Source organism: Manis pentadactyla, chromosome 4, assembly GCF_030020395.1.
Source record: "Manis pentadactyla isolate mManPen7 chromosome 4, mManPen7.hap1, whole genome shotgun sequence".
Classification (NCBI taxonomy): domain Eukaryota; kingdom Metazoa; phylum Chordata; class Mammalia; order Pholidota; family Manidae; genus Manis; species Manis pentadactyla.
The window spans coordinates 93,951,748-94,077,633 of NC_080022.1; the positions used below are offsets into that span (position 1 = coordinate 93,951,748).

Genomic DNA, 125,886 nt, shown 5'->3' on the forward strand with positions numbered 1-125,886 from the left:
GTGATTCCTAGGAAAGTATATAGAAAGATGTTAAGGTCTCTAAGTCAACTTTTCTTTTTAAAAATTAAATTCTCCCCAGAAAGCGGAGAGGTGTAGAGTGCCAAAATACATGCTACCTGGGGAAAGGGCAACATGTTGGGACAGCAGAGAACTATTCTGCTTGTCATTACATACAGTTACCAGAAAAGGCAGGTGCCATTCTCGGTATTGAGGCTCCCACTCCCGGAGACACATCTGAATCCTGGATGGGAAACGTCACCAAGAAACTGCAGTACTGCAGCACTGCAGGCCGAGAAATGGAGAAATGCTCGGCTCGGGTGCCCCGCAGAGGCCCTCTTGGGCTTCAGGGCTTCCTGCCCTCCCTCTAGCTCACCCCGCTCCAGCCACACCAGCCCCTGGATGGTCCCTCGGCCTGGAATGCTCTCCGAGCCACCACCGGCCGTTCCCATAAGGAGCACCTTCAGAATTCACTCAGATAGCGCCTTCTCGGCGAGGCCTGCCCTCCTTCAGACTGCAGCTCCAACACTGTCTGCACCTGTCGCCACCTGACATGAATATGGCAGCTTTCACTTAGTGTGCCTACTGCCTGTCTCCCTACTAGATAAGCTCTGTGAGGAAAGGTGCTGTGTGTTTTGTTCAACGCAGTGCCCTTGGCGCCTCAAAGCGTCTGGCACATAGTGTTTCATACACACTCACTGAAAGAACAAATGAGGACATAAAAACTCTCAGGTGGTCCTGACACGGGGCGCTTCTGCTTTCACAGCAAACAGCGCTGCAGCGGCTCTGGCTGAGCAACCGAGTACAGGGCGTGGGGCCCGCTGACACCCGGAGAACCTGCTCATCCGCTGAGAAAACACAAGAACCAGAAAGCCTCTCCACACCTGCCGGAGGGCTGTGAGCAGAGTCTCCAATTGTCCTGTGGTCAGAGGGCAGCAGTGGGCCGGCCCGGGCAGCGCGGACCTGAGCAAACGGCAGGGCCTGCTCTCCCGGAGCGCCCTCTGAGTGAGCAGCCCGCTACACCCGCCTCCCACGACAGAACCTGGCAAAGAAGGGAGGGGAGCGCTGCTGGTTTCCCCCCTCTAAAAATATCATTACCCCTTTGGTGCTCTTCTCAAAAAAAAAAAAAAATTCCATGAGAACAAAAGGGCCAGCAAAATTCCTTTTAGGGATATAGAAATCATACCACACTTTTGTACATAGGACCTGTTGTTAAGCTTGAGCAGAATAGTATAAAATACAATCCCTGTTCAAATGAAGGTTATTCTCTTAATGTGGATGAAAGACTAAGAGGCAAGATGTAAGTCTGGCAGCATTTTTCTAACAAAGGGTTCCTGAGGGCAGAGGAGGGCTGATATGTTACTCCTGGAGTCTGGGTGGCATTCTAATTAAAACACAGACATTTCCTTTGTGGTTTTAAGTTTTGTTTTTTTTTAATTGAAGGGTAGTTGACACACAGTATTACATTAGTTTCAGGTGTACAACACAGTGATTCAACATTTATATACATGATAATTCTAGGTACCACCTATCACCATACCAAGTTGTTACAATATTTTGACTATATTCCTTATGCTATACATTACATCCCGGTTACTTATTTATTTTACAATTGGAAGTGCATGTATATATATATATATATATATATATATATATTTTTTTTTTTTGTGAGGGCATCTCTCATATTTATTGATCAAATGGTTGTTGACAACAATAAAATTCTGTATAGGGGGGTCAATGCTCAATGCACAATCATTAATCCACCCCAAGCCTAATTTTCGTCAGTCTCCAATCTTGTGAAGCTTAACGAACAAGTTCTTACATGGAGTACAAATTCTTACATAGTGAATAAGTTACATGGTGAACATTACAGGGGCAGTCATCACAGAAGCTTTCAGTTTTGCTCATGCATTATGAACTATAAACAGTCAGTTCAAATATGAATATTCATTTGATTTTTATACTTGATTTATATGTGGATACCACATCTCTCTTTATTATTATTTTTAATAAAATGCTGAAGTGGTAGGTAGATACAAGATAAAGGTAGAAAACATAGTTTAGTGTTGTAAGAGAGCAAATGTAGATGATCAGGTGTATGCCTGTAGACTATGTGTTAATCCAAGCTAGACACGGGCAATAAAACATCCACGTATGCAGAAGATTTCTCTCAGAATGGGGGGGAGGTTCTAAGCCTCACCTCTGTTGATCCCCATTTTCTCACCTGATGGCCCCCCTGCGACTGTGCCTGTCTTAGGTTGTTCCTCCCTTGAGGAATCTTACCCATCTCTGGCTAACCAGTCATCTTCCGGGGCCATACAGGGAAATGTTAAGTTGATCAGTGAGAGAGAAGCCTTATTGTTTGAAAAGGTTAGCTTTTTACTTCTTTGCATATTTATGCCCTGTGGCTTCTATGCCCAGTATTTGTCTTGAGGTGTCTTTACCCCTTGGAAGAATTATGATACTCGGTAAATTCGATATATGGCACGAATTCTATTTAAGGGTTGTAATTAGGAAGGAAGAAGAAAAGCTATAGAAGTAGCAGGCGGAAGAAAACCTGGGGAGATTGATTATTTCTTTGACATACCTTCTTGTAGAGTAACTTCAGCATGTATAGTTTTTAAACTACTCAGTAAATTGTGCACACACATTAACATAATAGGAGTACAGTAACATAACCAAAGCATACCTATAATTACCAGCCATCTCCAGTGAAACCAAGAAAACCAGTTAGGCACCTTAGACATTTGTGAAAACTTATCTATGATATGGTGGATAATGTCCAACTGAACTTGAACAGTCTGAGAGGATTCAGATAAATTAAAACAACCCATTCCTGGGGACTGTTCACATCCCATATGTTCTTTTAACAGTAAATAGTCTGTAGTTGTAAGATTTTGGAGCGCTACAATTTGCACTTCTCCTAATTCTTGGTTGAGTTCCAACCATATAGATCCAGTCGATTTTGTTGTTTTACTGTATGCACAGGCCAGCTTAGATATCTCCTTCATTCCCATGGCAAGTCCAGGAGCTGGTGGGATGAGTGCATCTACAGCTGTAGCAGTGCGTGGATCTTTGTTGGGGTTTTTTTGATGATCATCTTCTGGCATGAGTCCTCCCAAGAGTGCTGATGTTGAAAGTTCTTTTTCATATCGTATCTTAGTTCATTTTCGGGGTAGCCAAATTAGGCTTTGATCCTCTGTATAAACACAAACAGACCCTTTGCCTACACTTTTATATGCCCTTTATATCATTGTGTAGAACTCATTGGAGGTCACCACACAGGAACTGCTTTTTTTTTTTTTAACATTAATCTACACTTACATGATGAATACTTTGTTTACTAGGCTCACCCCTATACCAGGTCCACCCTATATACCCCTTTACAGTAACTGTCCATCAGCATAGCAAAATGTTACAGAATCACTATTTGTCTTCTCTGTGTTGTACAGCCCTTCCCTTTCTCCCACACCCCTATGGATGTTAATCTTAATACCCCCCTTTTTCTCCCCCCCTTATCCCTCCCTACCCACCCATCCTCCCCAGTCCCTTTCCCTTTGGTACCTGTTAGTCCATTCTTGAGTTCTGTGATTCTGCTGTTTTGTTCCTTCAGTTTTTCCTTTGTTCTTATACTCCAAAGATGAGTGAGATCATTTGGTATTTCTCTTTCTCTGCTTGGCTTGTTTCACTGAGCATAATACCCTCCAGCTCCATCCATGTTGCTGCAAATGGTAGGATTTGCCCTTTTCTTATGGCTGAGTAGTATTTCATTGTGTATATGTACCACCTCTTCTTTATCCATTCATCTATCGATGGACATTTACGTTGCTTCCAATTCTTGGCTATTGTAAATAGTGCTGCGATAAACATAGGGGTGCATTGGTCTTTCTCATACTTGATTGCTGCATTCTTAGGGTAAATTCCTAGGAGTGAAATTCCTGGGTCAAATGGTATGTTTCTTTTGGGCATTTTGATGTACCTCCATATTGCTTTCCACAATGGTTGAACTAATTTACATTCCCACCAACAGTGTAGGAGGGTTCCCCTTTCTCCACAGCCTCGCCAACATTTGTTGTTGTTTGTCTTTTGGATGACAGCATTCCTTACTGGTGTGAGGTGATACCTCATTGTAGTTCTAATTTGCATTTCTCTGATAATTAGTGATGTGGAGCATCTTTTCATGTCTGTTGGCCATCTGTATTTCTTTTTTGGAGAACTGTCTGTTCAGTTCCTCTGCCCATTTTTTAATTGGGTTATTTGTTTTTTGTTTGTTGAGGCGTGTGAGCTCTTTATATATTCTGGACATCAAGCCTTTATTGGATGTGTCATTTTCAAATATATTCTCCCATACTGTAGGGTTCCTTTTTGTTCTATTGATGGTGTCTTTTACTGTACAGAAGCTTTTCAGCTTAATATAATCCCACTTGTTCATTTTTGCTGTTGTTTTCCTTGCCCGGGGAGATATGTTCAAGAAGAGGTCACTCATGTTTATGTCTAAGGGGTTTTTGCCTATGTTTTCTTCCAAGAGTTTAATGGTTTTGTGACTTACATTCAGGTATTTGATCCATTTGGAGTTTACTTTTGTATATGGGGTTAGACAATGGTCCAGTTTCATTCTCCTACATGTAGCTGTCCAGTTTTGCCAGCACCATCTGTTGAAGAGACTGTCATTTCGCCATTGTATGTCCATGGCTCCTTTGTCAAATATTAATTGACCATATATGCCTGGGTTAATGTCTGGATTGTCTAGTCTGTCCCATTGGTCTGTGGCTCTGTTCTTGTGCCAGTACCAAATTGTCTTGATTACTATGGCTTTATAATCGAGCTTGAAGTTAGGGAGTGAGAGCCTCCCTACTTTATTCTTCTTTCTCAGGATTGCTTTGGCTATTCGGGGTCTTTGGTGGTTCCATATGAATTTTTGAATTATTTGTTCCAGTTCATTGAAGAATGTTGCTGGTAGTTTCATAGGGATTGCATCTAATCTGTATATTGCTTTGGGCAGGATGGCCATTTTGACGATATTCACTCTTCCTAGCCACGAGCATGGGATGCGTTTCCATCTGTTAGTGTCCCCTGTAATTTCCTTTAAGAGTGACTTGTAGTTTTCAGAGTATAAGTCTTTCACTTCTTTGGTTAGGTTTATTCCTAGGTATTTTATTTTTTTTGATGCAATTGTGAATGGAGTTGTTTTCCTGATTTCTCTTTCTGTTGGTTCATTGTTAGTGTATAGGAAAGCCACAGATTTCTGTGTGTTGATTTTGTATCCTGCAACTTTGCTATATTCCGATATCAGTTCTAGTAGTTTTGGGGTGGAGTCTTTAGGGTTTTTTATGTACAGTATCATGTCATCTGCAAATAGTGACAGTTTAACTTCTTCTTTACAAATCTGGATTCCTTGTATTTTTTTGTTTTGTCTGACTGCCGTGGCTAGGACCTCCAGTACTATGTTAAATAACAGTGGGGAGAGTGGACATCCCTGTCTAGTTCCCGATCTCAGAGGAAAAGCTTTCAGCTTATCACTGTTCAATATAATGTTGGCTGTGGGTTTTTCATAGATGGCCTTTATTATGTTGAGGTACTTGCCCTCTATTCCCATTTTGCTGAGAGTTTTTATCATGAATGGATGTTGAACTTTGTCAAATGCTTTTTCAGCATCTATGGAGATGATCATGTGGTTTTTGTCTTTCTTTTTGTTGATGTGGTGGATGATGTTGATGGACTTTCGAATGTTGTGCCATCCTTGCATCCCTGGGATGAATCCCACTTGGTCATGGTGTACAATCTTTTTGATGTATTTTTGAATTCAGTTTGCTAAAATATTGTTGAGTATTTTTGCGTCTACGTTCATCAGGGATATTGGTCTGTAGTTTTCTTTTTTGGTGGGGTGTTTGCCTGGTTTTGGTATTAGGGTGATGTTAGCTTCATAGAATTAGTTTGGCAGTATCCCCTCCTCTTCTATTTTTTGGAAAACTTTAAGGAGAATGGGTATTATGTCTTCCCTGTACGTCTGATAAAATTCCGAGGTAAATCCATCTGGCCTGGGGGTTTTGTTCTTGGGTAGTTTTTTGATTACCGCTTCAATTTCATTGCCAGTAATTGGTCTGTTTAGATTTTCTGTTTCTTTCTGGGTCAGTCTTGGAAGGTTGTATTTTTCTAGGAAGTTGTCCATTTCTCCTAGGTTTCTCAGCTTGTTAGCATATAGGTTTTCATAGTACTCTCTAATAATTCTTTGTATTTCTGTGGGGTCCGTCGTGATTTTTCCTTTCTCGTTTCTGATACTATTGATTTGTGTTGACTCTCTTTTCCTCTTAATGAGTCTGGCTAGAGGCTTATCTATTTTGTTTATTTTCTCGAAGAACCAGCTCTTGGTTTCATTGATTTTTGCTATTGTTTTATTCTTCTCAATTTTATTTATTTCTTCTCTGATCTTTATTATGTCCCTCCTTCTGCTGACCTTAGGTCTCATTTGTTCTTTTTCCAATTTCGATAATTGTGACATTAGACCATTCATTTGGGCTTGTTCTTCCTTTTTTAAATACGCTTGGATTGCTATATACTTTCCTGTTAAGACTGCTTTTACTGTGTCACATAGAAGTTGGGGCTTAGTGTTGTTGTTGTCGTTTGTTTCCATATATTGCTGGATCTCCATTTTGATTTGGTCATTGATCCATTGATTATTTAGGAGCGTGTTGTTTAGCCTCCATGCGTTTGTGAGCCTTTTTGCTTTCTTTGTACAGTTTATTTCTAATTTTATGCCTTTGTGGTCTGAAAAGTTGGTTGGTAGGATTTCAATCTTTTGGGATTTACTGAGGCTCTTTTTGTGGCCTAGTATGTGGTCTGTTCTGGAGAATGTTCCATGTGCACTTGAGAAGAATGTGTATCCTGTTGCTTTTGGATGTAGAGTTCTGTAGATGTCTATTAGGTCCATCTGTTCTAATGTGTTGTTCAGTGCCTCTGTGTCCTTACTTATTTTCTGTCTGGTGGATCTGTCCTTTGGCGTGAGTGGTGTGTTGAAGTCTCCTAGAATGAATGCATTGCATTCTATTTCCTCCTTTAGTTCTGTTAGTATTTGTTTCACATTATGTTGGTGTTCCTGTATTGGGTGCATATATATTTATAATGGTTATATCCTCTTGATGGACTGAGCCCTTTATCATTATGTAATGTCCTTCTTTGTCTTTTGTTACTTTCTTTATTTTGAAGTCTGTTTTGTCTGATACCAGAATTGCAACACCTGCTTTCTTCTCTTTGTTGTTTGCATGAAATATCTTTTTCCATCCCTTGACTTTAAGTCTGTGCATGTCTTTGGGTTTGAGGTGAGTCTCTTGTAAGCAGCATATGGATGGATCTTGCTTTTTTATCCATTCTATTACTCTGTGTCTTTTGATTGGTGCATTCAGTCCATTTACATTTAGGGTGATTATTGAAAGGTATGAATTTATTGCCATTGCAGGCTTTAAGTTTGTGGTTACCAAAGGTTCAGGGTTAGCTTCTTTACTATCTTACTGTCTAACTTAACTCGCTTGTTGAGCTATTATAAACGTGGTCTGATGATTCTTTATTTCTCTCCCTTCTTATTCCTCCTCCTCCCTTCTTCATATGTTGGGTGTTTTGTTCTGTGCTCTTTTTAGAAGTGCTCCCATCTAGAGCAGTCCCTGTAGGATGCCCTGTAGAGGTGGTTTGTGGGAGGCAAATTCCCTCAATTTTGTTTGTCTGGGAATTGTTTAATCCCACCATCATATTTAAATGATATTCGTGCTGGATACAGTAGTCTTGGTTCGAGGCCCTTCTGTTTCATTGCATTAAGTATATCATGCCATTCTCTTCTGGCCTGTAGGGTTTCTGTTGAGAAGTCTGATGATAGCCTGATGGGTTTTCCTCTGTAGGTGACCTTTTTTTTCTCTCTGGCTGCCTTTAATATTTTTTCCTTGTCTTTGCTCTTTGCCATTTTAATTATTATGTGTCTTGGTGTTGCCCTCCTTGGCTCCCTTGTCATGGGAGTTCTGTGTACCTCTGTGGTCTGAGAGGCCATTTCTTCCCCTAGTTTGGGGAAGTTTTTGGCAATTATTTCTTCAAAGACATTTTCTATCCCTTTTTCTGTCTCTTCTCCTTCTGCTCTTCCGATGATGTGTATATTATTCCTTTTTGATTGGTCACTCAGCTCTCTTAAAATTCTTTCATTCCTGGAGATCCTTTTATCTCTCTCTGCATCAGCTTCTCTGCGTTCCTGTTCTCTGTTTTCTAGTCCATTAATGGTCTCTTGCATCTCGTCCATTCTGTTTTGAAGTCCTTCCAGAGCTTGTTTTATTTCTGTATTCTCCTTCCTTAGTTCTTGCATATTTCTCTGAAAGTCCATCAGCATGGTTATGACTTTTTTTTTGAATTCTTTTTCAGGAAGACTGGTTAAATCTATCTCCCCAGGTTCCTTCTCAGGGGAAGATGTAGCAGATGCCGAAGCTGTCTGGGTTAGTCTTGTCTGGATCATATTTTTTTGCCTTTTCATGTTGACAGGTGCTATTGACTGTCGGCTGGGAGGGCCAAACTTCTCGCTTGCTACTGGCCTTTCTTTACTGGGACAACTGCGACCTCTAGTGGCTTGTGTTGGGTAATTGCGAGTAGGCTGGGTCTTTGTGTCTTGCCCGGCCGATATGGATGGATCTCCCTTTCTGTGGGCAGGGTTTGCCTTAGGCTGTTTCTCTGCTTCCGCAGCGCCCGGAGGGGTAATGGATGGGGGGGCTGTTTGGCTGTTTACCTCCGTGAGGGGTCTCAGAGCTGTTGCCCAGGGGGTTAGTGCGCCTGGTTTTCCCTGTAATTTCCTGCCACTGGGCTGTGACCTATGCTGTTTCCGTCCAGCTGTTAAATCCCTGTCCCTTTAAGACTTTCAAAAAGCCTCCGCTTTTCTTTGTCACAGGGGCATCAGCTTCGGCACCCGCTCAGAGGTCTTGCTGCCCTATTTCATTAGTTACCAGCCCTCTCTACGCATGCACTGTGCCTGCGCTCTGGTGTGGGTGGCTGGGGCTGGGTGTTCAGCAGTCCTGGGCTCCGTCTCCCTCCCGCTCTGTCTACTCTTCTCCCGCCGGGAGCTGGGGGGACATGTGCTCGGGTCCCGCCGAGCCGGGGCTTGTATCTTACCCCTTTCACCAGGCGCTGGGTTCTCGCTGGTGTAGTTGTATTCTGTCTGTTGTCCTGTGTCTTCTGGTCTCTCTTTTAGGATTAGTTGTATTTGTTGTATTTTCAAAAATATATATGTTTTTGGGAGGAGATTCTCACTGTCGTACTCATGCCACCATGTTGGCTCCGCCCCGGTTTCAAGTTTTATTTCACTCTGTTTTTAATATATTTTGTACTTACTTGTAATCTGCATTATAAAAAAGCTTTTATATTACTTACCAGTTAAATTTAGCTTTTGCCTCCCACAACTTCCAGGAAAACTGACATTTCACCAATATGTGCCAATAAATCCTGAGATTTTGGATTCTCCTTGACACTGTGAACCCTCAGGGGTGTAACTGTAATTATAAGTGTGGACTCGTGATATCACAAAAACCACCTTCTTATGCCAAAATGAATGATAGAGACAACAACTGCTATGGCTCTTTAGGAAAAGCCAAAATATTTGGAAAGACTATATGGAGTCAGATGTGAAAAATATTACTCAAACTACTGCCAGTGATGTGACCTGTATGATACAGCCTTCTTTTTGCCTCAGTTATACTATTTCTTAGAAATGAGGAAACAAGTCATTTCAAAAACAAACATATTATGTATTTTTTTAATATAAAGGGCATGTAAATGCAAAAATGCCGAAATAAAGCTATCTTCAACTCCAGGCTCTTTTCAAAAGATATAAGATCATTTTTTTCAAAACATACAAGACACACAGATAAATCACATTCATACCTTACAAATGTTAAGTAGCAAACAATTTTACTTCATAATGAACAATGACTAGTTTTCAGTAGCTTGAAATTTCAGTTATTCATGCCATAATTTTTGAGTAAAAAAATCATGCACCTTGTCACTTATGTATTACTCAAAAGTACAAACAGCCCTGAAAATAGAGTCCCATGCTTATCATTTGTATTATAAAAATAGTGAGACATTTATCAGGCATAGCTAATACAATAAAAACTACATTTTAGAATATGTTTCACAAATACAAATCCAACATTTCTCTTTGGTTCAGAAAACGTAAGAGGTAGGTTCAAACAGAATAAATGCCTATTATGTCACTAGATTATCATTAAAATGTTGGCAATTTAAAACAGAAATTACTAGAAATCAAACAAGTTTAGGAACTAATAAGAATAATTTCAGCTAATAAATGTTTTTCTAAGTCCTAGTCACACAAATCAGGAAAGATAGTTGACTACAAAGATGACTTTAGTAAAATAAAAACATGGTATTGATAGTATAAATTAAGTTGCATCTATCTTAATATGTTCCTAAAACTTGGGGTAAGAGAGAGTATAAATGTACATGTTTATAAATTGGGCCTTTCATTAAACATAGGTACCTAACATATATGATTACTATAGGCTACTATTAATATGTACTACTGTCCCAGGTTTGCATGCCCAAATTGAAAATTGCAGGTTCAAAAAACTTGATAGTGAGGGGGAAATGAGAATGTCACTCACCTGTGATCAACCCACTCAGGTAATCAAGAAATTTCAGATAACCAAGAAGGGTCCTTGGAAGACTTGGTGATTAAAACAGAATCTGATTCAAGTAGGAAAAAAGGACAAAGAAAAGAGAGATGCTCTTCAGACACTGATAGAAGTAAAAGGGTTTTGTTTCCTGATATTTTTCAAAGCAATAACAGAGTAAGGGGCTTTGTGTTGGTAACATAAGAGTAACAGAGTGACCATGAGTGTGTCAGCCCAGGAACCAAGCCACAGCACAGTGATAGTGGAGACAGACCCACTGAAATAAATACCATTTTATCACTGCTCCTCACACAAAAGCAGTATGAATGGGCTCGGGTGTTCACATGCCTTAAACCTCTGCCACGTATGTTCTTATTCGGCTTAAAGAAAGGTAAGGACGTACATCTTATTAGTTATTTGGCTGCTGTGAAGTATACTTTCATGCAATGATTTTTTTATTACTGGTTCTACAAGAAAATTTTAATAAGTCAATGAAGACATTCAAAATACATAAAGCAATTTGAGTTTCAAGATTTTCTATTTTCTAGTCATTCTGTTTTTAAGACATGTAACTTTAAAGGAACTGGCATAAACTTGAATCAACCAAAATAAAGATTAATGGTCTATAATCCTACCACACAAAACAAATTTTATTCAAGCCATACATTTTTCAGATTTAGGATTCAATGCAGGGATTTGTAGAAAGGACAAATAAGAAAAAAGATGAAACACAACTTTGTGATTTTTAACATTTCTGTATATATAAAATTAAGCCCAAATGTCTGAAGTGATCATTGATCTGCTCTTCCCTTTTCTGAAAAAAGTAGGACTCCTTTTGCCAGAGACTTGTTGCAATTCTAGGAGAAAAAGTCATAATTCAGAGACTGCTGAAAGTTTCAATAATCTGGCTAAAGCAAAAAAATTCAACGTGTCATTTCTGGGTTACTCCTAGAGTTTGTTTCATATTTTCATAAACCACATAGCTAATGCCTACAGCAGGGAGCACTTTCATGAAGTTTGGGGTGATGCCTCTGTAAAGTCCCGGTATTCCTTCTTTGGAAACTATTCGTCGGAAGAGGCCCACCATGTTCACCTGTGGTGTTCCTTCTACCATGGCTAGGAAATAAGAGAGAAAACAGGCTAATTTAATCTTCAAGCATGTTTGGTTATTATACACATTATGATTTGTGTATTTGTTACCATTCACATTATGATTCAGAATGATACGCTAGAATACAATGAAAGAATATAACGTATTCCAAGGGGCCCAAGAAAGTACCCCTTTATGACTGTCCTTGTATGGCACCTAACAGTAGGTGCCCTGATTGTGATAATGGTGGGAATAACAGTTATTTGTTGAGTGTAATATTACTATGTGCTAGATACTGGGCTAATTACTTTACATACCAATAACAAGTATTATTATATATTGTTTTATAAATGAGGAATTGGAGGCTTACGAAGATGGAGACACTTACCTAACACACTTGGCTAGCAAGTGGGACAGCTGAGAGCTGATGGTCTTTCTGCTCCAAAGCTCATGCGCTCTCTACCATCCCACCCTGCCAGCACCCCCACCCCCCACCATTAGCCAAGTGTTGAGGGCAGAACAGTTTGATCTTGGGAAGTAAGGGGAGCTGGGGAACACTTTGGGGAGAAGAGGAAAATACAGGGTCCCTGGTCCTTGAAAATGACCTCAATAGGCAAGAAGGAGAGGAAGGGAAAGCGGTGTTGCCGGAGCAGCAGATGGCAGCAGACGAGGGCAGAAACACTGGGCTACCGGGACACCACTCCCCGCAGGAGGCGGTGATGACTCCCGCCAGAGGAGGTGGCCGCAGGAGGGCGAGGGAGGGGTGGGGAAACGGAGGGCGCAGCGAGAAAAGTCAAGTGGGCCAGATTATTAAAGGCATCCCACCAAGAACTTCAGAATTTATTCTGAAGATACTGAAGAGTCACAAATACTTCTGAACAGGAATAAAATGATCAGACCCCGGCTTCAGAAACAACACACTTATCAGCCACCCAAGACACTGAACAGGAGTCAGCAGGTGGGAGGGGATGACTTGTTAGGCAATGCTTTCAATCAGACAGGCTGGGTTTGAAGTCTGGCTCTGCTAGTTACCCAAATGCATAAATGCATAATCTTAGGGAAGTTACTTAATCTCTTTTCGCCCCAGTTATCCATATGCAAAATGGACATAATATTAGTGTCAACCCCAAAGATGGTTGGGATGGTTAAATGAGAGAATACACATGAATGTTTAGTTTATTAGTACTTGGCCTCTTCCTCTCCAGCCGTATGATCTCCTTTCAGCTCCTCAGGCGTGCCCATTTTCTGCTGCCTCAGTTCCTTCACATATGCTTTTCCTCAGGCTGGAAGGCTCTTTCTTTCCCCTGCCCCCCAGTTGCCCAGCTAACTCCCACTTGCCTTTCCAGGCTCAGCTTCAATGACAACATTCTGCGGCTCCCAGACAAGGTTGGAAGCCCTTGCTCAGTGCCCCTCCCACCGAGGGAAGGGGCTTAACGAGGGTATTTGCTTGCCGAGTGTGTGTCTCCACTCCCCCATGGCAGGGGCCACACCTGACCTGCGGACTGCTCTCACCCTAGCATCCAGCAGAGTGTCCAGCACCCGACAGTGGCTCAGGAAATATTCGTTAATTAAAGACTGACTGCTTGGTTAGGGGACGGGTGGTTGGTGCTTGGAAGACAGGTTGGAGAAATAACTGCAGATGCCCAGGTGGACTATTTAAAGAAATGACAGTGGGTGAGTGAGAATGGCCAAGGAAGGAGCAAAAAAGAAAAGAAAGGCACAGAATGGATACTTTAAAATAGCAATAAAGGCCAGGAAATCATAAGAAAAGAGAATAATCAATGAGATGGCAGGAGAGCCAGGAGGGTGCAGTGTATTCAAGGCCCAGGGAGGAGACAGTGCCACACAGGCAAGGATCACAGTCCAAAAGCTGCAGGGTCCAGTAATAAGAAATAATTCCAGCCACCATTTACCAAGAATTCAACAAAGGCCAGGTGCTTTACATATATTGTTGCTAATTCTTACACTATTACATGGTTTTCATTCCCATTTACAGAGGAGAAAGTGAAAATCCAAAATGGTTCAGGGCAAGAATCTGAACCATCTAGATACTAAAGGTTATACTCTTAAAACATGTATTCTCAGCACAGGCAACAAAATCGTACTCTGTTTATGAATTATGTACATATATGCATATGTGCAGTGCACCTATGGTATTAAATTTTATTGTATTTAAATTTCATTAAATTTCAGTATTAAAATTTCATGAAGAGGGAGTGATTAGGAAAAGAATTTCTAAAAAGATTCCTTAGGGAGACAATCAGGACAAAAAGGTTGAGAAACACTAGCTTACAACCACACTCTGCTGTCTCACTAGAAATTGAAGTTCCAGAAGCATGTCACTAATGCAACACGTTTACCACCATCCCTCTTTCATCAGAAACTCGCCTTGAGCCTGCATGCGTGTTCTCACCAAAGCCAAGGGGTAGCTGGCCAGCTGACCACAGGTGCTGGATAAAGCGCCACATCCCAGCAGAACCATGACTCCGGGGTTGACAGAGTCTTTAGCAAAATTATCTAGCCAATAGGACTTCAAGAGCTACCAGAGAAACAGAAAAGAAGAAAAATAATGAACAAGTAATTTTATAGCTGCTTTCACACAACATGAACATTTCCCAGCTGCTCCTGTCCTTATGAGAGGCAGGCCACATTTCTGCAAGGTTGGCAGTACAGTCCCAAGAGCAGCAGCCCTGCACAGGGGTGGAGCAGCCACCAGGGATTCAGAACACAGGAAGTCTGCACTGGCTGCTCATTTTCTTCTGAAGAAATGAGAAGATCAATAGCATACCAAATGTAGGATCTGAAGGACATTTCCTATGGTGAGTATTAATAAGAGTAATATACTACTAATTGCATGTAATTTTGTACTTTACACATGTTTTTTCATTTAGGCCTTTTACAGAAGCTCTGAGGTGGAGCTATTCTTCTGATTTCAGAAATGAGGAAAACTAGTATCAGTGGAGTTTTTTTTTTAAAAAGGATACAGAATCAAGTATACTGACCCCCAGGCCATGCTTTTTTCCCTATTATCCTAGGTCCCTATACTTCCATTAGAAGGCAATAGCTGAGAGAAATGGTATAAAATATATGTGCTAATCCATCTTTTAACTATAAAATATTTTAAGTATAAAAACATATGCTGATATGTGGGAAACACTGTATTTCCTTTTGGTAGCCCAAGTATACTAAAACACTACACCCAAAGCAATATACAGATTGAATGCAATCCCTATTCAAATCTCAACCAGCCTAAAATTCATATGGAATCTCAAAGGTGCTGAGTATAGCCAAAATAATCTCAGAAGAGAAGAATAAAATTGGAGGCTTCACAGTTCCTGATTTTAATATACACTACAAAGCAACAGTAAGCAAGACGGTGTGGTACTGGCATAAAGAGAGATACATAGCTCAGTGGAACAAAACAGAGCTCAGAAATACTCTTGAAAGTATGTCCAAATGATCTTCAACAAGAGTGCCAAGACTATACACTAGGGAAAGCACAGTCTTTCTAACAAATGGTGCTGGGAAAATTGGATATCTGCATGCAAAAGAATAAAGTTGTACTATTATCTTATATATAAAAAAACTAAGTCAAAATGGATTAAAGACATAAACATAAGACCTAATCCTACATAGCATAAAAGCTTCAGGACATTGGATTTGGCAACAGTTTCTTGGAAATGACACCAAAAGTACAGGCAACAAAAGCAAAAACAGACATATAGACTTCACTAACTTAAAAATTTCTGTGCAGCAAAGGAAACAATCAACAGAATATAAAGGCAATCTATAGAATGGGAGAATACATTTGCAAATCATATATTTGATTAGGGTTAATATCCTAAATACGTGAAGAACTCCTATAACTCAACAATTTAAAAGATGATTATAAATTGACAAAGGTCTTGGATAGATATTTCTCCCAAAAAAAGATAAGTAAATGAACGAGCATATGAAAAGATGCTCAATGTCACTTATCATCAGAAAAATTAAAATCAAAATAACTAGATAATGCTTTTGATTCATACCTGTGAGGAAGCCACTACCAAAAAAACTCACCAAAAAAACAAAAAACAAAAAAACCCCAAAAACCATCAAGTGTTAGCAAAGATGTAGAGAAATTAGAACTCTTGCGCACTATTTGTGGGAATGAAAAGGGTGCAGCTTCTATGCAAAACAGTTTAACAGTTCCTCAAAAATCTTAACAGAATTATAGTATGATCCAGCTGTTCTACACCTAGGAATATACCCAAAGCAATTGAAAGCACAGCCATACCCACAGTAGCCAAAAGGTAGAAACAACCCACATGGTTAATCAACAGATGAACAGATACACAAAATGTGGATATATATACATACAATGGTATACTATTCAGCCATAAAAAGAAAAGAAATTCTGATACATGCTACACATGGATGAACCCTGAAAACATGCTGAGTGAAATAAGCCAGACAAAAAAGGACAAATATTGCATGATTCCACTCATATGAAATAACTAGAACAGGCAAATACAGAGAGTCAGAAAGTAGATGAGAGGTTAACAGGAGCTGAAGGGAGAAGAGGGGAGAATTATTTCATAGTTGTTACAGAGTTTATATTTGGGATGCTGAAAAAGACCCGGAAATAGATAGTGGTGATGTTGCACAACACTGTGAATGTAATTAATGCCCTGGAACTAAACCCTTAAAAATGGTTAAAATGGCAAATTTTACATGATACATATTTTACAATTATAAAATTAAACTTTTAATTAAATGCCCAAAGCCATTGAATTTTACACTTTATAGGAGCGAAAGTGTATTATATCTTAATAAAACTGAAAAAAAAAAAAAGGTAAAGTTCTCTAAGGAAGCTTTCACTACACATTCCACCCTTCCCCTCAGCTCTAGGTTGGGTCCCTTCCTAATTTACCCAGGCTTCCTACCTCTGTCGCAGCTCAACTAACCACACTGTGAGTTAGCTGTCTGCCTCCCCAACTAGACCCTCAGTTTTCTAAAGGCAGAAACCAAGTCCTCCTTTCAGTTTCTAGATCCAGCGTCTAACCAGTGGCTTGCACATAGTGTGTGCTCAATAAATGTTCGTCAGAGTCATAAATTATTAAATGCTTTAAGTGACATGGTTGATCCAAGATCTGTAGTCTGAGCTGTTTCTTCAGTACAAGGGATGAATCTGTGCTATCCATATCAATCTTTTGGCCTTATCAATGTCAGATGTTAACAAATCAAAGAAAACATGACATTTTTGCTTATTTTTTCTCCTCTCAAAAAAATCCCTAGTACCACCTTCTAAGCTGAACAACTATATCCAAATGTGAGATCACTCTCTTCACTAATAAAAATAATTCACAGGGAAATCTAATATAAAAGTGACCACAGGTATATGGAGTCTCATATTCAAGAAACTTGAAAAAGAAAGATCAAATAGCACACCCCTGAATCTACTTTTGGTCACAAACTGTTTCCTGGCATATATGTATGTTTTTACATAAAGTCAAATTCTAACAATAAGAAATATTTAACTACATTTTTAGACTCAACAAACAGATGGGTACATTTTCACATTCAGATGAATGCCACAAACTCACCTCATACACAGCAAGATCTATACCTGCATAAGGTATGATGCCTAATAAGTTGGGAACATAACCTTTGTAAAAAGCTCCCATGCCTTCATGTTTCAAAATCTTCTTGGCACAATCGAATATTCCAGAGTATTGTCCAGTTTTGCCTATAGCTAGCCTGGTTTTCAAAACCTGTTTATGAAAAAATTTTATAAGAATGTTATTGTTCATATTAATTCATCATGAAATTCAAAAGAAGTAATTTTATAGAGAATAAAAACCTAGCATATAAGGTTACTCGAATGACCCCACTTGTTGATGTGTTCTCCCTCACGTTATTCTCTCTGTTGAGAGGCTGAGACCAGAACCCAGAGGACCCTTATTGCAAAGAGGATCTGAATGAGGGCAGAGGCAGAGAAAATGGAGAGAAGATAATCTATTGTTGTCTTCACAAAATTGGTGGCCAATTAGAAAAGGAAGGTGAGGAAAATGATAGTGTAACAGATGACTCCGGTGCTTCGAGCTTGGAACACAGGATGGGGGCAGTAGGGAGGTGGGAAGGTGATGCTATGAGCTGAACTGGAGGACATAAAAGAAAGGCTGGATACTGAGGATATTTTTTGAGGGGTGTGCAAGGAAAGCTATATTAATATGCATAGCCCAAAAATGAAAACCAAAAGTATATTTTGCTTGAGTCTTATCAGTTACTGAAAAACCTTCTGTCATATCAATAAAGATATCTACGTCCACAATATTATTTTTGCTCTAGAGGAGCAAATTTCTTTTCTTTTTAAGAAAGATCACCACTGTTAGCTCAAGGGCTGTGTACAAAGTTGTCCACAGGTCCATGGTTTGCCAATTTGTGCTCCAGAAGGCGGTAAGTTATGACTACCACCAGCTAGTTGAATCTTGAGGCTTCATTTTTAAATTTATGGTACATAAACCCTTTGGAGAGGAATGGGTGTTATAATTCTCATCCACACTGTGGCAGCCAGCCTCCTAAGAAGGCCTGCCCCCACGCCTCCCCTTCTCCTGGTATTCACACCCTGGGCAGTCCCCTCCAGCGGGGTGGTCTGTGTGGCCAGCAGAAGACAGCAGAAGGGACACAGGACTGCAGCCTCCACCTCAGGTGCTCACTCGCACTCATGTGCTCTCCCGCTTTTAGATGGTGGACTTGAGGAAACCAGCTACATGTCACGAGGATACTCAAGCAGCTATGGAGATGCCTGACTGATAGGGAACTGATGTCTGCAGCCCATGACCAGGCAGGCCTGGCAACAGACACAGGAGTGAGTCTGGAAGCAGATCCACCCCAGCGGAGACTTTCAGTGACTGCAGCCCTGAGCGATACCTTGACGGCAGCCCCTGAGAAACCCTGAGCCAGAGGCACCCAGCTAAGCTACTCCTGGACCCCAGACCCACAGAAACCATAAGAAAATAAATGCTGGTTGTTTTAAACTGTTAATTTTGGGATAACTTGCTACACAGAAATAGATAATTAATACAAACACCATTAACACAGTCAGACTTCACAATGGTACTTACCTCCATAGGATAAATGAAAGTCTGTGCCGTTGCTCCAGCCATGGAACCAGAAACAAATCTCTCAAATGTCCCTATTTTCTGCCCTTCCTCAGTAAGCAACTTCTTGTACTGTATAAATAAAATTTTAAGTGCACATTAATTAATACCTCCTACAGACTGAATGGTGTCTCCTCCCAATGCAGATTGTGGAGCCTGTCCCCCAGTATGATGACATTTGGAGGTGGGGCTTGTAGGAGGTGATCAGAATTAGAGGAGGTCATGAGGGTGGGGTTCTCATGACGGGGTTCATGCCCTTCAAAGAAGAGGCACCGGAGAGTTTTTTCTCTCCCCTTCCCTCTGTCTCTCTCTCCACATGTATGCATCAAGGTGAGGCCAAGTGAGCACACAGTGAGAGGGTGGCCATCTGCAGGCCAGGAAGGGGGCCCTCCCCACAGACAAAGTTGGTCAGTGCCATGATTTTGGACGCCCAGCTCCAGAACTGTGAGAAATAAATTTCTGTTGTTTAAACCAACACCGAATGGTATTTTGTTAGGGCAGCCTGAGCTAAGACAGTACCAAAATATAAATGAGCTCCTAGAAATCAAATAATTGACAATACGATGATATTACTTAAAGTGCAGACACTGCATTAACAATATATAGAAGAAAGCGAGCTTAAATGCTGATACGTTCAGTTTACTGGACAGGAGGTTTCAACTTAGATTTCCACAGAACACAGATGTTCCACAGATGGGACCCAGTTGCTCCTTTGATGATACAGAATGTTATTCTTTCCCAGATGAATTATCCCAGGATTAATAAAGTGCTCATAATTTTTTGGCTATTTTCCCCATAGTTTTCTTTTTTCAAGGTGAGCCTATTTTTACCAGGACGAATAAAACTAACAAATATGTGGCAAACAAACATAAACAGAACAACTTACAAAAACATTTTTATCAGTGCTACATATAATTATACAAACACACCAAGCCCAGCGCCCATGCAGCCCACTGGTTCTAAAGTACCAACACAGCTGATCTGGCCAACTGTGCAAATCTGACCCCAGGGCAGCCAAAATATCAACAGGCCAGTATGTTAATAACAGGAGCTCCTGAGTCAGGGAGATCTAGGCTGGAACCCCAGAAACAGGTGGCCCAGAGAAAGTTCATGAACATTCCATGCTCCACTGCCCTTCCCTGTGATAACAGTGCCTATCCCATGGGATGCTGACAGTTTTAAGTAAGATGATACATGTAGTACAGCACCATGCTGGACATCCAGCAACTGGAGTACATGTTACCATTATTAATATATTATCTTTCTACATGAAGAAAGAAAAGCTCTGCCCAGACACAGACTATGCTCATAAGCCAGGCAAACCAAATTCCTTCTTAGAAATGTGATGTGAGTCTACAGCAGTAATTAGCCTGACACCAGAGGGAGAAGTGGTTAAGTCAATAGAGAGAAGACGACACATGGAAAAGGGACAGGTCAGTGAGGGTCCACCTCCTGTGCTTCCCCGAGGGTCCCTACCCCCCTTAATGCCGCAGGCATCCCTACAGGGGCTCCTATTCCCCAAACCAGCCAGGGTTCTGTTCCTCAGGATCCAAAGAGCCCCATGCAAGTACACAAGAATACTTCTCCTAGTAAAACTGTATTTCTCTACTCATGGTAAAAATTACTTCTATTACTAAAACCCTAAAGAATCCACTCCAAAACTACTAGAACTAATATCTGAATTCAGCAAAGTTGCAGGATACAAAATTAATACACAAAAATATGTTGCATTCCTATACACTAATGATGAACTAGCAGAAAGACAAATCTGGAAAACAATTCCATTCACAATTGCATCAAAAAGAATAAAATCCTTAGGAATAAACCTAACCAAGGAGGTGAAAGACCTATACCCTGAAAACGATAAGACATTCATTAGAGAAATGAAAGAAGATACAAGTAAATGGAAATACATCCCATGCTCATGGATAGGAAGAATTAATGTTGTCAAAATGGCCATTCTGCCTAAAGCAATCTACAGATTCAGTGCAATCCCTATCAAAACACTGACAGCATTCTTCTACAAACTAAAACAAATAGTTCTAAAATTCATATGGAACCACAAAAGACCCCAAATGCCAAAGCAATCCTGAGAAGAAAGAATAAAGCTAGGGGTATTATGCTCCCTGACTTTAAGCTCTACTAAAAGCCAATTTGTAATCAAGCCAATTTGGTACTGGCACAAGAACAGACCCATAGATCAATGGAAAAAGAATAGAGAGCCCAGATATAAATCCAAACACATATGGTCAATTAATATACAGTAAAGGAAAAATTCATATGGAAACACCAAAGACCCCGAATAGCCAAAGCAATCCTGAGAAAGAAGAATAAAGTGGTGAGGATCTCACTCCCCAACTTCAAGCTCTACTACAAAGCCATAGTAACCAAGACAATTTGGTACTGGCACAAGAACAGAGCCACAGACCAGTGGAACAGATTAGAGACTCCAGACATTAACCCAAACATATACGGTCAATTAATATTCGATAAAGGAGCCATGGACATACAGTGGGGAAATGACAGTCTCTTCAACAGATGGTGCTGGCAGAACTGGACAGCTACATGTAAGAGAATGAAACTGGATCACTGTCTAACCCCATACACAAAAGTAAATTCAAAATGGATCAAAGACCTGAATCTAAGTCATGAAACCATAAAACTCTTAGAAAAAAACATAGGCAAAAATCTCTTGGATGTGAACATTAGCGACTTCTTCATGAATATATCTCCCTGGGCAAGGAAAACAAAAGCAAAAATGAACAAGTGGGACGATATCAAGCTGAAAAGCTTCTGTACAGCAAAGGACACCATCAATAGAACAAAAAGGTACTCTACAGTATGGGAGAATATTTTCGTAAATTACAGATCCGATAAAGGCTTGACATCCAAAATATATAAAGAACTCATGCTCCTCAACAAACAAAAAGCAAATAATCCAATTAAAAAATGGGCAGAGGAGCTGAACAGACAGTTCTCCAAAGAAGAAATTCAGATGGACAACAGACACATGAAAAGATGCTCCACATTGCTAGTTATCAGAGAAATGCAAATTAAAACCACAATGAGATATCACCTCACACCAGTAAGGATGGCCACCATCCAAAAGACAAACAACAACAAATGTTGGTGAGGTTGTGGAGAAAGGGGAACCCTCCTACACTGCTGGTGGGAATGTAAATTAGTTCAACCATTGTGGAAAGCAGTATGGAGGTTCCTCAAAAAGCTCAAAATAGACTTACCATTTGATCCAGGAATTCCACTTCTAGGAATTTACCCCAAGGATGCAGCAGTCCAGTTTGAAAAAGACAGATGTACCCCTATGTTTATCGCAGCACTATTTACAATAGCCAAGAAATAGAAGCAACCTAAGTGTCCATCAAGTAGATGAATGGATAAAGAAGATGTGGTACATATACACAATGGAATATTATTCAGCCATAAGAAGAAAACAAATGCTACCATTTGCAACAACATGGATGGAGCTAGAGGGTATTATGCTCAGTGAAATAAGCCAAGCGGAGAAAGATAAATACCAAATGATTTCACTCATCTGTGGAGTATAAGAACAAAAGAAAAACTGAAGGAACAAAACAGCAGCAGAATCACAGAACCCAAGAATGGACTAACAGTTATCAAAGGGAAAGAGACTGGGGAGAATGGGAGGGTAGGGAGGGATAAGGATGGGGAAAAAGAAAAGGGGTATTATGATTAGCATGTATAATGTGGGGGGTGAGGGAAAGGAGAGGGCTTTGCAACACAGAAGAGACAAGTAGTGATTCTACAGCATCTTGCTATGCTGATGGACAGTGACTGTAATGGGGTTTGTGGGGGGGACTTGGGGTAGAGGAGAGCCTAGTAAACATAATATTCTTCAAAAAATATATATATATACATACAATAAAGGAGCCATGGACATACAATGGGGAAATAACAGCCTCTTGAACAACTGGTATTGGCAAAACTAGACAGCGACATGCAAGAAAATGAAACTGGATTATTGTTTAACCCCATACACAAAAGTAAACTCAAAATGGATCAAAGACCTGAATGTATGTCATTAAACCAAAAAACTCTGAGAAGAAAACATAAGCAAAAATCTCCTGAATATAAACATGAGCAACTTTTTCCTGAATGCATCTCCTCGGGCAAGGGAAACAAAAGCAAGAATGAACAAATGGGAGTATATGAAGCTAAAAGCTTCTGTGCAGCAAAGGACACCATCAGCAGAACAAAAAGGCATCCTACAGTATGGGAGAATATATTTGTAAATGACATATCCAACAAGGGGTTAACATCCAAAATATATAAAGAACCCACATGCCTCAACACCCAAAAAGCAAATAACCCTATTAAAAAATGGGTGGAGGATATGAACAGGAATTTCTCCAAACAAGAAATTCAGATGGCCAACAGGCACATGAAAAGATGCTCCACATCGCTAATTATCAGAGAAATGCAAATTAAAGCCACAATGAGATATCACCTCACACCAGTTAGGATGGCCAACATAGAAAACACTAGGAACAACAAATGCTAGCGAGAATGCAGAGAAAGGGGAACCCTCCTGCACTGCTGGTGGGAATGTAAACTAGTTCAACCATTGTGGAAAGCGATATGGAGGTTCCTCAAAAAACTAAAAATAGAGATACCATTTGACCCAGGAATTCCACTCCTAGGAATTTACCCAAAGAAAACCACTTCTCAGATTCAAAAAGGCATATGCACCCCTATGTTTATTACAGCACTATTTACAATAGCCAAGATATGGAACAAGTGTCCATCACTAGATGAATGGATAAAGTAGATATGGTACATATACACAATGGAATACTATTCAGCCATAAGAAAGAAACAAATCCTACCATTTGCAACAACATGGATGGAGCTAGACAGTATTATGCTCAGTGAATAAGTCAGGCAGAGAAAGACAAATACCAAATGATTTCCCTCATTTGTGGAGTATAACAACGAAGCAAAACTGACAGAACAAAATAGCAGCAGACTCACAGACTCCAAGAAGGGACCAGTGGTTACCAAAAGGGAGGGGTGGGAGTGGGCAGGTGTGGAGGTAGGGAGGGAGAAGGGGATTGTGGGGTATCATGACTCGTGCACATGGTGTGTGTGGGGTCACAGGGAAGACAGTGTAGCTCAGAGAAGACAAATAGGGACTCTGTGGCATCTTACTACACTGATGGACAGTGACTGCAATGGGGCATGGGGGGACTTGATAATAAGGGTGAATGTAGTAACCACATTGTTTTTCTTGTAAAACCTTCATAAGAGTGTATATCAATGATCCCCCAAAAAAGAACAAAACACTCTCCAAAATCACCAAAAATCTATTTGAAATGATACAAAACAGAAGATGGAGTTAAATTTCAAGGTTCTTAGAGTCAGTGATGAGCAATACTAAAAGAAATGATGGAAAAAGTAATTTTGTGGATGCTCAACTAGACAGTTCTATTAATGATCAAAAAGGGGAGCCAAACTCTAAAATTCACTACCCTATCTCCTCTCAACACCATGTTGTTATGCTGAAGCAGCCTCGCAGACGATCAAAGTCCACGGAGAAGCCGACTCAGGTAAATGAATCCCCTCCCTCCCTCCCTCCCACCAGGAGCACCGAGCACCTGTCCAATGCCAGGCTCTCAGGGCCAGAGCGCACGAGCAGCAGCCAAGCGCCTGCCCTCAGGGAGCTTTCACTCTCAGCTCCACTCCACTTCACAGCAGCGTCACTGTACACAGAGGACCTCGACTTAAGTTGTCCTCCCAGATGTTACACTGGGAAACTCTCATAAAATTCGTGCTGGTGTGCAACTTCTATTCTCAATTCAAAATGAATAAGCCAGAAGTCTACAGTTCTTTTAAGAGCTACATAGAAAAGAATACAAAAGACTTTATAATTAACATGAAATTCAGAATCCCAGAATGTTGTCAGAAGGACACTTTGAGTTTTAGTCTAATCTCTTATAAGAGACATTTCCATATATATGGAAAATTGTGCATTGAAATAAGAATCCAAGAAGTATTATATGTTGTTACTGAATCTGTGTTAACTCCTCTTTGTTAATAAATTCAACAGGTGATAATGATTACCTGTTCATATGCCCAGAACTTAACAGCTGTCTCAGGAGCAATTTTAATGACATTTGTACCATTTCCTCTCCAAAGGGAGCGGATACCTCCTTCTTTCACCATCTGTCGAAAGCCATTATATATGTTCATTTTTCCTGATTTTGAACCATGGACCTAAAAATAAAAGCAAAATGATATAAAATACTGGTAGAATGTTCTTGTTCTCATTTCTAAAGTAACCATATGAACTCTACCTTCCTTAATACTGTCTATAACTGCAAGATGTATTTGAAAATAGAATATAGAAGGTTGAGAAAATATATAATAATGGGGAGGATTATTACTACCATTTTACAGGGCTGACTCTGAATCTAAACATAAGAAAAACTGATATCCAGTGTGGGAAAGCAGAGAGAGAACACAAAATCAAAATTAAAATTATGATGAACATTCATAAGACAACATGAGCCAAATTGTACATTAAGCTATAGAACATTCTTTGGAATGTGAACAGGTTCAGTTTAAGAAAAATTTTTAAAGGTACTGCAGGTACTATATTATCCCTCCAAGAAGTAATACCAACATGAAATATAAATGGGTCTGGAAATAGCTGGGTGGTATGAATATAAAAGCCACAGATACCGGATGCACACGGCCTCAAACCAGAAGCAAAAACTGTACCAGCTATGGCTTATCTCAAGACCACTCCAGGCAATAAATTCAGAAGAAAATGTGTCACCTCCTGAGCACTGATGAATTATTACTTGGCTCATACTACAGATGTGATAGCTATTAAACTATACTAGACCTTATGATTTCCTTTATATACAAACTGCTTAAATCTAATTAAAAATAATTAAGGAAGTCAGAAATTCTTCTGATTGTTTCAACTTACACAAAATGAGTTACTACTAAAAAAAAAAGAAAAAAGATGGGAGAGGCTGAAGACTAAAGGTCATCCAGAATTGTTAGACTATCTCCTATGTCGATTCCCTGATCAAGTCACAGTAAAAACTATGGACACCAAAGGTCCAGGTGAGCTTCTTTGGTAGGTCTGCAACACTCTGAGCATACTGTCACACATCAATGCCAGGAAAGTAACACATCACGGAGAGAGGACAACAGAAACTATGTATTTGTTACTTCTCCAGACCTGGCCCTATGCACTTCTTCCTTGGCAGATTGTAATCTGTATCTTTTCCCTGTAATAAACCATAAACATGAGTGTAAAATCTTCTAGTGATTCTGTGAGTCCTATTAAATTACTGAACCTAAAGGTAGTTTTGGGAACCCCCTTGAACTTACAGGAACTAAAATGTACAGATAACCATTTTATTTTAAATAAATTTTACATTGAAATATGACAAAGGAAAAGATGAGTGCTTATTCAAGCTCCTTCAAAGTCAACTTACTGTTGTTCCTAAAGAAACACACCACACCAATTCCTCCTCCTTTTTCTTTAAAGCATTATCTTTACCCCTAGATATACACTGAGCCTCAGATACAGTCTGAATGGATGCTAATTTAAAATATCATCAGACATCATTTTGTACAGAAATCTAAGGACAAATATAAAACATGTTGATCACAGGTATAACCACACAATTTTCAAAGTATTTTTAAAGCAACCAGTATATTCCAATAGGGTGTTCCAGTGTATCTGGCATTTTCACATACCTTACATCATTTCATTCTACTGTTCTTGTTATATTCTTATTCCCACTTCAGAAGAAAGGAAAATGAGACCTCAGCATTTATGCAGTATAAGAACCATGAGCTAATTTAAGGATAATATGAGGATAAAATTCTCACCTCACTGTGTTACTGAGTATTAAACAGGTTGCCAGAATGAGCACCAAATAAACTTTAAATTCCTTTTCAATCTGACCAGCCAAAGCTACACTTTAGTAAATAGTAAAATCAGTATTGAAATGCAGGTCTTTTTCTGTTAACCTCGCTTTAGAATAATTTTAAAAATTACATCCTGGTTCCAAGATTCTAGATTTCAGAAATATTATAATTTTGTGAAAGTACATAAAAATAGAAGGAATATATAAATAATTTGAGGAGAACCCTACAATAATGGCTGGAGACCTTTTTCTAATTAAACATTTTTCAATTAAACACAGACCACCAAAGATTCAAAGTTTATCACACACATACCAACAATTTTAGATTTGGTAAAACACTGAAATACTTACATGGACTGAATTTAGGGTAATACCAATAAAGTAGAGACTTTTTTAAAGGTATGAAAGACCATTACTGAGAAGTTTAAAAAAATTTTTTCAAAGCATCGTATTTCCCATTGTTTTAAAATATTTAGGACAAACTTAGACACAAGCTCGTGCAGTTCACCTGCATCATGACTTTGAGGCGGTCCAAAGGGGCGGTACTGGTTCGAGAGACGGCTCCCGCGATGCCTCCAGCCAAAAGCTGCCGCCACCACTGTCCGGATTTCTTTTCATCTTCTGTGAATTCATCTGGAATTGTTAAACTATCTCCAATGTCAATTCCCTGTAAAAAGAGAAAGAAGATTGCCATGATCCTTTAATTAAAAATAGATCATTCCAGAAGGTTGGTTTGTTTTGGAAAGAATCATGTGTTATTTTGGAGTTAAAGATATTATTTTATAGTATATTCCTTAGAAAGTATACTGAACCAACCTGAGCATATAAATTCACTCATTTATACTAAATGAAGTGCAATATCAGTTCATAAGACAGGCTAATTAACAGTAATTACAAATTTATAAAGCCAGCAACTACAACTTTCTTTCTTAATAGATTTAGAGCAACTTTTCTCCTCTTGGTCTAAGTCAAGTGAAAGGGAGGCATGTTGTCAGATGTAGTGAATCCTTATTAGCTACAAAAAGAAATGAGTTCATCAATTCCTGAAAGATACTCAAAATTATACCATAATATATGCTTTAAATGTGTAAATAAAAGTGAAATAAAACTATGTATGTGAATATCCCTAAACTCATTCCTATACAGACTGTGTATAAATATTTTTATAAATCTGACTTGTCATTTAAAACATGAGTAGATTCTATCTAAAATTAGGTAACAGGGAGGTATTGTTTAAAATGATCCATCCTCTGATCTATTCTAAACATTCCTATAGATTACAAATATTGCTTGAGAGAAATGAAGTTTAGTATGGTAACATTTGTATAATTTATAATCTAGATGATTCTGGTATATAAGATTTTACAGGTAAGAATGTAAGGACAAGAAATTACAATAAATAACATTCTCTTTCTTAATTTTACTATCAATAAAACACATACACAGTTGTAGCCTCAACTGTTATCAACTATCTCCAAATATACAGTAATGATTTGATTATGTAAATATAACTTCACATAAGTAAAAAATGTATCAGGACAACTGAATTACTAATATGGTTTTGTTTTAAACTCACAGTTGAAAAGGCATTGAACAACAATAACTTTACAATGGTCTATGTAAGTTTAGGCATTATTACTAGTGGCAATGTGAACTCTGGCTTCATTTGTGCACATAAAATTTACTGAAATCCATGACTAAGCATAAAAGACAAGCCCATTAAAAACTCCTTCAAAGAGTCATTGTGGGTTTCAAAAGTGGATTGTTCAATAAACTGAACTTTATTTACACCAGTATATTTTAGCAGAGTATTAATGAAATTCATTAAAAGTTAAACTTTTTGAGGAATACAGACAGATGAATGTGAAATGCTAAGTGGATTGAGCCAAAGACTTTTTAAATCTTTAATGATTATTATTTTAAGAAACTTAAGCCAGAGATAAATCTAGTCAGGTGACTAAACAAGGAAAAAGTTTCAGAAGGAGGCTCTGGCCATTATCAATGGCTAAGGAAACAGATCCTCAGCAAGCATGAAGTGCTGAGATAATTGAGGCAATATAGTATCTATAAGAAGTCACTTCCCTATGGCAGAATATCTAAATGCCCATAAAAACTGGACAGTGTATTTTCATAAGATTTTGCAGGCAGTACCTCTTTCAAGTTTTGAGAATGGAAAAAGTAAGTTCTCAAACATCTGCAATGTTTATGCATCTTGGAGTTTCTTAAGATACTCTGACTATACACCTAACAGGATAAGCAGAACTTGAAAAGTGAAGGAGCTGGTGGAACTTGGGCACCCTTGCCTGTGTTACAGAATGCCCTTAGGTAATCGCCATGGCTGACAGCTCCAAATAGGCATGAATTAATGTAGATAGTGTACTTACAGTAGAATGCTTCCAGAAACGGACGATCTCCTCAATGTCTGTAACAGGATTCAATAAGAAATAGTCCCTCCATTCATTCCAGTCTACTGTCATTGTCCCATCAGCATCAATGCTGAAAAAATAAAAGAAGCTGATTAATGAACATAACCAAACTTATAAATAAAACTAACACTATTGGCCATTTTACAGAACAGCAGTTTCTTTTCCAACTTAATATTCTTACTAAGTTTAAAAAATCCCAATTCACAATAATAGGTTATTGGAAATGGCAGCAAGCATTTGATGGTCTGTTAGATAATTTTAATCATTTAGATGAAAATGGACCCTGAAACTACAGCAAAATCTCACTAAAGACTATTTTTGGCACTCTGCCGAATTCTAAGTTAATAACCTATCAAACACTAAAGCTAGAAGGTAGAGATTGGGAGGTAATAATAAATGGACCTATGCTAGTTTTTTCTTGCACTAGCAGGAAGAAATTTCTTAATGTTCTGTTGTAACATTTGGGTGTGATTTTTGGAATATACCCAAAATACGCTATCAATTTCCTACTCCAATTTCCTCTAAGCTAAGAAAATTAGCAGTGACTGTTAAAAAGTAAGAAAGAAAGAAAAGTCAAACTTAGTGACAGGGACTTTTGAATCTTCAGAAATCCTGGTACCTCATCTTCAACATTTAAAATGAATAATATTATATAGCCTTAGATATTTTTCATTAACTTTTTGCTTGTTTCACAAGTTTCTTGGCAGTAATGCCATTTATATCTGTTTTTTCCTAAGACCAACTCTGACCTGTGCCATGATTTGGGCCATTTTGTTCACTACTGTATTCCAAGCACCTAAAGTGGTTGGTGCAAAGAAGGTGCTCATTTATTTGTTGAATTAATGCATATATCTGAAAAAAGTTTTGGACTGTACTCTAAATTGATTATTTATTCTATATTTTGTGTGAATCACACATAAAGACGGCAGTCAAGTCAAATGCAATTTTCAGACAATTATTGTCATGTTTTCTTAAAAAAGGGCCACTTTTAATTTTGATCTGAGTATACAAAATCACAATTAAACTTCCATTTGTCCCAGCACACAAGTATTAACATTCCATATTTGCATGACAGTCCCTGATACTACTTATAACACTATTTTGGATTGCAGTATTTATAGCTCTGTTTTTATCACTATTTTCTGTTTTAATGCAATCGTTTATGGTTTGACCCTACCCCCTCCCACCTCCCACACATTCACACATGTATGGGCATCTTCCACAAGGCAAGGCTTTTTGTTGATTTTGTTTACTGACATGACCAAAGTGTCCGAACAGTGCCTGGCACAGAGTAAATAATAATGAATAAATGAATTTCAAATTCTGTAGCTTACAGCCACAAAACACTTAGTATTGGCAAAGTTCTTAAATAAGATGGTCTCACAATGGACTTAAATTGCCTTTCTCTTCAAATTACTAACGAGGTTGAACATCTCCAGTACCATATTCATTTGCTATTCATGTTTCCCCATGTGTGAAATGCCTGTTCATGTCTTTTGCCCATTTGTCTAATGGGTTGTGTGGCTTAGTTATGTACATTTCTTTATATAGCAGATTCCAATCCTTCAGATTATAAATTAGCAAATAACCTTCTCTTCGTCTTTTCGCTTTGTTTATGGTTTCCATGAATAGATGCTCTTCATTTCAATAAAGCTGAAGTTATCAATCTTTTCATTTATGGCTCCTGACTTCCATGTTTTTCTTAAAATAAACTGTTCCCTACACTGAGATAAGGACATTTTCTGTTTTTCCCCCTTGAAGTATTATGGCTTACCTTTCACATTTAGGCTGATTTTGTGTGTAGTCTGAAGTAGGATATAACTTCCTTTTTGTCTGCCTGCATAACGAGGTGCACCAACCCCATTTAGTGAATAGTCTCTCCTTTTCCCAGTGATTTGCAAAGCTACTTCTTTTTTGTGGCAAATCCCAAATATGGATGGGTCTGTTTCTGGAGAACTATGTTCCATTTTTCAACTTGTCTATTTGTGTAGCAGTACCATTTGCTGTCTTAATTATCAATTAATGACGACCCTTGATATCTGATAGGGTAGGTCTCCAGCTTCTTATGGCTCTTTATGAATATCTTGGTTATTCTTGGGGAGTTGCTCTTCAATATAAATTTGAGATTCAGCTTGACAAGTTCCTCCAAAAAAAAAAAGTAGGCTGTTTTTTGAAAAGGTACATCGTTTCTGTAGCATGTCTTCTAATGAAATTCTTGAAGTTGCTCTTTTAAAAGTATTGAGCATAGTATATTATGCTTTTCACATACCACTGATTTGGTTTGCTAATATTTTCTTTAAATTATTTACACTAATGTCATAAAAGATATTGGCTTATAATTTCCCTCTTTCATTAATTGTCTGCTTTGGTGTTACAGTTATAGTGACCTCACAGAATGGGCTGGATAGTGTACTTCACTCTGCAAATACCTATCTGTTCTTTGATAGTTTGTAAAAATCATCTCGGGATAAAGTTTTCTTTATGGGAAAATTTTTAATTACTGATGCAATATCTTTGTTACAGTACTATTGGCTATTTCTTTTTTATTTAGTTTGCAATACTTCTATTTCACATTTTCAAATTTATTGGTCTAAAATTATTTTTATTATACTTGAAAATGTCCTGAAGTGTCTCTTTACATCTCATTTTTCTTTTTTTCTTCATCAATCTCTCCAGAATTTTGTTTTTTTCCAACAACCAAAGTTTGGTTTTGTTGATCCTCTTATTGTTTCTCTCTTTCTACCCCACTGCTCCCCTAGTTATATCCTTCTTTCCACTTTTGCTGAGATTATTCTGGTATTTCCCCTTAATTTAGCAAATTAATTTTCAGCCTTAATTCTTTCATAATATGAGCTTTAAGGCTATAAAATCTCCCTACATACCACCTTAGCTATACCTCATATGTTTCAATGTTATATTTTCATTTTTTCAAGTCAAAATATCTTTAAATGTCCAGTATGACTTCCTCTTTAACCCATAAGTTACTGAGAATATAATCACTTAAAAAACTATAAGAATTTCTACAGCTAATTTGTTATTGACTTCTAAATTAATACACAGTACTCAAAGAATATTGTGGTGCCACTTCTTCGAAAGGTGTTGAGCTTGGCTTTATGGACTACTGTGAAATCAATTTCTATACATGTTCCATATGCACCAGAGGAAGAACAGGTTTTTTCCCTAATCTTTTGGTTCAAGGTTCTACTGTATGCTTATTAAAATCAAGCTTCTTATTTATTTAAATCTCTTCTGTCTTAACAAAACCTTTTCCCCACTTCATCTACCAACTTCAGGAAATGTGTATTAAAATCTCTCACTGCTATGATGGATTTGTTGATTTATTCCTGGGATAAAAATTTTATATCTTTGTTGTGAATTTTCAAATGTGATGAACTTTATTTCCATTAATGCTTTTGACCTTATAATCTTATCTGATATTATGTAGCTACCCCAGCTTGCTCTTCACAGGATTTTCTTTTACTTTTGCCTTCATCTGGCAATCTCTGTGTTCTGACAAAATTTGTTAATTTTTATTTTGATATACATTAAAAAGTCCACCAAAAGTAAGCATCATAAAAAATATAATATAGTTTCATGTTACTATAAGGTTAATAATATTTTTCAGTGCATTCTGTCACAAAAATACCATGAAAAGATTGAAATTTGTAAGTACCTACCAGGTTGTATACTAAACTGAGAAAATCCTGACTGGTCAGAAGGCAATTACCTCCTAACTTACTTTTCTCCCACCCCACGTCTTCCAGGAAAGATAATAATTTAACCTGTCCCATTTGAGAATGGAGCTGAAAGGAAAACAAGGCCTAATATTATTACAGGCCACATCTGGTAGGGCTTTATTGCACTTGAACTTATGTTGCCCATCTCATCTGCTTTCTACTTGTCTCATGTTTTATTTTTTCCTCCTTTCATTTCTTTGTTGGCTTGTCAGAATTTCATGCTCTTTATTTACTTTGTTATTCCATTTCTTCTCTCCCTAGCTTAAAAATTCTGTATAGTCAATACCCACACCTCCAGTGATTTACCTTGAAATTTTTCCATTTACATGTGGCAAAATCTAAAGTTATTATTTACCCCACTCGCTTGAATGAGAATTTTAGAACTGTTTAATACAAATTATGCTCTCCTGACTTACATACTATTATTGCCTACTATTTCTGTTGTCCTTTTCTTAAATCCCACAAATTGGTCATTATCATTACATTCATGGCTGTTTCCAATGCACTATGCCAACAGCTCAGAGACCACGAGCTAGGAGACAGACACCAGCAGTGTAGGGGGCATCCTGAGAGCCACTGCTTGACCCATTCCCCGAATATGCTTTGCAAATGCTTCCATGTGCACACATGTCCTTTCCTCCACCAAGAATGTCCTTCCAGCCACCCTTTTTCACTAGCCTAATTTCCACCCAACTTTAACACATTGTTCAATATTTTCTGAGGCACACTATTGCCAAGTGCTAAGCACAGAACAGCTAACAAGACAGATGTGGTCTGTGTGCTCAAAGCTTACAGTGCAGTAGGAAGAACAGGTACCAAGCCATAGCAAGTAAGAGCTAGTATTCACTGAGCATTTGCTAGGCATTGTTCTAAACACTGCATGTGTAAACTTATTTAATCCTTAAAGCAATGCTATGTACTTACATAGTGTCTCCACTTTATAGACAGAGAGAGGCTAAGCATTTTGTTCTAGGTCACAGGGCTAGTAATTAGAGTGGAATTAAGTATTTCAACCAGGCATTCTAGCTTTAGAAACTATACTTCTAACCACTAAGCTACAGAAATAAGCCCATGGTTAGAACCTGTTAAGAACCTTGAAACAGAGAAACAAGTTGCATAAGGAAAGAGAACTGCTGTACAGGGGCTATTTTAGATAGGGCGGTAGATCTCCGAAGTAAAAACTCAAGGCTGGTAAGAGATAAGGGAGGAGTTTAGTCCTTTAGGCAGTGGGAATTCCAAGTAAAAGGCTCCAAAGTTGAAAGAGACTTTAGTGAAGTTAAAGAATTGAAAGAAACATGGCTTGAGCACAGTCAACAGATTTCTCCCATGCCTAGCTTAACTTCCTCTTTGAGGTACCACAGGCCAGTCCCTGAGAGAGTGGGAGGCGGGATAAAAGGGTAAATATTTATAATAGTCACTGTGGGGAATGGGAGACAAAGATGGCCAGGAATAGATATGCAGAGCTTCACCCCCAAGGTCTGATTAAGAATAAAGGCTGTACATTTTAGGGGTACTAATCTATATTTCATTTTTCTCCAGAAATGTTTAATAGCCCAAATGATGGGACAAAGAGGGCAACTAGTAGGACGCCAGTAGACTGAGGGATGGAGGGAAAGCAAGTAGAAGTGGTGAAAGTAATTGGATCAAGAGATTGTATCTCTTTCCTGGCTGGTGGAAATGAAGAAGGGCTGGATATCTGCAGTCTGAAAGCAGTTATGGGAGGAACAAGACAGTATAAAACCTGAAGAAGGATCAGAAGGTAGGAAGCAGGTGTTTATGACTTCAGGTTATGATACAATCCTTAGAGGGAGTGGATTGCTAAAGCAAAATGGAGATGGAAGTGCTGGGTGTTAAGGAAGGCAAGAACAGTAAAGCGAAGGCAAAAGGTGAGTCACCAGGTCAAATACTGAAGCTGCCTAGGACCTAGGGTAAGGAGAAAATCCGTTTGATGGGTGCCAAGATCCTCAAAAAATGTCGAGAGACCTAGAAATAAGAAAATGAGAGCCAAGAGGGATGGAAATGAAAGCCTATAAGAAAAAAAGATTTTTTTACTCGAGAGCACAAGATAATGATGTATGTGGTACATATATTCCAGAGAAACCGTCTATTTCAGCTACTCCCCACCCATATCTCCCACTGAAAAAGTAGGACTAGGAGGATCTAGGCCAACCTGGTGACTCCTATCTCATACTCGATGAAAGAGCAGGGAGCTCTTTCAATCAGCACCTTTCAGATTCTCTCCATAAATTCAGGTTTTAGACCCTAAGAGACAGCGAGACAGCAGAACAGAAGCTGACATTTGGAGGTATATGAATCACACTGATAGTTAAGCACTCAAGGGAAGGTCCATGATTTCCACTACTAAAAACCCTAATCACATTCTGCCTTTTAAAACATTGGCAGATAATAAAAGACACATACATCTGTCTCTGCCCCCAGTTCCTGGTACAGAGCTCCTAAAACCCTTCTAAATTCCCAAGTGATAAAGCGCACTACAAGAGCATCTTTTGTTCTAATGGGGTGACTCTGGGTGGTCTCCTGGATGGCTTCGGGATGGGAGCTGGTCACCAGAAATACCAAGCCATGATTAGAAACGGATTTTTCAGCCCTGTCTTTCCCCTCTAGCACTTCTCCAGAGAAAGAAGAGGGGCTGGAAATGGAGTTAATAACTGATCACGCCAACATGCAGAAGCCTCCATAAAAATCCCAATCGCATGGTTTTCAGCTTCCAGGTTGGTGAACACATCCACGCCAGAAGGGTGACACACCCCAACTCCACAGGGATAGAAGTCTTGCACTTGGGACCCTCTCAGACCTCACCCTACATATCTCTTCATCTGGCTGTTCACCTGTATCCTTTATCATATCCTTTAATAAGCTAGTAAACATGTTTCCTTGAGTTATGTGAGCTACTCTAGTAAATTAATCAAAAGGGGAGGCAGTCATAAGAACCTGATTTCTAGCCAAGTCAGAAGTTGTAGGTAACCTGGGGACCTACTACTTGCGATTGGCATCTAGAGCAGGGAACAGTCTTGTGGGACTGACCCCTTATCCTGCTGTATCTGACACTCTGTCCAGGCAGATAGCGTTACAATTAAGTTTGTAGAACACCCAGCTGGTGTTGCAGAACTGCATTGTGGGGAAAAAAAACCCATGCATTTGGTGACCAGAGTGTTTGAAGTGTTCTGTGAATAGTAAAGACACATAGGAGGGAAAACTGAGGTTTTTCTAATAAAACATATTCTAATATTTACTGAAGAAGAAATTTTCAAACATTTTCATCACCCCAAAAAATAACACTGTCCTCATTATCAGTCATTCATTACTCCTCCCCTGAATCAGTGATATCCTCCAGCAACCACTGATCTACCTTCTATACTTTACTGAAAACGTGTAAGTATAAACCCCCAAAATACAAAAGAATATACAATTCATTAGTTATCAGGGAAATATAAACTACAGCCATGATGAGATACCACTTCACACCCACTAAAGTGGTTAAAAATCAAAACAGAAAAAACATTAAGTGTTGGGGGGAAGGATGTGGAGAAACTGAAACCCTTATACATTGCTGCTGGGACTGTAAAATGGTGCAGCCACTCTGGAAAACAATCTGGCAGTTCTTCAAAATGTTAAACACAGAGTTATCATACAATCTAGTTGCAATATAATGAGTCATAAGAAATACACATTTGGTCATTCATATAACCAATTATTTATTTCCCAGGTATATCTGGTCTTCATCCACAGATTCTGAACACACTGCAGAGTCTTAAATGTGAAATGGGTGTTTTGTCATGTCAATGAGAGACTTTTGGACCCCACCCAAGAGTAGAGCACCGGAGGTTGAATCAGCCAATGGCCAATAATTTAGTCAATCATGACTATGCAATGAAGCCCTCACAAAAACCCTGCAGAAGAGTTTATCACTCTCTGCTCTCTTGGATCCTGTTTATCTGTTGGAGAGAGAACTTCTATGCTTGGGGAACCAGAATGCTTCCACGTGCCACCGAACCAGGCCCCAAGCTCCACAAAGATAGAAGCTCCTTTATTTGTGACCCTGTCCCATGTATCTTTTCATCTAGCTGTTAACTTGTATTCTTTATGGTATCCTTTATTAAACTGGTAAACCTAAGTGCTTTCCTCAGTTCTGTGAGTAAATTAATCAAACCTAAGGGGAGGTTATTGTGATATAGGGCAGGGACCTGAGACAAGCATCATGATTAATTTTCCAAACAAGCTGAGATATAAACAGTAGAGTTAGAACAAGAGAGATTCCATCTTATGGCTAAGATTCCCTTTTTTTAAAAAACAGTGAATTAAGAAATAAGATTCCTAATATATTCTTTGGTAAACAGAAAATAACTCAACCCACCTTGAACCAAGGCAAACTGATATATATTCCCAGAGAGAAGCCATCATCCTCGGGAGGAACTGGATCAATAAATTTCTTGGGTTAAGTTTTCTTTTTTTTTTTTTGTAGATAATTATTTTTTATTGAAGGGTAGTTGACACACAGTATTACATTACATTAGTTTCAGGTGTATTGGGTTAAGTTTATTTTCCAGAATTCGCTGGAGGACTGACGTTAGAGGAGAGGAGACACAGTGTCTATCACCAGAAATAAGCATCTTGAGACCACTTGACCAGTCTACACCTCCTGGCCCTTTGTCACATTCCTGAAAATGCTTAAAAGAGGGAACTCCCAGTCTTTTAGGCACACCTACTCTCTGAGGATGCCCACACTTTTTCTTTAAGTGTGTACCTTTAAATAAAGCTTTCTCACTGCTCAACTTAATTGCATTTTATCTTTGCACTCTTCCAATAGTAAGCATCTTCGTTACTTTGTTATTTCATTCTATTTTCTAGACTTTAGCACAAGCCTTCACTCTTTCTGTCCTACTTCAGCTTTCTTGCTCTCTTCTCCCTGCAAGGCAGCTGCTATTCTGTTGCTCTTGCTTTGATGAATTCCTTCCTTACCTATACTCTTCTGACCTGCTTGAGAATTCTTTCTCATTCAGAGTCAAGAACTCTCCCCTGTCCAGGTTGAGGTTTCACCTGGTGTGCAGGGAGAGACCTCCCTAGATGCAGCTGCCCAGCAACAATTGGAACCCCCAATCTGTAGCCAGTAGATCAGAAGCACAGGTTTATCACCTAGGGCTTATGACTGGCATCTGGAGTGGGGCATGGAAGGCAGTGTTTTAGGATGGAGCCCTTACCCTGGGGAATCTGGTGCCATCTCCAGGCAGATAGCATCATAATTGAGTTGACTTCTCCAACACCCTGCAGGTGTTCAAGAATTGCTTGGTGTTATGTGTGGAAAGACCCCCTCCCACATACTTACACACAGTGGCATTGGGTCCGGGAACCTGAAAGGAGTTATATTACTATGACTGCTGTGTATAATACTATTTATTATTGCTGTTATATTTGAAAGAACACATCGTACTAGTAATTCCATTTGAAAACATATGTTCTCATGAAAACTTGTACATGAAAGTTCATAGCAACATTATTCAGAATAACCAAAAACTGGTAACAACCCAAATGCCCATCTTTGATGAATGGATAAACAAAATGTGATATGTACTTATAATGGACTATCACTTGGTCTAAAAAAGAAATGAAGTACTGAGACATGCTACAATGTGGATGAACCCTGAAAATGTGCTAAGTGAAAAAGAGTCAGACACAAAAGGCCACAGGTTGTATGATGTCACTTTTTATGAACTGTCCAGAACAGACAAATCCTTAGAGACAGAAGGTAGATCAGTGGTTGATGGTGGCACACAGCAGAGGAGGAAAGAATGACTGATAATGGGGATAGGGTTACTTTTACGGGTGATAAAAATTTCCAAAATTAAATAATGGTAATGGATGCACAACTCTGTGAATATGCTAAAAACCACTGAATTATACACTTTAATAGAGTGAATTTAATGGTATGTGAATTGTATATCAATAAAGCTGTCATAGAATACATATAAACACAATTATATAGCTACTTTTAAAAATTCATCCCTTTGCATGACCAATGGTCCATTCTGGAGCTTGGGTTTGGAATTTTTATCATTCCTAAAGCTATCAAAAGGGATACAGGCATATGATCTCTGGCCTAAGATTCAGAGAAAAGCCCTCACTTTCCTGGAAGAATATGAGTTTAGAAGTAGAATACATGCCCCATATCCCACTGTCCAAATGCTCTTTATTGCCTTTTCATTTTTTTACTTTCAGTTCCTTAGGAAAGCTTTTCTCATGCAGTGTTAACAAAAGTAACACCGTGATCAGCTCTGAGACTTGAGGCTTTCCTACTGAAGGACTGCTTATAAAAGAAATTTTGAGCAAATAGGAGGAAAATGCTACTGATGGCAGATATAAAAGTAGATAAATTCAATGATAAAGCCACTTAGAAGAAACCTTTTAGATAATGTTGAAGACTAAAAATATTCACAAGAAAATAACATAACTGCCCTCTTCTGTTTTCTGTTATCTTAAAAATATTAGCCCCTGTAGTGTGTTTTTAACAAAAGAGTCTTCAAGGATACTTACAGTTTAGAGATTATTGCTCTATCCTGGGAAATAAAACATTAAGTCATAATAGCTGAGCTGATTATCCTAACCAATTATATTCAAATTGGTGTTTCCTGTAAGTTTAAATCGGTGTTTCTTTTAAAAATTTGAAAGTTTAAGTCAGCTAGGAAAGCTTTGGAATTTCTCCTGTGTCCAGTCACATACGAATTAAATAATGTGATGAACATTATTCATCTGATTCTTGACATTAATGAGTTCCAGAAACCAAGTGGAGAAAATGGCAGCACTAAAACTCTGAGGTTCCTTCTCCATAGATTTAATACCTTACTACCATTCCACTTCCCCTAAGGCCTTGGGACAGACTCCAGTTTGAGATTACATTTCCAGTTCCCACCCTTTAGATGTATGTGTACATCCAAAACAAAAGGGAAGACAAAGGGAAGAAGGGTACTGAACACATGTAATGAGGAACAGTAAGGTGCAGGAAGTTGCTTTAAGCAACACTTACAACACAGATCTCTAATGCAGGATATTAAAATTAAAGTTAAAAAAATTATCAATAAAATGAAGAGCTTACCTTTGAAGAATCAACTCTGCCTGCTGTTCAGAAATAGTTAGACCCAGTATTTGGAGGGACTGAACAATTTCAGAAGCCTCAATTTTTCCTTTAAAAAATCAAAAAGAGCATACGTGAACTCAGACAGACCTTGGAAATCATTTTTTAAATGGGAAAGCTTTGAACTAATTAAGGCAAAATTATGAATTTACATGAGTTACTGATTTGCTTAAATAGCATACTGCAACACCAACTCAAAATTTAACAAATACATTAAACAAGTATATACACATTATTTCATTCAGAAATCATAAAGCCTTATAGGTAAATAATGACACTGCATCTAAAGAAGAGACTGAGAGCTTATGTGCCTCATTAAGTAACATTAAGCAGTAGCAGAACTGAGATTCAAATCAAGATACTCTTAGACATAAATTCAATTAAGCTAGGACCTATCAATTTTAAAAGTACATGCATTTCTACATTTTAATAAATAACTAGGCATTTATTATGCATAAAGATGCATTGCACTAAGTTAAAAAGATGTTGGAAATGACTAAATACAGTCAAAGAGTGGGGACTATTTTTTTGAGATACCTGGGAATAAAAATAAAGAAAGCAGGAATAGTAGGACAATAGAAGAGGGAAATTATTATTAGTAGAGAAATTAGAGAAAGATTGTGGACAGAAGGAGAATCAGAAGAGAGGGAGAAAGAGAAAAGATAAGCAATAAATGTGAGCAATGCCACATTTCCCTGAAGCAACTCACAGACTCATGTGGGTCCGAGTCTAATATGAGTGATATAGGATGAAACAAAACAGAGTCAGAGAGGGGCTGATACCAAACCAATATTAATGGCAAAATTCTCCAGGAAAAGAAGAAGACAAAAATTACTGCTAGTGGTGAAAGGAAAGACTTCATTTAAAAGAACTTTGAAGAAATGACAGGATTCGGGGAGAATTCTTGGGAGAAGAAAGGTACAGCGTGAGAACCCAGACAACGTAAGGATAGTTAGAGACATCTTTTGTTGGCAATGGAATTCATTAAAATCACTCCGAATATTCTCCTTCATAACTGCACTCAAAGAAATACAGTCAGTCCTCATTATCCATGGTGGTTATGTTCTGTAAGATGACTGTGAACCCTGAACTCTCAGATATGGAACCATGGTTCCTATGGGAAATACAGGGTGAGGTTCCTGTGGGCCTCTGATCAGAACATTTTCCAACCAATAAACACAAAACCTTGTTTTACATGTGTTTCTGTTAAAAGACACCCTGTATTATATATATAGTGTTGATTCATTAACATTGAACTCACAGACAACAGAACTACAACTCATGCCTGAATGAAGGTTATCTAACACACATATTTTCTTCCTAAGGCACATCACAGCTTTCCTGGATTTAGAAGCACGATGCTTGAGAGTCATTTTAAGCAGCAAAATAACCAACAAAACAGCTCAAAATGCAAAAAAACATGGCACTAAGTAGACTGCAGAAGGACACCTGTTTACAGCATGAAAACTAAAACAAGAAAGCAGAGCATCACCTTGTTCTGGCTAGGTTAGAATGTGCTCATCAAGCAAATGAAATTTATTGCTGCTCGGCTAACATCCACAAGTATTGCTTTGGTGTTGCTTTTGGGGTTAAATTTTAGCAAGTAGGCAAATTTTCGAAAACAGAATACAGAAGTAATGAGGATAGAAGGTATATGATTCCTTTAAGGAAGTCTAATAAGCAAAATATGAATCTATCATGAGAAATTGTTTCTAAATGTACAAACAAGATAAACTGTTTGCATCTGTTACAAATGCATCATAAAATTCCACCTTTAACTATTTCCTCTGGTCCATTTAGAATCTGCTGAAATGGACAATAGATATGTGCCGATTTATGTCCTGGGCTGACCTCTCCTTGGTGGCAGACCCTGCTGGTGTAGCTGCCCCTCCCCGCCATGCTGGAAGGCATGTACTGTCTCTGCAGCTGCACTATGGGGGGTCTGGGTGGGATGAAAACGTGCAAGGGAGAAGTAAAGTTAATTTAAGAACTGAATTTTACTGTGAGACTGGACCAGGGGTACACTTGAGGTCTGTAATGCAAGGCTAACAGGAAGTAATGATCCAGTATCACAAAAGCAGCTCTCCTGGCTGAGTGTCACAGACTTGAATAATCATCAAATTCAGTTAAAGGATTTCGTCATTTATTTCAAGTATAAACCAAAGGCCGGCAACCTATGATCTTCCAGCCAAATAAGACATGTTGCCTGCTTTTGTAGATAAATTTTTACTGGAACAGCCATGTCCATTCATTTACACATGTCTACAGCTGATTTTGCACTGTGACAGCAGAGATGAGCCACTGTGACAGAGACCACATGGCCCACAAAGCTAAAATACTTGCTATCAGCCCTCTTACAAAAAAAGCTGGCCCACCCCTGGTATGAACCATATCTTCTGTCCATCTATTGGTTTGACTAGCATCTTGAAAAACAAGTATGTGAATGGAATGCCTGACCTACTCATATGTAGGGAAGTTTGAGGCTACATTATAATTTTTTTAAATAAATTTATTTTTCCCATCAAAGGTTACCTCTGGTGATAAGGATTCCATGACTCTTTCCTCTCTCCTACTGTGGCCATTGCTTTTTGTTCTACATAACCAGGACTCTGACTCTGAGCTATTAATCTAAATGGAGAAACCATAATCCTAATTAGTATATATTTAAATATCTATCTGCTATTCTTTTCCCTAGTTTTCAGGATCAGAAATGACATCTAATTCTTTCAAAAAGATTATCACAAGTAAAATAATCTGAATGTTTTTTAACTGTTAGAGTAATATTCATGCTTATATATAAACAAAAATAAATCTCTTGCCCAGAGCACAAGGAAACATATTATTTTTAACCCACAGTTTTAAGTCAGATGAGCAAAATGTTCCATATTGTTAACATCTTACAAATGGCCCTACTCACACTTTTGAATTCAATAAGCAAAGCTATCTATAACTTTTCTTCAGTAAAAACTGAATTCTATATAAAAATCACGTGACTAAGAAAAACAAGTATTAACATTAGATGAAATAATCATTATCTAAAAAAGAGACACTAAATATACATTGCTTTAGACTCTTGCAAGTATGAGAAGTGCTTCTTCATAGCTGGTGATGAAGAGAAAATAAAGACAAACCATCATTATTTTTGTCCAAACTCTTAAACGCCAATTTCATTTTTTTCTCATGGTCTTTAAGGTACTTTATAAATTCTTCAAAATCAAGCTTCCCATCTTTGTTGATATCACCAGTAGTAAAAATTTTCTACAAAAAAAGAAAAAAACAGATATTTTTATATGGGCTAAATTCTAAATTATTTATATATTCACTTCAAGCAGATTGGCTGTTTTCCTAAAAGACATGTATCTTATAAGTCCCAAGATAGAAGACAAACATTTGGTCTAGGTTGGGATTTAAATGTCTAAAATAGTAATTTTCCCCTTGATTTCCAAAATTAAACATTTTTTTCCTAAAGATGATCCTTATAAAAAGTTGTCATATCAAACTGTCTCTCTCTATTAATGGAATCACTGTTTTTAAGAAAGACGTAAAAATGATGGCATTTGATATTACATGTAAGCCTTCGCTAACTGTCACCCAAAATATAAACCTTTTGCCTATTAGGAAACTCACACTCATCCATCCAAGGCTTATTAATTCTATTGGTTTGATCATCATGCTCTTTGGGAAAATTACACCTCGTGGTGGGACGGTATAATGATCAGACCTCCAACCTCTGGAATCAGAGAGGAAAAGGTCTGAAAACCAGGAGATGCAACAAAAGCTTAGAGGGCAATTTATCGTTGTAAATGCATAATTAGAAAAGAAGAAAGTCTGGAAATCAATGATGAATCACTGAGGCTTACTTCAATCTGTTAAAAAACTAAAAGAAAAAAGTTGAAGGAAAGAAAGAATAAAAGAAAAATATACTGAAATGGTCAACAATATCAAAAGATGACTCTCTGAAAAGACCAACAAAATTTATGAACCCTTGAAACTGGCAATAATCAGCATCATAAAGTAAAAATAAAAATTACATACTGTAGACATCAAAGATATTATGTAATTTTTTATATAAAAATACATGAACATTGAGAAGGAGTCAAGATGGCGGTGTGAGTAGAGCAGTGGAAATCTCCTCCCAAAACCATATATATTTTTGAAAATACAACAAATACAACTATTCCTAAAAGAGAGACGAGAAGATACAGTACAACAGCCAGGCAACATCTATACATGCGAGAACCCAGCACCTCATGAAGGGGGTAAAATACAAGCCACGGCCAGGTGGAAACCGAGCACCTCTCGCCCCAGCTCCCGGCAGGAGGAGAGGAGTCAGAGCAGGAAGGGAGAGGGAGCCCAGGACTGCTAAATATCCAGCCCTAGTCATCCACACTGGGAGTGCAGACACACAGTGTGTGGTGAGCTGGATACTAGGGAAACAGGAGAGTAAAATCTGGGAGGGGGTCCCTGCAGCCAGCACCCCTGGGACAAAAGAAAAGCGAGTGTTTTTTGAAAGTCTTAAAAGGACAGGAGCATCACAGCTGGACGGAAGCGTTCCAGTGCACTCAGCCCAGCAGCTGGGAATCCCAGGGAACTCCGGGCACCCTAACCCCCTGGGCGGCAGCACACCTTGGAGGCCCCTCACAGCGATAAACAGCCTCCCGCCAATTACAATCTGGTGCAGCCCTGCCATAGTGGAGCAGCAGCCTGAGGCCGGCCAAGCCCACAGCAGCTACGCAGAACTCCCTCCACAGTGGCCCAGGCAAGAATCAGAGACCCCGTCTGTGAGCAGCTGCCCAGCACAAGCCACTAGAGGTTGCTGTTCTCCCAAGAGAGGAAGGCCACAAACTAGCAAGAAGGGATGTTCTCCCAGGTGTCACACATGCCAACTCCCCACAACTACCTCTATCACCATGAAAAGGCAGAAGAATTTGATACAGACCAGACTAACAAAGACAACCCCTCAGAAGGAGCTTGGGGAGATAGACCTAACCAATCTTCCTGAAAAAGAATTCAAAATAAAGGTCATAACCATGCTGACGGAGCTGCAGAGAAAAATGCAAGACCTAACGGACAAAGTAGAGAGGGAGACTACAAAAATAAAACAATCTCTGGAAGGACTTAAAAGCAGAATGGACGAGATGCAAGAGGCCATTAATGGAATAGAAAACAGAGAACAGGAACTCAGAGAAGCTGACGCAGAGAGAGATAAAAGGATCTCCAGGAATGAAACAATATTAAGAGAACTGTGTGACCAATCCAAATGGAACAATATCCACATTATAGGTGTACCAGAAGAAGAAGAGAGAGAAAAAGGGATAGAAAGTGTATTTGAAGAAATAATTGCTGAAAACTTCCCCAAACTGGGGGAGGAAATACTCGCTCAGACCACGGAAGCACACAGAACTCTCAACAGAAGGGACCCAAGGAGGACAACACCAAGACACATAATAATTAAAATGGCAAAGATCAAGGACAAGGACAGAATTTTAAAGGCAGCTATGGAGAGGAAAAAGGTCACCTACAAAGGAAAACCCATCAGGCAGGCTATCATCAGACTTCTCAACAGAAACCTTACAGGCCAGAAGAGAATGGCATGATATATTTAATGCAATGAATCAGAAGGGCCTTGAACCAAGAATACTGTATCCAGCACGATTATCATTTAAATATGAAGGTGGGATTAAACAATTCCCAGACAAGCAAAAGTAGAGGGAATTTGCCTCCCACAAACCACCTCTACAGGGTATTTTAGAGGGACTGCTCTAAATGGGACTCCTGAGGCTAAACAGATGTCACCAGAGAAAATAAAATCACAGGAAAGAAAACAGACCAACGAAACACTAACTAAAGGCAAAAAATAAAATTAACTACCCACAAAAGCAGTCAAAGGAAACACAAAAGAGCACAGAATAAAACACCCAACATATAAAGAATGGAGGAGGAGAACAAGAAGGGAGAGAAATAAAGAAATATCAGACAGTATTTGTAATAGCTCAATAAGCAAGTTAAGTTAGACAGTAAGATAGCAAAGAAGCCAACCTTGAACCTTTGGTAACCACGAATCTAAAGCCTGCAATGGCAATAAGTATATATCTTTCAATAATCACACTAAATGTAAGTGGACTGAATGCACCAATCAAAAGACACAGAGTAATAGAATGGACAAAAAAGCAAGACCCATCTATATTCTGCTTACAAGTGACTCATCACAAACCCAAAGACATGCACAGACTAAAAGTCAAGGGATGAAAAAAGATATTTCATGCAAACAACAGGGAGAAAAAAGTGGGTGTAGCAGTACTACTATCAGACAAAATAGAATTCAAAAGAAAGAAAGTAACAAGAGATAAAGAAGGATATTACATAATGATAAAGGGCTCAGTCCAACAAGAGGATATAACCATTATAAATATATATGCACCCAATACAGGAGCACCAACATATGTGAAACAAATACTAACAGAATTAAAGGAGGAAATAGAATGCAATGCATTCATTTTAGGAGACTTCAACACACCACTCAAACCAAAGGAGAGATCCACCAGACAGAAAATAAGTAAGGACACAGAGGCACTGAACAACACAATAGAACAGATGGACCTAATAGACATCTACAGAACTCTACATCCAATGGCAACAGGATACACATTCTTCTCAAGTGCACATGGAACATTCTCCAGAATAGACCACATACTAGGCCACAAAAAGAGCCTCAGTAAATTCCAAAAGATTGAAATCCTACCAACTAACTTCTCAGACCAAAAAGGTATTAAAACTAGAAATAAATTGTACCAAGAAAGCTAAAAGGCTCACAAACACATGGAGGTTTAACAACATGCTCCTAAATAATCAATGGATCAATGACCAAATTAAAACAGAGATCAAGCAATATATGGAAACAAATGACAACAAGAACACAAAGCCCCAACTTCTGTGGGATGCAGCGAAATCAGTCTTAAGAGGAAAGTATATAGCAATTCAGGCATATTTAAAGAAGGAAGAACAATCCCAAATGAATAGTCTAAAGTCAAAATTATTGAAATTGGAAAAAGAAGAATAAATGAGGCCCAAAGTCAGCAGAAGGAGGGACATAATAAAGATCAGAGAAGAAATAAATAAAATTGAGAAGAATAAAACAATAGAAAAAAAATCAATGAAATCAAGAGCTGGTTCTTTGAGAAAATAAACAAAATAGATAAGCCTCTTGCCAGACTTATTAAGAGAAAAAGGGAATCAACACACATCAACAGAATCAGAAACGAGAAATGAAAAGTCACAATGGACCCCACAGAAATACAAAGAATTATTAGAAAGTACTATGAAAACCTATATGCTAACAAGCTGAAAAACCTAGAAGAAATGGAGAACTTCCTAGAAAAATACAATCTTCCAAGACTGACCAAGGAAGAAACACAAAATCTAAAGAAACCAATTACCAGCAAAGAAATTGAAGTGGTAATCAAAAAACTACCCAGGAACAAAACTCCCAGGCCAGACGGATTTACCTTGGAATTTTATCAGACAGACAGAGAAGACATAATACCCATTCTCCTTAAAGTTTTCCAAAAAATAGAAGAGGAGGGAATACTCCCAAACTCATTCTATGAAGCCAACATCACCCTTATACCAAAACCAGGCAAAGACCCCACCAGAAAAGAAAATTACAGACCAATATCCCTCATGAACATAGATGCAAAAATACTCAACAAAATATTAGCAAACCGAATTCAAAAATACATCAAAAGGATCATACACCATGACCAAGTGGGATTCATCCCAGGGATGCAAGGATGGTACAACATTTGAAAATCCATCAACATCATCCACCACATAAATAAAAAGAAGGACAAAAACTACATGATCAGCTGCTCCCTCTCTCTCTCTCTCTCTCTCCCCCCACCCCCGCCCCCGGGGGCAGCCACTTTCTCCTTCAGATAATAAAATCTCTTGCGTGGGCCCATGTCTCCTGAGTCATCCTGGGTAAGGAGGGTCAAGGCGAGTTACCCTTTCATTGATGCCGTGACTTCGGATGAGGTTCTCCTATTGACTTTTCTCTTCCTCTGGGATCCTGAGCTGCTTTGGGAACCCTCACTGCCTGATCCTCCTCCAGGGGCTCACCGCCCATTTCCCCAGTTGCTCGTCTTCTCACCCAATACCAGCCTTCAATTTGCTTATATTACAGGATTACCAACCCCTCTCCAAAGACTATGATCCTTATTGAACCTGGAAAATGCCATTGACACTGCAGACCAAGGGCTCATCCAAGGACCGCCCCTCATCAATACAAAACTGAACTTCATCGCCCCTAATCAGCAGGAAGCAGTTACTGAAGACTAACCTTCACCCCTTCCCAAATCCTCTACCACTTATAAAACAGAAAAGGGAGGAATATAAGAAAACAGTAATTTATCCTCCATTTACCCCATAGTCCCAAACACATAAGCCCATGAGAATTATGCCTGGGCTTGCCTGGGGCTTGCTGGGCTTACCTAACCACCTTATCTCTAAGCATACCAACCCTCCCCCAAGGCAACAGGCCCAGGGAATCCACCACAATAAAAGGCACAATGCTCTGTACCATGCTGCTGCTCCTTCTCCCCACCCCTCTCTATCCCCTAACCTTTGGGGGCAGCCACTTTCTCTTTCAGATAATAAAATCTCTTGCATGGGGAAAAAAAAAAACACATGATCATCTCCATAGATGCTGAAAAGCATTCAACAAAATTCAACATCCACTCATATAAGAACTCTCAACAAAATGGGTATAGAGGGCAAGTACCTCAACATAATAAAGGCAATATATGATAAATCCACAGCCAACATCATACTGAACAGAGAGAAGCTGAAAGCTTTTCCTCTGATATCAAGAACAAGACAGGGGTGCCCACTCTCCCCACTGTTATTCAACATAGTACTGGAGGTCCTAGCCACGGCAATCAGATAAAACAAAGAAATACAAGGAATCCAGATCGGTAAAGAAGAAGTTAAACTGTCACTATTTGCAGATGACATGATATTGTACATAAAAAACCCTAAAGACTCCACTCCAAAACCACTAGAATTCAGCGAAGTTGCAGGATACAAAATTAACACACAGAAATCTGTGGCTTTCCTATACACTAACAATGAACCAATAGAAAGAGAAATCAGGAAAACAATTCCATTCACAATTGCATCAAAAAGAATAAAATACCTAGGAATAAACCTAACCAAAGAAGTGAAAGACCTATGCCCTGAAAACTACAAGTCAATCTTAAGAGAAATTAAAGGGGACACTAAGAAATGGAAACTCATCCCATGCTCGTGGCTAGGAAGAATTAATATCATCAAAATGGCCATCCTGCCCAAAGCAATATACAGATTTGATTCGATCCCTATCAAATTACCAGCAACATTCTTCAATGAACTGGTACAAATAGTTCAAAAATTCATATGGAAACACCAAAGACGCCTAATAGCCAAAGCAATCCTGAGAAGGAAGAATAAAGTGGGAGGGATCTCACTCCCCAACTTCAAGCTCTACCACAAAGCCATAGTTATCAACACAATTCGGTACTTGCACAAGAACAGAGCCACAGATCAGTGGAACAGATTAGAGACTCGAGACATTAACCCAAATATATATGGTCAATTAATATAAGATAAAGGAGCCATGGACATACAATGGGGAAATGACAGTCTCTTCAATAGATGGTGCTGGCAAAACTGGACAGCTACATGTAAGAGAATGAAACTGGATCACTGTCTAACCCCACACACAAAAGTAGATTCGAAATGGATCAAAGACCTGAATGTAAGTCATGAAACCATAAAACTCTTAGAAAAACACACAGGCAAAAATCTCTTGGACATAAACATGAGCGACTTTTTCATGAACATATCTCCCCGGGCAAGGGAACAAAAGCAAAAATGAACAAGTGGGACTATATCAAGCTGAAAAGCTTCTGTACAGCAAAGGACACCATCAATAGAACAAAAAGGTACCCTACAGTATGGGAGAATATATTCATAAATGACAGATCCGATAAAGGGTTGACATCCAAAATAGATAAAGAGCTCATGCACCTCAACAAACAAAAAGCAAATAATCCAATTAAAAAATGGGCAGAGGAGCTGAACAGACAGTTCTCCAAAGAAGAAACTCAGATGCCAACAGACACATGAAAAGATGCTCCACATTGCTGGTCATCAGAGAAATGGAAATTAAAACCACAATGAGATATCACCTCACACCAGTAAGGATCGCCACCATCCAAAAGACAAACAACAACAAATGTTGGCGAGGCTGTGGAGAAAGGGGAACCCTCCTACACTGCTGGTGGGAATGTAAATTAGTTCAACCATTGTGGAAAACAGTATGGAGATTCCTCAAAATCTCAAAATAGAAGTGCCATTTGACCCAGGAATTCCACTCCTAGGAATTTACCCTAAGAATGCAGCAGCCCAATTTGAAAAAGACAGATGCACCCCTATGTTTATCGCAGGACTATTTACAATGGCCAAGAAATGGAAGCAACCTAAGTGTCCATCAGTAGATGAATGGATAAAGAAGATGTGGTACATATACACAATGGAATATTATTCAGCCATAAGAAAAAAACAAATCTTACCATTTGCAACAACATGGATGGAGCTGGAGGGTATTGTGCTCAGTGAAATAAGCCAGGTGGAGAAAGACAAGTACTAAATGATTTCACTCATATGTGGAGTATAAGAACAAAGAAAAACTGAAGGAACCAAACAGCAGCAGAATCACAGAACCCAAGAATGGACTAACAGTTACCAAAGGGAAAGGGACTGGGGAGGATGGGTGGGAAGGGAGAGATAAGGGTGGGGAAAAAGAAAGGGCGCATTACAATTAGCATGTATAATGTGGGGTAGAGTATGGGGAGGGCTGTGCAACACAGAGAAGACAAGTAGTGATTCTACAGCATCTTACTATGCTGATGGACTATGACTCTGTGGGGGGAGACTTGGTGAAGGGCGGAGCCTAGAAAACATAATGTTCTTCATGTAATTATAGATTAATGATAAGAACAAAAAAAAATCATTGCAGACACCAGGCAGGGCACAAGAGTCCATAAGACCAGGTAGAAAAGACAGAAGCCATGGCCAGGGTAATAAGGAAAACAGAGACAGCATTTTATATAACTGATAGAAAGGAGCAAAACATAGATTGATAGTCTTATAGTGAAAAGTCACCTATTTTTGTTGAATAGTTCTTTCCACTTTTTGATATTATGCTGTTAATTATTTCCTTTTAATTATTCCCCACCCACCCATCCCCCCACCACCACAGACCTCCTATAGGGAAAAATGTTATGTATTTTAGAACCCAGTGGAGGAATCTTCTCTGAACTGTGAATATCCTCAATTCACTGAACTGTGTCTGGCACTTGAATTAATTTAATTGAATGAATTTAATATTTGTGATAGCTATTGGGTAGCTCTTACCATTCCTAGTTCACATTTGAGGTTTCCAGGCATTAACTAGCTTACTCAGTTAATGTAGTAGAGACTATGGTCTGCATTTCAGAGTGAGGCTGCAAACTTTCTCAACAGATCCTTTTGCTGTTTTCATAGGCCCTGTCAAATACAGACATCTCAGTGGATTCTATGTGACCTATGACCTCAGAATGGTCAGAAGTAATTAAACAGCACCCTTACAGAATGTTACCTTGTGAAGGCTTATTCATTTCTAAAAGTCTCTACTGGAATGTTGATAAAGGAAATCATTCAGATTGGAGTAGGGGAAAATTATAAATGTGAGCTAAGGCCTTAAATAATGGGTAACAATTTACCAGGCAGAAAAGGGGGAGTGAGAGCAATGCCAAGCACAGAAAAGAAAATAAAGGGATAAATGTACATGGCTGTGGCCTGATCAAGGATATAGAATGTTAGAGATTTGGGAAGGAGATTAAAAGGTAGACTGCCACCAAGATGGAAAGGGTATTTTATGGCTCACTAAGGAATTCTTCCACTTTTTTTTCGTTCTTTCTGAAATAAAGAGCCTCAAAGAAGGGATAACACCAATTTGAACATATAAGTCAGGAGAAAACACAAAAGATACAGATGTTATGTATTTTAGAACATTTTTATATAACTGTAATTGGAATTCATTGTTTTTCTTATATGATAATCTCCCTGCTGTCATGCCTTAAATGTGCCTCTGTGACTTCTGTATCACATTTCCTTTAGTAATAAAGTTTCTAGCAACTAAAATGTTAATGAAATAAAATCCAGCTAGTTCTTAATTTTGTCTCAAAACTTGCTTTGAAGTCTTTCCTCTTCCCAGGTTAAGTCTGGATAGTTAGGATTAGCTATCATATTCCTTATACCTATTTTCTACATTCTAGTTTTATATTCCATATCCTTTCCATCTAAAGAAACTTAAACAGAATTTGCTATTTTCTAAATGCTATATTCATTACAAAAGCTTGGAAACATGAAAGGACATCGAATCAGACAGAAATTTTGAGGGATTCACATCAAGTTGAGTCTATGTCTTGGATGCAAGCTATTACCTTGAAAACTTATCTTGCAGTGTCACTTCGCAGTTCTTATTTAGAAGAGTACCTAAACCACGGGCATGGTACTCAGGTAGATAACCTCCCCAGTCCTTGACATTATGTAAACCCTTGGCCTATGTCTGGGAAATTGTCCCCTATAAAGACTTGCCATGTAATTCCACCACTAAGTATTTGGCCACTGATTCTCAGGCTCACCTCGATGCCTTCTCTTCCTCCATACATCTTCCACACAGCCACCAGAGCGACCTTCCTAAAACGCAAGTCTGCCTGTGTCCTCCCTTACTTAAAACCTCTCAAAGGACCCCATTTCTCACCTAATAAAAATTCAAACCACTCAGTAGGCCTACAATGTCTTTCATGGTCTGGCCCTTATCTGCCCTTCATATGACACTATTCCTCAAGAAAACCAACCCGTCATTAGGTGGAAAGTCAGTTATACTGGGGCTCCCTGTCCTGGAAGGGACACTGGCTCCTCTCACAGGTAAAGATACCTCTTCCAGGTAAGGATTCTCCTTCCCACCCACATGTGCTCAGATATCAACACTGTCTGAGAGTTTATGGAATGCCTGATCCATGGGCATGGAATCACCTCATAACAGCACCTGCCTAGGGTATCTGCTTCACAGTAAAGGAGGTGTGGGAACGGGCCCATGGCCAGGGATCCACTGGACATATCACAGCCGCACCATTTGGAAGCAGTCAACCTCACAGGATGTGGGAGCAGCTTACAGAATGCGCAGGTCATGCGCCACACAGAAGATACTTGGCAAGGACGGTTGCCCCCTTCAGGGTACAGTATATGCACTACATCAGGGACCTCTGTATGGCTCTGTGCCCCCAGCAGAAAGAATACATGAGTCTAAGACCCAAGAGGTGTTAGCAGGAGAGGCCTCACTTGCTATCATTCTCCATGACTCACCGGGAGACCCTCTGCTTCCTGACCCCACATCTCTGGGCTCTGCAAGGTTAGTTTCTGGTCCCCAAACAGGATATACTCTCGCCAGGGAACATAGCAAGAGTCCTATTGTGCTATGAGCTACAACTGCCACCTGGACATTTGGAAATCCTTGTGTCTAGGGAGCAAGAAGCAAGAAAAGAAGTCACCATCTCAGCAGGTGTAAACTGACCCTGATCAGCAGGAGGCAGGGCTGCTGGTACACAGTGGAGACAGAGAGGAACACGTATGGCACCCAGGTGACCTTCGTCAAGGCTGCCTGGCACTCCCTTGCCCCATTTTAACCATGAATGGGCCCACGCAACACTGGCTTGGGATGCCCAGTCCCTTCAGGAAGGCAGGCCTGGTCACACCATCAGGCAAGTCACAAAGATCTACAGGAATTGCAGCTGCATGTGAGTAGAATTTAAAATAGCCAGTTAAGAAAGGAAATACTGAGCACCAGTTGTGACCAGCTGAAGTGGCAGGGCCTGTGGTTGTCCCACTGAACCCCCTGAGGAACAGAGGCTGAGAACAAGGGAGCAGTCCCCAAGCCTGTGCAGAGGGGCAGGCCTGAGGGGCACAGGCAGCAGTCCATGCCAGCCAGGTCAGCTGGCCCTTCCAGAGAGCCTGCTGTGTGAGCAGAGCTGATGGCAGCCTGCCTGCCACACCGTTGGAGCTCTGGGCTGGCTGCAGCGCTCCTCCAAGCCCCCGCCCTGGGCTGTCCAGCCAGCAACCAGCCGTGGCAGGGTACTAGCATGGACGGCCCCCATAGGACCCACTACCAGGTGATGGCTCCTCAGTGACTCCGTTAGCCGAGGTGAGACACTAAGCAGTAGGCTTGGGAACTGCTCACTCACAGCCCAGCTGGCAAAGAACCATGAGTGGAATATGGGGCAAGGATAGTGCCTTGCACAAGACAGATGCCCAAATGCTGAAGATTTCCAGGTGGTGATCTGGGAAAATGGCCTGAGGGGAACACCCTGGCTAATGCAGCGACTCAGGCATCTGAAAAATATTGGGAAACTATGCATAAGGGCAGGCAAGAAAGCACAATGACAAAAGGGGTGGTTCACCGGAAAGATCCAGGAGTGCTGGACTTGGATACACCAGTAGTGTAGGCCACCATATGGTCTATTTTTTAAATATAAAAGGGAAAAACTGACAGAATTATAAAGAAAAGTTGGCACATTCCAATCATGGAGATTCTGACACAGCTCCTTCAGTATGATTATAGTAACAGTAGTAGATAATTCAAAGGCTAATAGCTAGTTGATGGCTTATCAGGTACCAGGTATTATTCTACATATTTTACATATATTTAATTCAATTATTCTTCACAATAATCCTTTCAGATAGTACTAGGGTGACTTCTGTAACAGGTGAAGAAACTGAGGCTAGAGAGATTAAGAAAATTGCCCAAAGTTAACTGGTAAGTAGCAGAACCAAGATTTAAACCCAGGCTGTTTGACTAGGTTTTTCTTATTCTCTTACAAGCTATCTGCATGTAAAAAGATGCTTATCTGGGGAAAATATGATAATAGAAAGAGTAGTGGTGGAGGAGTGAACAGGCAGAACACAGAAGATTTTTAGGGCAGTGAAAATACTCTGTACCATATGATAATGATGGATATATGTCATTATACATTTGTCCAAACCCAGAGTATATTCATCACCAAGAGTGAACTCCAAGGTAGACTATGGACTATGGACTTTGGAGTAAAATGATTGGTCAGTGTTGGTTCATCCTTGGTAAAAAAAAAAAAACAACAACCATTCTGATGAGTGATTTTGACAATGGGGAAGGGTATGCATGTAATGCATAGCTTCAGGGGATATATGGGAAATCTCTGAGCCTTCCTCTCAATTTCGGTGTAAACCTAAAACTGCTCTAAAAATAAAGTCTTTAAAAATAAGGTAAACATCTTTATAAATAAATATTTATAGATATTTAATATAAATAATTTTATTTAATAATATAGAAAAATAATATAAATATAAATAATATAAATGTATTTGTTATCTATATATTGATATTTTATATAAAGATTTTTATATATTTAAATAAGATAAGTATCTTATTTAAAAATAAGATAAGCATGTTTATCTTATTTTATCCAGCATTTTTAGATGTCTTGCCACAGGAGGATTTTTGGTTATCCTGTCCTAAATATGCTGGAAATACAGGCACTAGCAACTGCTTTACAGTTAGGTTTTATCTTTTCTTCCTTTAATTAATGAGCCACTTTAATCAAATGAGTCACTACCTTGTTTATGGTATTTCAAATCACAGCCTTAAATCTTTTTTATTACTGTGCTTAGATAATTAAGACATGATCCTTTTCCTCAAGAGGCTTGGTCTTAGCACAGTCAGTAAATAAAAATGATACCTTTTGAAAATTGTAAGAGTAGTGATATATGAGATAAGGGACCTACACATAGTAGAGCATGATCAACTCGTCTATAGAGGGTGATCCAGAAAGGCTTGCCCCAGAAGAGGTGATATTTATCACACACACCCCAAAAAAACCTTTTTTCCCCCAATCATAACTAACACATAAAATTTAATAAAGAATTACAAAGAAAAAAAGATAATTTAACTTTGACCCTCCAGAGGTAACCATGATTAACCTTTTGTTGAAGCATGTACCTACCAGTCAAAAAAGAGTGCTAGGAATAGTTAATATCTGGCATGAGCACAGTGAGTAATATTATGTGTATGTATGTATGTATGTGTAAAATATATTTTATTTATATGTATAAAATACATACCTATAATGATAGATATATGCCATCCTGTTCTGTGTGTTTGATAGTTTTATACACCTTACTGTATAATTTGTTCTTATATAAATTTCAGAAAACTGGGGATATTTTTTTATTTCCAATTTTGAGTCTTCTTTTTCTTAATCAATCTTGCCAGAGGTTTGTCTATTTTATTCATATTTTCAAAGAACCAACCAAAAAAGCATATACTTGGAAATATAAAGCACTTAAATAATTCATGAGTCAAAGATGAAATCATGTTTGAAATTAGAAAATACAAACTAAATAACAACAAAAATACAAGCTTGTGGGATGCAGCTGAATAAGTGATTAAAGAGATACTATAGCTCAAATTCAAGGAATCAAGCATTCAACTCAAGAAATTAGAAAAAAGCAAACAAGTAAACCCCAAGATAGTAAAAAGAAAGAGATAGAAAGAGGAGAAAATAAGGAACAGAGACAATCAGCAAGATGTACCAAAAGTTGATTCTTTCAAAGTATAAATAAAATAGATAAACCTTTGTTAAGATTGAAGGGGGAAAAATAGATTGATAACAGTAATGAAATAGAGAACATTACTACAGGTGCAATCAGAACTTTTTAAAAATCTTAAATGAATATTATGAGCCTTGGACAAAGTGAGCAGTTTCCTAAAAATTGTAACTTACTAGTTCTAACTCATCTTAACTAGTAAACCAGAGAGGCCTGTAACTACCAAAGACATTGAATGAATAGCTTAAAATATAACTATAGAACAGTTGTTGCCTCTTATAGGTAATCACTTTCCCTCTTGGGATACAGAATGCCCAAGTGTCCTCTCATGTTTCAGTGGGGCTGGAAAGGTTCCAAATATTTCCGCCCTGGAAGGAGTGGCCCTAAGGGGGCCAAACTTCAGGGACACAGTTAAAATGACCTGGAGAAGTTGAAATTGCTCAGCTAAGGGCCAACCCTTTAGATCAATATGTGTACTTAGGGCATTAAGAATGTCTCAAACAATGGAATGTCGCCTCACCTCAACAGGAAATTTGGGGAAACACGATTGGTTTTCAAACAGTTCTGAAGCAGGGGACAAAACTAGCTAGACTAACAAAGCAGCCTTTAAGAGATACAAACTGTGAGCCTTTTTTATACTCGGGGTCCACTAAGTATGAAAGCTGAAAAAACTTGATTAACTGTAAAAACTAAGGGTTACTTAAAAACATTGATTACATTTTTGCAAAGGCTCAGAAAGGCAGGTAAAGGACCCAGGATGTATTCAAAAAAAGTATTGTGATACGGGGTTTTTCATTGTTACAGTGGGTTAGAGTGTTCACTGCACTAACTTTATTTGGAAAAATACCAGTAGCTTTTCCGATCCTGAAAGATCCGTTATGGGGCTAAGATCCCATTCCCGAGCTTCTGAACCCATGCGCGGGCTGGAGCCACGGTTCCGCCTTCTTGCTGGCAGAGTGCCCGCTGCCCTCCTAGCCCTCGGGCCGCGCCCAGCAGTGACCCACCTCCTCGGCGTCCTGGCCCAGGTGGATGCCCAGATTCTTGAGGCCCTCCTGCAGCTCGCCGATGTCCACAACGCCGTCCCCGTTGCGGTCCAGCGTCTGAAAGAGGGTCTCGTAGCGCGTCCCCGGCTCTGCGTCCTGGCAGGCCGCCGCGGGCAGCACGAAGCCCCGCAGCCAGCGCAGCATGGTCCCGGAGGCAGGGGCGGCCCAGCCCAGGGAAGTTACCGGGGGCCGAGGGGTCGCGACGACCGCCGACCTGGCTGGTGGGGGGCGCGGCGTGCAGGCGCCTGAGCCGAGACCCCAGCCGAGCCCGAACGGAGCGCAGGGAGTGGCGCCTGTCGAGGCTGCTCGGGGAGGAGCTCGCCTTGCGCCAGCCTCCCAGGGCGGGGCGGAGAGGCGGGCCTGGCGGGGCCCGGGACGGGCAGGAAGTGAAAGGGCTGCGGGGTGGGTCTCGGGGAGAGACTGTAGGCCCTAGGAAGTGGGTTCTGCCCCGTCCTCAGTCGGGCGGTCAGGGGCGCGGGTGTGAGGAGCCAGCCCCCAGAGGTTGTGGGTTCCAGCGTTAGCTGGAGCGGGCTTGGGGGCAGTTTGAAGGCTAGGTTTCTAAACTTCAATCCCTTCCATTCCGGCTGGGGCCCTCGCCAACTGCCACAGGTGGTTCTCCCTGCATGGCAATTGGGCCCTGTCGGATAGCACAACTCCCTGACTTTTTTCATGTGACTCCACACACATCCTTGGGCCTGTGTTTCATTTACAAAAATGAGAGTTGGGGGACTGCACACCTGGGATGGGAATTCTGCTTAAATCTTAAATTACAAAAACAAGGAACACCTAAAACGAATACAATGTTATATATCAGTTACTCTCAGTAAAACAGCAGGGGGCGGAGTGGGGAGGACTTAAGGGGCTTTTGCAGAAAAGATCAACGTCTGGGTGGGCAGCAGTAAAGAGAGGAACTCCTTTGCTCTACATCTTAGTATGACCTGCTCCTGATCAATCAGGGGGAATCTGCCCACAGCCCTGTGAAAAAAACCTCAGGCCCCTCCCTCTCAAGATGGGCGAGGTTACCAGACTTTCGGTTAATTGCCCAGGTAAGATAGAACTTCTTACTGCGTAACACAAGGGAAGGAACAAGGACTTAGAAAATTATCCTTCAGCTCTGTAAGCTTGGGAGATGTGGCATAGGTCCTGAGTAGCCTCTCACCAGTAAAATGAGAGTATGAATATCTGCCTCATAATAACAAGATTGTACATTTTATGTGAAAAGTCTTAATACTCTCAAGTGCCAATCAAATGAGGTCATTAATTGTAATAATTCTCTGTCCGTCCACAGCTGCTTAATGGAAACTGTCACTGTATTCCTATTATGTGCAGGAGATACACCTCTGTACTTGTAAGGCTCTCCCCACGTTTTCTGAATCACTAAACAAAGACTGGCTTTTCCAAAAAAAATCCAGGAACTCAGATCTTCAATTTACTGCCCCTCATATCATTTTATATTGCGGATAAAATCAGAGTTCCTGTGGCCAGGATTCTCACCTGGCTGTGGTTGACTAGCTCATTGCACACCTGTGGGCACTACATGGCTGCAGACACTATAAAAAGAGCTCCGCCCAGTGCTCTGGGCACGACTCGGTGGCAGGGCTGCAAGGCTGCAGGAGAGCAGAGCAGAGGCTGGAGTGGTGGCAGCACCGAGGATAGAGGCCCAGAGGACGGCTGTGCAGGACGACTTTGCAGAGGCCCAGAGGACGGCTGTGTGGGACAGCTGTGCGGACAGGGGGGTTCAGAGGCAGAGACTGGCTTGCTGCATACAGACTCACTCGAGTGAATGGGATTCTAGTGACTGACCTGCCACCTGAAAATAAAGTTGGGTACAACCCTTTCACCCCAAAGAGTGTTCTGCTGTCAATTTTCTTTGGTCACACTGAATCCTTAGCAAATTTGACCAGGGCTGAAACCCATTGGCAAGACATATTTAAGACATATGTGCATCTACTTTGTAAATGAGGACTGCCTGCTTAGTAAAATCATCTTGAAACCAATTTATTTGCTTGTATTACTTCCAGTTTCCATTCTTGTTAGGAATTATCCTCTTTCCGTGGAAAGGCCTTCAAACTTCAAATTTTCTGTCCTTAAAAGCACCCTTTTATCCCCTACTGTGGATACCTTGTGCTTGAAGAGAGCCTGCTTGAAATAGTCACCCCAGACTTAAATGTTTTTCTTTTTGGTTATAATTAGAGGAATGGCCTATCAAGTTTTTGACTGAGGAAAACTTATGTTCACACAAAAATTTGTATAAGAATGTTTATAGTGGTTTTATTCATAATTGCCAAATCGCAGTAACAGGCAAAATGTTCTTAAATGGGTGAATGGATGAATAAACAACCTGTGTTGTATTCATTTGATGGATTACTACTGAGCAATACATCGAGACAGAAAACAGATCAGTGGTTGCCAGGGGCTAGGAGCTCCAGGTGTTGACTACATAAGAGTAGAAGGGATCATTTGGGGTTGATGGAACTGTGTTCTGTTTTGATTTTGGTGGTGGTTACACACACCTGAGCTTGTTAAAATGCACAGCATTGTACACTGAGGTTTTACTATGTGGCAGTCATATTCCAATAAATATGACTTTAATTAGTATCTTATTTAAACAGGAATAACATACATGGAATAAGAACTTAGTTCAGAAGATCACTGTGAAAATCAAAAGTTTATGAAATACATAAACTTCAAGAATTATTATACAATAGTATGGTTGCAGATCAGCAGCATCAGATTCACCTGGGAGCCTGTTAGCAAATACAGAATGTCAGGCCCACCACAGATCTACTAAATAGGAGTCACACAGGACCCCAGGTGATCCTTTCATACATTAGTCTGAGAAGCTGGGCTGGTATGAAATAATGCTAAAGGGTGGTCTGCACACTAGTGCCAGACTGCAACCTGTTACTTGTTCACAAGTTAAATCAGAAATTAAGAGGAAACATTTAGAAATTTTATAGCAGTTTAATAGAGCAATTCTGTTTGTTGAATCTAATAAAAACTCAAGGCTTGCCTTCTTTGTTTTCTAATAATTCATTTTTATTTTACATTTATTACTGTATCATTTATTTACCGTATTTTACAAAAGTATCTGTTCCCAATGAATTAAGAAACATTATTGGTGTTATATGGAATAAAGGTACAATTAACATCATCAAGTTCTTGCATGAGAAGAAAAAGTCACATAGACATTTAAATATCGATGTGAGAGAAGGAATCTCTACCCACTTCTATGTTGGTAATTCTCAAAGACCAGTGGTCCCCCAAACTCAGTAGTTCCTCAACTCACTCAAATTTCCTTAACCCAATTCATTTCTGTGGTCAGGACAAGTCTAGGGTTTAGCCCAGTTCAGCTTGCCCCCGTTTTTCCCAACTTCTAGCTGCCTCAAGTCCTACTGTCCTCCATTGGAACAACCTTCAAACTTTATCAATTTCATATAGTTTGGTCTTTGAAGATCTCTGTCAGCATCTACTTTGAATACCTTGCAGTCAGAGAAAATCTGCTCAAAAAATCATTATAGATTTTCATAGTTTTAGCTGATGTGTATAAAATGAAAGTTCCTGTGCCCAGGATTCTTATCTAGCCCTGGTTGGCTAGCTCACTACACACGTGTGTGCAATAATACATTGCTATTGGGGAGGCATCAGGTGCTGTGCCCAAGTTTATGACGTTCAAGCACAGCAACAGCAAAACCTGAGACTTTTGGTGCCAGTGTTTATTATGTAAAATTGTTTACAGCAGAAATGCTTATGACAAAACTACAACTGAAATAAAAAATACGGAAGTTGGTTGCATAGAGACATAGAAAACGTAGTTGTGTCCTTCCACAACTCAAAACATAGACACACCTTGTCAGAAACATCCACTTGGTTCACATTTTAGATTTCATTCGAGAATTTTCTATGCACTGTCTCCACCAGGCACTGTACTGCCGTAGGCACTGTACTGCCGTAGGCACTGGGAGACATCATGAAGAAGAGTCTATATAAAGAAGACGACACTATATAAAGAGCTCCGCCCAGTACTCTGGGCGACACGGTGGCTCAGCTGCAAGGCTGCAGGAGAGCAGAGGCTCAAGTGGTGGCAGCACAGAGGACAGGGGACCAGAGAATAGCTGTGAGGGCAGAGAGGCCCAGAGACAGAGACCAGCTTGCTGCACATAGACTCCGTCTGAGTGAACGAGATTTTAGTGACTGACCTGTCACGGTGGAAATAAAATTGGGTAAAAACCCTTTCACCCCAAGAAGGTTCTACTGTTTTAACTTTGGTCACACTGAATCCATAGTGAACTTGCCTGGGGCTGAAACCCATTGGCAAGACAGCTGGTAAACAAATTTACCCTTTTTACCTACTTGACCACTTAGTTACTATGTGGTGCTAATAAGACCAAAGTCTCAGCCTTTGCATTAGGACCAACTCAGTTTCAAAATCCTGGTCACTGCTGTCCCAAAATCTAAGCAATCAAAAGTGGGTTGTGTAAGAGAATTTGATTAGCTCAACGTAAAGCCATCACCAACACTAGAGATATTTTATCATACAATGATTTTTGAACTTGAATATCCTAGTAGTCTTTAAGGAGACAATAATTTTAAGCTTGATTCAGTTATCATATTAAGCTAAATGGATATTCTCCCCAATTTTCCAAGCCAATTAGGAGACAGAATTCCAGATAAGGTAAATTGTCTCTTGCTCGTCCTACCTACTACTCCCAACCCCCTAAAAAAGTAAATGCAGACAACTCTCAATCATAAAAACATGGCATTTAATTACTGAAAAATTACTGAAAAATTTTTACTAAATCATGTAAATACTTCCCATTTCAAAACAGTTGTGTCAAATTCAAACCGGCTTCAAAACCACATGCCTCATTACTTTGAAAATTATGTAAAAGACTGTTAAAACTGTCTTCGGTTTGTAAAGATTTATGTAAATTGTTTTGAAGACTGAAAGATTTAAAATGAAAAAAGAAATTCTGCACATATTGAAGATAATCATGGAAATTGAATCAATATTCTATACTTACACTTTTGAATGTAAAACCTCTATTTCCCTCCCTCCCTCCCTTCTACCTTACCTTCCTTGCCTCTTTCCTTTCTGAATCACCAATTAAAAACCCTTAAGCAGGCCTGAGGAAAGCTGCCCAGTACAGGTCGAAGCTCAAAGCAGCAGCCTAATGGGTTGGGAGATGGGTAACATATAAGAGGATTGAGCAAATAAATATATTGAGGATAATGAGATCAAGTCTTCTTCGTGTCAGAGAAATGAGTTACAAATATGCAAAGGAGAAAGCTAGAATGAACTACTATACTCTTGGATTTGAACTGCTTGTTTTAAATATTTGTAGATAAAGAAATACAAGTGGGTCTCTGTCCTCATGGAACATACACTTTAGTCAGAGGAGACAAAAAAATAACATAATCATATCTCCAGAATGATGGAGCTAGAAGAAATTTTAGTATAAATAAAACGAAGACTCTAAAAAGCAATAAAATATTGTTCCTCTAACATGCATTTCACAAGTTATACTGTGCAGTGAGAAATTTCTAGTGCACATTTCTGATTTTAAAGTGCTCAAAAGTTTTACACATTAAAAAATTTTTTTCGCTGTTTTTTCTTTAATGTTTTGCTTCATATACTCAAAACCTGAATATCTTTTACATTAATGTTTATATCTTGGTAACATCTCCGAACTCATGATCACCTGTTTCTTTGAAGTAATGTGACTACTTGTATCTTTGTAGGAAGTTTCAAATAGTTTGAGAGCAATTCAATTTTCAAGAAATTCATCTTTTTAGTACACTTTCAAAGTATTATTTTCCTTCTGAAGAAAAAACAGCCCCTATTGGAAAAATGGCCACCATGTAATGTCACTGACAACTCAGTAAAAGGGGTGCTGTAACTTAAAGATGAAGAATGGCTTGGGAATAAACTTAAAAAGCTAAGTCAGATACAGGCAGGAGGGGATCAAAGGAAAGAAGGAAAATAAATGGAACTTTATTTTCTTAGTCACCAATATAGTTACGGATTCCTAAAATGCACTAACAAGTGATAAAGAACTAAAACAGCATTTAGAACATAGGTGTAACTAGACATTTTTTTGTTTTAAAAAATATTTTCTGCCATATTCATTTACTGTGCATTCCAATAAAACTAAAGTAAATCAACAGAAGAGATATTTATCTTTAAAAATTATTTTATATATTGCAAAAACAATTCTTCACATCAGCATCCTTCCATCAATAATAAAATCAAACGTTCATGTGGAGTCAGGAACTTTGTGATCCCTGTGAATGATTTCTTAGTGACTCAGTCATCTATTTAAGCCCTTAAGTATATAATGTAACTTTGAGCTGCAAAAAAAAGGACGAGATGGTTAGAAGTTTCTTTCATAACCCCTGAAACTTCCTGTTGTCAAAATGTACCACTTTGTTACTGTTGTTGATTTTAATTAATCCTCTCTTGATGTTTATACAGCTTCAAATGTCTTCTAGAGGTTGACTCTAAGGCAAAATATTACATGTTTGTATACAGTGTATTACCACATTTAAATCCTAAATTTATGTTTTCTCTTTGCAAAAAAAAAAATTGTTCTAAGAAACCTTAGCAGGCTTTTATAAATAAGACAGTGTTTGGAAAATACAACTGCCAAAAATCCAGTTTGAGTTAACTTATGTAAAGAGGACTACAGCAGGAACTCAGGTAAGAGAAGAGCCATGAACTGGAACAGCCTCAAGATTCTCTATCTTGTATCTCTGCTCCTCTCTCTGCTCCTGCTTCCAACTTCTCCCACAATGCAGATCAGTTTTCTTCACATGGTAGAAAATATGGTTGTCACAGCTCTATTCTTTCTCTTACCGTCTCAAGCACCAGAAAGAGCCTCTCTTCATGTCTTTCTGGTACTAAGTTCTCCAAATCTTCATAAGGCACTCCTCAACTTAGGTTTGGCACTCACCACTGGAACAATTAGCAATGTCTATAGGCCCAAGATTATGTCAATGCATTGGGGTTCCCAATGTATCTAAATAAAAGGAAAAGGGAGAAGAGCATTTTCTGGAAGAGGACACAGACGTACAGACAGATTTTCCTTATTGAGTTGAATTGGCTTGTGGCTTTCAGTAGGTCAGATTATTCCTAATTTGTCCAATGTTCCAAAGTCAGTTCCACTTAAAAACAAATCAGAAAGAAACAATAAAGCACCTCTGGAATTATTATTAAAGTCAATGGCAAAATGAGATTCAATTAATAAAAACAATTTATAATCAACTTCATAGGAACACAGGATTTATATAAAGTAATGCAAAATTAACAGGCTGTAAATAGATATCAGATGAAGATACCAAGACAACAGATATCCTATTCCAAAATGATCTGCAAGCCCATGATACAGAATCTTCAAAGGAAGTAAGTAGTGGTTGGAAGTCAGTTTTGTGACCCTTGCCACCCTCACCTACATTGAAAGTAAAAAGGAGTTGAATTTGATCTGAGTCTCACGGGTTTTGAGGATCATGCTTAAGAAATGTCTGCCAACCAGTTTCACAATACAGTGAAAGAGAAGCTGCTGCTTTAGGCAAGTTACACTCCCAGTTTGTTGATACAAAGAATATGTGAATGTTTCTCCTGCACCAGATGTGGGCTATGCAAGAGAAAGAGTGGAGCTGTCTTAGATCCTGTCTAAAAGCGTTGAAGGGCTGTCTGAAGAGATAAATTATAACATAAAAAAAAAAATGTGGGGAGTACCATCAGATGTCTGGAGACTGAAAAAGTAGACAAAAGCGGGCAGGCAGGGAGAGTGCATGATACCCAACAGGAAACTGCACAAGAGTTTCCTAGTAACTGGATGGGCAAGGAGTCTGCAAAGACCCCATGAAAGAGCCCCATGAGAGAACAAGAGAACTTCCAGAGGTGTCAGGGCACAGAACTCAGCACTGCTCACAGCCCTTTTAGTCAAGTAAGCAGCAGCCTACCAGTCCTTTCCTGTCCTTTCTATTCTGTTGTGGCTCTGATGGAGTCAGCAAGCTGGAGAAAGACGACTTCTTCAAGGGGAAGAAAGAAGCCAAACACGTCCATCTTGTGGACCTTTACCTAAGCAAGGTAGAGGAATAAGTTTAAGCTTTAAATGGAGACTAAAGTTTTAATGATTACATGTCACCAAACATATTACTTTTTTGAAGAACATTTTATTGACTAAAAGTGGTAAATCATAGGACTTGCCCTAAATTTCATCTGGAGCGAGGGAAGAACCAGCCCCACAAAATAAATTCCAAGTGACTCTAGGAAACAGCTAAAATGGCATAGCACTTACATCCCACAATTAATGCTGGTACCACACTTAAAATGTTCAGCTACAAGTGACCCCATAAATATAGAGATATTTAAGAGAAAGGAAAGGAGACAGCTGTTAAAGACAGATTCTAGATACTTAATATATCTAATATACATGTATTACAGATATAATTCTAAGTCTCGTAACAATCTTCCAAGTGGGAATTAATCCCTTTTTTACATATGTGAAAACTATGAACAAGATTGACCTTCCCAAAAGACTGTCATGAGTCACAGGCATTTTATCTGCTTCCAACAGCCAATATCCTTTCTAAACATCACCTTAGTTCCCATTTCCTTCTCTTAGACATCTCTAACTCACAGCAAATTTACCTAAACTCTGGGATCCATTTTCTTTGCAGACAGGATCGAATTAACATTGCCTGCTCGGCCTCCCTCCAAAGGACATTGGAAGAATCATGAGCTAATACATTATAAAGCACTATATTAATTCCAAAATACTATTACCAGAGGAGGGGAGCAATACTTTACTGTCCCTTCTCTGCAGACAGAATTATATTGGAGGTAATTGTATTTTCTTTGGGATCATAAATCATCATCATAAATTATTTGGATTTACTACAGCACTAAATCCATTATATCTTCTTCTCTTAAAAAAATTCAAACTGGAAATGCTTTCTCAAAAAATAAGTTTATTGGTCAAACAACATAATATTGCTGCCAATAAAAAACAAAGGCTTTTTATTCTTTAAAAGTTTGGGAGACCATTCTTTTCCCATTTTGTATCACTAAACAAAAACTGTGTTTGGATTATACAAATCATACCAATCTAATTATGATTTGGTTTGCAATAATCCAGAGTGCACCTGAATGAACTGGAGTAAGGATGGCCACTAGGAGCACCTGTTTGAATATTAGCCAAACTTATTTGTTAAAGCTCAGAACTTCCCACTTGCCCACACAGTACCTTGCACAGACTTCCTGTGAGTCTTTCATGACCTGACAGAGTGAATAAATACATGTTATAAACAACACTTCAGCTAGGCCCAAGGCATTTACCATACTCTCCCTAGGAGAACAAAGGTTACTTGTAAGAGATAGGTGATGACTATTAGAACATTACAAAGTTTTAAAAAATGGATTAAAGTATGCCTGTTTTACTCTTACATTTTTATTCTGTTTAAATGCTGTTTAAGGCATTTAATTTTAAAAACATCAGAGCTTCATTAGACACCTGTATTATAATTTTTTCAGGAATCTTAAAATACTCTCCTTTATACCAATTTCTGTTGCTATTTTTAAATGGCCTTTGTAATTTCATTTTTGATTACCAAATTACACACATACCTACTTATTGTATGGAAAATACAGAAAATCACAGAGGAAAAAATACTCATGATCTCACCCTCCAGAGATTTAATTGAGAGGTGTACCCTTTCAGTCTTTCTTCCTGTCTCTCTCTCCCCTACCTCCCTTTTGTATAATTGCTCTATTGCATATTTCTGCTTTTTTAAAAATAATCTCACGTTATATATACTATTTTGAATATCACTTTTCCTAATTGATAAGAGTATAATAAACATTTTCCCATGTTATTAACATTCTCCTATATCATTTCAAAGAACTGCTTAATATTGTACTGTGTTAGATTTAAACTACTTTGTATCTTGTTAATATTTTGTAAATATATTTACTACAATTCTTTTCTATTATGGAACAATGGGAAATATAAATACTCCAACAGATAAGTCTTTTTTAATGTCCATGATGATTTCCTTAAGATGAATTTCTAGAAATGAAGTTGCTCAGTTATGGCTTTTGCTAAGTATCGTCAAATTGCCCTCCAGTAAAACTGAACTAATTTACACTTCCATAGTCAGTGTATGAGAGTGCTTTATTTAATTAGAAAATGCAAGTACTGGGTATTAGAATATTATAAACTCTCTCAATTAAAGAGGTGAAATGGTGTCTTAATTGAATACTTTGAATAGCATTACTTTAGCATTTACATTAAAGTATGACCTAGTTCCATTAACACTGTGTAAGGCAGGGGGACTGAGATTCATATTACCCCATATAAGTATCCAACTGCTTCAGAGCCATTTGTTGAAATGATTATCCTTTCTCCCACTTAATTACTTTGGCACTTTCATCAAAATTCAATTGACCATATATGTGAGGTCTATTCCCAGACTCTCTAATTTATTTCATTAATCTGAATGCCTAACTGTATGCCAATACCACCCTGTCTTGTTACTGTACCTTTAGAGTAGTCTTAAAACCAGATAGTATGAATCCTCAAACTTCATTTCTAGAAATTCATCTTAAGGAAATCATCATGGACATTAAAAAAGATTTATCTATTGGAGTATTTATATTTTATAAAATTATTTAGAATAGTCTAGGATATTCACAATAAAATCAGAGAACATACTTTGTATGATTTTAATCCTTTTAAATTTATCAATACTATTTTATGGGCTAGCATATAGTCTGTCCTGGAGAATGTCCCATGTGCACTAAGAAGAATGTGTATTCTGTTATCTTGGGTAGAGTATTCTATATATGTTAGGTCTAATTTGCATATGGTGTTGTTTACATCTTGTATTTCTTTGTTGATCTTCTGCCTAGTTGGTATATCCTTTATTGAAAACAGGGTATTAAAGTGTCCAGAAATTGTTGTTTCCCTTCAATTCTGTCATTTTTTGCTTCATATCATTTGGGGTTCTGCTGGTAGGTGCATGTTTTTTTTGGTGGACAGAACTATTATTATAAATATCCCTCTTTATATCTAGTAACATTTTTGTTTTAAAATCTATGTTGTCTGATATTAGTGTAGCCACTCCAGCTTTCTTATAATTGCTATTTTTATGACATATCTTCCCATCCTTTTACTTTAAACCTGTTATCTTTTGATCTAAAGCATATCTCCTTGTAGATAATATATAGTGGGTTCTTTTTTTATTCAGCCTGATTATCTCTGCCTTTGATTGGATTATTTAATGAATTCACATTTAATGTTATTATTGAAATCATTGTATTTACCTGCCATTTCACTTTTATTTTCTAGATGTCTCATGTTATTTTTGCTCCTCTATTCCTTTTTACTGCTTTACTTTGCATTGAATCAATATTTCCCACATAAGATACCCACACCTTAAGAGTATATTAGTTCTATAAAGGATTTTCCTTTCATTTATTCACTAAATACTCAAGAGACTTGTATTAGGAGAGATTGTATTGCTCTACCAAATACACCCCAAATTGTAAATGCCCAAACTCAAAAGCAGTTATTTCTCATTTACATGATAGTGCTACACATGTCCTCCAGAGCACAGGTAGCTCTCCTCCATGCAGTTTCAGGAAATCTAATTTCAGGCCCAGAAATTGGGCACATCATTTCTGCTCACATTCCATTGCAAAGAACTTGGTCACATGTCTACCCTAACTTTGTTTAGCTGTATTCCCAGGGAAAAGGAGAGACTGAGTATTTGTGAAAGCTGTATGTACATTTCTAATTCAGTACTATGCAGAAACCTGAGGAATGTTTTTCCTCTGGAAGATCAATATTCTGGCATTCAGTCTCCAATCTACAAGCAAAAATCCATAGGAAATTTTATTAAAAGATAAACTATTGAGCAACATATATATTTGCAAAAGCAAAATTATAGTAGTAAAGTGACACAGTGGCCTAAAATTTTTTGAGAAACCCACAAAAATTAGGGTAAGATTTCTCTCTAGTATCACCTGTATGAGCTATTTCCATAAAGTCTTCTATATTACTCTCTGCTTCATAGTAGGCTGCACCACTACCCCATGGTCTGCTTACACTTCCCTGGAGTGTGTACTGCACTATGAGGCTGTTACATTCATCTGGTCTTTCCCCTGACATAATCTACTTTTGCATGGCATAGTGTTCTCTTGGTCTGGCTTTCCCAATAATAAGGTGAAATTTGATGTTTTCAGACAGTCCTATATCTTCCTTAATCAGAATTTTCTTTTCAGAACTTCCTTAATCAGACATTCACAAAACCCACAGCTCTTATAAAAGCAAAAGACTTTTTGATATCCCTCCCTTTCTGATATGTTCAGTAATTACAGCTCTTTTAAAGGAGTTATAGCAAGATGTCAGGTCAGACATTCATTCCCTCCTCTTGAGGCTACTATCTTTGCAAAGAAAAAGACTTTAATGGGGCTGGCACATTTTAACAGAATAATACCCCTTTTCTTAAAGGTCATTTTCTATTCTGGACAGCAAAGAATGTCGGCTACACTAATTGCCTACAGGAAAATCACACCAATGACAGTTTTCTCTTGTCTTTCCAGTAATAGGTCTGAGAATCCCATCCCAAGTATATTATTCTCAACTATTCAGAAGTTAACAAGAAACCCAACTTGCTCCCCACCTTCCTCTGGAGTTTATTATTAATATTGCCATCATCATTATTATTATTACTATCATTATCACTATTACAATTATGAATTGGGCAGAAAATCAAATTACCTAGTGAAAATATTTCACAAAAACCCCATGGCAAGTGAAACAATATCCTAAGCTCCTCCTAAAAAAAGGAAAAAAGAAGTGTGTATTCCATTTTACGTTTAATTTTTTCAAGTGAACAAAGAGAGTAAAGAAAAACATCAGAGGTTAAAGTATGGGACTAGCTCAGTAAATTCTCAGAATAATACCATCTCCTAGGGAGCAACCTGGAAATCTGTGAGGGTATTAAACACTTTTTAAATAAAAATTTAACTTTAGAATAGTTTTTGATTTACAGGAAAGTTGAGAAGATAATACATAGAATCCCCAGGATACATATCTATGAAGATAATACAAAGAATCCCCAGTTTCCCCCTATTATCGACATCTTAAATTGGTATGGTATATTTGTCACAACTAAAGAACCAATATTGACACATTATTATTGATTAAAATCCAGATTTTCTTCAGATTTCCTTAGTTTTTAACCTAATAGAGTACAGTGTTCATGTGCAGCTTCTCTTGCCTATAGTCTTGCAGGCTTGCAGGGGCACTCTTGATTGCCATAAAGTTTGGAGGTGTGGCTTAACATTTAGAAGAAAGGGCTCAAGAATGCTCAACTTACTGAAATGTGATGTACAATTCTGTACAAAATATTGAATACATGGTTTTTATATGTCCCACTAAACATTTATGCAAGTAAAACCTATTTATTATCTATTCTTGCACTGTTTAGATTTTCACTAAACATTTCAATAATGTAACTATGATGTACATCAAGGGGAAATCCCATGTCCTTTTTCAGAAGGTTACCAAACAATGTTTACCATTTTGGAAAATAACTCACTAATGGCAACACTGCTTATGGTATTTGAGCTGCCAAAGCATTATCTCTATTGCTCTACATCTGTTGTCACTTTGTAGCAATTCTACAATATATACAATATGCTTGCTTAGTTAGCCCTTATTTTGAAATGTCAAATACAAAAAAAAAGTATCTAAATATTCAAGTGAATACATTTTGTCTTACTTGGAGTTTCGGGTTCCTGAAATGAGACAGAAGCTAAATTTTAAATTGTCCTACTTCTCCTAGAAACCAGAGGAAAAGGAGAATGAAAGGACATCCCTCAAACCGAATTTTAGTGAAAATAGGGAAAATCTGAAAACTCAAAATTGGGCATGGGTCTTGCCAAAGGTAGGATCCTTAAGAAGCCTGCACAGGAGTTTGTGACATGTGTCTCAGGGAAGAACAGAGGACCCAGAAATGGAAGATCTCAGAAATTTCCACAAAATGTGGTACTGTATAAGGAAAGGGCCCAATGTAGAGAAGCCATTGTGGATGGGACTGAAATTGGATAGGACACCAATGGGGAAAGGCAAATGCTGGAGGTGCAAATTTCACAAAGTTCCCAAAAAATACAATTCTAAAAGCTAATGTATCATCTTGGAAGGTGATTCTCCCTAAACCAGAGCCCCATCTCACCTTTTCAGTAGCACCCCGGTCATCTGAAATTGCTGTTTACGTATCACTTGTTTCTCACCCCCATACCAGTAACACGTAATCTCCTACTGTGATTATCTTGCCTGTTTTGTTCACTGCTACACACACCCCAATGTCTACAATGTGCCTGGCGCATGCTAGGCCTGAAAACTGCTTGCTGAATGAACGACTAGATGTATCTGTTTATTTGAAGAATTAGGCCTGAGAGGCACTTGTGGCCTATGAATGGGTGACAACAGAGGAAAGAACATCTGGTGGCCCTTTGCTAGTTGCCCCTAGCAGGACTCCATGCCCATCCTGCACCAGATACAGTGCAGGGCGACCACAGTGACTCCATTCCTGGAGTGGGAGCACATATGTGCCTGTACAGCAAAGCATGGGGAGAGCAGACATTGAAGATGGGCAGGTCTGGGTCCAACTCCTCTTGCAGCTCTTACCAGCTGTTTAATTTTGAGTAAGTTGTTTTAAAGCCATCACCCTGGCCTCACGACTTTCTCATGAGTGTTTTCTATGAGGCACTTAGCCTGTTCTGTGCTTAGGAAGCAAGTGAATCAGAAGCTCACGCAGAACCTTGTTGCTTCCCCTCCCAGGGTGAGAAGAGCAGGGCCTGCTATCTGGAGGAGGTGACAAGAAGCTTCAGGTAAGGGGGCAGCTGTGTCAACACCCCCAAGCATCCCAGACAGGGTGGCTCAGAGTCACAGAACCTGCAGGCCCTGCTTCCTGAACCAGGAGCATTATGGCAACACTCACCAAGGGTTGGCTGCATGTCAGGCTCTGCTCCAAGCATCACTCCTCCCAGTTACCCCTCCATGAGTCCTACCTTACTGTACAGGTGAGGAAACTGGGTCACACACCTGTGGCACATGCAGCTGGACTGTGAACCCACATGGCTGGCCCAGAGCCAGCTTCTCAATCACTGTGCTCTCTTCCCTCCCATGGGGTGACAGGTGGTGGTCTGGGGGGCCAGGAAGATGTCAAGTCTGTAGCCTGTGTCTGTGGCCTGAAATGGTGGGGAAGCCCCCTTGGGCCCCCAAAGGACCTACCGCTGGGACAGTCTTCTAGGCAAGAGGCTCATTTCTAGAATATTCCCAGTGGCTGCAGAATGGCTCCAATCCAACACACTGCTTTCCATTCCTCTTCCAGGTGAGGGGAAAGCATGTTTCTGTGGCTGATGGCTGTAAGGCCTCCTGTCTCCTGCACAGCCATGCCTCCACCAGGACCCAGCCACAACCACCAAGGCCTCCTGCTCTCGGGGACTAGCGCTCACATGGCACACAGCAGGTGCACAGGGACAGGAGAAGAAGGGATGATTCCAGGGCAGGAAGAACCATTAGGCACCCGAGTGTCTACCTTCTGCAAGCCCAGGGCAGACCAGGTGGCAGGGGTGCCACCAGCTCCGGCGCAGACAGAGGAGGCCCCAGAGCAGAAGGGTGGACAAACGCCAAGGCCTGAGCATTGGTTCTATTACCACACCTCTTGCCAGGTGGAACTGAGGCAGATTCTGCTATAAAAATTGACAGGAAGCAAAAGCGAAATGAACAAAAATAGAAGAAATTGTCAAGCCTTGACGGGAAGTACACAAGATGAAAATGGAATGAAACCTACCCTGACTGGAGATTCTATAAAAGGGAGTGAATGACAGTAAGTTAACATGTAGCCCATGTATAGTCTGTCTGTAGGGATAACAAAGGATAGTTTTATGATCACACAAATTTTTGTTGATTTTTTTTTCCCCACTGGCTCCTACAGTGAAAGGTTTAATTTTTCACAGAACTCAGTGTTGCGCATTGCCCAACTGCTTGGGGCACACAAGCGTCTGAGCTCTGTTTTTCTCTAAATCTCCTTGGATGCAACTCTTTTATGGATGGAATTTTCTGTGAAGTTGAGGGTGTTTACTTAGGGGTCACGTGTTATGTGTACTTTTTTAAAAACAAAAAATAAAACAAAATACTTTTTTCACTTAGTAACACACTATGAGCATTTTCTCATGTCAAATGTTCTACATGATTTTAGTAGCTGCATCATAGAGTATACCAGAGTTTACTTAATTACTTTTAATTTTGAGGAAACTGACAATGTTGGGGAATATTTTAAATTTATTGTCACTTTAAATTCACTGTGTACTATGCCCCTGCACAAGGCGATTTTCCTATTCATAATCACAGCCAACCCTCACACGGTCCCAATGATGACCTATGAGTTATTATGATGTCATTTTGAAGAAGAGGAAATTGAAGGGCTGAGAAGTTAAGTAGCTTGCCCAAAATCACACAGACTGTAGGAGGGAACCACAGAAAGAAAACTTTGGTCTCTGGATCTACAGTTCTTCAGCCATTTCCAGAGGTCCTAATAGACACTGAGCATGAACAGAGGCTTTCTGAGCATTCTTGCTTTGGCTTCACAACACGAACAGAGAGAAACCCCACAAAGGAGGTTAGTGTCAAAAGACTTTAGAGCCAAGGTGGGGAATGTAAGATAGGAAAAGAGAAAGTGGGTGGAGAACCACCTATGGAGAGACTCCTGGGTTTTCAGTCCCAGGAATGATCACTGCTAAGTGCTCTTTATACATTATCCAATTTTATTCTCACAGCCAGCCTGTGAAGTCTATACTAGCATAATCTTATTTTAAGGTCACAGAGTAGTTGGTCCAAGGTCACCCTGATGGTAGGTGGCAGAGGCCTTCTCAAGTACGAGAAAATTGTTTTTATTAGTTCTACCAATAATCTATAGTAATATGGTCACAGGTCTCATTCCTGGCTTAGTGGGTATGTTTGAAGGGAAGTTATGGGACAGATGAATGAAAGGGGAAAGAGTGAGACACATACAAGATGAAAGTGAAATAAAGCCCAGAAAAAATGTACAAAATGCCTGAAAGAATGCTAATTGCAATCAAAGTAATACATTGATTGCAGGGAAGATGGACGGAATCTTTGACACACAAAGTTTGGAAAGCAACATTAAGCTGATGAAAAGATTGTATTTTCTGCTGTTTCTTGTTTTGTAGGCAAAGGAGAAATGAATAAATAGTTTAGTAATGGTTTCTCTTCTGTACAAACCTAGTACATTTCCCAAAACTGATTAGCTCAAAATACTCATCTTACTTACCATGAAACCACTGAGACAGTCTTTCATATCCATTATTTCACCAGTTTATACAGTCGGATAAAAGATGCACAGCAATATTACTTCCAGGCATTGAGTGTGCTCATTTAGACTGCTCCTGTTTCAGTTCCTTAATTTCTGAAATAAAATGGATAATACCCTCTGTCACAGGTGTTGTAAAAATTAACGAGTGAATACTAAGAGCTTGGGGAGGGGTTTAAAAGGGATATGTTAACATATGGCCATGTTATATATTCACTCCTATTCTAAAGTCATAATGTTCTGATGATACCATTAGTCTACCCCATGGAAAGCAATGGTTTCTGCCATCTCTCTTTCTGGGGCCTCAACAATTTTCTAGGAAGTTGCAGAGGTTGCCATGAAAATAAAATTAAATCCCTCTTCTCACCATCTTTAAATGCCCTTCACTGGCTTGCAAATGCCTTCTCTACTACACTTTTCCTTGAATGCCCCCCTAGACCTCCACCTATATCTTTCTCCTCTTGCATCAGACCCACTCACTCCCATGGGTGTGGTTCTGGGCAGCACATCTCTCTATTCCTTTGTTCCCTTCTTCCTGGCTCTTCCTTTGCTCCTTGTAGGTGGGAACAATCTCTGTTGATTCAGCAGGTTGCTCCCTATCCCTATTAATGTCTGCATGGAGAAGCCAAACCACTTCAAAGTTATCAGCTTTGTGACTGCTGCCAATTACTGAAGTATCAGTGCCTGCAGTGTTTTGTTTCAGTTAGTAAGAAGTCACCATAAACAGATGGCTCTGTTATTCTTGAAGACATGAAATCAAATCAATAAAACGAGTTATCTGCCTATGGGCTATCAGATGGATATTATACCAGGTTTCCTCTGTGTGAATGAGTTCAGTTGGATTTTTGAAAATCTGATATTCTCTGTTCTCTTGAGATAATTGGCACGTGAAGACAAGCTATCAAATTCCCTAGTGAATATTTTAAGTAAGTTTTTCCACATTACCAAGTAGCTTTCACTTACCAAACTAATACAGTAAGACATGAGTCTACAGTAACAGAAAACAGTATCTTGCTTTGAGAACAATTCTCTCACAACTTTCTGCCAGCAGTCATTTTTTCAGCATTTAATTGTCCCCACTTTCTCCTCCCCTCCTTTTGAGTTCCTTACGATGAAAAACAGGAAAAGTATACTGAGATTCAACCATTATCCTGTCCTCCAGTCTCCCTTACAGCACTCTTTCACTTTAGTTTCTCTTCCCAGCAGAAAGCTAGGCAGCTAAGCCTCTGACATCTTGCAGCAGACTGGCTGTTTGTGAGCAGCACTACAAAACTGTGGGAGTAGCTGACTAAGCCTCTTTGACAGGGAGAAGGACCTGGAAGCCGGGCTCTAAAGTGGGTGCCCTGAGGACAAGCATCCCCACCTTTAAAACCTCTATTTCATCTGGTCTCACTGCAGTGAAAGTGGGTCTGCACCCCTCACCACATTCCCGATGGCCCCAGTTCAGAGGCCCAGTGGGGCTGCCAGGCAGTATCTGAGCCACCACCCTTCACTTAGCTTGCCTTCGGGGGCTGGCGGTGAAGGCTTTGAGTGGACTTTTGTGTCTGGCTGACCTCCTCATGCCTGTATGCACCTTCTCTCTGTCCTGCTGAGTGATCTCCTCACTGCAGGTTCTCATCCCAAATGCCAAGCTGAAGGAAGAACATGTCATTGCACTGTCATACCCGCATTTGCAGGGGGTAGAAGACCAGATGCAGGGGCTGAGTGCATACCAGAGAAACTTGAGGTGGCAAAAGTCCTATGTGTCAGAGCCTTTAGCTTGGATGGTCAGGAATGGCCTTTCTGAGGAGGTGATATTTGATCCAAGACCTGCATGCTGAGAGTAGATAAGCCTAGGGAAGAATATTCCCAAGGTCTTGAGGAAAGATGTTTCCGTAACTTAAGTTGTTTGCTCAATGTTCACAGCTAGTAAGTGGCATACCATGATTTGAAATCAAGTCTGTCTGTTCAAAGTCCATGAGTGCAGAGGCCACATTGTCAGCACACGTGCTTTCTTCTGTATCCCAGGGAGTCAGAGGTCTCTCAGAGCAGGGCAGAGGAGAGAAGAGACAGACTGATTTCATTCTACCTGTTTAATTTCCCTTCTCTAGAATATAAGGTCTCTGAGAGCAGAGCTCTGAATTCACCATGTTCCTGCTCAGTATGTGACACAGGGCCTAGACACACTCTAGTGCTCACTAAAACTAGGTTTCAAATGAATGAATAAACCTGAGTTGGAATCCACATAGCTGCATGACTTTGGGTGAACTGGGCAGGCCTCTTTCACCAAGTTGGGATGTAGGAGCCCATTGCACAGGATTGCTGGGATGGATTAAATGAGATGCTGCCTATTAAGGGCCTGGTGCACATACACAGATGAGTGCTTGGTGCCCCTCAGGTGACTGATGTGAGAGCACCTGATGTGTGGTCTGTAAGTCCCTCAAATGATAGATGTTTGAAGCCAGGAAGTGAAAAGACTTATGGGAAATAGCATTGTTTTCCCAGGTTTGGGAAATTCGTACAATGTGGAGAATGTTTCCAGGATTAGTTTGGTGAACAGAAGGAAGAGTGGGCTGGAGTGGGCAGCTCTTGTAGGGTTCTTCTGAAGCATCAGGCTTCTCTGCGTGGAGCCTGACCTCAAAGACTAGGTGTCCCTGGGCAGAGTGGTGCTCAGAATTATCTCCAAATGACAAGAAAATCCACAAATCTGAGGCTCCATTAGAGCGATAACCCAAAGTAAATTGTTCTTAATTTGTATATATTCCTCTAGGGCCTAGTGGGATATTATGACACTAGGAAACTGGTTAAGCAGACAGTTGCCCTCACAACATTTTAGCTCAGACCAGCTACATTTGAGGGTAAGGGTGTTAAAATGAGACCAAGGCAGCAAAGCCACTTAGGACAGTGCATCATGAAGGCAGTAATAGTCTAGGGGAGCCTGTTAGTGGGGACATTAGGTACAGGGCAGGGGCAGAGTGAGAATGCCAGGATGTTTGGAAAGGGAGGCGGGAGGCAGGAGGCTGGCAAGAGCACCTGCAGTTTTCCACGGAACTTGCTGGATGTTCTGCTGAGAGTGCATTTTTCACCATAAGGTGTATTTGCTGGTGCCGGGCATGAGAGCAGACCACTCGAGAAGCTTCCCCTCTGGTTTAGCTCTTCTACCAGGATCCCCTCTCTGTGTGAAAGCAGAGAGGCGGCCAGAACACTGGCCTTCAAACTTTTTTGCTGTCATTCTCCATAAAAAAATTTAGAAAGTCTTTGTACTCCTTTACCATTTTAAGCTTGTATTTATATTTAATCATAAGTGAAATAGTTTCAAAGGATGTGGCTTCTGATATATTGAAAATTGTGTCTGTGAAACACATGTTTTGTTGAGCCTTTGGCGCTGCCAGTAACTGGCGATGGAAGCCTTCACTGACAAATTAATGAGGCAAATTAGAATTGTTTTCTGGAGAAAAAACTCTAACTCTATTTTTCAGTTCAAATAAACATGTTAACATGTATACAGGCATTTCACATGACAGCCCTCTTATACTTGAATTTTAATCCCAAGGTAGTTGGGGAAAGGTTTAGAGCTGGATAAAATGAGGTGCTGGTCCTTTGTTATTTCTAACCTCTGCCTTCCTTGCCTTTCACAGAAGCTTCATCATGCAGACATGATTGATTACCAGCCCTACTTAAAGCTTCTATCCCCTCTCTGGAGAATGGAAGGTGGGACTTTAATTTCCAAGCTTCTAATCATAGCTTGGTCTTTCTGGTTACTAGATGCCATCCAGGAGCCTACCAAGAATTGTCTCATTAGAAGAAAGACATTCCTATCATGAGGAAATTTCAAAGATTTAGGAGCTCTGTGTCAGGAGCCAAGGTCAAAGACTAAATATTAGAATGAAAGATAGTCCTAGCACCCCAATTTATAAGGATTTAGGAGTCCGATGTCAGGCACTGGGGGCAGAAACAATATATATATTTCTTATTTTATATATATTGGTGGGCCTATACTGTTGAAAGCATGACAAAGCTAGACTTCTAGTCTAGGCTGTCATGATAAACTAAGGGCACTTTTCCATTCTATACAAATGCTAAGGAGACACTAGAATCATTAAGATATTGTTTGATGAATGCTTTCATTGAGAAGTATTAATGTAGTTAGAGACTGCTGTGGGATTGTTAATAATTCTTTACAATAAGGACTTTGTAATAATAAGAGACAAAAATAGAAAAGCTCTTGTGATTCACCCAAGTTATTATTTAGGAAAATTAGTTATTTCTCATGTGAGAAAACCAGCACGAGTTTACTTTAAATGCTGCTGAATTCAACTTGACAAAAATACTGAGGCATTTATTACTTGTATGAGCAGAAAGAATCTGAAAGCATGATGATAGCAACTACACTCAGGGAGAACCACAATGAATGCCACTGAGACTCATCATACCTTTGATGAAAATGGCAGCTAGAAATACAAAACAATAAAGGATTCATTCACATTCAATCCAACAAATGTTTGTTGAACCCTTACTTAGAGCCAGGTTGTTTCTGAGGCTGTGGATATATACATGAACAGAAAATGATTCTGGCTCATACTGACCTTACAGTATAGCTTTTTCCCTATAAAGCCTGTTCACTGGTCCTTCTAACTGAAACCAGGAAAGAGACTGGGGGACTGCCATCTGGCTGCAGGCCCAGCCCACTGCAGGGAAGAGCTGAGATGCTTTGCACACATTCTCAGTCGATTCCTGACAAATATGACCTAAACGTCTAGGAATCTGGCACTGGATTTATATAACTATCGCACTAGTTTCTACACACTCGTTATTCAAAGTGTGGCCTGTGGAATAGCAGTATTGGCTTTACCTGGGAAATTATTAAAAGTCTATCAGTTTTAATATCAATCCCATTTCAGATTTACTGAATCAAGACCATTAGGTTTAGGAAGTAGTGGTCTGTGCCACTCTGAGCAAGAGTAAACAGGGTTGTGGGATAAGAATGAGAGACAGACACAGGAAAAGGCAGAAGACAGTGATCTCTCCTGTAGGTGAGGTGAATTGACATTCCAATACAATGCTGGGACAGCAACTGCTATTAGGTGCATGGGAAAAGCTTCCCTGATCATATGAAATGTGAGTAGAATTAAAAGGAAGTTAAGGAACAAGGCATGTGGGCAGAGAGAACTCTAGGAACAGCAAATGCAAAGCCCCTAAGCTAACTTATGAAGTAGTATTTCTGGTTTTTCATGCAACTATAAGAAGAATCAGCAGAAGAATATGTCTCCTATTAGGAAAGTCCACAGACAATTCCCCTCCATGAAATCATGGCAGCTTGTCTTATACATGGTGGGAAAATTGGGATGAATAAGAGCTATAATTATTTTCTAATGTAACAGTCTTTTTTATACCTATTAAATAAAGCATCCTATATAGTAAGCATAGCAAAGAAAACTGACTGTTTCTTAGGATCTTATGAAATACTATGAAAACAGAAGTGAAAAATAGTTATACTGTGTTCACCAGTAATATGCTAAGCAAATCAACTGAGCATCACATAATGTTGTACAGTAGTTTTTAAAGGGATGAGAAAACCATTTTAGAAAAGAAATACCAGCTTGTATACAGTGAGTATAATGCTCACACAGATGCAGCCCCCCCCACACACAGTTTCAAACACATGTATCAATGTCATGGCAGCTATGGAGTGAGACTAAAAGGGAGGTCAATCAAGAAAAGAGGTACACCGAGGACAGGAAAGAGATAAAAAGAAATAGGAAGAGGAAACAATTCAGGAAAGGTGGAAAAAGGAGAGAGGAGAAAGAGATGGAGAGAGGAGAAAGAGATGAATACAGAATAGTAGAACATGAGTAGAAACAGGAGACGGAGAACACGCACATAAAAATGAGAAGACTGAAAAAATGTCTTATTTTGTTCTAAAATGTTAGAGGAGTGGATGGTATTTTTTTGGCTCACCTCAATTTCAGTCTGGTACACACTTTAGATCAGTTTAAATTGTTGCCTCTGTCTCTTGAGCACAATTCTTTCCCTCTTTACCAGGAGCACTACTGAGGCCTTGTTCTGAGAGGGATGCTGGGACAGCCCAGCAGGAACAGGCAGAGCTCTCAGGTCCACCCCAGCAGGTGCCACGGCAGTCCCACACAGGGTCTGACCAAACTGCAACGGGGGGATGCCACACATGTAACTCCACAGGAAATAACAGTGCCGCATGCTAGCCTTCCCATTAATGGCTAGTGGCTACTTGGCTCCGCCGATACCAGGTGATGTCAACATCCCGGGCCTTATCTCCGTGGCAACCTTTTTTCCCTATGAACCTTGAAAGCAGCACATGGAAAGATACTACCAGTCTCCACCATCTCACTTCTCAGTTTAGGCTTGATGTTCCTGTATCACATCTTCTCCTCTTCGTTCCAGTTTTCTCAGCGGGTTGGTGTTCTGAAAAAAAAAAATCTCAGAATTGGAATGAAATGGCACGGGGGAATATGATTCTGTTTAAACACCAAGAGTAGAACAAAGACATCCTACAGTATGGGAGAATATATTCATGGATGAAATATCCGATAAGGGGTTGACATCTAAAATACATATTAAGTGTTCACGCACCTCCACACACAAAAAACAAATAACCCAATTAGAAAATGGGCAGAGGATCTGAACAGACACTTCCCCAAAGAAGAAATTCAGGTGTCCAACGGGCACATGAAAAGATGCTCAATTGGATTAAAGATGGCGGCGTGAGAGGAGAGACAGAGGCTTCCTCCTAAAACTGGATACAATTAGAAAATATAGTTGGCGCAACTAATCCTGAGAGAGCAACAGGAAAGAGGACGCACGAGACTGCACACACCTGGAGAAAAGAGCAGACCTCACAGAACAGGGTAACGTACCAAAGCAGTGGCCAGGCAGGACCCAAGCCCTTCCTCCACAAGAGCTCACTGGCAGGAGGAAGAGAAACGGAGCAGGGAGGGAGTGGAAGGCCTGGGACTGCTGAATACCTAGCTCCGGAGATCTGCGCTGGGAGCACAAACCTACATTTCATGGTGCTTTCATGGTACTTGCATGACTACCAGGCTGGAAAGTTAATACAGGCAGAATTCCTGGAGAGACTGAGATTCCAGCCACTTGTGGAAAGCAGGGATCCATATCCGGCTGCTCTGGGACAAAAGCTTATACCTGTGTGCTTGGCCCACTGGCTAAGGCAGTGGAGACAGGCACAGCAGTCGGAAGCCGGGAACAGATTTTTCCTCCCCTCAGGCACCAATACTGCACCCCTGCCACCCCCAACATTGCTTCAGGGGCTGAGCAGCTCCACAGTGGAGCTTCTGGACACTTGAGGGCGCCATATGCAAAAATGAAATGGCAAAAGAACCTGATCCAGAGTAAAATTAATATAACTCCGGAGAAAGACTTAAATGACATGGACCTTACGACTCTTCCTGAAAGGGAGTTCAAAATAAAAATGAACAATATGCTAATGGAGGTACGGAAAGATATCCAAGAACTCAGGAATGAACTCAGGTTGGAGATCCAATCACTGAAGAACACGATGGAGGGCATTAAAAGCAGGCTGGATACAGTGGAGGAGACGATAAAAATACAGAAGAGGAATACAAAGAAGCTGAGGCACAGAGAGAAAAAAGGATCTCTAAGAAAGAATATTGAGAGAACTGTGTGACCAATCCAAACGGAACAATATTTGCATTATAGGGATACCAGAAGAAGAAGAGAAAGAGAAAGGGATAGAAAGTGTCTTTGAGGAGGTAGTGACTAAAAACTTCCCCAGTCTGGGGAAGGAGAGATAGTCTCTCAGGCCATGGAGATCCACAGATCTCCCAACACAACGGACCCAAGGAAAACAACACCAAGACTTATAGTAACAAAATTAGCAAAGATCAAGGATAAGGACAGGCTATTAAAAGCAGCCAGAGAAAAGAAATAAGATCACATACAAAGGAAAGCCAATCAGGATAACATCAGACTTCTCAGCAGAAACCTTAAAGCCGAGAAGGGAGTGCAGGATGATATTCAATGCAATGAAGCTGAAGGGCCTGGAACCAAGATTACTTTATCCAGCAAGATTATCATTTAAATTTGAAGGAGGGATTAAACAATTCCCACATAAGCAAAAGCTGAGAGAATTTACCACCCACAAACCATATCTACACTCTATTTTGGAGGGACTGCTATAGATGGAAGTGGTTCCTAAGGTTTAATAGCTGTCATCAGAGGAAATAAAACCACCATAAAGAAAGAAGAACAGCTAATTACTAAGCAAATGCAAAATTAAATTAACTATCCCCAAAGTCAATCAAGGGATAGACAAAGAATACAGAAAATGATACCTAATACATAAAGAATGGAGAAGGAAGAAAAAGGAGGAGAAAAAGAAAAGAACCTTTAGATTGTGTTTGTAACAGCATCTTAAGTGAGTTAAGTTAGACTCTTAAATAGTAAGGAAATTAACCCTGAATCTTTGGTAACCATGAATCTAAAGCCTGCAATGGCAGTAAGAACATACCTATCGACAATCACCCTAAATGTAAATGGACTGAATGCACCTATCAAAAGACACAGAGTCACTGAATGGATAAAAAAAAAAAAAAAGACCCATCTATATGCTGCCTGCAAGAGACTCACTTTAAACCCAAAGACATACACAGACAAAAAGTGAAGGGATGGAAAAAGATATTTCATGCAACTAACAGAGAGAAAAAAGCGGGGGTTGCAATACTTGTATCAGACAAAATAGACTTCAAAACAGAGAAAGTAACAAGATACAAAAAAGAAGGACATTACATAATGATAAAGGGGTCAATCCAACAAGAAGATATAACCATTATAAATATCTATGCTCTCAACACAGGAGCACAGACATATGTGAAAGAAATACTAACAGAATTAAAAGGGGAAATAGAATGCAATGCATTCATTCTAGGACACTTCAACACTCCACTCACTCTGAAGGACAGATCAACCAGACAAGATAGGTAAGGAGACAGAGGCACTGAACAACACAACAGAACAGATGGACCTAACAGACATCTACGGAACTCTACACCCAAAAGCAACAGAATACACATTCTTCTCAAGTGCACATGGAACATTTTCAAGAATAGATCACACACCAGGCCACAAAAAGAGCTTCAGTAAATTCAAAAATATTGAAATTGTACCAAAGTTTCTCAGATCACAAAGCTATGAAAATAGAAATGTTATGCAAACAAAATGAAAAATCTCACAAACACACGGAGGCTTCACAACATGATCCTAAATAACCAACAGATCAATGACAAAATAAAAACACAGATCAAGCAATATATGGAGACAAATGATAACAATAATTCAACACCACAAAATCTGTGGGAAGTAGCCAAGGCTATGCTAAGAGGAAAGGATACTGCAATACAGGCCTGCCACAAGAAAGAAGAACAATCCCATATAAGCAGTTCGAACTCACAATTAAATGAAACTACAAAAAGAACAACAAATGAGGCCAAAAGTCAGTAGAAGGAGGGACATAATAAAGATTAGACCAGAAATAAATAAAATTGAGAAGAATAAAACAGTAGAAAGAATCAACGAAAGCAAGAGCTGGTTCTTAGAGAAAATAAACAAAATAGATAAACCCCTAGCCAGACTTATCAAAAAAAAAGAGAGTCTACAAACATAAACAGAATCAGAAATGAGAAAGGAAAAATCACTATGCATACCACAGAAATACAAAGAATTATTAGAGAATACTACGAAAAATTATATGCTAACAAACTGTACAACCTGGAAGAAATGGATAACTTTCCAGAAAAATACAACCTTCCAAGGCTGACCAAGGAAGAAACAAAAATCTGAACAGACCAATTACCAGCAATGAAATTGAACTGGTAATCAAAAACCTACTTAAGAACAAAACTCCTGGATCAGATGGCTTCACTGCTGAATTTTATCAAACATTTAGTGAAGACCTAATACCCATTCTTAAAGATTTCCAAAAAATAGAAGAGGGAATACTTCCAAACTCATTTTATGAAGCCAGCATCACTCTAATACCAAAACCAGGCAAAGATAACACAAAAAAAGAAAACTACAGACCAATATCCCTGATGAACATAGATGCAAAAATACTCAACAAAATAATAGCAAACTGAATTCAAAAATACATCAAAAAGATCATGCATCATGATCAAGCTGGATTTACGCCAGGGATGCAAGGATGGTACAACATTTGAAAATCCATCAACACCATCCACCACATCAACAAAAAGGACAAAAACGACATAATCATCTCCATAGATGCTGAAAAAGCATTTGACAAAATTCAACATCCATTCATGATAAAAACTCTCAACAAAATGGGTATAGAGAACAAGTACCTCAACATAATAAAGGCCAAATATGACAAACCAACAACTAACATTATACTTAAAAGTGAGAAGTTGAAAGCTTTTCCTTTAAGATTGGGAAAAAGACAAGGATGCCCGCTCTCCCCACTTCTATTCAACATAGTACCGGAGGTCCTGGCCACAATGATCAGAAAACAAAAAGAAATAAAAGGCATCCAGATTGGCTAGGAAGAAGTTAAACTGTCCCTGTTTGCATATGACATGGTATTGCACATAAAAAACCCTAAAGAATCCACTCCAAAACACCTAGATCTAGTATCTGAATTCAGCAAAGTTGCAGGATACAAAGTTAATACAAAGAAATCTGTGCCATTCCTATACACTAACAATGAACTAGCAGAGACAGAAATCAGGAAAATAATTCCATTCACAATTGCATGAAAAAGAAGCAAATACATAGGAATAAACTTAACCAAGGAAGTAAAAGACCTATACTCTGAAAACTACAGGACACTCTTGAGAGAAATTAAAGAAGATACTAATAAATGGAAACACATCCCGTGCTCATGGATAGGAAGAATTAATATTGTCAAAATGGCCATCCTGCCTAAAGCAATCTATACATTCAATGCAATTCCTATCAAAATACCAACAGCATTCTTCAACGACTAGAGAAAATCATCCTATAATTCATATGGAACTACAAAAGACCTCGAATAGCCAAAGCAATCCTGAGAAGGAAGAATAAAGAAGGGGGAATTACGCTCCCCAAATTTAAGCTCTACTACAAAGCCACAGTAATCACGACAATTTGGTACTGGCACAAGAACAGACCCATAGAACAACGGAACAGACTAGACAGCTCTGATATAAATATAAACACAACCATATATGGTCAATTAATATATGATAAAGGAGCCATGGATATACAATAGGGAAATGACAGCCTCTTCAACAGGTGCTGTGGGCAAAACTGGACAGCTGCATGCAAGAGAATGAAACTCGATTATTGGAGAAGCCCATACACAAAAGTAAACTTGAAATGGATTAAAGACTTGAATGTAAGTCATGAAACCATAAAACTCTTAGAAGACAACATAGGCAAATATCTCCTGAATATAAGCAGGAGCAACTTCTTCCTGAACCCACCTCCTCGAGAAAGGGAAACAAAAGCAAAATGAACTCATGGGACTAGACCAAACTAAAAAGTTTTTGGTACAGCAAAATAGATCAACAAAACAAAAAGGCATCCTACAGTATGGGAGAATATATTTGTAAATGACATATATGACAAGGGGTTAACAGCCAAAATATATAAGAACTTACACACCTCAACAACCAAAAAGCAAATAACCTGATTAACAAACGGGCAGACGATATGAAGAAACAGTTCTCCAAATTAGAAATTCAGATGGCCAACAGGCACATGAAAAGATGCTCCACTTCAGTAATCATCAGTGAAATGCAAATTAACACTGCAATGAGATGTCACCTCACACCAGTAAGGGTAGCTACTATCCAAAAGACTGAGAACAACAAATATTGGTGAGGATGTGGAGAAAGGGGAACCCTCCTACACCGCTGGTGGGAAAGTAAGCTAGTTCAACCATTGTGGAAAGCAATATGGAAGTTCCTCAAAAAACTAAAACTAGAAATACCATTTGATCCCGGAATCCCACTTCTTGGAATATACCCAAATAATAAAACTTCTCAGATTCAAAAAGACATATGCACCCCTATGTTCATCGCAGCACTTTTTACAATAGCCAAGATATGGAAGCAACCAAAGTGTCCATCTGTAGATGAATGGATAAAGAAGATGTGGTACATATATACAAAGGAATACCATTCAGCCATAAGAAAGAAACAAATCCTACCATTTGCAACAATATGGATGGAGCTGGAGGACATTATGCTCAGTGAGATAAGCCAGGCGAAGAAAGACAAATGCCAAATGATTTCCCTCATTTGTGGACTATAACAATGAAGCAAAACTGAATGAACAAAATAGCAGCATACTCAGAGACTCCAAGAATGAACCAGTGGTTACCAAAGGGGAGGGGTGTGGGAGGGCGGGTGGGGAGGGTGGAAGAAGGGGACTGAGGGGGTATAATGTTTAGTAGACATGCTGTGGAGGATCACAGCAAGAATATTGTATAACAGAGAAGGGACAGAGTGATTATTTGGTAACTTACTGCACCAATGGACAGTAACTGCATTGGGGTATGGGTAGGGACTTGATATACAGGTAAATGTAGTAACCACACTGTTTTTTCACGTGAAACCTTCATAAGAGTGTATATCAATCATAAGTTAATAAAAAGTTTAAAAGAAGAAGAACAAGAAAAGTTAAAGAAAATTTGAAAAACAATAAAGTGAGAATTAACTCAAAGAAAAAAAAGAAAAAAGAAAAGATGCTCCACATCGCAAATCATCAGAGAAATGCAAATTAAAACCACCATGCGATATCACCTCACAGCAGTCAAGATGGCCACCATCCGGAAGACAAACAACAACAGATGGTGGTGAGCATGTGGAGAAAGGGGAACCCTCCGACACTGCTGGTGGGAATGTAAATCAGTTCTACCATTGTGGAAAGCAGTATGGAGGCTCCTCAAAAAACAAAAAAGTACAAATACCGTTTGACTCAGGAATTCCACTCCTATGAATTAACTCTAAGAATGCAGGAGTCCATTTTGAAAAAAACAGATGAGCCCCTATGTTTATCACGGCACTATTTACAAAAGCCAAGAAATGGAAGCAACCTACGTGTCCACCAGGAGACGAATGGATAAAGAGGTGGTACATAAACAGAATGGAATACCATTCAGACATAAGAAGAAAACAAATCCTACCATTTGCAACAACATGGATGGAGATAGAGGGTGTTATGCTCAGTGAAAATAAGCCAGGCAGAGAAAGACAAGTACCAAATGATTTCTCTCATATGTGGAGTATAACAACAAAGAAAAACTGAAGGCACAAAACAGCAGCAGAATCACAGAACCCGAGAATGGACTAACAGTTACCAAAGGGAAAGGGACTGGGGAGGGTGGGTGGGAAGGGAGGGATAAGGGCGGGGAAAAAGAAAGGGGGCATTATGATTAGCATGTATAATGTGTGGGGTGCGGGGCATGGGGAGGGCTGTACAACACAGAGAAGAAAAGTAGTGATTCTATAGCATCTAACTATGCTGATGGGCAGCGACTGTAACGGGGTTTGTGGGGGGGACTTGGTGAAGGGGGAAGCCTAGTAAACATAATGTTCTTCATGTAATTGTAGATTAATGATAACAAAAAAAAAATTTTTTTAAGTGCAATAAAGGACACAGCTCTCAATTATCAGAATAAAAGGACAGGCTTTAAATGCTCCAATCAAAAGACACAGGGTTAAAAGAAGGGATGAAAACTCAAGACCACCTACGTGCTCCCTTACAGGAGACTCACTTGAGATCCAAGGACACAGACAAACTACAAGTTGAAGGGGTGGGGAAAGGTACCCTACACAAGTGAAACTGGAAAAAAAAAAAAAAAGATTCTAAGTACCCAGAGAGACAGTCAGTAGAAAATAGCCCTTCCAGCCACCAGCCACCGTGGATTCTTTCTGTTTGGTTTTGGCAGTGCCCAGTCATAGATTCAGTGGTACAGCGAGGCCCTTCTCATTTTTTTCTCACCTCAACAACTGAATTGCTGTAATAATATGTGTCTGGGCTTTTGAAATCAGTGGATTTTTATGTTTACGAATGTAAAGAAGTAATAACCAGATACAGAGGGAAGTTTGGATGCTCAAATAAACACGTCACTCCACAACACACTCTTTGCTCCCAACTGCTCCTGTCTAGAACTTGGTGTCCCTTTTTACTTGTCCCCCCCCATCAGTAGTGATCACGCCGATGTCCCTCAAACATGGTGGTGAGCAAAGCACCAAGTTTACTCTTCTGTCTACAACAGGCCTGTGGTACAGGTCCTCTCAGATCTCAGAGGAAAAGCAGTAGCAGCGGGAGAAAACCCAAAGACAGAGAAATAAAAGAGGTACAGTACAATGAAAACTGACACAATGACGGCGAGAGAAAAGAGACTTCTGAGACCAGTACTTAATTCCTTCAGGGACATGAAAGAAGCCGCCCCCATACAACAAAACTACACCACTATGGAAAAAGCACAGGCAGAGAACAAGAAGAGATCTGGAATCTTACCCCACTGGGCCAGAGGAGTCATCACAGCAGCAACAGCAGCAGCATCTGGGGCCTGCCCCACAAGCTCTGCACTCATCGCTGTTATAAGATTGTGGGCTCGGCTCGCTGGGCCTCTCCCTAAGCACCCGGAGGTATACACTGCAGGGACTGAGGGGTCGTCAGTGGCATCTCGCCCACATTTATATTCCACACGGTTTGGAACATAACAAATGGTTGGCGAAGGAGAGAGAGGCACCAGGTACCACTGAACGGGCAGCTGAGCTTTGAAGTCGAGTCCAGTCATTCACTGTCACCACTGTTCAACAGATCCCATTGCCTGAAGAGTGATGTGCACGAGCTTACACATTCACACTTGATAAGTGAGGTTCTCACCAAGTACGGAGAAGGGAGAAGAGGGCACGCCCAAGTGAGAGTGCACGGGAAGCCTCCAAGAGGAGGTGACTAGAGAGGTGGGTCTTCAACGATCCATGTTCTTCTGCTGGGGTGAAATGTCTTAAAAACCAGAGGTAAGAGGTGGGAACCCCCAGAGGAAATAATTCAGAGACGAAAAGGCACGAGACAGGATCTTTTCAAGGAGCAGGGAGCTTGGCTCATAGGGATGGAGATGTAGACAGAGTTAAGGCCAGACTGTGAGTTGGAGCTGGACAATTTCACATTTTATTCTGTAACAATGTAAGTGCTTCCAGAGTAAAACAGTGAGCAAGCAGGGACTAGGTCCACCAGGAAAGACCTGAGAAACTAGAAGCAGGGTTACTGACATGGAACACGAGCTTCACAGGTTATAACATAAAGGATGAACTGTCAGGATCAGGAATGCACAGGTTGACTGCTGAGAGGAAGCAAGGTTGCCTGCAAGCTTCCAGCTTGGCTGACGGGCAAGAACGGTGACACCATCGAGAGGAAAAGTCTAAAGGAGATGCATTTAAAAATAAAAAGTGTTTCCCAGTTTACTGTGTTGTGTTATTCACGTACAAGACACAGGCCCCCAAAACTAGACCAGAGAGAAAATCTGGGCGGCCAGGCCCAGTCAGAATGCGGGATGTGGCTATGCTGAGACCTGGTGGTCCCTGACCTACGCTTTCTGTGAGAAGCAAAGAAAGAACCTGCCCGCTAGCTAGGAAGGCAAGTCATGGGGTCTGCACCCTCCTCAGAAGTCAGCCGCCTGGCTGGCCATGGCCGAGAAGGCATACCTGGCTCCAGGTGTCCCAGAGAAGCTGGGAAGGCCCGGGAAAGGGTGGGCAGTGTCCTGGGCAGCCTCGGGTGGCTCTGCGCCAGGCTGTGAGCAGGCCCTGGCCTCTGGGACCGCGGGGGCACGGCACTGGCCACCTGCCGCACCCCAGGTGCCAAGCCCATGCAGAGCTGGCACCCAGGTGGGCTGAGCTCTGATAGACGCGGGCACTGCAGCCCTCGACGGTGTGCATGGTGGCTTCGTTGGTCCAAACACCTGCACGGCCCTCAGCGGGCAGTCCCGGGGGCTAGGGATTCTACTGGGGTTGGCCTTGGGACCGCGCCGTGGCCTTGGCCCAGGGTCTCCTATGGGCGGGGCCGGTGTGCTCAAGGCAGTGGGGGCTTTGTGATGCGGCCCCTGAGTGAAGTCACAGTGGCCCAGGCCGCTTTGTGATGCGTCCCCTGGCTGACATACACATCAGGCTCACCCTAGCTGGGCAGCTCAGTGCATGCTTGGCCTGAGAAGGAGTTAGTGGCAAAGGAGACCCTCTCCCTAGCTTCAGACCCTTTCCTTGGATCGTTTGGCACACACCACAACCCATTTTTCCATGTGGACAGTTTCCTCCTTCCTAAGGTTCATGACCCACCCCACCCGCCGCCTCCCCAGCCCCACCTTCTTCGCCCGCCAGTCCTCCCCTCCTGCCAGGGAGCACCCTGCACCTGCCCACTGCCCTGGTCACAGGCTGTTCCACCGGGATCCTGTGCCTTTAGCAGCTGGCTTTTCCCACTTTTACCAGCAGAGTTCCCACTTCCCCGGGGAGCAGTCCTGGGCCTCTGGACCATCCTAGGCTCCCAGCAGACGGCTGGAGAGAGACCACCCAGACGAGCTCCTCCTCTGCAGGGCACACGGGCACCACTACCAGCTCACCTCGAGGTGTCCTGCCTCTGCAAAACCGCCATCCAGAGTCAGCCACCAGACAAGGCTGTGGGCAGCACAAGCGCCGGCCCGATGACTGGCTCTGATGCTCAAGATGAGCCGATGGACACGACGCCACCGTCACTGGCCGTCATCTTCCGGTCCCCCCTGGCCCCACACGAGGCTGTGGGCAGCACCACCACCGCCAGTCTCCTGCATAACTCAGACACCCACCGCGCAGGCGGTCATCGTCCGGTCTCCCCTGGCCCCATACGATGCCGTGGGAGGCACAGACGACAGCCTTGGCCCTACCCGGAAGTCGGACGAGGACCTGATGGGCACGCCACCGCCCTCGGGAAAGCCACCTACAACTGCCCCCCGGCCCCAAACAAGGCCGTGGGCAGCACCACTGCCAGCCCGAAGGCCGATGATGACGATCAAGAGGAGCCGATGGACACGACACCACTATGGTTGGTCGTCATCTTCCGGTCCAACCCGGCCGCACATGAGGCCGTGGGCAGCACCACCGCCGGCCTCCTGCGCACCTCAGACACCCACTGCGTGGGCAGTCATCGTCCGGTCTCCCCTGGCCCCACACAATGCCATGGGAGGCACAGACGACAGCCTCGGCCCTACCCGCAAGTCGGGCTAGGACCCGATGGGCACGTCACCGCCCTCGGGAAAGGCACCTACAACTACCCCCCGGCCCCAGACAAGGCCGTGGGCAGTACCACCGCCGGCCTGAAGGCCGACGATGATGATCAAGAGGAGCTGATGGACACGACACCACCCTGGCTGGCCATCATCCTCCGGTCATCCCAGCCCCACACGAGGCCATGGGCAGCACCACCACCAGCCCGAAGGCTGACTACGACACAAGACGAGCACATGGACAAGACACCACCCTTGCTGTCTGTCATCTTCTGGTCGCCCCCAGCCCCAGACAAGGCCGTGGTCAGCACCACCGCCGGCCCGAAGGCTGACGCTGACACTCAAGACGAGCCAATGGACACGACGCCACCCTGGCTGACCATCATCTTCCAGTTCCCCCTGGCCCCAGACAAGGCTGGGGGCAGCACAAGCGCCGGCCTGGAGGCTCACTCTCTCAGGATGAGCCAATGGACATGATGCCACCGTCGCTGGCCATCATCCTCCGGTCCCCACCGGCCCCAAACGCGGCTGTGGGCAGCACCACCGACAGCATCCCCTGGCCCCATACGATGCCATGGGAGGTACAGACGACGGCCTCAGCGCTACCCGCAACTCGGATGACGATCTGATGGACACGCCAACGCCCTCGGGAAAGGCACCTACAAGTACCCCCCGTCCCCAGACAAGGCTGTGGGCAGCACCACTGCCAGCCCAAAGGCTCACTCTGACTCTCAGGACGAGCCGATAGACACAATGCCACCATCGCTGGCCGTCATCTTCCGGTCCCCCCCGGCCCCACAAGTGGCCGTGCGCAGCACCGCCGCGGGTCTCCTGCACACCTCAGATGCCCACCGCACGGGCAGTCATCATCCGGTCTCCCCTGGCCCCACACAATGCCATTGGAGGCACAGACGACGGCCTCGGCCCTACCCCTAACTCGGACTCCAATCCGGTGGACACGCCACCACCCTCGCCAACGGCACCTACAGGTCTCCCCCGGCTCCAGACAAGGCCTATGTCCGTTTATAGGGGCTTCACATCCTCCTATCCATTTAACAACATCTTTCCCAGAATATGTGTGTATATTATCTATTCACACTAAACCCTGTTCTTACTAATATGCCTCTGCTCTGTTTACTCTTTGACTCGGCGACAGAGGAAGAACACACATACATGAGTGATAATGTTCTGAGCCACACTTAACTATGCAATATGTTCCATGCCCCAGTGACCAGGATGTGGAAGAAGCCGCGTTTTATGACTGTGCGCTCACCGTGAGGTCTGCGTGCTGAGCGTTTAATGGATGACAACCCAGGGGGAGGCAAGTCCAGAGGAGGGAGACCGGGTTGGCCTATGTGGCCCCTTCCCTCTCCTCTCCCACTGCTCTGAGCTCACAGGAGGCTAGGGAATCCCTGCTGTGACACAGGAAACCACTCTTATCATTTTGGTTTTTAAACATGTTTAATTCTGTATGTGTGTCTTGTGTAACGTGGACTTTGGCCCATCATCCTCACACATTTCCACTTCCCCACGAAAGAACGGATTTGGCATCCAGGTCCTCGAGGCTGGAGGAACGACAGAAGGAAGTGTTTCTGACTGCTGTATGATTATTGAAAATTTAAGCTTACTTAGAATTTATCAAGTCGCTTAGTAATATCAGAAAAGGTCCTCTTTTAATGACTGGCTGGCCTGACTCTAACCTAAACTGCTAAAATGTCAAACAACACTGAGTTACAACTGTGCCTGCTTCTCACTGACCCTAGAGCCTGCAGGGTCTCCACCAGACTTAATACACGCAGAATTCCTAACCTGTGGAGATCACATTCTAGTTGGAGGGGAGGAAAGAGACAATGAACATCTGTAAGTTTTCCGGTAGCTTAGCTGGTAACAAACACTATGAAGAATAAAAAGCAGGATATGGAGGACTGAGATTATAGGCAGAGAAAAGCAGGGCTTTCAAAATAAACAGTGGACAGGGTAAGCCTCACCAGGGAGGTGGGACTTGAACAGTCTAGAAGGAGGTGACTGAACCAGGTATCTGAGGGAAAAAGCAGTCCATACAATGGGATAAACTAGTGAAAAAGCCAAGAGGAAGGATACTTGTGGTCTTCAGGGAGCAGTCAGTCAACAAATGTGGCTAGAATACAGTCAGCAAGGAGGAAAAAGAGGACCGGGGACAGAGGTATGGGTTGAAGTCCCTGCACCACCATTTACTAGTTTTGTAATCACATGCTGTTGACTCAACATGCAAATGTCTCAGTGAACCCAGTGCTGTCTCTACGGCCTAGTTACCTTGCAAGTTTTTGGAAACATTAAGTAGGGAAGTGACATATAAGCCATCTTGTTAACTGTTCTGTACATAAGGATAGATAGGTAGACAAAAAGATGATGATAGATAGATAGATAGATAGATAGATTGATAGATGATAGATTAGATAGGATAGATGATAGGTATAGATAGATAGAATAGATAGATGATAGATAGCTATATTAGATAGCCATCTTGTTAACTGTTCTGTACATAAGGATAGATGGGTAGACAAAAAGATGATGATGACAGGTAGATGACAGATAGATGACAGGTGACAGATGATAGATTAGATAGATATAGATTAGATAGATGATATTCATAGATTAGATGAATAGATTGACAGAGAGATGATATATAGATAGATAGATAGATAAGATATATATAGATGACAGATAACAGATAGATGATAGACTAGATAGGATAGATTATATAGGTAGGTTAGATAGATTAGACAGACAGATGATAGATATTGATAGACTAGACAGACAATATAGATAGATGATATACACAGAGTTATGGACTGAATTTTTGGGCCCTCACCTCACCATCTCACTTCTCCTAAAACCCCACCACCACCACCACCACACACACACACACACACACACACACACACACAAATTCATATTTGAATTGAGTCAGGGTTGAAGCCCTAACCCCCACTCTCATGGTATTGGAGTGTGGGGCTTTTGGAGGTAATTAGGTTCGGAAGATATGAGGCTGTGGGTGGAGCTGCCATTACACAATCAGTGCTATTGAGAGGAACAGAGGACAGAGCTTTCTCCCTCCACCCTGTGAGGACACAGCAGGGATGCGGCCGTATGCAAGCCAGAAGAAGGGACCTCACCAGGAATTGAACCTGCCTTGGTCTTGGACTTCCGCTTCCAGAAGGGCAAGAAATCAGTGTTTTATGGATTAAGCCCCCACTCAATGACAGCCTGGTTATCAGCTTGAGTAGACTAACACAGATATGTAGGTAAACAGAGACGCACTTAGACGATGGATGGAGAGAGCCTACACATACGTATTTGTGCTTAGGTGTCTGCATAGGTATCTGTGCCCATCCACCTCTGCACTTTGAAGTCTGCTCCCTATGGGGGGAACACCAGGAGCACAACTTATGCACATTTTTTTTTTAAGTGTGGGCTGCAGTTTCCGATAACTGGGGTCTCCGTTAAGTCTCAGCCGTGTGTGTGTGTGTGTGTGTGTGTCTGTGTGCGTGTGTGTATGTGCATGTGTACACCACTGCCCCTGTCGGTCTACAATCACAGGCGATGCAAAAGTAACAAAGGAACGCAGGACAGAGCAAACATCTTGCAAACTGTAACCAGAAAGAGTAAAAATTTCCACCAGCCTCTGGGGATATCTTTGCCAAGTGGTTCTATGCAATTTTAGAAAGATTTTGCTGGAATTGTTGCTGGGACCACTCTGAACCATCAAGTTAGTTAAGGTAAGGAGTCAGGACAGGAGAGCAGCAAAGAACACCCACGGTGTGTCTCCTATGTACCAGGCCAAGGTGTACAGGCTTTAATTCTACTACATCACTTCATTTCACCATGGCTGACGTGGGATGACCTTATGCACCACCTTCATCCATGAGTAGAAAGTTACTTCAGAATCACTTCCTTTAACAGAAAATAAATAAATGCAGGGACATAAACATTCCTAGAATTCCTGCCACCATCACCCAACTCTTTATGCTCAGCACCCTTTTCATATGAACAGAAACATAGCTCTGCATGCTACTATTCCATTTCAGATAGACCTCACTCACATCTAAATGCCTAAATGCACTGAAACTCCACCTCCACCTTGACAGCAGAGGGGGAGCAGTTTCCCCACAAGCTAGCTGGCCTGCCACCTCAGCAAGCCCATGGGCCACCGGCCCACAACAGCCCCGCCTGTCACCAAAATGTAGTTCCCTTAACCTGTGACTACGCATGCTCTCTGGAGATGGGCAGCCAAGCAGGGCTGCCGACGTGACATGGTACTCCCTGTGTGGGGCCTTGGATCCGCCCCGCAGCTCACGCAGCCTCCCCAGCAAGGCCGGCCCCAGGGCAGAGCAGCTGGAGAGTCCTAGCGTGCACTGGTTTAAGAGTCCAGCCCGCCATCCATACCCAGCAGACTTGTTTCACCTACCCAGGAGATATGCCCACCCACGGCCACTCCTCTGAAGACCCAAAGACACAGCTAAGTCACAGAAACAAACACAAGGAATCGAGACTTATATGGAGACAGAGGAATGCATATGTGCCTAGTAACAAAATTGAGAAAATGACTAGATGAAATTGAGTAAAGAAATCTACCTGATACAGAGTTCAAGGCTATGGTTACACATGTACTCATGAGACTTGAGAGAAAGAGCAGGTGAACTTGGTGAGGACATCAACAGAGGGAGAGCAAACATGGCAAAGAACCAATCAAAGCTGAAGAGCAGAACAACTGAAAAGGAAAACACATTGCTGGGAACCTATGACAGATGAGAGGATGCAGAATGGACCAGCCACCTGGACGACAGTCTCACGGGGACATTCTAGTTTACAGCAACCAGAAACAGTACTTGTCAAGCATGAGGATGGTTTAAGGGATGACTACCAGAACATCAAGCACACAGACATTTGTGTGACAGGATTTCTGGAAGGAGAAAGGAATGTCCTGCATACTCATCTAAAGAAGGAATAGCTTGAAACTTTCCCAATCCCTGAAACAAAACAGACACCTAGGCCCAGGAATCATAAGGAACCCCAAACAGGAGGAACCCAAGGAGGCCACACCAAGACCCATTAACAATGAATATGTGCAAGGGTCAAGATAAAGAGAGAACTGTAAAGGCAGCAAAGGAACGATGCTGGGGTAACCGCATCATTCTGTCAAGATGACTGTTCAGCAAAAACCTCTATGGGCCAGAAGAGAGCAGCAGGATATATTTTCACAGTTCTGGGAGGAAAGGAGCTCCAGTCAAGAACTCTCTACCCAGCACCCTTATCCAGAGTTGAAGAACAGATGAATAGTTTCCTCAGCAGGAAAAAGTTAATAGGAAGGTTCAAAGACAAAACTAGGAAATCCATGTTATGTAACAAATTGGGTAAGGAAATCTTCCTGAAAAGCATGCAATCATATGCACAAAACGTGGGTGAGAGGCTGCAACCATTACTGCCATTAGAATGTACAGGAACTTAGATGGCCATCCATTTCTTATAGACCACTCTACACTTAGGATATCATAAGTGAAGCTCCTGATACCCACAAACCAAAAATCTTGAGTGGATACACACAAAAAAATAAAGAGGAAAAGCCTAACAGTAAACAAAGGTATCACTCATAACCAGGGGAGCAACGATGAAATTAAAGAGAACTACAACCAAAAAGAAGAAATCAAATTTACAAAGTGCCATAAGGACATAACTATCAATTATCACAGCAAATGGAAAGACTTAAAATGCTCCAATCAAAAGACACAGGATGAATGAATGGATGAAAACTCAAGACCATCTACATATACATACTCCCTACAGGAGACTCACTTGAGATCCAGGGAGAGAAATAAACTACAAGATGAAGGGAGGTGGGAAAAGGTAACCTAAACAAGTGAAACTGAAAAAAGTAACAATGGTTTGATGGGATTAAAGATGGCGGCATGAGAGCTGAGGAAGAGACCTCCGAAAACCACATACATATAATATGAAAATATAACAACTACACCAAATCCTGGAAGAACAATAGGAAAGAAAGTTCCAGCAAACTGTCTACACTTGGGGAGACCAGGAGACCTCAATGGAATGGGATGTACCAAAGCAGTGATCCAATGGGACCCAAACCTTTCCCCCACCCGAGCTCACCGGACTGGGAAGGGGCCTGATACCTAGGACTGCTGAACACCCAGCCCTGGAGATCTGCTGTGAGAGGACAAACCTACCTTACACGGTGCTCTGGAGATCAGTGGGGTTGGAAAGCTAAGACAAGCAGAATACTTTGAGAGACTGAGATTCCAGGCACTTGTGGAACACAGAGATCCACATCCGGCTGCTCTGGGACAAAAGGAAAGTGGGCAGTCTGAGAGAGAGACTCCCTACCGGCGAGACAGCTGCTAAAGGGGCAAGGATTGCACAGACCTTGCTGCTCGGGAGAAAGGAAAGGTGGAAAAAATTGTCCGGGTGCACTCTGCCCAGCAGGTGGGGGAACTTTCAGGAGCTTCAGATGCTCTACCACCCTGGCTGGCTAAGCAGCTCTGAGGCCCCCCACCATGATACACAGCCTGCTACACCTTCCTCCCCACCGGCACCGGCTCACAATTCACTACCGAGGCAATTGTGCCTGGCTAGCAAGAGGATGGCCCACCCAGAGCAGCTACAAGTGCAAATCACAGAGGCCTCTCCCTGCGTGTAAATGGAACTTTTTCAAGAACAGATCATGTACTAGCCCACAAAAAGATCCTCAGTCAATTCAAAAAGAGAAATTCTACCATCCTCAGGTCAGAAAGGTACAAAAGTAGAAAGAAATTACACAAAGAAAATGAAAAAGCGACAAACACATGGAGGCTTAATAACATGCTCCTAAATAATCAAAGGATCAATGACCAAATAAAGACAATGATCAAGCAATATATGGAGACAAATGACAACAATGATTCAACATCGCAAAATCTGTGGGACACAGCAAAGGCCATCCTAAGAAGGAAGTATATTGCAATACAGGCCTACCTCAGGAAAGAGGAACGATTCCATATAAAGAGTCTAAACTCACAGTGAAACTAGAAAAAGAAGAACAAATGAGGGCCAAAGTCAGCAGAAGGGACATAAGATTAGAACACAAATACATAAAATCGAGAAGGATAAAACAATAGAAAGAATCAATGAAAGCAGGAGCTGTTTCTTAAGAGAAAATCAACAAAATAGATAAGCCCCTAGCCAGACTTAACAAGAAAAAAAGGAGTCTACACACACAAGCAGAATCAGAAATGATAAAGGAAGAATCACTATGGACACCACAGAAATACAAAGTATTATTAGAGAATACTATGAAAAATTATATGCTAACAAACTGGATAACCTAGAAGAAATGGACAACTTTCTAGAAAAATACAACCTTTCAAGACTGACTCAAGAAAAACAGAAAATCTGAACAGACCAATTACCAGCAACAAAACTGGATTGTTAATCAAAAAACTACCTAAATAAAAAAAAACCCTCGATCAGATGCATAAACCGCTGAATTTTATCAAACATTTAGAGAATACCTAACACCCATCCTCCTTAGTTTTCCAAAAAGTAGAAGAGGAGGGAATACTCCCAAACTCACTCTACGAAGCCAGCATCACTCTAATACCAAAACCAGGCAAAGACACCACACACAAAAAAAATTACACACCAATATCCCTGATGAACATAGATGCAAAAATACTCATCAAAATATTAGCAAACTGAATTCAAAAATATTATCAAAAAGATCATCCACCATGACCAAGTAGCATTTATTCCAGGGATTCAAGGATGGTATAATATTAGAAAATCTATCAACATCATCTGCAACATCAACAAAAAGAAGGACAAAAACCACATGATCATCTCCATTGACGCTGAAAAAGCATTTGACAAAATTCGACATCCGTTCATGATACAAACTCTCAACAAAATGGGTATAGAGGGCAAGTACCTCAACATAATAAAGGACATATATAACAAACCCAGAGCCAACATCATACTGAACAGAGAGAAGCTGAAAGCCTTTCAAGAACAGGAACAAGACAAGGATTCCCACTCTTCTCATTATTCAACATAGGTATGGAGGTCCTCGCCACAGCAATCAGACAACACAAAGAAATAAAGGGCATCCAGATTGGTAAGGAAGAAGTTAAACTCTCACTGTTTGCAGACGACATGATATTGTACATAAAAAACTCTAAATAATCCACTCCAAAACTGCTGGATCTAATATTTGAATTCAGCAAAGTTGCAAGATACAAAACTAATACACAGAAATCTCTTACATTCCTATATACTAACAATAAACGAGCAGAAATGGAAATCAGGAAAACAATTACATTCACATGTATATCAAAAAGAACAAAATGCCAGCAGGCGGAGCCAAGATGGCGGTGTGAGTAGGACAGTGGGAATCTCCTCCCAAAAACATATATATTTTTGAAAATACAACAAATACAACTGATCCTAAAAGAGAGACCAGAAGACAGGACAACAGCCAGACTACATCCACACCTGCGAGAACCGAGCGCCTGGTGAAAGGGGTAAGATACAAGCCGCAGCCCGGCGGGACCCTAGGCCCCTCACCCCAGCTCCCGGCGGGAGGAGAGGAGTCGGAGCGGGGAGGGAGAGGGAGCCCAGGACTGTTAATCACCCAGCCCTAGCCATCCATACCAGAGCACAGACACAGTGCCAGCGTGGGGTGCTGGATACTAGGGAAACAGGACAGTACGACCTTTGAGCGAGTCCCGAAGCAAGTTCCCCTGTGACAAAAAAAGCGAGTGCTTTTTGAAAGTCTTAAAGGGACAGGGACCCCACTGCTGGACGGAAGCATCCCGGTTCACAGTCCAGCAGCTGGAAATTCCAGGGAACTCCGGGCGCACTAACCCCTTGGACAACAGCTCTGAGACCCCTCACGGAGGTAAACAGCCAAACAGCCCCCCATCCATTACCCCTCTGGGGCCCCGCCACAGCAGAGCAGCAGCCTGAGGCTGGCGACACCCACAGCAAGGGAGCTTCCTCCATAGCGGCCGGGCAAGATACAGAGACCCAGTCTACACGCAATTGCCCAACACAAGCCACTAGGGGTCGGAGGTGTCCCAGTAAAGAAAGGCCAGGAGCAAGTGGAAAGCCTTGGCTCTCCCAGCTGACAGAAAGTCAATAGCTCACCACTGCACCTATCAAAATGAAAAGGCAAAAAAATTTGATCCAGACAAGACTAACCCAGACAGCTTCAACATCTTCTACATCTTCCCCTGAGAAGGAATCTGGGGAGATAGAGTTAACCAGTCTTCCTGAAAAAGAATTCAAAACAAAAGTCATAACCATGCTGATGGACTTGCAGAGAAATATGCAAGAACTAAGGAGGGAGAATACAGAAATAAAACAAGCTCTGGAAGGACTTAAAAGCAGAATGGACGAGATGCAAGAGGCCATTAATGGACTAGAAAACAGAGAACAGGAACACAGAGAAGCTGATGCAGAGAGAGATAAAAGGATCTCCAGCAATGAAAGAATTTTAAGAGAACTGTGTGACCAATCGAAACGGAACACTATCCGCATTATAGGGGTACCAGAAGAAGAAAAGAGAGAAAAAGGAATAGAAAGTGTCTTTGAAGAAATAATTGCTGAAAACTTCCCCAAACTAGGGGAGGAAATGGCCTCTCAGACCACAGAGGTACACAGAACTCCCATGACAAGGGATCCAAGGAGGGCAACACCAAGACACATAATAATTAAAATGGCAAAGATCAAAGACAAGGACAAAGTATTAAAGGCAGCCAGAGAGAAAAAAAAGGTCACCTACAGAGGAAAACCCATCAGGCTATCATCAGACTTCTCAACAGAAACCCTACAGGCCAGAAGAGAATGGCATGATATACTTAATGCAATGAAACAGAAGGGCCTCGAACCAAGACTACTGTATCCAGCACGAATATCATTTAAATATAAAGGAGGGATTAAACAATTCCCAGACAAGCAAAAGTTGAGGGAATTTGCCTCCACAAACCACCTCTACAGGGGATCTCACAGGGACTGCTCTAGATGGGAGCACTCCTAAAAAGAGCACAGAACAAAACACCCAACATACGAAGAAGGGAGGAGGAGGAATAAGAAGGGAGAGAAATAAAGAATCATCAGACCGTGTTTATAAAAGCTCAATAAGCGAGTTAAGTTAGACAGTAAGATAGTAAAGAAGCTAACCCTGAACCTTTGGTAACCACAAACTTAAAGCCTGCAATGGCAATAAGTACATACCTTTCAATAATCACCCTAAATGTAAATGGACTGAATGCACCAATCAAAAGACACAGAGTAACAGAATTGATAAAAAAGCAAGACCCATCCATATGCTGCTTACAAGAGACTCCCCTCAAACCCAAAGATATGCACAGACTTAAAGTCAAGGGATGGAAAAAGATATTTCATGCAAACAACAGAGAGAAAAAAGCAGGTGTTGCAATACTAGTATGAGACAAAACAGACTTCAAAATAAAGAAAGTAACAAAAGATAAAGAAGGACATTACATAAGGATAAATGGCTCAGTCCAACAAGAGGATATAACCATTATAAATATATATGCACCCAATACAGGAGCACCAACATATGTGAAACAAATACTAACAGAATTAAAGGAGGAAACAGAATGCAATGCATTCATTCTGGGAGACTTCAACACACCACCCACTCCAAAGGACAGATCCACCAGACAGAAAATAAGTAAGGACACAGAGGCACTAAACAACACACTAGAACAGATGGACCTAACAGACATCTACAGAACTCTATATCCAAAAGCAACATGATACACATTCTTCTCAAGTGCACATGGAACATTCTCCAGAACAGACCACATACTAGGCCACAAAAAGAGCCTCAGTAAATTCCAAAAGATTGAAATCCTACCAACCAACTTTTCAGACCACAAAGGCATAAAACTAGAAATAAACTGTTCAAAGAAAGCAAAAAGGCTCACAAACACATGGAGGCTTAACAACAAGCTCCTAAATAATCAATGGATCAATGACCAAATCAAAATGGAGATCCAGCAATATATAGAAACAAACAAACAACAACAACACAAAGCCCCAACTACTGTGGGATACAGCAAAAGCAGTCTTAAGAGGAAAGTATATAGCAATCCAGGCATATTTAAAGAAGGAAGAACAATCCCAAATGAATGGTCTAATGTCACAATTATCAAAATTGGAAAAAGAAGAACAAATGAGGCCTAAGGTCAGCAGAAGGAGGGACATAATAAAGATCAGAGAAGAAATAAATAAAATTGAGAAGAATAAAACAATAGCAAAAATCAATGAAACCAAGAGCTGGTTCTTGGAGAAAATAAACAAAGTAGATAAGCCTCTAGCCAGACTTATTCAGAGGAAAAGATAGTCAACACAAACCAACAGAATCAGAAATGAGAAAGGAAAAATCACGACGGACCCCACAGAAATACAAAGAATTATTAGAGAGTACTATGAAAACCTACATACTAACAAGCTGGGAAACCTAGGAGAAATGGACAACTTCCTAGAAAAGTACAACCTTCCAAGACGGACCCAGAAAGAAACAGAAAATCTAAACAGACCAATTACCAGCAACAAAATTGAAGTGGTAATCAAAAAACTACCAAAGAACAAAACCCTCGGGCCAGATGGATTTACCTAGGAATTTTATCAGACACACAAAGAAGACGTAATACCCATTCTCCTTAAAGTTTTCCAAAAAATAGAAGAGGAGGGAATACTCCCAAACTCATTCTATGAAGCCAACATCACCCTAATACCAAAACCAGGCAAAGACCCCACCAAAAAAGAAAACTACAGACCAATCTCCCTGATGAACGGAGATGCAAAAATACTCAACAAAATATTAGCAAACCGAGTTCAAAAATACATCAAAAGGATCATACACCATGACCAAGTGGGATTCATCCCAGGGATGCAAGGATGGTACAACATTCGAAAATCCATCAACATCATCCACCACATCAACAAAAAGAAAGACAAAAACCACATGATCATCTCCATAGATGCTGAAAAAGCATTCGATAAAATTCAACATCCATTCATGATAAAAACTCTCAACAAAATGGGTATAGAGGGCAAGTACCTCAACATAATAAAGGCCATATATGATAAACCCTCAGCCAACATCACACTGAACAGCGATAAGCTGAAAGCTTTTCCTCTGAGATCAGGAACAAGACAGAGATGCCCACTCTCCCCACTGATATTCAACATAGTACTGGAGGTCGTAGCCATGGCAATTAGACAAAATGAAGAAATACAACTAACCCAAACTGGTAAAGAAGAAGTTAAACTGTCACTATTTGCAGATGACATGATATTGTACATAAAAACCCTAAAGACTCCACTCCAAAACTACCAGAACTGATATCAGAATACAGCAAAGTTGCAGGATGCAAAATTCACACACAGAAATCTGTGCCTTTCCTATACACTAACAATGAACTAATAGAAAGAGAAATCAGGAAAACAATTCCATTCACAATTGCATCAAAAAGAATTAAATACCTACAAATAAACCTAACCAAGGAAGTGAAAGACCTATATCCTGAAAACTATAAGACACTCTTAAGAGAAATTAAAGAAGACACTAACAAATGGAAACTCATCCCATGCTCTTAGCAACGATGAATTAGTATCGTCAAAATGGCCACCCTGCCCAAAGCAATCTACAGATTCAGCGCAATCCCTATCAAGTTACCAACAACATTCTTTAACGAATTGGAACAAATAGCTCAAAAATCATATGGAAACACCAAAGACCCCGAATAGCCAAAGCAATCCTCAGAAGGAAGAATAAAGTGGGGGTATCTCGTTCCCCAAGTTCAAGCTCTACTACAAAGCCACAGCAATCAAGACAATTTGGTACTGGCACAAGAACAGAGCCACAGACCAGTGGAACAGAACAGAGACTCCAGACATTAACCCAAACATACATGGTCAATTAATGTAAGATAAAGGAGCCATGGACATACAATGGGGAAATGACAGTCTCTTCAACAGATGGTGCTGGCAAAACTGGACAGCTACATGTAAGGGAATGAAACTGGATCACTGTCTAACCCCATACACAAAAGTAAATTCAAAATGGATCAAATACCTGAATGTCAGTCATGAAACCGTAAAACTCCTAGAAAAAAACATAGGCAAAATCTCTTGGACATAAACATGAGCAACTTCTTCATGAACATATCTCCCCAGACAAGGGAAACAAAAGCAAAAATGAACAAGTGGGACTATATCAAGCTGAAAAGCTTCTGTACAGCAAAGGACACCATCAATAGAACAAAAAGGTACCCTACAGTATGGGAGAATATATTCATAAATGACAGATCCGATAAAGGGTTGACATCCAAAATAGATAAAGAGCTCATGCACCTCAACAAACAAAAAGCAAATAATCCAATTAAAAAATGGGCCGAGGAGCTGAGCAGACAGTTCTCCAAAGAAGTTCAGATGACCAACAGACACATGAAAAGATGCTCCACATTACTAATCATCAGAGAAATGCAATTTAAAACCACAATGAGATATCACCTCACACCAGTAAGGATCGCTACCATCCAAAAGACAGACAACAACAAATGTTGGCGAGGTTGTGGAGAAAGGGGAACCCTTCTACACTGATGGTGGGAATGTAAATTAGTTCAACCATTGTAGAAAGCAATATGGAGGTTCCTCAAAAAGCTCAAAATAGAAATACCATTTGACCCAGGACCTCTAGGAATTTACCCTAAGAATGCAGCAGCCCAGTTTGAAAGACAGATGTACCCCTATGTTTACTGCAGCATTATTTACAACAGCCAAGAAATGGAAGCAACCCAAGTGTCCATCAGTAGATGAATGGATAAAGATGTGGTACATATACACAATGGAATATCATTCAGCCAGAAGAAGAAAACAAATCCTACCATTTGTATTGATGGAGCTAGAGGGTATTATGCTCAGTGAAATAAGCCAGGCAGAGAAAGACAAATACCAAATGATTTCACTCATATGTGGAGTAGAAGAACAAAGACAAACTGAAGGAACAAAACAGCAGCAGAATCACAGAACCCAAGAATGAACTAACAGTTACCAAAGGGAAAGGGACCAGGGAGAATGGGAGGGAAGAGAGGGATAAGGGTGGGGCAATAGAAAGGGGGTATTACGATTAGCATGTATAATGTGGGGGGGTGGCTTGGGGAGGGCTGTGAAACACAGAGAAGACAAGTAGTGATTCTACAGCATCTTGCTATGCTGATGTACACTGACTATAATGGGGTGTAATGGGGTGTAGGGAGGGGGAACTTGGTGAAGGGCGGAGCCTAGTAAACATAATGTTCTTCATGTAATTGTAGATTAACGATAAAAAAAAACCTAGGAAATGTATTTTGGTCATCTGAATTACCAAATATTTACTTATCAATCATTATATCACAACATGTATCCCCACATACCCATAATGCCTGCAGGGACCTCTCTCTCCCAGAGAGGAGGCACAAAGCTTCCCACTTCCACCGTAATTTCCTTCCTAGTCATGACATTGATCTGCACAAAAGACGATCCCTTTCAGGAGGATAAAGTCAAGGCTTCTGGCATATGCCAAGGCCAAGGAGGCCCTCCTCCCCAGAGCCATGAGGCAGAGAGATGGGAGAAATGACTTCAGGAGTCTGTTTTCCTGTCAGCAGCTCTCCACTCCCCCTGCCTCAGCTGTCAACCTCACCACCCAGCCTGACACACAGGGGCCTGCAAAGAATAAAATCCTGGCGTCAGAGAGGCTGAACAGCTGCCGTATGTGCTCAGCTTTGCAACGCGAGGGGCTCTGCTCCTCTCAGGGTTCAGACTGGAAAAACCTGACAGGGAAGAGGAGGTGGCCCAGCGATTCCCAGTTGCCATGTCAAATGGGGCAGGGCAAGCTCCACTTCTGCCAGAGATGCTTCCTAGCTATCTGAGCACTTGGCAAGGCAGCATGATAGGGTGTAGTTAGGGGGGAAATTTCCCAAATACAGAATTTTAATTTCCTGAGTATGAGTAGACTTTCTGCTGCTCTGACTACACTGGAGCACAAAGAATGTCTAAGCAGCAGGTCCCACTTCCAAGTGACTGCACCCACGTTACCTGTTTGCTGCTGCCTCTTGGTGACAAAGATGAGAACTAGCTGGATGTTACTAGCAAGTTTTGACTGTCAAACAAAAGTGCAGAAGTTTTTGAGACACCTTCTCAATTCACTCTCTGCATTCGCAGTGAGACAGAGCAGAGAAATGGGATGAGGGTCATGCCACTGTAAAGTATACTCAGCCTGAAAAAAGCCCACTTTATACTTTAACTTCATCTACATGCTGTTCTGCTTCTTCCAGCCCCCCTATCAATTAAAGAACCTTGTAACCAGGATGGGAGATAGACCTCCGAAGTGTAAGTGAACCTAGGGGGATAAAAAATGCTGAGATCTGAATCAAGACAGTCCCCTGAATAACCCTACTCTTAAGACAAAACTTCAAAGGAATTAGGAATCACCTGTATGCAGCATGCCTTATGCCCACAGCTACTCAAAAGGCCCTTAACTGTGCTTCCTCTCTCAGGTCACCTGCATTCCCGTCTGGGTGTCTACTGTCTGACAGTAAATGAACCTTCTTGTTGCACAAGCCAACTGGACTTGTCTCTGAACTCTTTACCCTAATAAAGACAAAAGCCCTGTGACCTCCACCTCCAAAGGTAAACGTCTCTGTCACTTTGCTACTTTATTCAGCTTTCTAGTTTTACAATCCTTTTCTCTCTCCCTGTTTTATTTAAGACCAGTGGGGAAGCAGTAGTTCGTAGAACATAATCTCACTCCATCCAGTGCTCCATGGCTCCCCAAATTCTTGCATTGTAGGGATATAATTATCACGCCATGCAGATCAAGTGGACACTGGATGCCAGGTGACCCTGGCTTCAGGAGTTACCAAGGAATATGCCCTGTGCCGAGCAGCAATTCAATGAACTTTCTTTTTCTCCCTCTGCTCTGCCTTGCTCTCTACTGACTGCACAGCTGCTGACAATTCGCTTCTACTCTTGCTGTAATGAATTCCTTTCTTCCTGGCACACGTTTGACCTGGTCGAGAATTCTTTCTCTATCATAGAGTCAAGAACTGTTTCCAATCCGGGTTGCAGTTTCACCTAGTACCCAGGGAGAGACCTGCCCAGCAACACCAGCATTCAGCTGCTGCTGTACAGGAGAGGGAACCACATGGGCTAAGTCCACACCCACAGCCACATTCCTGGAAAAGGTGAGGCCTGGCATCCACTCCTAACCCAGGGCCTTGGGCTCCTAAATCCTCTCCAATTCCCCTTTCCCATCCCCAGGCACCATCTGCCACTGACGCATCTACAGCTCTGCAGTCCAGCTGGCTCTCTCCAGGTCTCCTCCAGGACTCAAAATAAACACACTCGCTATGATTCCTATTTTAATGAAAAAATTCAATCCACAAGCTATAGAGGCAACAACAAATATTTCCTAGGATAAGCCACCGTGTCTATATTACTAATGCTAGCCATCACTATCAATCTCATATTCTCTGGACAATGGGCTATTACAAAAATGTATGATACCATGGCATCTATCATCATTACCACAACCATAGCCATAAAACTGGGAATAGTCCCATTCCACTTCTGAGTTCCAGAAGTAGCACAAGGAACCCTGCTGTCATAGGGCATACTACTATTAACCCGACAAAAAATCACACCCATCTCAGTTCAATGTCAAATTTCACCCACAGTTAACATAAACTTGGTAATACCTATAGCAACACTCTCAATTTTAATTGGAGGCTGAGTGGGTCTAAACCAAACACAATTACAAAAAATTATAGCTTACTCCTCAATTGCCCACATAGGTTGAATAATAACATATAATCCAACTATTACTATTCTAAATCTAATTTATATAATGACCCTATCAATATTCATAATGCTAGTATACAACTTACCAACAACAACCTTATCTTTGTCTCACCTATCAAATAAGACACTGCTAATTACAACCATTATGCTCACAATATTAACTATACTTGGAGGCCTTCCACCATTAGCCAAATGAATGATCATTCAAGAACTTAGCAGAAACATATTACCAATAATAGCAGTGATAGCTCTACTAAACTTATGTTTTTATATGCACTTACTACACAACACTAACAATATTCCTAATAACAACATAAGTGACAATTTGAAACTACAAAACACATCAAATTAGCCCCACCCCTAATTATTCTATCCACAATAATACTTCCACTAATTCCAACCATATCAATTCTAAACTAGAAATTTAGGTTACACAGACCAAGACCCTTCAAAGCTCTAAGCAAGTATAAAAGACTTAACTTCTAATCCTAAGGACTGTAAGACTGTATCCTACACATCACTTGAATGCAAATCACTTTTATTAAGCTAAATCCTCACTAGATTGATAGGATACAAACCCATGAAACTTTAGTTAACATCTAAAAACCCTAATCAGCTGGGTTCAATCTACTTCTCCCACCTTAAAAAAAAAAGGGTGGTGAGAGAAGTTCCGGCAGAATTTAAGCTGCTTCTCTGAATTTGCAATTCAGTATGTAAAACACCTCAGGACTTGGAAAGAAGAGGACTTTTACCTCTATCTTTAGATTTACAGTCTAATACTTTTATTCAGTCACCTTAGCCATGTTCATCAATTGTTGATTATTTTCAACTAATCACAAAGACATCGGCACATTATACCTTCTTTTTGGCGCTTGAGCTGGAATAGTGGAACCCACTCTAAGCTTCCAACCTTACGGTGCTGAACTAGGCCAGCCTGGGACCCTCTTAGGTGGTGACCACATCTATAATGTAAGTGTAACCACGCACACCTTTTTAATAATATTCTGTATGGTGATACTATTATAATTGGGGGCTTTGGAAACTGACTGGTGCCTTTAATAATTAGTGCCCCAGACATAGCATTTCCCCATATAAATAACATAAGCTTTTGACTCCTCCCTCCCTCCTTTCTTCTCCTAACATCCTCTACAGTCGAAACAGGAGCTAGAACCGCTTGAACCACATAAATTACTTAGCAGGTAGTTTAGCACATGCAAGGGCTTCAGTGGATTTAACTATTTTTTCTCTTCACTTAGCAGGTGTCTTATCAATTCTAGGGGTTATTAACTTCATCACAACTATTATTAACATAAACCCTCCCACTATAAGCCACTATCAAACTCCACTATTTGTGTGATCAGTTCTAGTTACAGCTGTACTCCTACTACTGTCTCTACCCTGTTCTAGCTGCCAGCATTACTATGCTTTTAACAGAACGCAACCTAAATACATTTTTTGTTCCTGCTGGGGGAGGGGATCCAATTTTATTATATCAACACTTATTCTGATTTTTGGTCACCCCGAAGTACATATTTTAATCCTTCCTGGCTTTGGAATCATCTCTCATATTGTAACCTATTATTCTGGGAAAAAAGAACCTTTTGGATATATGGGAATAGTCTGGGCAATAATGTCAATTGGCTTTCTAGGCTTCATTATACAAGCATATATATTTACAGTAGGCATAGACGCTGATACACAAGACTGTTTTACATCTGCCACTATAATTATTGCAATTCCAACAGGTGTGAAAGTATTCAGTTGATTAGCAACTCTGCATGGCAGAAATGTAAAATGATCCCCAGCCATATTATGGACCCTGAGCTTTATTTTCTTGTTTACAGTAGGGGGCTTAACTGGTATTGTACTAGTTATTTCATCATTAGATATTGTTCTTTATGATACTTACTATGTAGTAGAGCCCATTTTATTATGTGCTCTCCATAGGTGCAGTTTTTGCTATTATGGGGGGATTTGTACATTGATTTCCTCTATTTTCAGGATACACCCTCAACCCTACATGAGCAAAGATTCACTTTACAATTATATTTGTGGGTGTTAATATAATTTTTTTCCCCTCAACATTTTCTCAGACTTTCAGGAAAGCCACGTTATTCTGATTACCCAGATGCTTACACAACATGAAATACTGTGTTGTCCATAGGATCCTTTATTTCACTAAGTGCCGTTATAATTTTTATAATCTGAGAAGCTTTTGCTTCTAAATGAGAGGTGCACATGGTAGAACTAATACTAATCTTGAATGATTACACAGCTGCTCCCCACCTTACCATACATTTGAGGAGCCTGCCTTTGTAAACTTAAGCAAACAAGGAATCAAACGCCCAAAAAATGGTTTCAAACCAGTATCATAACCTCTTTCTCGATTATTAAAGTATGAGTAAAACTTACATAACTTTCTCAAAGTTAAATTATAGGTCTTAAGTCCTTTATACTTCCATGGCATGCCCCTTTCAACTCAGGCTAAGGCCTTAGGAGCCACAAGCCTAGAGGGAGAATGAACTCGATGCTACCTGACGTTTACCCCAGGAAACTGACCCTCTGGCTGGGCTTCACGGTGCCCATCAGGGTCTGTAAGTAATGTCAAGGAGAGGGGGGCCAGGGGTTTATGTGCGCTTCAGGCCTCCTCACCTCTGTCCCAAAGCTACCCTGTTTTGGTGGCACCATGGAACAAAATTTTAACTCCTACCCTGTACTTCATTATTTATTAATTTTCTAATAGCATGTACCAGATTGAGTTGCATCAGCAAGCAGGAATGACCACTTCACTAAGTAGCCTGCCTAGACAGTTGCAAGACAGAAACTACCCATTCCTACACCCACAGATGCATGTATATTAGAGCAGCCCAAGTTCACCTCCACAGAGTGCCAGAATACACGGTCTCTCCACCACTGACCCTTGTCAGAGGACCAGAATTTTTGCTCTGAAAAAAACTTTACACCAAAATACATACAATAAAATGCACAAATAGTAAAGTTCAATGAATTCTGACATATGTACACACATCACCATCGCCTAGATGAAGATACCAAATATTCTCATTTTCTCACCCCTCACCTACTTCAAAGACTTGCCAAGGAGGCATACAGATGGCCAACAGATGCTCAATATCACTCATCATCAGGGAAATGCAAGACTAAAACCTATGAGACGTCACATCCCATCAGTCAGAATGTCCAAAATCCAAGAAACAAAAAAATAACAGGTTCTGGCAAGGATGTGGAGACAACAGAATGCTGGTGGGACAACGGCTCCAAGTTGGTGCAGCCACTGTGGAAAGCAGGAGGGAGGTTTCTCAGAGAACAGCTGTGTTCTCTGTCATGCTAAGGGATGAAGAAGGGCACTGAATGGTGGCTTGCTAAGGATCCTAAAAGGAATTACCTACCTGCCTTGTGTGACCCTGGAAGTAGGGAACAGCAGATGTTTGCAGAAATGGATCAAGTAGAACTTTCATGAGTTGACTAGAGAAACAAAGTTGTTCCCCGTGGAGACCTTACAGGAAAAACACAAATGTCACTAAGAGGGTGAACCTGACCCACTGGGCTTCCCCACGAAGAAGGGACAGTCCACTAGCAGATGGCTTTTCGGAGGCAGGGAGAGTGGGTCACAGGGGAAGCCCTGATTTGCAGGCAACCTGTCAGGTGGAAGGGGGTGGGGAAGGATGCTCTCACCTAGGACTATGCATGCTACAGGGGCCTCCCTGCTGAGGCCAATCTCCCCAGCAGCCCGCCCCAGTCTCCCCACCTGACTTCTCCACTAGGCAGTTATGGAAAGCCAGCTGCCTTTCTCAAGCTCTCCTGGTGCACAGGCACCCAGAGACACAAACACTGTCCCAGGCCGCACAGTGCTCTAACACATACACACCACCACACGCGCAAGAGCTACCACAAGCATACATACACACGTGGAGGAGTGCAGCTGACACCACAGGGATGCACTCACCACTGGGCCATGTGCAGTTGGAAAGAAACATGGCGGGCACCGGAAGTGGGCGGAGCTGGCTTGTGGGACGAGCGTGCGCAGCGTTGGTTGCGGGCAGACCCCTCCCCCATCGGGCACTGCCCCCAACCCCCCAACGACGGAGGGCGCACTCGCATCAATCCCACACTCCCCTTTCTGTGCAGCATCCATGAAAAATAAAAGACAGTACTCACAGAACTAATGGACTAACAGTTACCTAAGGGGAAGGGACTGGGGAGAATGGGTAGGGAGGGATAAGGAGGAAAAAAGGGGGGGCATTACTATTACCAGACATAATGTAGGGGGGTGCCATGGGGAGGGCTGTACAACACAGAAGACAAATAGTGATTCTATAGCATCTTACGGTGCTGATGGACAGTGACTGTAATGGGGTATGTGGGAGGACTTGGTGATGGGGGGAGTCGAGTGAACATAGTGTTCCTCATGTAATTGTAGATTAATGATACCAAAATTTAAAAAAAAAAGATGGCATACAACAAAAATTTAGGAACTCAAACTAAGTTAGCAGAAACAATATTCTGGGAAAATCTTGGTAGCCAGAGTCCAGGCTTCATGCCAAAGCCTCCTGTAGCTTCCACACCCCCGGTCAGTGCTAGTTTTCTTCCTGGGGGGCCTCAGCACAGCAGAGAAACAGATGGAAGAAAGGTGTAAAATTATTGTAGGGAGGGGGAGGGACTTTCACAACAGCAACAATGCTTCAGTAATGTTGGCACAGCACTCAACCACTCACAAGTACATTCACACCTACTATCTGTCTGGCTCTCAGAGGTGGGCGCTGATCCCCAGCCTTAGATTCTGCCTCCCATTTCTTTACAGACACATGCCCTTTGAGATGTCTAGGCCTTTTCTAGACAAAGGTCCCTGAGGAAGGCTGAATTCTTTCATCATATCAATTCCAATTTCTGCAAGCCCTCACCACTTCTGTGAAACTTCTATCCAATACACTTCTCAAAAAGAGTCGGGGCAGACGGGCTGCAAGAGACCATCTAGTCTAACAAGTCACTAGCCCAAAGAAGAAAAGGGACTGAGCTAAGGCCACACAGCCTGTCAGGAACCCAGCAGGGCTCAGACACCTGAGGGCAGACACACACACGTACACTGCCCCCATTCTCCCAATGCCTTAGATAGCTGCAAACTTTGCCCTCCTGGGGCTTCTCACGGGCGTACAGTGGGTGCTTCCTAAGTCAGGGTGTTTGGGAGTGTAACCTGTCAACCTTATTTTACCCTTCCTGCAGGGAATGGGGTGGGAGGAGCTCGCCATTCTCAGGGATCCTGTAGGGGATTCTTTTCCAAAATAAAGACTCTAGTATGAAAACTGGTTTTGTACACAGGAGGCGACTCAGTCCTATGACTGAGGGACTGACACACACGCGGGCTGCCCTAGCAGCAGGCACCTGTAAACACAGCACCCGGCCTTCCAAACCCTGATCGCGACCCCTGAACGCTGCTCAGCCCCCACCCCACCTACACCTCTCCCCCTCCTCCTCCACTGCTCCTCAAAGGTGGGCTGAGGTCTTGTCTGTTTGCTAAAGAGTAAGTTAAGAATCTTACTTGTCAACTTCCTAGATGCTAAAATGCAATCTTATCTTTAAGATGGGATCCTTCCTGCCTTTTACTATATTGTTTGTGGCTGGGCTTATTGTCATATTAATTGCCCAGGTTATATAGTATTTGATTAGGGGCTGGAGGAGGAAAAGCAGCATTTGGGCAAAGTTAAACATAAACTGGGCCTTTTAGCAGGCTAAAGTAAATTTTACAGTAGCCTCATTTAATTGACACATGAAGACATGGGCTATACTGATGTACTTTCTTATCTGGGAGATGTTCAAACATTCCAGGCCAGGTTACTGCTGGCTTTTTAGTTTTAACTAATCTTCACTGAAGAATGCTCCCAGTTTGATATTTTACTTTAGAGAATTAATGTGACTCTGACTTTAATTGTTTAATACGTTGTTTTGGTAGGGGTCTTTTTCCAGAGGCCCTCACCCTACTCTGACTACCCACCGTCCCCGTCTCAGAATCTCTGTGGCTAGTTACAAATTACTCAGCTGCAGATTACAAACCGAAATTACAAGAAGACATGAATTTCTAAATACAAGCAAATGCACTGTCAGTTCCCAGATCAAAGTAAAGAAAGTTCATTCCCAAATAAAAAATACGAGAGATACCTCACGAAAAAATGTTTTATTTTAAAGGCGCTGCCTCCGGACGGCCTCTACCCCGCCGCCCCGCCGCGGGTCACACCTGAACCTCAGCTCGCCCGGCCCTCGCCCTCAAGGCCCCCGCCGAGAAAACCACACACGGTAAAACTCCCACTGGCCTCCCCGTCTGCGCGGCCCGGCCCGGCCCGGCCCCTCCTCCCGCGGGCCCGTCACGAGCGGCGGTAGCAGGTCGGCGGCGCGGCCCCGGCCGGGAGGACGCGCGCCGCGGGGCGCATAGCAGCCGCCCTCACCACCCGGGCCCAGACGGAGGAGCAGCGGCTCCGGCGAGCCCCTCCACCCCCCGCCCCGTAGAACTTCGCCGGCCGCTCGGACGTCCGCCTCGGGAGCACCTGCTCCGCTCCCTCCCTTCCCGGGCAGCCCTTCCGGCGAAGAACGCCGACTCCCGGCCCCCGGCCAGGCCCCGCGAGCCCACCATCCGCGTCGGCCGCTTCCCGGCCCCGCGAGCCACGCGCTGCCGCCGAGCCACTCGCTCGGCCGCCCCCTCGTCCGGCTCTCCCGCGTCCTCAGACGGAGGTAGGGATCCCCGCGCCCGGTCCGGGTCCTGCCGCGCCCTGGGGCCACGTACCTTCCAACCCGCAGAGTCGTCGCTGTCGCCTTCATCCCTGAAGCGGGGCCCGCTCTGGACCCTCCACCGCAGATCTGCGGCAGCGGGAGCCGCTTCTCGGATGAGCTCTCTTTAGTCCAGCCGGACCAGCGGCTCCAAGTCCGGGCCTATCGCCGCCCACCGCCCTCCGCCCTCCGCGGGAGAGCCGAGAAGGGACGAGTGCAGCGCCGAGTGCCCAGCGGGCGCGAAGAGGCGATCCGAGGCCGGGGGGCGAGGTCAGTGCCGCCCCCGCATGCGCGCCGGGAGGACGGCGCAGCCAAGCCGAGCGCGGGCCCAGAACTTCACGGTCCATCAACATCTGGTCTCCGCGGGGTCCTCTGAGCGGATGGGACAGCGGGCCGGAAGCGCCCAGACAGGGCCAGCGAACCGAAGCACAGAGGGAGCCGTGAGGGCAGGCGGCGCTCTCGATGCTACTGACTATTTAATATGGCGGGCGGCGGCGCCTGCAGCTAATACGCAGCCGCCGGTCTTACGTGATCTGCGCGCGCGCCCAACGGCTATCCACTCCCCCGACTGACGGCCCTCGCGGCCAATGAGCGCGCGGCGCCACGGCGCAGCAGCCATTGGGCGGGCGAGCAGAACACGTAAGTCCGCCGGATGCGCCGCCGCCGCCGCCGCCGCCGCCGCCGCCGCCGCCGCCGCCGCCGCCGCCGCCGCCGCCGCCGCCGCCGCCGCCGCCGCCGCCGCCGCCGCCGCCGCCGCCGCCGCCGCCGCCGCCGCCTTATTCTACAGCCAGTAGGAACGCGAGCGCTGCCGGGAGAGCCAGTCCCCGCGGCGTCCTCCGTGCTTCGGTCCGCCGGCCCTGTCCGACCCCTCCAGCCTCCGTCCGTCCGCGCAGCGGGCTCGGTCTTTGATGGACCCGCGAAGTTCTGGGCCGGCGCTGTGCTTAACTACTCCCAACTCCAGGGCATGTTTTTGTTGTTCGCCTGTTTATTTACTGAGTGTTTTGGTTGGACATTTTTAGTGAAGTCTACTTTCTCTGCAGTGTTAAGCCTCTGATGTACAGTGCACAGCACTGCGCATGTACATGGTCACCCTGGGATGATAGTTTTATCTGGTCTCTGTCTGACTGCCGTTCCTCCCTGATCGCCCAGTTCACCTCTGTGCCCCTGTTGGCATCAATCATATCCAGCTGTTAGATGCTTGGGAAGAGGATTATTCAATTGTCTTTTTACCATAAAACTTGAATATTAAAAAGAAAAACAGTTACACTGGCTTCTGCGGATTAATTCTATCATTAAATAAAATTTGAGATTGCCTCAGTATTTCATAGCATAATTTTGCATGGATTTAAGTCAAATCATGTTGCTTAAAGAATTTGTACACATACAGAACTAAATCACGTAAGGTAAGAGATACATGTAAATCCTGTGCTTACAGGTTTATAGATTCCATCATGGCATTAACAATTGTAGATATTTTCACACATTTCCTACTTTCTATTAAGATAAACAATTTAAAGAAAAATGGTAATTTTTCTTCAGAATTATTAAAATGCCTGCTTTTCTATTATGATTTATTTCTTGCTCACTTCTAAAATGATTTATAAAATTATTTTAAATGGTGAATGCTAAGATACTATTTAAATTTTCGTAAATAATTAGACAAAAGCAATTAAAAGCTGGCTTCTGGTTGTTAGTCTGAGCTGAAGCCAACAAAGTTATAAAATATTAACATATCTGGAAGAAGAGTTGCTTGATTTCATCTTCATATGAAAATGTCTGTGATCCTAGAGGTTGTCATGTGAAAACTGAAGCGCATAGAATTTAGAATCTTATGAACACTCTAATCTACCCCAGGCCCCAGATGATGCCCATTAACATCTATGACAGCTGACCCTCAGGAGCCCTTTTGCATTCTAACAAACCCTGACCAATCCTCAGACCCATTTCATGTTCGGAAGGTTGTTCCTCCTATTGAGTAAAATGCTTCCTTCTTATATCTTTCATTGACTAGCACGAGGCCTGTCTTCTGATAAAATCCAGATCAACGTCTTTCTCATATTCTAAAGAAGAACATTGATGTACGACTGAAAAATGTAATTGTATGAGATTCACAAATAAGCCCACTTATGAGGAAACATACCAGTTAGTAGGCTTTTGGCCACAATAAATAGCATATGGGACATAATATGGCTTAAACAGATTTATTATTATTAATAAATCTCATTTTTTGAGAACTCTGGAGGTAGGTAATTGCAGAGACAGTTAACACAGCAGCTTTGGAGCAGCTTCTGTCCTTGTGAATATGTATGCACAAGTATTACTTCCTTACTAAATGTAGCTAAAAGACAGGGAATGGAGGGAACTTTCTTGGTATCCAGAACCTTTTATCCCATTAAGACACAGAAGAAGATTCCTCTTTTGTGTCAATGGCCAGGATTGGTCACCTGCCACCTCTAAACTCACTGTTAAAGGTAAATGAGGTTATCATGATGGAGTAGGAGTTAAGCCAATCAATATTCATGGGGAATCAGGCACAATGTCTCTTACCTAGACAAAATTGGGATTCTACCCCCAAGAACAAGAACAGAATGGCTGTTGGGTAGTCAGCTCACAGAGTCTACCAAAATATCTTAATCCAAATTTGAAAATCAAGTACTATAATAAATTGATCTTTTTTTCCTAATAGATCCTATGACAAAGTATGCTTTTATAAGATTTGACATATACTTCATACACATAAAATTCACCCACTTAAAGTGTACAGTGGTTTTTAGTGTATTCACAACCATGCAAACATCACAGCTTAATTTAGAACATTTCCATCACCCTAAAAACAAACCCCATACATATTAGCAGTAATTCCCCACTCTGTCCCTGCCGCAGCACTGGGCAACCCCTGCCTACTTTTTGTTTCTAAGAATCTGTCAGTTCTGGGAATTTCACATAAATGGAATCATATAATTTGTAATCATGTGTGACAGACTTCTTTCACTTAGCATAATGACTTGGAGGTTCGTTCATATTGGAGCATGTATCAGTACTTCATTCCTTTTTTATTGCCAAACAATATTCCATTTTAAACAAACCCACTTTTTAAAATCCATTCATCAGTAGATGGCCATTTGCTTTGCTACCACTTTTTGGCCATTATGAACAATCCTGGTATAAGCATTTGTATGCAGGTTTTGGCATGAACATATGTTTTCAATTCCCTTAGGTAAATACTTAGGAATGGAATTGCTGAGTCACATGGGAAGTCTATGTTTAGTATTTTAAGGGATTGCCAAACTATTTTCCAAAGCAGCTGCACCATTTTACATTCCCACTAGCAATGAATGTGAGTTCCAATATTTATGAACACATATTTATGGATACTTACTATTGTTGTCTTTTTTATTTTAGCCATCACAGTGGATGTAAACAGGTATCTAATTGAGGTTTGATTAATTCCCTTATAACTAATGATAGTGAACATCTTTTCAAGTACTTGTTGGCCTTTTGTATATTTTCTCTGAATAAATGTCCATTCAATTCTTTGCCCACTTTTAGATTGTTTGTCCTTTTGTTGTTAATTTATAAGCATTCCTTACATATTCTCATATAAATCCCGTGTCAGATACATGATTTGAAAATGTTTTCTCCCATTCTGTAGGTTGTCTTTTCACCTTCTTAATAGTGTTCATTGAAGCACAAAACATTTTGGTTTTGATATAGTCTAATTTATCTACTCTTTCTTTTATTGCTATGATTTTGGTTTGTATATATGAAATCATTGCCTAATCCAAGGTCACAAAGGCTTACTTCTATATTTTTTTTTAGGATTTTTATAGTTTTAGCTCTTACATTTAGGCCTACAATTAATTTTGAATTAATTTTTGTATGTGATGAGAGGTAGGGGTTCAACTTTATTGTTTCACATGTGAATATCCAGTTGTACCAGAACCATTTTTTGAATAGGCTATCCTTTCCCCATTGAATTGTCTTGGAATCCTTGTTAAAAACTGACCATAAATGAAAGGTTTTCTTTCTGCTTTCTGGTTTTCCTCAGTTCTATTCTATTGATTATTATGCCAGTTCTTATGCCAGTCCCACAGTGTCTTGATTATTGTAGATTTTTTGTTAGCTTTCAAACTGGGAAGTGTGTATTCCCCAATGTTTTTCTCTTTCAAAATTGTTTGTCTATTCTGGATCCCTTGCATTTCTGTATAAATTTTATGATCGGTTTGTCAATTTCTGAAAAAAATCCACCTGGGATTTTGATAGGGATTGCATTGAATCTAGCGATCAGTTTCAGAAGTGTCACCATCTTAACTGCATTGTCTTTTGATTCACAAATATAGGATGTCTTTCATTATTTCTATCTTTTAAAATTCTTTCAAAAGAGAGCTTTTTGTAGCTTTCAGAGAATAAGTTTTACACCTCTTTTGTTAAATGGATTCCCAAATATTTTATTTTTCATGTATTGTAGACAGAATTGTTTTCTTTATTTTTGGATTGTTTTTTGCTAGTGTACAAAAATACAATTGATTTTTTTGTATGTTGATTCTGTATCTTGACATTCTGCTGAACTTATTAGTTCTAATTCTTTTTCAGTGGCTTCTTTTGGATTTTGTGTATGTAAGATCAGGTCATCTGCAAATAAAAGTTGTTTTACTTCTTCCTTTCCAATCTAGATGCCTTTGTTTTTCTTGCCTAAATGCTCTGGCTAGAACTTCTAATACAATGGAATAGAAATGGTGAGGATGGACTTCTCAGGGGGAAAGCTTTCAGTTTGTCTCCATTAAATATGATGCTAGTTGTGGGTTTTAGTAGATTCTCTTTTTATCTGGGGGAAATTCTTTTGTATTCCCTCCTAGTTTGTTGCCAAAGTACTGTTTAACAACTTTGTAAAGTAGAATTAGTTTCCATTTTCCAAAATTTCCCTTCTCCCCTCACCTTTCTCCCAATTTTCATTTACTCAGAAAATTTTTATTGGGCCTATATTTAATAATAGAATAGTTTTAAGAAATTACTCAAGAATTTAATTGTTAGGTAGGGGATTCTCTCTCCCCACCCTTTCAGGTGCTAGAATTGCTCTATTTTTCCTTTCTTTCTCAGTATGAGTTACTAATAATTTATACTTACTGTAAAGCTAAGTCATTGCCTGAGGGGGACTACATTTCAAACTTTTCTCAAATTGATGTGTGAAAGACATTTTGTGGTTAAGGAACTTAAGGCTTCCGTAATAATCGCTGAGGCTGCCACCTACTCTGGTTGAAGAAAATAAACTGATAGTTGATATGAATCATCTTGAGCAAAATGGTAACAGAAAAGCTCCTTCAGAGTAACTTCAATATTAAGTTCGGTTCCTGTCTGTTTATGTCAGCTAGTTTTGGGGATCAACCTCTTAAGCTCTGAGTTTGGGTGACATTCAGCCTGTTAATAAATAAACAGTGGTATGGGTGAGGTAGGCAGACCAGCTCTGCTGCCTTAGAGAAGTGCTTTATTTCCTTACATCCAACCTTCTCTCAGAAAGGATTTAATGCCACTTAAATCAAGTGATGAGGAAATTGAGACTCTGGGATCCCAAAGTGAGGGCCAGAAAGACAGATGCACCAGATCTGTTTGGGGCATGTGGATTCCCTGCCTGGGCTCATGGGAGACCCTAGCCACTCCTGGAAGTAGATGCTACTGCATGCTAGCCAGGGAATGCGTAAGTGGGGGTATCCCCTCTTCACATGTCTCTGCTGAGGTGAGGCTTATTTGCATCTCCTGGTATGGTGACAGCGGCTGCTCTCTCAAGTCCCACAAGTTAAGCACATGCCTGCTCCCAAGCCCTGAGGGGGAAGTTGTGAAGTAGAAGAGGCACACAACTCCAGCTTTGTGCCTCCTGCCCTTCCCAAGGCATCTGTCTGCCTCTTAGGGTACAGAACATGCCTAGCACATGGTAGATAATAAATACTTGTTGAGTGAATGGATGGGTAATTATAAACAAAAAGGTACATGAAAGGTACATAGCTAAATTTTCCAGTGACAATTTAAAGCAAGTAATTAAAGCAATCTTTCTAGAAAATCCTGAAGATACAGTAATGGGAAAAAGAAATCATAGACACAACCTCATGATATACAGATGCTAGTGCAAAGACATTAAATAAAGAACAACACAAATATATGATTACAGACCTGGAATGGGTCAGCTCTCTGAGAAGAAAATCTCAGTGTACATTGACCAGATTTTGGTCAAGGGGAGATGGACAAAAGTGGAAGAAACCACTTCCAGACTTGACCCTTGAAAACATCCCTTGGTATCCTCCAGCCCTGTCTGGTCCTGGTGTGCCTACCTTGTAGCTACGTGTGTATTAAGGGTTGAATTATGTCCCCCTAAAAGCCATGCAGAAGTCCTAACCTCTGGTACCTATAAATGTGGCCTCATTTGGAAATAGGGTTTTTCCAGATGTAACCAAGTTAGGATGAAGGTCGTTAGGGTGGACCCTGATCCAGTATGGCTGGTGTCCTTATAAGAAGAGGGAAGTTTGGACACAGACTCTCAAAGAGGGGGAAAGACCGCATGGAGCTGAAGGCAGAGATGGAGATCATGCTGCCGTAAACCAAGGAACACCTGAGGCTACCAGAAGCTGGAAGAGCAGAAGAGGATCCTTCTGTAGAGGCTAAGGAAGGTGCACAGGCTTGCAGACAGTCTTGTGGCCTCCAGAACTGTGAGATGATACATGTGTGCAGTTCAAGCCTTCCAGTTTATGGTACTTTGTTAGCACAGCCATGGAAAACAAACAGTGTGCTGCACAGAGTGGTTTTTGGTTAGAGGAGCAGCCTGGCCGGTGTTTTTCAGCACCAGGCAATCCTTCCTGGTTCTGACATAAATCTTACATTGTGCAGTTTAAGCTCGTTTCCTCTTTTCTGCACTTCTTTAGTTGATAAGGGCCTCTTTCATCCTGGACTAAATTGCAAGTACTTTGCCCAGGTGTCTCTTGATGCCCCTTCTGATACCTGGTCCTACCTGGGGCTCCAGGGAATACTGAAGGGAGACCAGATAGGGTGACTCAAATTAGAGTGCCCTGTAGCTCTGATGCCTCAATTCAGGTGTCTGCCATCTCTTGTGCTGCCCACTGGCCGCCCAGGGCTCCCTGAGGACTCCCACCTCTGATGGGAGTGTCTTTATAATCAAAGAGACCACATGTCCTGGGCTGCTGTTCCCTGATGCATGTCTGTTGTCCACCACTATTTTTAAGAGCACCCATTCTTTTTACCCTCAATGGTGTCTTAGATTGCTTAATAAAGTATATGATCCTCTTATTTATAGGGTATGAAGAATCAGGGTGATGGCCCTGACCTCTAAGCCACACACTAATGCAGCAAACAGAAAACAGAGAGACTCAGCAGAGTGTACACTAGGCTCATGCTCTCCAATATGCTGTCCAGATGCGGCTACTGAGTACTTGATATGTGGCCAGTCCTGAGGTGTGCCAAATGTGTAACATGCCTTCCAGATTTCAAAGCTTAGTAAAAAAAGAATGTAAAATATCTTGTTAATAATTATTATATTGAAACTATGTTTTGTGTGTGTCAGGTTAAATAAATGATGTTTATTAGAATTAATTAGGTAATTAAGACATAACTAGAATTAAAATATATTTAGATTCTTTTACTTGGTCATGTGACTACTAGGAAACTTATAATCACACGTGTGACTTGCACTGCACTTCTCGTGCACAGGGCTGCTCCAGATCCAGTAGGCTGGTCCTACTTTTGATTTTCCTTTTCCTTTTCTACGTTAATAGCAACTGCCAAAGAGAGGGTAGTAACAGTTTTAGGTGTTACTCCTTCCAGATGGCATTTGCCTGGTGACTGTGGCCATTGGAAGTGCCCAGTCCTTGCTCATCTAAGGTGGGAGATGCACTGCTCCCCAGTGAGGAACCTGGAGTCATAGAGACCCAGCGCTGCTCCCTGTGAGCTCAGCTGAGATGCCAGCCACAGAGGACCTCAGGGTTCCCCTCTGTGAAGGTCGGTGAAGACATGGAACTAGATGACAATTAAAGCCCCTCTGAGGTCTCTCTGAAAGGCCTGGACTAACGGCTGAATGCTGGCCACTCAGGGATATGCACAGGGTCAGTGGAGGAACATGATTTAGGAGAGGCTGCCTCTCAAATCAGACCATGTGTGTGCTTCCCCTGCTCCCCATCAGAGATGCCCTTAAACCCAGAACACCGTCAGTTACAGTGATAGCCGACTCGGAAACCAGCGTGTAGATAAGAAAATGTGTTACATGTTAATGATAATCAGGGTAAACAAAAATACATAGGATTGGTATGAGCATTGAAATTCAGGGATGATGAATCCATTATAGGTCATTAAGAGGAGTGAAGATTATTTTAGAGAAAAAATAGCCTTCCCCTTTGCCAACAATGTTTTTCTGGAAACCACATATGAAGAATATTGTAAGGTAGATGGAACTTTCCCGTAACAGTAACATTGGACTTGGGAGTTTCATTTCTGACCAATGACTCCACATCGTAATAATCATAGATACTAAACTAATAACAGTGTATATATAGGGTCAGTCTTCCTTGGAGGTGTTTCATTTTTAAAGAAAATTGATAAACACAAATCAATATCCAGTTTGTGGCACATGGCAGGTAGGTCTGCTGAGGGCCGACTCTTGGCAGAGATGGTTTCCGGTGGCCCTTAACCCCTCAGGGCTGTTGTGGTGCCCCAAGAAGGCAGGTGAACTGATGTCAGAAAGCCAGTGTACTTTGTCTGAGGCCCACCCTGGCTTAGCAGATTATCTGATTCCTAGAGGGGTGTGGAACAAAGTTTTGAAGAACAGGATGGAAGCTAGATCATCATGGAGGCTCTCTGGATGTGAAGATGGAGCACAGATGAACCAATCGCTGGGTGGCCAGGAGGCACCTGGGGGATGTAGGCCAGCAGAAGGAAATGGGACTGGTAGAACAGTGAGGACTGACCAGGGGCAGAGAGCCTCAGCAGCTCCTGGGAGAAGTATTAGAAGTAAGCATTTCCAACCACAGCTGGTTATTGAGCTTTATAGATAAGCTATCACTGGAAGCCATTGAAATCTCACCTATTTTTCACAGCTTATCAACTGCTTTAATATGTAAGAACATGCAGCCTGTCTCCAACCAGAGGCAGTTCTTCGCTCTACACTGATGCAACGACAGCAATGTGACCCACTGAAGTCAATCAAATCAAAGCAAGAGATTAAACCTCAAAACCCATCCTTCGTTTAAGTGTAAAAGCTACCAGGCACTCAGTGTGGACCATGAAGCAGAACGTGCTACCTCAGTCCAGCCTACTGCCACCTGTGGAGGTGACCAAAGGGAGGGGCAACATAAAGCCATGAGGGCAGAGCTGGGACTTGCTCTTGGTGATGTCTGGCTCCAAATGCTGGGCCCTCAGCTCTGCATCACACTGCCTTCTCCCTGAGAGTCCAGGCTATCACAGCACCTGCAGTCTGGAGACAGAGGGAGCAGCTGCGTCTTTCTGAGACTTTGGGGTCACTGACCAAAATCAGGCACGAGCTGACTTCACCGGGCCTGTGTGAACCAGCCATTGTCTTGCTCTGAAGCACATTCCTCTGCACCTTGGTTGGTAATAGCATCATGTCTTCCATGAGGCTATGCCTTTCTGTTTTTCCTCTTTCCTAGGACTCTGAGA

The 125,886-nt window shown here is 41.1% G+C and overlaps 1 protein-coding gene and 1 pseudogene across 11 annotated transcripts; one reads left to right on the top strand and one right to left on the bottom strand.

The window, feature by feature from the left end:
• Positions 1–9,740: 9,740 nt before the first annotated feature.
• Positions 9,741–81,213, bottom strand: SLC25A24 (solute carrier family 25 member 24). 11 transcript variants are annotated; one of them, XM_057500489.1, is made up of 12 exons: positions 78,303–81,213; positions 77,212–77,309; positions 75,252–75,386; positions 64,085–73,765; positions 40,078–40,165; positions 29,191–29,302; positions 27,315–27,473; positions 24,978–25,130; positions 18,843–18,950; positions 17,322–17,489; positions 14,125–14,275; positions 9,741–11,762 (listed from the first exon to the last, which is right to left on the bottom strand). In XM_057500489.1, exons 6-12 carry the CDS (start codon positions 29,281–29,283, stop codon positions 11,578–11,580), a joined length of 1,017 nt encoding a protein of 338 aa, XP_057356472.1. In that variant the 5' UTR covers positions 29,284–29,302; positions 40,078–40,165; positions 64,085–73,765; positions 75,252–75,386; positions 77,212–77,309; positions 78,303–81,213; the 3' UTR covers positions 9,741–11,577. The 11 variants fall into 11 exon arrangements, with proteins under 11 accessions (XP_057356472.1, XP_057356475.1, XP_057356477.1 ...); XM_057500492.1 differs by having other exon boundaries at positions 64,085–64,900; positions 65,847–65,964; positions 77,212–81,213; XM_057500494.1 differs by having other exon boundaries at positions 64,085–64,232; positions 77,212–81,213.
• Positions 81,214–109,810: 28,597 nt separating this feature from the next.
• On the top strand, positions 109,811–112,833 carry LOC118917453 (cytochrome c oxidase subunit 1-like; annotated as a pseudogene).
• Positions 112,834–125,886: the final 13,053 nt, after the last annotated feature.

Bases quoted from the DNA above. Each gene is read 5' to 3' on its own strand.
- SLC25A24 (XM_036895308.2), bottom strand. From the start codon at position 58,025: ATGCTGCGCTGGCTGCGGGGCTTCGTGCTGCCCGCGGCGGCCTGCCAG. The intron at 29,303-40,077 runs GTAAGCTCTTCA...TTATTTTTTCAG, and splicing joins GCAGAGTTGATTCTTCAAAG to CATTGATGCTGATGGGACAA. The intron at 11,763-14,124 runs GCGAGTTTCTGA...CTTATTTCCTAG, and splicing joins AACACGCATGCAGGCTCAAG to CCATGGTAGAAGGAACACCA.